Raw genomic sequence first — 144,179 nt, forward strand, 5'->3', positions numbered from 1 at the left:
GCGTTAGAAGCTTGGCGGCATCTGTTAGAGGGGGCGAATCATCCCTTTGAAGTGTGGACTGATCATAAAAATTTGGAGGCTCTTAGCACCCCTCGAAAACTGAGCCTGAAACAAGTCCGTTGGGCTCAATTTTTTAATTGGTTCAATTTCCAATTGAAGTTTATTCCGGGGAAAAAGAATTTCCTGGCTGATGCATTGTCAAGGCAACCTCAGGACTCGGGGGCAGCGCCAGAGGTGGTTAGCACCCTGTGGACGGCGCCCCAATGGGGCATGCAGGCTGTGACGCGTAGCCAAACGCGCACGCAGCAGCCACCCGCTGCAGACGCCGCCCAGCCGAGCGCTTTGTCAATTCCCTCCCAGTTGCAACAAAAGTTTCTAAAAGAGCTGAAAACTGATACTTGGGTGCTTGCAAATAAAGACAATGTTACTTTTGACCAAGGCTTCGCTTGGAAATCTAACCGCCTCTACGTCCCTGAAAACCTAAGGAAAGAGGTGTTGCTACGTTCACACGATGACAAATTAGCGGGTCACTTCGGGTTTGTGAAAACCTTACACCTGGTTCGGAGGCAGTTCTGGTGGCCCACGTTACGCAAGGATGTCAAGGACTATATTGCCTCCTGCACTGTTTGTGCGATGTCTAAGCGCAAGGTGGGGAAGCCTCAGGGGCTGCTGCAGCCGGTGGCTGCCCCTTCTTGTCCCTGGGATGAAATTTCTATGGACTTTATTGTTGAATTACCACCCAGTCAACGCAAAACGGTCATTTGGGTGGTCAAAGACTATTTCTCAAAACAAGCCCACTTCATCCCTTGCGTGTCCATTCCGTCGGCACGTCAATTGGCCCGCCTGTTTCTGGTACACGTGTACAGGCTACACGGATGCCCCTTCCGCTTAATTTCGGACAGGGGCACACAATTTACCTCACAATTTTGGCGGGCGTTTCTCAAATTGTTAGGAACGAAGCAAGCCCTGTCCACGGCGTGGCATCCCCAGACGGACGGGGCCACAGAGGCTTTAAATTCTACTCTGGAGCAGTACCTTCGAGCTTTTGTGAATTACCAACAGGACAACTGGGTAGACCTCCTCCCTTTTGCTGAAGTGGCTTACAACAATGCGGTTCATCAAAGCACCGGCCAAACCCCATTTCGTATTGCCCAAGGCAAAGACTTTGTACCTATCCCGGATCTACCACAACCTCCAGGCGGATCAACCACTCCGGGTGATTGGGCAATGCAACTCGCAGACTCCTGGCCGATGATTCAAAAAGCACTAGCTGATGCACAATTGGATTACAAACAGTATGCTGATCGGAAGCGTGCCCCTCAGCCGGCATTTCAAGTTGGAGACTTGGTTTACCTTTCCACTAAGTTCATAAAGTCCTCACAACCTTCCAAGAAACTGGCTCCTAAATTTGTGGGTCCTTTCCCAATTACTGCTCAAATTAACCCTGTGACTTTTAAACTTGACTTGCCTCATAACCTCAAACGCTTACACCCTGTTTTTCATTGCAGTTTGCTCAAACCGACTATTCGTTCTGACCGCTGGCATCGCCAACCTCCACCTCCAACCCCCATCATGATTGACGGTCAGCAACACTTTGAAGTTAAAGAAATTTTGGACTCTAGACGCCTTCGCAATACTCTGCAATACTTAGTTCGTTGGAAGCATTTCCCTCATCCCGAGTGGGTCGCTGCACCAGATGTGGCTTCCCCTGTCCTAGTTGCCCGTTTCCACTCTGCTTACCCCACTAAGCCGGGTCCCTAGGGGTATTTTTAGGGGGGCGGTATGTCATGTTCGCCGTTTCAATGTCTTTGATACATCGTAACGTTTCGCACGTCATTAGCTGGATGCGTGTTTCATCTTTCTCGGGAGGATGGGAGTATTTATCTTTTGGCTTTGCTCTGGAATGTATTTGCATTATCTACTGCGTTCAACGTTACTTTCCCAGGCTAGCTGCTCTGACGATTGCTAGCACCTGTGACGGGCGGGGCTGTTACGAGGGAGGCGGGATACGTTTGCACCAAGGGTTTAAGTTTGTATTTGGCGCGCTTTTGCTCATTCTCAGCTTTCTCTGTATTTGCCTTTAATTCCCTAATAAATCAGATTTCATATAGCAGCCTCTTGTGAGTCTGAGTATTTGGGCTGGGGCAATCATTCCAATGACAATTTCCTTCCATGGTGTTCTCCATGAATATTTGCTAGTAAGAGAAATGTTACAGAGAAACCATGCATTTGAGAGTCTTTTTATCCAAAGATAAATTCTGTTATGTTGTCCTGAAACTTCTCAATGCTCAGAAAGTGCAATATCTCAGGTGATTCATTCATTCATTCATTCATCAAATTTATATGGCTGCTTATCTCACGAAAAAGTGATTCTGGGTGGGGTACAATAAAAACTATAAACCAATAAGATAAAAAACAATTAACAAATCCATAAAATTTAAAAATTGTGATTAAAAGCCAAAGCAAGGGCAGCAGATATTGGAATGGAGCCACGTCAACAACTCACTGGTCCCTTGGAGCTGCCAGGCCTGATGGCACAACCAAATTTTGAGGGACTTCCAGAATATTAACAGGGATGGAGCCAACCTCACTTCGGGGGGGGGGGATGTTCTATAAGGTGGGCATCACGGCAGAAAAGGCCTACCTCCTGGGTCCACCAAGTGTAGTTTCCTGGCAGACAGGACCCGCAGCATTCTTCTTCTGCCAGATCTGATGGGATGGGCAGATATAATTGGAGAGAGGTGGTCCTTCAGAAAACCCAGCCCCATGCCATGAAGGGCTTTAAAGGTCAAAATCAGCACTTTGAATTGGACCTGGAAGCCAACAGGCAACCAATGCAGCTTGTGGAGCAGAGGTGTACGGTGTGACACTCTAGGGGCACATGTAACTGCCTGCGCTGCTGCATTTTGCACCAGCTGAAGCTTCTTGATACTCTTCAAGGACAGCCCCATGTAGAGTGCCTTACAGTAGTCAATTTGGGGGGTGACTAGGGCATGAGTGACTGTGAGCAGAGCCTCCTGATCTAGGAATGGGCACAACTGGCTCATAACATGAAGCAGTGCAAAGGTCCTCCTATCCACAACTGCCACCTGCTCTTTGAGCAGGAGTTGTGAGTCTAGGAGGACCCCCAAGTTGTGCACTAGGTTTGTTTGGGGCAGGGCAATCCCATCCAGCACCAAAAATGGCATAGTCCCAGAACCAGCAGGCCTCAAAATCCAGAGCCACTCAGTCTTGCTCAGTTCAGTTGAAGCCTGTTGTTCCCCATCTAGAACCTCATAGCCTCCAAGCACTGGGATAAGACATCAACAGCATCACTTAATTCACCAGGGGCAGAGATGTATAATTGATGAGCTCACCCAGCAACTTCATGTAGATGTGGAATAGGAGCAGAGAGAGTACCAAACCCTGCAGCACCCCACACAGTAGAGGCCAAGGGTGAGATCCCTTCCCCCCAATCACCACTGACTGGTATCAACCCCAGAGGAAGGAGGCAAACCAGTACAATACAGTGCTGTCCACCTCTAATTCTTGAAGCCGATCCAAAAGAATACCATGGTTGATGGTATCAAAAGCCACTGAGAGGTCAAGCAGAGCAAGGATGGATGCACAATCCTCATCCCACCCTCACCAGACAGCATCCAAAAGTGCGACCAATGCCATTTCTGTTCCATATCCAGGTCTGAATCCTGACTGAAAGGGATCCAGATAATCTGCTTCATCCAAGGTCCTCTGAAGCTGTTGCACAACCACCTTTTCAACCACCTTCCCCAAAAAGGGAAGGTTAGATACTGGATGAAAATTGTCCAGTATGGTAGGGACTAGTGGTGACTTCTTGAGGAGGGGGTGAACCAAGGCCTCCTTAAGAGATTAAGAAACAACCCCCTCACTCAAGGAAGAGTTTACCACTGCTAGAACCCACTCATACAACACTTCCTGGGCCACTCTAATAAGCCAGGAAGGGCATCGATCTAAATAGCAGGTGGTTGAGCTCACAGTCATAAGGACTCTGTTCACTTCCTCAGGCCTAACAGGTTCAAACTGTTCCCAGATAACCAGGCAAGACTCCTCCTTGGGCATCTTTCCTGGATCTGTAACAAAGCCAGTGTCCAACTGTGAGTGAATTCAAGTGACTTTGTCCAACAGATGCTAAACAAATTCCCCTGCAAGGGGTTTGCCGAGTCCCTCTGCCTAAGAGGTCACATGTCACCCAAAACTGAGCTGTGGGACAGCTATCTGCAGATGCAATAAGGGTGGAAAAGTATTGATGCTTCGCTGCTCTTACAGCCAGAAAGTAGGCCTTAATAGCAGCTCTAGCCCATGTTCGGTTGAGTTCGTCCCCTGTTGAATGACAGCAACCCTCTAGGCATCTCTTCTTCTGTTTCATCTCCCTCAACTCTTCTTTGAACCACAGAGAGTGACAGGGTCCACGTCCATATACATATGCTTTGGGATATTAGATAATAAATATTTTATCAGGCCCCTAAATTCAAAGTAATAAAACTAAAACTCAAAAGCTATTAAGCCTTGTCTTTGAGTAAAATGTCAGAAATTGGAGTTATTTAAATGAAAATTACAGGATATTTAAAGATTGCTCATACATGAAGGAAACCTGGAGCAAATAATATGGGCACTGATATTATCTGAGTTCAGTTGGCCAAGATTGGGTAGATACTGACTTACAGTGTAGAAACATTTTCATTTCACAGTTAATCAAATGGCCTTCTTGATGCTAATTATTACTGTAGTTTAAAATACTCATTAGTTAGTATTAATGATTTCCAGAACTGTAAGATTTTTGTTTTCTTTTTTTACTGTATGGGGGATGAGGATGATAATTTTAAAATCAGGTCTACAGTTTCCCAATGAAAATTAGGGATTAAAAAAATAGTGTATGAATGTATATATTTGGTTGTCACCTAGAGGTAGCCATCACATTAGATTACAGAAAAGATGAGAAAAAAAGTTGACTAAGGCATCATTTCTACTGACTTTTCATTTCTCAACCTTTAGCATGCTTCCCAGATAAGCTTGGTACCTGGCGTACTTCAGTAACTCATTGCAGTCTGAGAAAATATGGCAAGAGATAACAAGTTCCTCTCATTTTTGCCAAAAATAACATAAGCTAAGGAATCTGGTCTTAAAGGTAAGAGTCCTGGGGCTCCTATAAGTTAATCATTGACAGCAGCTTTTAATAATTCATTGGATATATATTGGCAACTCCATCAGGTTTAGAATCTGTTAAGCATTTTAACAAATGCCTAATATTTCTAAAATACTGAGATATGTTCTTTTACTTCTCAATTTACATGTATAAGTGTATATTTTGCAAGTACGCTAAGCTGCTAAGACATTTAGTATTTAAAATACTTAAAATACTTAAAAACAGTGCTACAAGACACCCAATTGCCTTAATTAGAAAGCAGTTAAGCTAAAATATGTTTTCCCTTATGTTTCTTTCAATAAAAATAATTAAGAGTTTTCTTGGGAAAAGTCATTACAGCTAGTACTAATATGTAAACTTGCTCATTATGATTTAAGCTTGGTTTTGCACTGTGGCTTATTAGTGCTATTGAGGCATTATTTTTCCATAATCTCTTAGAAGCAGAATTTAAAAAGTAGTTTCACACTGTGTACAATATAATATGATATTCCTCAAAATAATCCTGCAATGACCTTCAACAAATACTGCCACCCTTTTAAATAGTTGTTGCCTTTCAATCATGGCTATGACTATCCTGAATTATCCTTAGCCAATCAGCTCCAATTTCTCTACTTATATCTTCTTTATCATCAGTGCCCTGGCTGATAAATTTTTAAGCTATTTCTTATTATGAAAGTATCCCCTCTCAGATCAGATAATATATTCTGAATCCCAGGGTGTCACAATCTGAGTAAATAGCACCAGATGGTTGAAACAAACAAACACCCCCACCTCACCCCCAGGAAAGCCAAAACCTACAAGGATAATCACATCTGAAAAGAGACTAAAACAACACAGCTTCTGACATCTAATTCTTAGCAATATCTTTTGGCTACCCAACCTACTGTGGTAAGCCTAGGTATGCTCAAAAAGCATCAAAGCAATATAACTGACTAATCTGGATCAAATAGATCTGGTGCAAATGTCCCAGACAATTTTCAAATTGGAACCAACCTCATCCTGTAATGAGAAAAGATGTTACCAGTTAGTTGTGAAGCTACCTGGGATCTTGTTTATAACAGCTTCTGTATGCTACCTCCTCCATATTGGTAAGCCATCACAACATGGCTTATTTCCATCGCTGTTACCAAAATAATCATAATAGTGCCTTGCAGTGGTGTAGACAGTACTTATAATTAAAACTGATTGACGAGTGACTGGATTCACATAACAATTTACTACAGGTAGCTGTGATACAGAAGAACGGACTTCATCAAATCGCAGGAGAAGAAATATCTGAAAGCAGAGCATTCTAGAGTTGGCATACAAAGGGTTGTTTATGAAAGATCCGAAGAATAAGTGGTCTATTCAGAAACAAGTCCTTTCCCATAGGCTTATTTCTTATTGCTTGATTCTATGGACTAAAAGCTAATGGTTATTGGGTGAGTAGCACAAGCTGCAAAATATAAGCTCTCTCTTTGTGGGAGAATACTGTTGAAATAACATGTGTGTGCTAGCCCTAGATCTCATCCTGTATTGTGAGACTCTCCTGCATGCCTAGATACCTATCAGACAACTACTGGCCTGCTAGTAAATGAAGTAGAGCTATCCTATAATAATACAATAACCCACAATTCATAGTCTATCCTTACAACAAGATGACATTCAACTATTAAAGGCCTTATGCAATAGCTCAGTCTTCATTGCTTTCCAGAAGGCTGTCACAGTGAAGTCTTGTCTAATCTCTAAACAGAGGCTGTTTTCTAAAATCGTTTGAATGCAGAAAAACATTGCTTCCTAGCCTTGGTCCCCTTTATCTCATGGAAATGGGGATTACCAAGAGCTTCTCCTGTGAGGAGCTGACCAGATGGATCAACTCCAGTTGGAGGAGGTAGTACTGAAGTTATCTACTTTTGGATTTTGTTGACCTGTAAGAGTGAATGGTACATCAGCTCCTTCATTTTTTGTACTATAACTGTCAGGTATAGAGCAGTGATGCTATTGCTAAAGACCTCATTCCTTTAGAGCAGGACAAATGCTGCTTAACTTGCCAATTTCTTTCAAAAAGAAAGGAAACCAAGGACCACAATCAAGGCCTTCCTCCTAATCTGGATAAGGATTCTCTGTTGGTTTTCTGATGAAATTGCTCCCATTTGACTGTTACTTGTGTATGTTAGGTAACCCTGAATGTTAGTAATACCTTTTGGACCACTGCAGCTCCTGTAGTAGTTGGGCAGTTTTTTTTCAACAGTCTGAACAGTTCATGAAGAATAACTGCATTTGGGCTGATGTGTGTTGCTTCAGTACTTTCCTCTATAACACAGCAATTTTCTTTTAAAGATACTGGCAGGAATGAAACAGGATTTCTATGAACAAAAAAGAGCTAAGAAAGAGCTATTTTCTACAGAAAACCAATATGGGACATGAATCTAGTACCATTCATTCATTCATTTTGTATGGGACTTGAATCTCATACCATTCATTCATTCATTTTGTATGGGACTTGAATCTCATACCATTCATTCATTCATTCATTCATTCATTCATTCATTTATTCATTCATTCAATTTGTATAGCCACCCATCACAGGTTTGTGACCCTGGGTGGCTCTCATAATTAAAAACACCCAAATAACATTACCAATAAACAAAATCCAAAAATCAGGAAAACATAATAACCCAATTAAAAATCAAAATTACAACTGAGAAACAGAAAAAGCATGCAAGTGGAAGTCCTGAATATAGCCATCTGGCATTGTCTCAAATTCAGTGGATTATTTCTGAATCATCCTCCATATGATCATTGTGAAAAACATTCTGGCTTGGCATTTTGGTTTACGTGAGGATTTATTTGCCCATAGAAAAATAGATTTTTGCTGAACTGCAGAAGTGGTTCTCTGGATGAAATATATTCTTGTAACTTCTTATAAATAACAGTACTTTAGAGTAAAAAGTACCATGCTCCTTTGCATATAGAGTTGTATATGACTCAAATAAGCCCAGTCACAAACTTTTTAATCATGTAAAATGGCACTCTTTCCAGGAAACAAATTCTCCCACAAAATTTGGGGGATTTTTCAAAACTGTGGCTTTTGAATGAGCCATAATGGCTTGGTTTGCACAATATGCTGAATCCTAATGAGAGGAACTATATATTTTGTTAAGCCACAGGCAAACCACATTATACCTTAACTTGAGATAGAAACCTAATTTTAGGAATATAATTTTAATTGCTTGCTACTTTAAGAAATGTGCATACATGTCCATGTAATGGGATCGAAGTGGCAATTCTTACAAAAGCAGAATTGTTTTTCTTGTTATAGCTATTCTTGTTACAGCATCCAAAAATCTACCAACCAAAGTGGGCCATTTCCCCTTGCCTATGGATAAACCAGGCTACTTTGCAGCATTCAAGCTTCTGCTTGTATTATAAGGACACAAGAGTTAAAATGGACATGAATAGTTCCTTCCCACTTGCAGAAACCTTTTAGATTCAGAAATGGAATCACTCAGAAATTTATTGCACATTTACACATAAAATAGATATATCTTATGTGTAAATATGCAAGACAATCTGACAAAAAAAATTTCCATGGAAAAAATCAAGGTGTTTCATGGAGGCTGGTTTCTTGCTTTCTATAGTTCCTTTACATATAAATTCAGTTTTAGTTTGAATACCTGTCAAGAAAAGGTCCAGCATGCACTGTGCTACGACATCCTTTCTCACACATTCTTGGAGGGCAGTTCATTCTATTGAAATCTGCACTCATCCTTGTTGAGGAATTAAGTAGGCAGCTTTATTAACAGTATTAGAGAAAGGTATTTTTTAATTAAAATAAAAGATATATCCAAGATGGTATTCACAGTCTCAGTCTAATTAAAAGAGTACACAATTTTCCTTTTGTTGTGACCATTCTTATGTTGTTATTCTCAGCAATTTTTCATCCTTATTTGTAATTTGGCTAATTCTGGATGACCAATTCCTATGTTAGTTCAGACAGTCTGACTTTTATATCTTCAGTGACAAAACGCACACATTGACTTTATCATGGGAAAGAAAAGAGTGAATAAGTAAATACATTGTTGATGTCTCACTGAATTAAACTCTGGCTAAGCCAGAGGAACGGATGTCCTGATTTCTTCCCTGCTGTTCTTTCTGGCAGCCATGAAGGACCCTGGCCTGAGTTCAGGTTTCTGTTTATTAAATCATAATCAGGATGATTCCCTTTTAAAAACCTGTTACAAATGAAAAGCCAAATAGATTTTCTTTGCTCTGCTATTAAGCTGCAGCTATTGGTATATTGATACAATATAGTGAAAAGAGCACAGCAGTAAATTAGACCTCTTGGCTAGCAAGCTGTCTAACATAGTCTGCTTCTTGAGTAAACAAAGTTCCAAAATATGCCTTCACTGTAGTTAAAAATCCACCCACTGTCAGGATCGCCAACTACAATATCTGTAGCAGTAATGCAGGATAAACTGTAGGTAAAGGTAAAGGTTTCCTTTGACATTAAGTCCAGTCGTGTCTGACTCTAGGGGGCGGTGCTCATCTCCATTTCAAAGCCGAAGAGCCAGCGTTTGTCCGTAGACACTTCTGTGGTCATGTGGCTGGCATGACTAAGTGGAACACTGTTACCTGTCCGCCAAAGCGGTACCTATTCATCTACTCACATTTGCATGTTTTCTAACTGCTAGGTTGGCAGGAGCTGGGACTAGCAACGGTAGCTCACCCTGTCACACGGATTTGAAGTGCCGACCTTCCGATCGGCAAGCTCATCAGCTCAGCGGTTTAACCCGCAGCACCACCGCATCCCTGTAGCTTGCTTCAAAATGTTCTGTCTTGCTCCTGTGTGCAATTCTAGGTAACTCTTTCAAAGGCCTGATTTTTATATCATTCTTTCATGCACTGACTGGAAGAGGTTTTTGAATTGTGCTTGTTGACCCAAAGCCTACTTTCTGTGCATTTGGAGGCCAGTATAAAAGGAGTTTTTAAGCATAACAACTTATATGTGTAGGTCTTGCATGCAATCAGAAACTCAAGTGTGCTGAGATTCTGAAGTGTATTCAAAATGTACATGTGTAAGACCCCATTAGATGTACCTACATTCACTGTTGTTAAGAACCGCAAGAGAAGCCATTCTGAAAATGCCACAATTGTCAGATGGCCATCTGCCATGTGAAAAAGAAAAGGCATTCTGATGCATTGCTCCCAGGCCATGGAATGCATTCCCTTGGAAGTTGCATTTGGCTCCCACTTTCTCAGGATCTAGAAAATGTGTAAAGATGATTGCTTTTGTCAGGCTCTGAATTGTGAATTGAGTTTAGTATGTGCTTATAGACCAATAGTCAAGCTTGACTTGAGGTGCACACACCCAGATGATCACTAGATGGCAGCAGAGAGTTTGAATTGTTTGTGTCTTTCTGCTGCCATCAAATGATCCTCTGAATGTTTGCAGTCCACATTTGGTGTGTTCAGTTTACCTTGTTCTTTTTAGTAACATTTCATTTATAAATTTGATTTTTTTAAAAAATGTATTACTCATCTTGAGTCTGAGCCTAAAGGTAAACTAGAAACTAAACCAAACCAAATCAAACCAAACCAATCAAATGTTGCTGATTGCACAGAGCTTGGGATGGCAGATGCATAGAGAATACATATCTCACTCCATGCATACAGTAAGTGTGGGAGGGAAGATGCGACCCAGCTCCAACATGGAGCAGTCTTATGGACTGTCTGAAGGCCTTGGGTATGGCCTCCCAAGCTCTTGAAAAATGTTTAACAAATCACAGGTTTTAATGTGACATAATGAGAAAAATGACTAAATGCATGACTAGAAAGTAACCTAATGCTCAATTTTGTATGTGAAAAGAATTTGTTTTTATATGGCAAGTCATTCAAACCTGATTCCTCCGCCTACAAATGATCCATTCAATGATCTTCATCTTATTCTTTTTTTAAAAAAATGCATACTTTAAAGTTTTCTTTAAAAAATTATATAACAAGGCCAGCTATTTGTCCATGGCATATGCTGTACATTAGGAGATGGGAATCTGTGATTCTCCAAATGTTGCTTAATTACATTCCCAGGTTCTCTCACAATTTGCTATGTTGGGAGTTGTAGTTTAGTGACATCCGGAAAGTAGGTTCCTCATCACTGCTGCCCATTTTTCTCCTTGGGACAAAAAATTGATTCAAGGTGCATTTTAGGCAGAAAAATAGAATACAGAAATGAATTAATTCCCATAGCTACTGTATGTTGTAATCATGCTGGCAGGGAATTTTGGTAGCTGAATTCTAATATATTTGCAAGGTATCAAGCTAGAGAAGTCTCACATTTGAAGGTATTTGTATTTGAAGTATTTCTGGTCCAAATAACCAATTAATGGAAAGGAACAATTTTTCATTTCTGTGTAAGGCTCACAGCATGATTTTTTTTCAAATGTTCTTTCCTTACCTAATTATTATTATTATTAGCTTTTCTTTATCCAAACCATAAGTGTAATAAATGTTCCAATAAGAGTAGAAGGCACTATGTAAAGGGAAGTTACTTTTTCATTACTTTTCTCTTTATTGATTAAAATATGTTTGTGTTTGTGTGCAAACCTACTTAATCAATAGTCATTTCTAGCAAAGACCCATTTAGCTCTTTATATTCAACATTCAAACAATCTAGTAAGTTTTCAGGGACTTTTTACCATAAGTACAGAATGTTGCGTTTTAACAGCTCTCTCTAAAAGCCGTCTCAAACTATATATATTATGTAAGAATATGAGAAGGATAATTTATTGTATATCGTTGATTTAGAGAAAGCAAATGAAAAAGTTAGTAAGCTGCAATTGTAGGATGTTTTGGGTGAATACAGTGTTGAAGGTTGCTAAATGGTATAAGATGGAAATAAAGCATGCTTGAGAAAAATTGAAGTATTCAATTTTTGAAGTATTGAATACTTTTGAAATTGAATACTTCAGCACTGAGCAGGGAGCAAGAAAGGATTGGCTGATGTTGTTGAATACATTTATGGATAAGGAAAACTTACAGTGATATTACAGTTCTGCTGGCTAGGGAGATGAATGCATGTTTTATGCATATGATGCAGCATCATTGGGTGAGAACCTGAACAATTTGCAGCAAATGTTAGATTATATGAGGTAGCAAGGAGTATGGACCTGAAATATAATGTATCAAAGACCAATATTTCCTGTGTTTGACAGAAAAAAATTGACCAAACAACTGTAAGGTATTCATAAACAGCAAAAACTAGAGCAAGAAGATGAATTTGTTTATCTTAGTAGGATGTTTACTAAAGATATTAAAGTGGGAAGAATTTAAGGTGTGGAAACACTGGCAGAAAGGAGTGGATATTATATGGTCTATTGTAAGGAAAAGATGTTTATCAAAAGAACCAAAACATGGCTGTGTATAAGAGTGTGCTTCTGCCCACTTTGTTATATGGAAATGATAGCTGGCTACGTCAGGAAAAACAAACAAATAATTTTAATGCGGTGAGAATGGAGTACTAAAGATGTGTGTGTGGCCAATCCAGAGGAGGGTAAAAAATAAATGTGTGCCAAATGAATGTGCATTGAATACAATAGTAAGTGATCAGTATGAGAGAAGTATTTTAAGGTGGTTTGGTCATACAGAGCAAATAAATGAAAATTGAATTGGAAAACACACATATGAAGGAAGGATGAATGAATCAAGAGGAAGGAAAAGACCAAAATGGTTGTGGTTGGATGGAGTTGATGCCATCCTGAAAAAAAGAAATGAGAATGTTAAAGAGCTGAAGGCAATGTATGAGTCAATGTATGGATGTGTTAGATGGTATGCAAGGCTAGAAAGTATAGTAAATAGTGTTGCTATAAACTAGATTAACCTATATTTTCATACCCCACTTCCTCTAATTTCTATTACTATTGCTTTCCTCACTTTGCATAACAATGATTATCCCCAAAGGGAATAACATGATTGGTATCTACACATGCATGTCAATCTATCTTTACAACCCAGTATTATCTGTATTGACTATTAGTTGCTCCTCAGGTAATTTTCTCAGTATTTCTTGGAGATATCAGGATTTGAATTTGGAACTCTCTGTATTTTAGTGTCCTAAGAGTTTGATCTGTTTCTTAGCAAATTGTCCTGCACTAACATTAGTGATAAATCTTAACAGGAACTGAAGAAGGAACAAAACTATACATATGGTGAAATTCATTTATGAATTAAATTTAATTGCACTACTGCTGGTATCAGAGAGTTAATATTAAGTGCCTGTGAAAACACATAGATCCTGAGGTAAATTTAGATATAAAATAGTTTGGTACTGTTCATTAAGCAGATTGCCTTTTATATTTATATTTGATATATGCATTTCTTCGTCCAAAGATCTAAAGTATTCATCTGAGTAAAAATGCAGGAGATAATTTATAGAACATAGTTTGAGAATCATTACCATGGCAACAGCATCACTAGAAAGTCATTTGCCATGGTAAATAAAATACCTCTTGAGTCAAATGAACAAACTCTTTAAGTTGGAATTATTATGGCAAGTGATTTATTAAATTTATATCCCATCTGTCTTGCAGCTGGAGTAATGTATTTACAAATGGTCCTTTTCCATCCACTCCTCACTTGCTAGTCTCTGGACTGTCCCTTCGTAACTTTGTTATCAACCAGACTAATAGCATTAGGAAAGCTCAAAGTGATCTTTCAGATGACAAATCAGTGCAATGGAACATGGGTATAATTACTTAACAGGACATACTGCTATCAGCTTAATACAGAGCAAAATACAAAAACAGCTAAAATACAGTGCTTGTTCTTTCAACTGCATTGAAACATACATTTTGATCCTAAAAATTATTTTATAAGTGATAAGTATTCATATTAGTTTCAGTGGAACAAGTATACATGCCTTGGACCAGTCCCCCCTGCCCATTGGCCCATACCAACAAGAATATTAACTATGTAAAATGCTGTATAATTCTAATACAGGTAGGTTTCAAATCACAGGGATTTGATTTTTTCCATGGGTTTTTGTAACATCTCCCTTTACAGCATAAGCCCCCCAATAAATTAGTATTTGCTTTTCATTCAAAATATAGTAGATGTAGATACAGTAGATACAGTATGTGTCTGTCTATATATATGAATTAGTAGGTACAGTTTTTTTTTTATTCTGTGGTTGAATTCAGTTGGTAGGGTGCTGCTATAAATTCTCATTCTTTACATGCATTGTTCAAGTACGCAAGTGGTCTGTTCCAAGGAATACTGTTGAAAGAAGCAAAAAAAAAGTTACATGCTTCCACAACCTTTGCTATATGGAAGCAATGGTTGGTTGGTCTGTTGATTATTTATTTATTTAACTTGCATGCTGTCCATTCCTGCTCTAGGTGGCTAACAAGAATAAAGAAACTTTATTGTATGTAATAAGCTGATAATTCCTTAGAGATGGGACCTGGAGGGAGTTGACTCTAATTCATCTGATTGGTTGGGCAGCTGAATATAGGAGAAGGTGATCCCTCAGATAACCAGGTCCAAAGTCCAAATTGTGTTCCCAGTCCAGGGGACAGTAAAGGGACTAAACTACTGGGTGTCATGGTGGGCTCAGATTCAGAGGCAGAGACTGACGAGCAGCCTGCTCCAGAAGGGGCCATAGATAATGAACAGTCAGCTCCAGAGTCACCAGATGGACTGCCATCTGAGCAGGGAGAGGAGGTGGGACTGGCCAGCAACCAGCTGAGACTCAGCAGGCTGCAAAGAGAGCAGAGCAAAGGAATTCTGCGAGGTTACTCACTAGGAAGCAGCCTCACCCTCCTAAATGAGCCACACTGGGGCTGCTTTTACTTAAGAAGAGCCGTGAGCTTGAGCCTTTTCGCTGGAAACCACCATTTACAAACCCAGACTCTGTGCACCTTGCCTTTGGACTCAAACCTGTGTGACCGTGACCGTGACTCTGAACCTGGACCGGCTGACAACCTTGTTTTTGAAACCCTGGATTTTGCCTGACTGCTCTTGTGCCTGCTTCTTGGATTTTGGACTATCTCTTTAGGCAAGTTTGCCAGACTTGTGAGGACTTGATTTCTTTTGCGTGCATGTGTGTACATACTCTTCTCTCTGCTGCTTCTTTGCTTAAAAACCCACCTAGTAAAAGTTTGCAACTACCTCTTCGTGTACTTGTGTGTGCTTGTTCTGAGACAGGACACTGGGGAACACACTCCTTCAAACTGACATCCAAAACAGTCTAGATGACTCAGAAAGTCCTGCCAGCAGTGCCAGCAAAGTTTAGTTCAGCAGGAAACCCCATGAACTGGAACCATGTCTCTATCCACAACTGCAAATTGAGACTTCCTACAACATGCATAATACCTTCCTTGGAGGTCCTATATGCTTCTACTGCTGGTGAGCAGACAGATAGGCTCCCAAAATGGTATCTGCCAGTCCTCAACTATCTGAAACCCAGCATCTGGTATCAACTGCACTCCATCGCCATGGTCAAGAGCAGCATTCATGCCTCAGGCTGCAGCACTGGATTTCTTCCTCAGTGAGCAGGCCAACAGGGGCCTCTGTAGATCTACTGCAGTCTTCTACCTCTTGTATTCCACCAGCACTGCTGCTTCTGAACATTTCAGTCATATGAACTCTTGGTTTCTTTTAGGCCCTCCACTTAGGAGAAACTAAGTTGAATGCAGTGGGAATGGGGAATTTAATAAGCGTGTGGTAAAGAAGAAGAGAGGGTCATGATTAAATGGATGACGAACAAAAGCAAGCAAGCAGCATGAAAGAAGCATGTTTGGTTTTTTTAAATTTTGTGTAGTATTTATATCCCACCCCAATCCTGATAGACTTAATACAAAAATCCCACATAAATAAAATAGAAACACACAAGGCACCTAAGAATCACCAATGGCTGGAAGCATGTTAAAATGGGATGGTTTTAACCTGTGTATGAAAAATAAGCAGGGTTGGGGCCATGCATACTTCTCGGGAAAGGAGAGTATTCCAGATTGCCTTTTATGTTTATATTGGATATGTGCATTTCTTTGTCCAAAGATCTAAAGTATTCATCTGAGTATAAATGCAGGAGATAATTTATAGAACACAGTCGGAGAATCATTTTAAAAAGCCAATAGTCTTGTGGCACTTTAAGGAATAATTTATTATTTTCTTGTAAATTTTTGTGGATTTTACTCCATTTCATTGGATGTATGGATCCATTTCACATTCAGATTGGTCTCTGTAATTCCTTTTCTCAAATACTGCCACTTTGAGGTGAAAGACTGTATACCTTAGGGAAGTGAAATACTACTCTGGATTTTGGTATTAATATTTCTGATGTAAGACTTATTTGTATTTATTCTCTTATATAGGATTTAGTTGCTTTGTCTAATGTAAAATGTGTGGGGCAAAGCTGAAAGCTAATGATATATTTCATAGAATATTAAGTGTTGGAAGAGGCTATGGAGATCATCTAGTCGAACCCCCTGTCCAATGCAGAAATCCACTACTATAGCATCCCCAACAGATGACTATCCAGCCTCTGTTTAACACATCAAGCAAAGGAGTCCACCACTTCTGAGGCAGTCTGTTCCATTGTTGAACAGCTCTTACTGATAAGATTTTTTTCCTGATATCCAACCAAGCTCTGTTCTCTGGAATGACTTTGAACAATTCTGCCCCATCTTCTATATGACAACCATTCAGATGCTTGAAGACAGCTATCATATCTCCCCAGGCTAAATATACTCAGTGCCTCCAACCATTCCTCATACATTTTTCCTTTCCAACCCCCTTATCATCTTGGTGGTTGTCCTCTAGACACAATCTAGTTAAGTGCTTCCCAAACCTGGGTAAATTACCCAAAATTGGGTAAAAGTGGTTTTTCTTTGGGTAGCGACACACGAACCCATTACCCAATCACAACACGGACATTTAAATTGACTTAAAGTGTTTTGTCTACAAAAAGGACTTTCTGATAAGCAGTTTTGGGTAATGAAGGAAAACATTTGGGAAACACTGGTGTAGTTGATGCCCTTTCTAAAATGTCCTCAGAACTGGACACAGCATTCTAAACGAATGGAGTCCCCGCCCCCAGACAGAAGAATGAATAATTTCTGCTAAATGATACTTAAAATCAAACAAACTTGGGGACTGCTCCACCCCACCTAATAAGGTATTTAGATGATGGCCAAGTGCTCTTAAAAAAACGAGGTGAAAATCAAGTTGGAAGATGGACAAGTGTATTTTCCTTTCTTTACATGTGTGACACTATTAGACCTATGCGAGTCAGGTCTAATCTCATTGAAATCATCAATTCAATTTGATCTGAAAAATCAAATAGATTTGGATTATTGATATAACTCAGGAAAAGCCTGTCAAACCATCAAATCGATTCAGAGACATCTGGTGTTCTGTGTTGATTAGATAAGTGAATTCAAAAAGTTGACTTGTAATTGATGGAACTGCCTTTGTACTGAATCTCCAGATCAAAGATCCATTCCTTGTTATTCAGTTCTGTAATGGCATTTCCAGAGAAGATGTGGGCCAGAGCTGGTGTCCCAATCTGCCACAGGGTTTGGTTCCTAGATCTGTACCATTATATTGTAGTCTTTTGTTGCTGCTGGTCAGGAGTTTAGGTTGGATGGGAACCTCAAGTCCAGCCACTACTCTATGCAGGAATTCAAATTTAAAGTGTCATGACAAGTATCTTTCCAGCCTTTGCTTGCAAATAACCAAATATTTGACATTACGTGCAAGTTTTTGCAACTCTTTCTAAAACTGTTTTTACTGATTCTTTTTTTTGACAAGACTTGTTTGCTACAGATTGCAGTACATATTTGAGAAGCTTCTAGTTATAGTTGGCTGCCAAAGAGATTCCCAAGGGTGATGCTGAAGCAGGCCAATTGCTTGAGACAATGCAATCATTTGACAAGAAATCCTGCCAAGTAGCCTGTGGGCCAGTGTTGTGTTAGCTGGGAAGTGTAGGCTTGATCTGTTGGTGTTTTTCCACTACTTGTTTTGTAAATTTCAGGACACACTTTTGCATGAATAACACATAAGGGAAGAAATAACAAGTGAGCAGCTTGCTGCTGTAATATATTTTTTCTAACAGAATTCATTGTGACTTATTTTCAAGAAAAAAAACAACCGCTAAAGCAAAGTAGAACATGCCTGCTAAAAGAAAGCCATTCTAAACATTGTTCTTATGTAACTATAATAGCAATAACTTTAATAGTTATTTGAGGCTCCAAGGGCTGCAAAGAAGTTGTTCATGGGGTTATCCACCTTGATTTTTAACAATACACATTTCCTTGATCACCCTTAGCATCTTTGCCATTGTGGCTGCATTTTGTATACACCCACAAAACCACCGAGAGACTAATCATGCATCTCCTGACATCACATATAGTTTGCCCTTATGCTTACAGCATGTAGGACTCTTAGATGTAGCAGGTCCCCATTCTACCCCTTCGGAGGGGACAGTGTTACGGCTGTAGCGATGCCCATTATGGTACTCCTTTCTTACTCAAACTCCATAATGCATAAAGAACAGGCAAATAAAAGATACTGTAACAGAAAGAAGAAAGAAAAATTGCATGGATTTCACAAAGGGATTGCTTATTTATGCAGAGATACTGAAATTAGGAGGTCCAATTTAGCAGCAGATACTTTCCAAGAAAATATTGCTTATTGGAGTGGGAAGGAACAAAATGGCAAGCTGCTAACAGCAACTCTCAGGAGCTCTTTGTCCCCTGTTTCTATTTGCTGTTTAAATGGAAACACAGTCTATATTATTCTAATAGCTGTAAGTTGCTGAGAGAAGGAAAGAAGGAAGAATGGAAGGAAGGAAGAAGAGTAGAGGAATTATAGCATGCCTGAGAAACCTGTTTGAGCAGGATAGGCAAAAGGAAGAAACGTCATGGAACCTGTCCTGGACATTAACCCCCACCAAGTGGCCAAGCAGTCAAAAAGTGAGGGATTCCTGTTGATTGATTCATTGATGATGATGATGATGATGATGACGACACTAATATATTAAATTTATATGCAGCCTGACTCCCAGTGACTCTAAGATACCTTGCTGTATCTAAGGAAGCTGTAAATAAATCAACTTCTGTTTTATTTCCATCTCCAATAGATTTATGTTTTAATGGCACCTTCAGCAGAAATAGCATTACCATTGCCAAATGACTTTCTTGAGTAGTCTAACTCCTTCCCAGCTTCTTCATCTGCTCTTCCAGCCCTCTGCTCTGATTGATCTTTTATACCAAGTTATTGGAGCAGATACAGTTCATTCTACAGGTTGGGATACTTATGATTCCCAGTTTGGTAAATTCAGAATGTGAAAAAAAAAATGTCATGAAAAGAGATCAGGAAATGGGCCTGGGTTTGTTTTTATCAGCTGCGCAGCAATAGTGCAAGATTCAGTAGCAAGTATGGCTCCCTGAGGACCACTTCTAGGATACAAAAATGACTTACTAACACTTTAGTAAAAACACTTACCGGACATTCCAAATAGCTTATTTCAGAATTTACTGCTGCAATTCATTTTGTTTTGCATTTGAATTTGGGAAGAGCAAACTTCTGTACCAGGATGAGCATTCAGGATTTATATGAAACTCAAGATTAATTCAATACTCACTGAGAAAGCTAGTAATTTAGAGTGTGAAACAGTTTTTTAAATTATTACTCAGGTGATGATGGCTACATCTGCTGGGCATTACTTAAGGTACCTCTTTTATTTTACTAGATTTCACTAAAAGACAAATATAATAATTCATACAGTTGTCTGCATTGAAAAAGAAGTTCTTTTCTCTAAATATATTTCAGATGTCAGACAAATCAGATATATTCTTAAAAACAGTGCTCTAAAGATAGTCTATCCCTGGTTCATTATATTTTTCACTATAGTGGGATCATATCTACTTTGAGATATTAGTATTTTAAATCAGTATAGCAGCTACCTGCAGCTTGGTGAGGAGATATATATGCATATAAAACACTGCCTCTATCTTAGGTTCAAATCATGAAGTCTTTGCTCTTAATATTTTTTAAATTACAAAATGCCAACACAATGCCAGTGTGAATCATGTATCTGACAGTCCATTCATGTGATATTATTAAGTGAGTCTTGACTTCTGGTGACTGCCTGAATAAAGAAACAGGCAATTTTCTTGGCAAGATTTTTGGAAGTGGTTTGCCATTACCTCCTACCTAGGGCTGAGAGAGAACGACTGGCTGATTTCATCCTAAAATAGGACTAGAACTCACAATCTCTCACTTTCTAACCTGGTGCCTTAACCACTACACCAAACTGGCTGTCTGTGATATATTATTAACATTTTGGGGAGATGGAACACCCATTTGTCTTGGGTGTAATGTGTGGAACAGAATGTTTATCTATGTAACTGATATTATTATGAACTTTGCATAGGTCTATTTATGTTGTATGTTTGAAAGCCCACCTAGAAATTCTCTAACAGAAGCCCAATTAAAGTGAATAGATGAAGTGAAAAGATGATAAATGCAAATAGCATGCAAGAGAAATATGCAGTGCATATAACTATGAAACATATACCACACTGCAACTTTTATAAAGGAGTTTGATGTCTACTGAACTGATAGAACCAAATGCAGTTTGCTTTGAGGATTAATGTTTTTTTTCCCTTTTGGTAGGAAAATACTGATACTACAGTGGAAGTGACTAAGAATCTAAATATTGGCATTACAGAAGAATGCTGAGGGTAGAATGGATAGCAGGTTTTAATTGTATTAGTGTAAGCTTGTACAGTCAGGTATTACTGACCTTAGTAATAGGAGTCAGGAACACAACTCTCTTCAAATTACTGTACCATTTGTTCACTTTAAATGAATAAATCACAACAGGTGAAATAATTCATGCTGGAAAAGTCAAAAGAGCAGTTCTCTGAAGTAGGTAGGTGCCACATTGATAACAAAATCACCTTAGGTTGTAGGTGTCATTTTTTCTCTCCTTCAAAAGTGGGACTTCTGAGCTGAATAGTAAGATCAAACACAGCCATCACTGATCAGAAATTAGGCTTCATTTTTACAGATATCACTAAAGGCAATGCATAAAATCATATAGTTGGCGGGGCCATTTAAATTATTGAGCTGAGCTCATGACTTCAGATTGCAGGTAAGGAAATCAAGACTAAATGTTTCTCCAGGAAAAACAATAATACCTTTACATATGGAAAACTACATGTCCACAAGACCAGTTAGCTTTCTGTTCATTTTTCTGTCTTCCTCTTTGAAAGATCTGCAGTGTGTTTTTCGACGGCATTATCCACATCTTCTTGGTTGGTAGACACAAATCATATTGCTTTTATTTGTTCTTCCACTTATTTCAGCACAGATGCTCTCTACAGCATTGCCAAACTCATTCATTTTGATTTCTGAGCAGGAATGGATTTTTTTAACACACTGCAACTCCCCCTTCCCTTTCTGTGGCTTCTGTTCCTTTTGAACGAACTGTATCCTTCAGTTACTATATTCCAACCATGGGAGTCATTCCACCAGAACTCTGTTATCCCTATTAAATCATACTAAGAACTCTAGCTCATCTTGTTTATTTCCCATACTCTGAGCATTAGTGTATGGACAATGAAGGCTATTAATTTTATGAGTTCTTTCTAATTTTTCACTGAGTGGTTTAAGAGGTCCCATTTCTGCAACTATCCCACTTTCTACTGTGCATAATATTTTTCAGTTGCAGTAAAAAGTATTTAGGCACCAAAACAAAATGGCAAAATAATAATCTTTAAATGAATAACTGCATTATTTCCTAAAAAATAATTAGGAAACCAATAGGGAGAAAAAATTATCAATGTTGTTTTGCCTATTTTGTCAGGAACATCTTTGCTAGCTGAAACTGAACGTAAGTACAATTAATATCTTTTAGGATTAGAGAGAGATTATCTATTGCTCTGTATTTAAGAACAAAGTTCCAGAAAGCATAAGGTTTAGGGAAAAAAAGTTATTTACTTTCATTAGTTCTTTGAACCAAGACACACTGAAAATATAATGCATAATAAACATGAGGAACTCCAAAGCAGAATCTATTGATTATTTTCTATTGTTTATTCATGCATTTCCCAATGATTTTAAACTATTCTAAATATTTTATTATTTGGTACTATTATTAATATTATTTGGCAATGTTTTCTGAATGAAATATTTTGGACTAGATATTTTAGGTATATTAGTTACATTTCATTTATTTTCATGTTCTTATATATGAGTTAAAACCAGCCCATATTGATAAAACAATTAGGAAATTATCTAAAACCAGCTTTTTATTTTGTTTATATCATGTTGGTTCTTGGCTACCTTAAATGTAGCCTAAATAAAAAATAATCAAGGAATGTAAGTATATTTTTAAAGTAATGATGTGATAATGTTTGGAAAATGTAACTTAAAGTTACGTTAACCATGATGGCTAGGATGACAAAAACTGTAGCCTAATACATCTTGACAACCAATAATACCTAGGCAATGGACAAAGGCAAACAGAAATTCAGACTGGAGTTACTCAAGCTAATTTGAACTGGAGATAAAATAGCTAAGCAAATTGTGATAGTAGGGGACCTGCCTTCTTGAACAAAGTATTCAAGCAAATATGTTAAAATCACTAAAAATTTATATCCTTATAGTCAGGTTTCATCACGGTTCCTGCAATATTATAAATTAGATTTTGAGCTGCACTCAAGCATGTAGCATTTCTCCTGGAGTGATGAGGTAAAAGCAACAAACCAACCAACCCAGTATTATTCAGCCCTTCGAACGGTCACTCATGCCCTGGTCATCTCCCATATAGACTATTGTAATACGCTCTACATGGGGCTACCCTTGAAGAGTATCCGGAAGCTTCAGCTGGTCCAAAACACGGCTGCACGGATGATTTTAGGTGCTTCAAGATCAGCACATATAACTCCGCTGCTCTGCGAGCTGCATTGGGTGCCAGTTTGCTTCTGGGTCCAATTCAAGGTGTTGGTTATCACCTTTAAAGCCCTACATGGCATGGGGCCAGGTTACCTGAGGGACTGCCTCTTCCCCATTACGTCGACCCGTCCCACCCGGTCACGCAGAGAGGGCATGCTACAGACCCCGTCTGCAAGAGAACTCCATCTGGCGGGGTCGAGGCGAGCCTTCTCTGCAGCAGCTCCCGCCCTTTGGAACATCCTTCCCCCGGAAATGTGGTTAGCCCCCTTTCTTCTGGACTTCAGAAAACAGTTGAAAACCTGGTTTTGTCACCATGCTTGCAGTGGGGAGAGGAAGAGCCATTCCTGGGGCTGGTTAGTTCCCTAGCCCTGCAGGGACCAGCCTTACCCCTTATGGGCTGAATTTGATCTGCCCTTATTTGGATTTTATTGCATTTTATATTTATTAGTATTATTTATAATTTTATTGAATTTTAAATTGTTTTTACTGTGAACCACCCAGGGTCCCCCATGTGGGGGAGATGGGCAGTGATAAAAATATGATAAATAAATAAATAAAAATTCATAAGGCCAGTTTCTCAAACTGTAGGAAGTATCCTAAAGCATGCTTTTTATTTTTGTGTGTGATTTTAATTATAATTACTATTGCATATTGTTTACTAATTTTGTTTGTATATTTATTCATACTGCAATATAGCATATATTTCAAGATAGAAGCTTAAATAAATGTGTTAAATAAGCACTTTTAGCTGAAGATCTGTAGTGTTTTTTGCGTAGGGGGCCTCTTCAGAAAGCTGATTAAAAGTAACAAAATTCTTTGCTAAAAGCTTTCCTGGAAGATAACTGAATCCAAAAGCCTGGGTCATTGCTTTTGAAAATATTTCAAACTCCAGAAAGTATTAATCAGATTTTATGGTGACAATTATATCCTCTAAAAATCTGACTGGGCCAGATACCTCTAATAGGTTTATCAGAGCCTGGTGAAAAGGATGGTGGTTTGGAAAATATTACTAGATTGGAACATCTGCGTATTTCTCCTTTATCAGGAAAACAGGTAACCACTTTCCCACCACATCAGTAGGCAGTTAGCAAGATCAGGGAAGCCCTGCTCTAATAACTTAAGATAAATGGAATGCCAGAGTTAATGTATCCATTAATGTAATTCCCAAGATTTCTGTAACTCAAGCTCCCTTTCCCCCATTCACCAATTCTAGTTAACAAAACTGTGTGAAAAACTAGCTTTCTTGGGGGTAAGTGGCTGCTAGGGGGTTAACAGTAATATCTATTAGCTAACAGCGTTTTAAAAAAAAATCTTACAGACCTTCTTTACTCCACTTCCTTTTTAAGGGAGACAATCTGACACAACCTTGTGAAATAAGTACTGTGCAGGGGAAATCTTTACCTATCTTTCACATTCTGGGAGGGACATGTGGCTTTTGTGCCTACCTTACATTGGCACAATAGGCTTATTTTTGTTATTTGTGACACAGGATTTGTGGCTGCATAGGTGTGGGTTTTTTCTATTAGCTGGAAATTTTCTGTCACACACCTCCTGAACCTAGAGTTCTCTAGATTCCACAAAAACACTTATCAAGAAACCTAACCTTAATCCTTCTAATCAAGTCAGATTCCCAATGACCATTAAAACTCTTAATTTTCCCAGCCTATATAAGCAGCGTGGACCACTTTTACTTTACTCTCTCCCCCTACAGGTATACACCAAGCCTATATGCTGTAACCTCAGTCATGGCCAAGATGTTGGGAAAAACATTTGGCTACAATCCTGCAGTGTCGTTCTATCACCACAGGTTTTAGTGAAATTTAAATACAAAGATGACAGCATACCAGCAGCTCAGATTTGATAGAAAATGGACTACAATTTACTACTGAATAAAGGCTATCAGATACTTCAATATTTTCTTCATAATCTATTTATTAAATATTTTATTTGAGTATATCCCCCCTTTTCACATTTCTTTCTTGTATTTCCCAAATGAGATTAATAGTCTAATAGAATAAAACTTTCTTTTTTCAAAAGTACTGAATTTATGGAAACAAGTTGTATCAATTAACCAGTGGTTAATTGGATGGGGACACCAACTGGTAGATCCTTGCCTCTGGTACTTGAAAGTAGTACATGTAGCAATGGGCTCATCAGATCTGACTTCTGGAACTTCAAATGTCCCTGGGGGTGTCTACAATCAACAGTCCAAAAGAAGAGAATATTTGCAGCTCAGGGTTGAACTGTGGAGTATTTGGTGCTCTCCAAGCTTGGCTATTTGCTTGCAGACATTTTGTTACCCAACTAGGTATCATCTTCATCTCAGCCTTAGGAAGAAGGCAATGGCAACCACTTCTGAAAAACCTTGCCAAGAAAACTGCAGGGATTTGTCCAGCCAGTTGCTGAGAATTGGACATGACTGAACAGATTTTTTTTAAAAAAACCAGAAGGAAACCCATCATTAATCAAGATATTTCTGTTCCTCATTCTATTTGTCAGAGAACCCAGAGACCTACAGTATTTTCCACAGAAAGCAAAAATGACTTTCTGCCTCCTTTTCCAAGCCAGTCCCAGCATAGAATACCTTGTTACACAAAAGATCTCATTCACTGCCTCCACTTCGACTCCCCTCATTTATCTATCTCCCCCCATCTCTGCCCCTTTTGGCTACATGCCTACCTGCTGCTGCCAGCTGCCCAGCCCTGCCCATTGCTGCACCCGCTGCACTGTGCACCCCTACTGTACCAGCCAGGACCTTCTTTCACCCCACCTTCTTTCACACTGGTGCAGCTTGGGCCTTCTGTCTCACACCAGTGGGTGCTTCTCTTGTGCACCTCTGTTTGTGCCCTGCCAAGGCCTCCATTTATACCCCACCCACGGCCTTCTTTTGCATGTCAGCCAGGGCCTTCTATTGTGAAAAAAGGCCCCAGTTGGCACACAAAGGTCCTGGATGGGGCGTGAACAGAAGATGTTAAGTGAGGACTACCTGTAGTGTGATGAACAATATAGAATTTATTCATAGATATATGAAAACAGCTGTTTTCAGGGGGAAAATAAATAAATAAAAGGAAAGTGATATAATAAAAATCATTAATTCCACATATAGGTTTGTTTGGGACTAGGAACAAATAGGCCCAACCCTTACAGAAGGGTTGGGAAATACCAGTACCCATGGACACCAGTGTGCTGGGAAAAATCTCTGCCTAGCCAAAATTCATTTTTGTTAAATTATTTTAATTAACACAATTAATTGGCTGCTTTTAACGTCATCTTCATTTACAAGTTGCCCTGGGCTACCTATTGGCACTCTTAGAAAATCAATTATGCTGGGTAGGTTACAGCTTACTGCTTTGTTTAGGCGTGTGCAGTTCTGCCTAGAGGGGAAAAATAAATAAATAAATGGAAAGTGATATACAAAAATCATTCTGGGACATGAGTGTGTGCAGCAGCCAGCAACCTCCCCAGTTTGCCTTCAGCTACAGAGGTGGTTTGGCCATGTGCCCAAGAGCAATGAATAGACAGTAATCCCTCTATGGCAGGTATCTTGTGAAGTTAGCTCTAACTGAAATAAATAAGAAAACATTGTGTTCATGTCATGGAAATTTGTTTGCCCATTTCCTGTATTTTAAAATAGATTTAAAAGACTTGTTTAATTTCAGTTTTACTGATGAATCTGAAACTGACTCAGGGTTTTAAAATTGTTATTTTTTCATATCGGGTGCTGCATTTTTGTAGCTTTAAATTCAGGATGGTCATATTAATTTTATTATAATCATATTGTAAGTATCACTTTGTGTGAATTATCTTGCTCTAACAGAAAAATAAAGAAGTGTTTAAAGCAGTGCTTTCCAAACCTGGGCAAATTACCCCATATTGGGTAAAAGTGGTTTCTTTGGGTAGCAACACACAAACCCATTACCCAATCACAACAGGGACATTTAAATGGACATAAAAGTGTTTTACCTACATTGGGTAAAAAAGGACTTTCTGATAAGCAGTTCTAGGTAATGAAGAAAAAGTTTGGAAAGCACTGGTTTAAAGTAAAACAACAAGATGAATAAGCACACAGTGCAGCAGTATTGACATTATACATTTCGTATAAACAGTACTCCTCAAATGGAAATCCAGGTTTACTCGATGACTATATGCCAATATCAGTGTTTGGACAGCCGAATGTGCTCTACCCACATGCTAAATTATGTTGAACAAAAGTCGTGCATTAGCCTCATACAGGTCACTTTATTCTTTCACCATAGAAAGAACCTGGCCCATTTTGGTTTATGAGATGAAATACTGATTTGTTGAAATCAGGAGGACTTCTGCCATTTTCTTCAGTATAGGTAAGTCGGGAAGATTAGTTAATTAATGAATCAGCCCTCATATTAATTTTATAGCACTATTAGAAGGGAATGGATTAATCCTTTATTAAAAAGTGCATAACTTGAATGGCTAAAGTCATTTGGCAGCTTTTCACATATTATAGGGATGTGTTATCTTGCTTTTATCCGCAAAGCTGTAAAGTCCAAGGTGAAAACAATGAATGCACTACACGACATAGATCCTTAATTAGCCTAGGAAATAATTTTAGTTAATATTTAGAAATTAAAACTACTTTTGCTTTATTGAGTTACAATTATCAGACATTTCATAATTGGCTATTAAATATTGATGGATACTAATCTACTGCATTTTGACATAAACTTAAAATGAAAAAGTATGTTATATACTATTCTAATTTTCATAAGGGTATGTTATAAGGGTATCTTGCATATCAGGGTTTCTTAGAACACTGACAAATGAAATGACCTTCTCGTATTCCATTAAATATACATCATTCTCTTTTTAATGGGGGATGAATCCTTTCATTGTGAACAATGATATAAAAATTGCATGCAAGCTGTGATGATAATCAGCAAACTCTAAGTAGTTTACCTCATCATTTTTGAATGTATGTTCTACAAATAAGTGGGTTCATGGTGAATCCTACCTTTTCCATCCTGGAGTGAACAAATTACTACCAAATACTGTATTATCATTCTAATAAACCATTTGAGCTCTAGGTCCATATAATTTGAACAGCAACATGTCTCATTCTCAGAAAGCAAGGATGGATTGGGACAAGCACAAACACATAGGGGTTTAAAGCCTGGAGTCTGAAGAATCTGAATGATAGGGGAACTTTCAAATCCTCACATTCTGTAATTCCATTACATAATTTTTTTCCACGAATATGTCAATTGGTTTATATCGATCTAGTTAAGTGATAAATCCAAAGTGGAAGAGATATTTCAGATTAATCATTTTTGGGGCAGAATTCTGAACAGCTTTGAGATCAACCCTTTCTTGTTTGTAGCAAGTTGGTACCAGTATTACATAGTTACCCTGGAGGAAACAGAAAGTACATTTGAACTCTTTTAAACAGAAGTGTGTCTATTTCTTTAAAAATGTTTAAAAAATAGCTTTTCAGATTCTATAATAGGAAAACACTGAAGCTGAATAAGAACAGAACTTTTACCTAATTGGATATTATAGACCAACCTTTCTCAACCTTTTGACCCTGGAGGAATCCCTGAAATATTTTTCAGGCCTTGGGGAACCCCTGCACATTCAGGCTCCAATATAGGCCAGAAGTTACAAAATTATTATATTCATTTCATGGGTAGGCCTGTATATATGCATTAACAGTGTTATTAAACTAAAGAATGAAACTTACCTTTTAAATATGAAATTGCCAAAATCTGAAATAATTTTTAAATGAATTGTATCTCCCAGGGAATCCCTAGTGACCTCTTGCAGAACCCTAGGATTCCACAGAACCCTGGTTAAGAAACCCTGTTACAGAGACTTTAGTTTTTGTCCTAAGCAAGAACCACGCCAAGACGAGGAAGAAGTCTCTAGTGCTTTATTATTGCTACAGTAGACAGAAAATCCTACCAAACTGAAGAAGCGTGGGAAAACCCAGACAGATAAACCCCCAAAAGTCAAGGTGAGTCTGTTCTGTGTCTCTTTGAATGACAGCTCAAATTCTCACTACTACACATGCGTTTTCCCCCCTGGATAGGGGCCCACTCCTGCTCACCATCAGTGCTCATGACATCATCCTCCCCTCCAGATTCACATTCCATTTCAGCCCCCTCCTCTCCAGAGTTCCCTCCTCCCTCCAAAGTCTCATGAGAGTCCATCTCCCCCTCCAAGCTCCATGGGAACTGGGCGATGGAAATTCTTCAAAGGAAAACTCCTCCAAGGACGAATCACTGCTGCTCTCCAGTTCTGATAATGCTTCTGGCCCAGGTGGCTGCTTCTGGAAAATAGCTAGGTGATTAGAAGATTCCTCCCCACTCCTCCTTGGGAAATGCAAGCCCAAGATGGAGGGCTGCGGCTCCCCCTCCTCCTCTCGCTCTGGCCTCAGAGCCTCTGACAGGGGTGGAGGTTGCCAACTTACAAACTCCTCTGCTTGGGATTCCTCTGCTTGCTCTGCCAAGTGAGGAATCTCTGGGAGAGTGCGAGGCTTGGGTTTGTGAGGGAAAAGCTGATGGAATTGTTGCACCAGTGCTGGCGCGTGCACATCTCTGGCATTTCCCATGTGCACTCTTCCTCAGGGTACCCTTTCCAGTGTATTAAATATTGGATGCCCCTTCCCCTCCTCCTTGTCATGAGTAAGGATGGCGAGCAGGGGGCTCCCATCCAGACTGTTAAGCGCATGCATAGCACTGAGGAATTGGGCAGCCATTCAAAGAGACACAGATCGGGACCGCCTTAACCTTTGGGGTTTATATGTCTGGGTTTTTCCCATGCTTCTTCAGTTTGTTAGGATTCCTGTTATGTACAACCAATAAAACATTAGAGACCAGTTCCTTGTCTCAGCATGGTTCCTGGCTGTTAGGACAATCAATCCTAACAAACTCTTACTCCCATTGAAAGAGGGAGGAACAAGAAATTAAGGAGAGACATTTGGAAATGTCTTCAGAAAATCAAGAAATGCTGCTTGCCATCCTTACTCATGACACTCCTAGAGTCCAGAATCTCGACTTCGTATTCCTCCTCCCCATCCACAATTACTGGAGGTGGCGGGGGGGCATTTGCGATCGCAAGGCACTTGGGGGAGGGTCTTTGGCTAGCAAGGATCTGTGAAACACAGGATGGACTTTCATGGATGCTGGCAGCTGTAAACGATAAGCCACTGGATTTATCTGCTGCACCATAGTGAAAGGGCCCACAAACTTACAGACCAACTTCTTGGAAGGCCTGGTAGAAGTCAAAAACTTGGTAGAGAGCCACACTTTGTCTCCTACTGCAATCGCTGGCCCCTCTTGTCTGTGAGCCTCTGCAGCTCTCTTCTAAGCACTTTTTGCCCTGTTCAGCTGCACCTTTAACAACTCCTGTGCGGTTTGTTGCTCTTTAAGAAAATCAGCCACTGCTGGAAGAGTTCCCTGCTGGGAGGGGGTGGGGAACACCTGAGGGTTAACCCTGTAGAGTGCTTGGAAAGGAGACATCTTGGTAGAGGACTGCACAGAGTTGTTATATGTAAATTCTCCCATGGGGAGCAGGGCTGGCCAATTGTCTTGCCAATAAGTGGTGTAACGCCTGAGATACTGTTGCCACCATTGGTTAATTTTCTCAGCTTGTCCATTACTAGGAGGATGATGCAACGATGATAGGTGGATCTGGACCCCTAATGACTGGAAAAGGGCCCTCCAGAACCTGGAAGTGAACTGAGGGCCTCGGTCACTCACCAAGTGATTTATCATGCCTCTATATCTAAAAACATGGTCTATAAACAACTGCGTTGTGGCTTGCGCAGATGGGAGGCCCTTGCAAGGAATAAAATGTGCCATTTTAGTGAAAAGGTCCACCACCACTAGTATGGAAGTCAGCCCCTGGACCAGGGGTAAATCAGTGATGAAATCCATGGAAACTGTATCCCAAGGCCCACTGGGGGTGGGTAGGGGTTGCAAGAGTCCTGCGGGCTTCCCTGGGAGAGGCTTGTCTTGTCTACAGGTATGACAAGAAGCTACATAAGCCTTTACGTCTGCAGTCATCTTAGGCCACCAGTAGTCTCTCAGAGCTCTATGGAGAGTTTTGAAAAACCCTCTGTGCCCAGCTGTTTGATGGTCATGGCAAAGCCTCAGTACTTCTTCCCTCAATGAGGGGGGAATGTATAATCGCCTACTATGCCAGAGGATTCCTGCTTCCACATTAAATGGGGATGCGGTGTCTTGTAGACCCCTCTGGAGGTCATCCATCCTGGCCCTGGCATACAGGTCCTGTTGCTGCTGAGCTTTGACCCTTGCAAAGAGGTCCTCTGCTTGTCTGCCTGCTGCTAAAATCTCTGTCTGGTTCCCCCCGTAGACTGCTCAAAGTTATGAGGTTGTAACATAGTAGCCTGGGCCTCCTGGTGTGCAGCGGGGGTTGCCTGAATGGATTGAGACAAGGCATCTACCAAACAGTTCTGCGTCCTGGGAACATAAGAGATAACAAAATTGAAATGGGAGGAAAAACTGGCTCCATCTGATTTGACGTGGGGTGAGCAATCTGGTGTTTTGTAGAAGCTGTAAATTCTTGTGATCAGTGCAAACCTTCACAGGAAAGGTCATACCTTCTAGGCAATGCCTCCATTCTTGAAATGCTGCTTTAATTGCCAGCAACTCCTTGTTAAAAACTTCATAGTTTCTCTCTGCCGGCGAGAGCGTGCGAGAGAAAAAGGCACAAGGAAGCAATGTCTTCCCTACTTTGTCAGTATATTGCAATAAAACAGGAGCAATAGCAAAATCTGAAGCATCTGAATGTATTAGGAATTGCTTCGTGGTATCAGGATGCTTTAAGAGCAGCTGGGATGCAAAAAGTTGCTTAAATTCTTAGAAGGCTGCTTGCTCCCTCTCCCCCCAAAGGAATTTGGATCCTTTCTTCAAAAGCTGTGTGAGGGGCTTGGCCCTGTAACTAAATTTATGTATGAATCTTATATAGAAATTGGCGAATCCTAGGAATTTTTGTACGTCTTTCAAGTGGGGGGGGGGGGTTGCCAAGAGACAATTGCCTGGACTTTTGAAGGATCCATGGATATGCCTTCTGTTGATATTCTATAGCCCAGGAAACGTAATTCCGTTAAATCGAAGGCACACTTCTCTAGCTTGGCAAACAGCTTGTTCTCTCTCAGTCTTTGTAAGACATTACGTACATGGGTTACATGAGTTGTAGCATCCTCAGAGAATATTAATAAGTCATCTAGATAAATGACCAGATCCCTATCTAGTAAATCAGAGAAAATTTGATTTATAAATTGGGAAAATATGGCTACAGCATTAGCTAATCCAAAAGGGACCACAAGATATTCAAATTTTCTATACCTGGTATCGAAGGCAGTCAGATATTCATGCCCCTCTTTCATCCGGATCAGATTGTACGCATTGACGTCCAACCTAGTAGAAATGTGTGCTTTCTGTAAATGATCCAGCAGGTCAGCTATTAAGGGGAGCAGGTAATTTTCTCTGACCGTGACTTTATTGATGGAGCTGAAATCATGAACGACTCTCAAGGGTGCCTCCTGAGTTGCCAGTGCCAACAGGTCAGGCTTCTTTGGTACAAAGAATGTAGGAGCAGATGCTGGGGAAGTAGAAGGTCAGATGAAACCCTTTTGGAGATTAGTATCCAAATAATCTTTCAAGGTGGTTAGTTCCTTGGGCGACATGGGATATTGTTTCCTTGCTGGAATCTTGGCTCCTGGTATCAACTCAATAGTGCAATCACAGTCCCTATGGTGGGGGGGTGTAGTGCTGGGCCTCTTGTTCGCTGAAAACGTCTGCGAAATCTGCATACTTGGCTGGCAACTGCACCCCCCCGCTTCAATGACTGTGTTGGTTGCTGGACAGAGAAGGGCGGCTTGAATCTTGTGGTGCTGGCATTCCTTAGCTGGGAAGGAGACTGCTCCCGTAGCCCAGTCCAACAATGGGTTGTGGAGCTTCAGCCAAGGTGTGCTCAGGATTATAGGTACATTAAGTGATGCAGTAACAAAGTTGGATCCACTCAGTGTGGTCTCCCATTGTTAGCTACAAAGGTTCTGTGGATCTTCGAATTGGCCCGGCCTTGAGGGGCTGGCCGTCAATGGTCTTGACTTCTATGGGACTTGGCAATTCCATGGTTGGGATGTTCAGGTCTTGTACTGTCTGTACATCAATAAAATTGGTGGAAGCTCTGGAATCAACGAGAGCCTCTAACTTGACATGGTGTTCTGGGTTTACGTGCATTACGACTGGTAAGTAGTAAAAAGATTGCCTGGAATCCTCGGAATGAGCCCTTCTTAATTGATTGGTCTCCCCGCTGAGCTCTGTGGAGGGAGACTGATGGCGTTTCCCTGGTTGAAAGTAGAGGTGAGGATGGCTCTTGGTTCTGCTGCTTGCCCTGGGGGTCTTACAGAATTCGCTTGGTTTCTTGCTGGGCAAGCTCTCACCATATGCCCCGGGGCTCCGCAGTAGAAACAGAGGGCTCTCTCTCTCCTTCTCTGTCTCCTGCTCGCCCCGATCTGCATCGGCTCCTCTGGTCCTGAGTAGAGAGATGCTGCAGAGAGACCTGGAAATCCTGGAAGTGATCTGAAGCCCCTGCCTGCAGCTGTCTGCAGCTGTCTAAGCTCTTCTAGTCTGGCGTCTATGACCACAGACAACTGATATAAGTCTTCTAAAGTAGCTGGTGTTCCCTGGTGCACCAATTCGTTTTTTATCTCCTCATCCAGCCCCTGTTTGAATTGGTCTTTCAAAGCACTCATTCCAGTCCAGATCCCCTGCTAACAGCTTGAAATCAGCGATGTAAATTCCCACTCTCTTGGGAATTTTAACTCCAAGAACCTTCTATTTCTCAGCAGCATCCACTCTTACATCCAAACCAAACAGCAAGCTGCAAAATACCACATCAGGTAGACCCAATCATCCTTGTTCCTTTGCATCTTGTAACACCTTATAGTATATGTAACTTGTGGTTTTTTCTCAAGCCACACAAACTTAATATCCTTCTGCCACTGTTTAAATGGTGCATCAGTTGTCAAAACTGGCAATGTCTGAAACAAAATCATCATTCTAGGCAAAACATTATCACAGAAATTCTTCCCAACAATGAGTTGTAGTCTCTCCCACCTTAACATGTCTTTTTTAACTTCATTCCACGTCTTAACAGTTATTTTGAAATAACATACAGTTCTTATTGTCATAGTGATACCTAGATATTTTATCTTCTTCTCAATCTTAAAACCCGTTTTATTCATCAATTCTATTTGACCTTCTATTTTCGTATTTTTTGTTAACATCTTCATCTTCAGTTTATTAATCTTGAGACCTGCTAATGCACCAAATTCTTTTAGCTTTCCCAGTAATGTTTCAATTCCTTTTAAAGAAACTTCCAAAACCAAGTCTGCAAAAGCCCTTAACTTATAAGTTTCTTTTTTAACCTTTACACCCACAATCCTTCATCTTGTCTTGTATCTACCGTATATTCAGTATTTCAAGAACCAAAATAAACAAGGGAGGAAACAGTGGGCATCCCTGTCTTGTTCTGTCGTGTTCACTGTTCCAATGTTGCCGGTACATCGTAACGTTTCGCATGTCATTTGGCTGATGCGGGTTTCGTCTAGGAGGGGAGGAGGATTCTATCTCATGGGATTGTTATATGTTAGTAGCTGGATTGGAATGTGTTTGGGTTATCTTGTGTGTTCAAGGTTCCTTTTGTTCCTTTTTGTATCTCACAGGGTTTTGTTAGATCTCCATTAACAATTATTTGTGCTTTCTGTGAAGTGTAAATGGATCTTACCCATTTTATAAAGTTCTCTCCAAAATGCATATCTTCCAAAACCTTGAACAAGAAAGCCCAGTTCAAACTGTCAAAGGCATTCTCTGCATCTAAGAAAATCAATGCGGCTTGCTTTTCAGAATGTTGCTCCAAATATTCCAAAAAGTCCAACACATTTCTAAGATTGTCCTTTAACTGTCTTTAAGATAAAAACCCACATTGATCCTCATGAATAAATTCTTGTAAAATCATTTTCAGCCTGTCAGCTAGAATCATCGTGAACAACTTGTGGTCATTATTCAATAGTGGTATTGGCCTATAGTTTCTCATTAAAGTCAAATCTTGTCCCTCTTTAGGTATTAGTGCTATATTGGCTTCTTTCCAACTCTCTGGCATCTTTCCTCCCTGTAAGATAGAGTTCATTGTGTTTTGTAAAGGTTGTAAAAGTTCATCCTCAAAACATTTATAATAAAAACCTCATAATCCATCTGGTCCAGGCACCTTTCCTGGTTTAATGTTTTTATAGCTTCAGAAACTTCCCTTATTGTTATAGCTCCACTCATAATCTGTCTTGGTAAATTTTATTTATCTGTCTTGGTAAATTTTATTTCTTTAGATATTCATCTATTTTTCTCTAGAAAATGTTGCTTCCTTTATACAAGTTGTTATAATTTGTTGAGAAATACTTATCTTCTCTGGAAATTTAATTCCTGATGAAGTTCCTGATGAAATAGTAAGTGATTCTCACTTGACCTGGTTGTGGGGGGGGTCAATGGAAGCTGTAGTCCAATATTTCTGGAAGGTACCAGGTTGAGAAGGCTGCTCTAAAGAAATGCTTGCTGATTTCAATTTTCTGAGTATATGGATAACTTGCTTGGAGGGCCAAAACTTTCTGCATGCTCATCCTGGCATATACGTTCTCTCAGACAACATTGGTTGATTAAGCTGCTGGATATTATACATTTCTTCTTGCCATGTTCCACTTTCCCTAAAGAAGGCCAAGATAGAAACTATGTAAAAAAGGCTTTAATAGCTCCCAACACACTCACAATTATTGGGCTAATTTATAATCCTTTTTTTTAAAAAAGTGATTTTAAGGTAGGGGTATGTCTGCTGCAGATAATATTGTTTGGATTCTCCAAAATCTGGCTTCAAACCTGCCTTTAAAACAGGAAAAAAAGGTCATTTTTGATGAATGACCTAGGCAAGAGGAGAGTGTCCCTGTTGGTTTTGCTGCATATTCAAACAATGTTTGATCTCATTGATTACAGTATTCTTATGGGTGGTCGCTATAGGATTTGGAGGTACTCTGTAAAAGAAATCACGGTTCTGTTTTAGTCTACATTGCTAAAGAAGGTGGCATTTGCTCACTGACCTATCCTTTGGAGTTCCTGAAAACTTTATCTTATCCCTTTTACTTTTGAACATCTACATCAGCTTTCCTTAAGTTTATGCCTTCCAGCACTACTGGGACTAAAATGTTTATAATTCCCAATCAGCATATCCAGGGGTCAAGCTGGATAGATATTATGGAATTATGGTACAATACATCTGGAGGGCACTAGTTTGTGTAAACTGATTTATGTGAAATACCTGGAAGATCATCCAGGTCTGGATTGAGTTTCACCAGATATTTAGGATGCTGCAGAAGTCTAGAATAGTTTATAGGTTAGAGTGTTTATGCTGGAATGGATATAAATCCTACAGTTTATCTTCTGCCAGTCAACAACTTAATAAAGATCTTGACACTCTTTTTAAGGTGCAGAGAAAATTGTTATTATCTACGCTTAGAAAAAGATTAAAGGGCTTGATATAAAGTAACATTTGGACCAAGCAGGATGCAGTCTACCTCTATTCTAGTTTATAAAAAGTAATCTGCATTAAATTTGGATGAACCTATATAATGGTTTTAGACATTATGTTAGTGGAGCCTCTCTCTTTACAATTATGCTACAGTTGCACTTGGGATTTTTATGCTAGAAGTGATGGCAGAATGTCATGTAGGATAGGCTATATTTACTTAAAATATATTGACAGTATATATGCATTTTGATTGTTTTCTTATCAGAAAGGGTTAAAATAGATAAAAGAATTTATGGTTTTGAACAATGTAACACTGAGTTTGAAATAGAACCCTGTACAAATGAACATGTTATTGCCAAAATGTATGCACTATTATTGCAATTTGAAACAGAAGAACAAGTAAAAGAATGTATGATAAAATGGGCTAAAAACTTTGGACATAATATACAAATTGAACAATGGGAAAATAGGTGGCTGAAAAAATTGAAATTTACACTATGTTCTAATTTTACAGATAATTTTTATAAAATATGTACTGTTGGTATATGTCACCAGAGAAATTGTCTAGAATGTATAAAGGTACTTCAAATTTATGTTGGAAATGTGAACAACATGAAGGGACATTTTATCGTGTCTGGTGGACATGTAAAAAAACCAGAAAGTTTTGGATACAAATACATACACTAATTCAGAACTGGTAAGTGCAGCAGGATTATTATATGATCAAAAGTCGAAAGATTTGGCACTACCCACAATGGAGGAATGGTTGGTGAAGATGACAGAACTTGCAAAGATAGCCAAACTTACTTCCTTGATTAGAGAAAAGACAATATCTATGTTTATTGCTGACTGGAAACCCCTTATAGAATTTTTGCATGAAACAGAAAAAATGAACTTACAGTTTATGGTTTTGATGATTAGAAAAAATAGATAATAGAAAAAAGAGAGCTTTTCTTTTTGTAATCATAGAGTAAGAGGTAATTTTGTAATTATATTTGCTGCAAAGAAAATCGGAAGCTGCTTCTATTTCTTTTCATTCTTTCTTTTTGCACTTTTGGCTTTTTCTTTTTTCTACTTTATATTAGTTCTCATTAATTTTAATCTGCTTTTTAAAACTCTTTTATATACACAAACACACACACACACATGTATATGTATATGAAAGTATATATACATTTTGCAAGTATCTAGCACTACTACCTTAGTTGTTTTATTTCTCCCTAAAAAATCTCAACAGCATATTTTTAAAATGCACTGTATAATACCTTAAGTATAGTAACTGTTTTCCCACAATTTTTACCAGTTCTTAGAGAATTATTGCATTTTTTCCTGATTCTACCAAAAGATTACCATTTCTGACTACTGTAGCGAAACATCAAACATACTGCTTTGAAGCTGAATTAACTTTTCAGTGAAAAGAAGCTTCCGTTTCTTAAATATCCCAAGGTAGTTTTTCCTAAATCAGTGCTGTCCAGAAGCATTAAGGTCATTCTTGGCACTGGACTCTAACACATCTGGAACCTAATCCTGCTACAACATACAACGTTGCCAGGTTCTGCGCAGCAGCGTTTAAAATTCGCCAGTAGATGACTGGTGCCATAAACTAGTTTTAATGAGCATTTGATTCATCACACTATAGTGTTCTGTACTGATATACTAACCTTATGCTCCCCTACACCCATCTAATGCTACCTCTTTTAGATTTTTTTTGTTTTAGACTTTTGTATTATATATACATACATACATATATAAGCTTTTTTATAATATTCTTTTTACTTTAATGTATTTTCTGTGCTTTTAACTGGTCTTTGACCGTAATAAAGATTTGATCTGATGTCTGGAGTATGGACCAGGAGGGTTATTTGAATCTAGACTGATTTGAGGAATCATCTTTATGATATACAATATCCAAATATTTAAGCTGTGGAAAAGAAACTTGTTTGAGTCAGCAAGCATATTTGGAGCAATGTGTATATACCACGGTGTTCCAAAAAATGGCTGCCTTTTTTTTTACCTATTTGTAAATCGGTATCAACATATCCATTTTCAGAAGGCAAATGGGGATGTAGCTGCTTTTGCCATTCTCTCTAGCCTCTTCTCTGCTTCTTTTTCTTTCCTCCATGGCAGATGGACACACTTCCAAACACAGCATAAGGATGTGGCTACCCACTCTTTTTATTTTTTAAGAATGCCTATCAGCCTAGAGGCATCCTTGCAAATAAAGACAATACTAGAAGCTGAAGAAAAACTGACTACCCTTGAATTAAAGTGGTGATAATTCAATTACCCTTGAATTGTACTGGTGATAATTTCTGATAATATGTTGAACTTCAAGAAGAACAAATCATTCAATACCAAATTAAGTAAAGCCAGACTACTCACTGGAAGCACTAATAATGAAGTTAAACCTTAAATATTTTGGACTTGTAAGGCTCATGTCCATAGGGGCAAGAAGAGTCAAGACTGACTGAACAAATGGACAACAAAAGAAGCTGGTATTTAGTAGATCTTGACAGATCTCCAAAAGCTAAGCTGAGTAGGGGCTGCTTAACACTTGGATGGGAGACCAACCAAAAAATACTGGGGCTCCAGGCAAGTTTGGGAAGAAAAAAAGAAAGTTTTTACAGAAGACAACAATGGAAAACTATTCCAGTATTGTTGCTAAGGAAATCATATGGACAAATCCATGAAGTCATCAGGAGCTGAGTCTGATTTGAAGAATGTAACTTAGCTTTTCATATGTTTTAACTAACAGAATCTACAGAAAAAACACACGTCACGAATATTAGACATCCAAGTGATTGTTTTACCAAGAGAATGTCTAACAACTTCAGAGAAATTTAATGCCACTTAACTTTCCTCTAGGCTAGGTTCTACCTGCCCACATGGAACTGTAACATAAAATATACAAAATCCGTACTCAGGCAATGCTTTTCTTAGGTCAACAGAAGGTTTACAAATAAGTTGCAGGTGTCTATATTTTGAAGAATGCTCCATCAAAAAGAATGGTAAAACATGAAGAAAACCAGGAGACAGAAGAAAAAGGTGGTTTGGTTTAAGGCCAATCATAAATAACCTGCCATTCCACATACTGAACCACAGACTAGCTAATCTCCTTGTAGCCTAGTGTGCTGGTTTACCCTTCAGTATGTTATATGAAAACCCGCCCCCCATTGAATTAATTAAATCAACCGTGATTTATATGAACACTGAGTAAGCCTAACATAGCCCTAGGGTTATAAGGCTCCAGCTGACCTCGTAATGATATTTCTGCAGTATGGATTTCTGTTTTAATGACATTTATTTCCCCTGCTCCTCTTTTTTCTCTGTTTTACTGTGAGTTGTTTCTGGAGAGCGGGAAAGAATCACATTCCTACCAAGTAGAAGCACACAGGGAAATGAGCTCCCTGTTCGTGTCCCACGAACCCTGTCCCTCTTTTTTTCCTCCTCCAACTTTTCTGACTTCCCCCCTTCAAGATTTACCTCTCTCCCCCCGTCCCCGCCAGCTTCCCCTTCCTCACCAGTCCCAACGGCGTGAGAGTAGGAATAGCAGCTTTTCTTTCGACCTCCTCCTCCCTCTTGAGGGGGAGAGCTTTGCCTTCCCTTCGGTTTTGCACAGGCCATTTGGCCCCAGGCAGCTGCCTTCAGCAGGCCGAAGCAAAGGGGGCAGTCCTTGAGTAGCCATTTCTTTCCTCCTCCTCCTCCTCCCGAAAAAGAAAAAAAGAAAGAAAAAAAAAGCATCCATTCTGCTGTTTGCCCGCAGGAGCCTGCTGCTGGGACGCAAAGCTCGGGCAAAGGTAAGCCGTCGCCGCCGCCTGTTGCATTTCCTGTATAAAATGGGCGCGCGCTCCTTCCTCCTTGACAAGGCAGCTACTTCCTAGGCGTTCAATTCTTTTCAGCGTGCCAGATGGTTGAGACAGAGGACAGGGTTGCAGAGGGGTCGGAGAAGCAGCCGGGATCGTTGCCCACTATTTAGGACAGACTTGGTTTTATGCAGAGGATATTCTCCTTCTTAGGTGAACAGCACCGTTCTCCAGATCTGCTTCCCTCAAGTACATCTTTCGAAGTTGCTGGGTGCAATTCATAAAAATGGAAAGCACGGAGGACGCTTCGTGCGCAGTCGGGGAGGGTTTTAATTTGCGCCCAAATGGATCTTCGGCTGCTGATGGGGCACAACACGAACTCTCCCATTCGGTGGTACAGACTGCAGATCCCTTTCTCCAAAATGGGTGTCCTTCATCCCCTTCCAGGTGTTTAAAGTCTGGTTGAAGGGAAATAAACTGCGCACATAAAATTTCTGGGTGGATTTAGAAAGACAAAGCTGCATCACTGCAAATCATCAGTTGAAAAGAAAGAGCAAGAGAACGGTATCGATTCCGAGTTTGGGGTTATACAGTAATATGGGAGTGGGGAATGGCCAAATGAAAATGCTACTAGGTATTATCACGCCCGGATATAACTATAGTATACTCAGCCACAGTGGGTCATATGGGGGAGTCCTGATCAGCAGAGGAAGAACTGAAGCTGCAAGAGCAACAGTTTACTTGAGAGTCGGAAAGGGGGCTGGGGTGGGAAGCAACCTGCGGCAAAACTGGGAAGGTGTAACAGGGATTGGGGCAGCAGAGCAGGTTAAAGCAGAAGCACTGCTATGTTCAGGAAGACTTACTTCTTCCGACCGAGCACATTTAAAATGACTCTCGAGGGGCCGGGTGTTTGTAAGGAGAATGTCAATCCGGAGCAAATCCGGACGTTGGCCGGGAACAGGTTTTTGCGTGGCAGGGTAAACGAGCCGAGCCCTGGATTGGTTTGGCAGGCTTGGAGAGCCGAGATCCGATAGCGCAAGCCCCTTCCCGAATGGGAGGAGGGAAAATCTGGGGATGCCTCTTTAGGGAGGTCGTGCGGAATTGAATGCACACGGCCTCATCTCTTTCCGCAGATGCTCCAGTTGCAAGGCAGGGGTGGAGAAGGGAAGCTTCAGGCTAGACACCAGGAGCCCGTGATTCCCTTGCAGTACGCAAGAGAAAACTCGCAGCCTGCCCCGTTAGAAAGCAAGTCATCTCCCGGATCGCAGAGGCTGCGCGCGCGCCTCTCCGGGAAGCGGGGCTTGCGGGTCTCACGGAATACAAATCTCCCCGGAGGAAAAAGAAGGGGGCAGCCCCCCTCCGGCCCCTAAGCGCGGCACCTGTAGAACACGAAGCTATTGAGTCGGTCGTGTTCCCCCAGCACCCCCCCCCCACCCGGGAATTCATGTGCTTGTGGCTCTCGCAAGGCGCTGCTTCTGCCACGCCCGGGTTGCAGGACGCCGCCGAGCTGCTGCTGTAGCGCCCGCCGCTGCTGCTCGTTCGGGAAGCGAAAGGAACGAAGTACGAGAGCGATTGGGACGTGCTAGACGGCTGGCGGTGCAACATGAGGCGAAGAGCGAGCAAGCAGCTGAGCCCCGCGGGGGGAAGTGCCGCGACTTGCCTTGGGATTTTGCTACAGTGAAAGGAGCGAACGGAGCGAGCCTCCCTAGGATCACCATGGGGAGGAAAGGCTAGCCCTACGTGCCTCGTGTACGGTTTCTCCCAGAAGGCGTGCAACAAATGGCAGCCAGGTCTGTAATCCAGGCTGCAGTGGCGGCGGCAGCGACTCCCAGGTGAGGCGCAAGACTCCGGTTCGCAAGCTGCAGCTCTCCATGCCTGCTTGCCTGCGCCTCGCCTCCCTTTCTCCTCCTGAGTCACCCCGCTGCATCTGGTAAGGCGCTCGAACTCCCTGCGTGCGCGGCTCGGGTGGGCTGATCGGGGAGTCAACTTCACGCCCGGGTGAGAATCTCCCCTTTTCCCTTGCGGTTTGCACATTCCGCTTCAACCCTTTGCTGGACCTCGAAACGCGAAGGCCGAGAACGGAGTTGAATCCCTCGATACAAGGGACAAAATAATAATAATGAATCGATCCAGAACGGGGGAATGTCCCCAGAGGGACATTGGTCGTGACCTTAAAATATGCAATTTAAAGGAGGTGTAGAGATTCGCCGCAAGTGGGAAGTAGCAGTGTGTGTATCTTGATACGCTTTTCTACATGGGGGCATAGAAATTTCATAGCCTTGAAAAAAGGTGTGAAGGGGGAGGGGATAAAAATACATTCTAGTAGCTATTGAGATGCTTAGACAACAGTACACCAAATAAATTGCTTTAACTGATTCTGTATTTGCCTAACTTGGAAGGAGAGAGAATAGCCAGTTGTGTGAAAGGGAAGCATACAAACTGTTGATATTTTAATATACGGATAATAAAAGTCTGTTTTTGAAACTGGAAGGTATTGAATGGAAAACTTGAGCTAAGTACAAATTCTGATGGTATTACAGCATTAGACGTTTTGTGGTAATTGAAAACAAGAATTTTGACAGTTTTTTTTTTTTAAATAAGGTACTGAATACTTAAGTTACTTAACTTTTCCTTATTTCTATGACAATTTCTAGACAAAAAAAGGACAGATGCAGATCAGTATGTGAGTTGGGGATAAAGAAAAGACTATTCATTTATTTGTGCCTTCAAATCAGTGTTGACTCCTGATGACTTTCTGGACAAGTCGATACAGTTTTCTTGGCAACATTTTTGGAAATGATTTGCCCTTGCCTCCTTCCTAGGGCTGAGGGAGAGAGACTGCCCAAAGTCACCCAGCTGGCTTCATGCCTAAGGCAGGTCTAGAACTCAGGATCTTCAGTTTGGTTTTTAGATTGGTGCTTTTAACCACTACACCAAACTGGTTATATGCTGTGATATAAATTGACCTCCGTCCTCTGTCATGTCTAACACATACTGTTGATTATATCTGTGCTGGGTCTCCTAAAGTACCAGTCTGAATCAGAGTGGCAGAGCAATTTCAGGAATGTTTGTACCAACTCCTTGTTCCAAATAATCCTTGTAGTAAGTGAAGGATAGTATTCAAGATATTAAATTAACAATACAGGAGTTGAATTTCAGATCTGTATAATTATCTGAGATTTGCAGAGTTATTTTAAGAAATTTGATTTATCTTCAAAATTTGGATTTATTCCTACCAATCACTAAAGTTGATTCCTGCTTGACTTCCAACAGGTTAAAAAAAATGATGTTCTTATCTAAATTTCTTTTGCTTTTAAATTGCTAAAAGTTCTACCACTTCAGAGACATTGAACATTTTTAATAGTGGTGAGCTGGGGGATATTCTGGGGCTTTTTGAGCAAGACTTAGTATTGCAAAAGTCATAACTTAGCTTTTGAGTAAGTCACGTTTTATATCTGAAGAAAAACATAATGGAAATAAAGAAAGGCAATCATCATCTTAGTCTTCATGACCACTAGCTGAGTCTGATGGTAATTCATCATACCTATGGTAAAGACTACTTCAGAGATATTAAATTCTTTTATTACAAGAAATAAAATTTATATATATTCACATAAGGAACTTGGATTCAAGATGAAGCAGTTCGGAAGTAGATGAGATCAACATTCCAGACACTGGCTTGTTCCTTGAATCAGTTTCTTTCTGTGCTTAACGGCATATGCTGAACCTAATAAGGCCCTTCAGTGCTGATGCCCCTGAAAAGCAAGACCATCTGTAACAAAATATTTATTTATATAAGAAATCCTGGGATCATAATCCGTTAATTCACTTCATCTTCTAATTTGTTTACACATTCTAGGGACAAACCAAGGTAAAATAAATCTTGAAATCATTAAGTCGGAGTCTGTTGACTTCTTGCTCTGTTCACCCAAGCTATGTGAACCTTTAAACCACAGCAGAGTCATTATATCTGCAATACATTGGGGGGGGCAGTGATTCATTTCAGGCAAACACAATGATAATATGTGAATAACTTATCATTATGAGCAAGGATATATTGCTAAAGCATCCCATTCCAGGATTCTTGAATTAACACAGTAGGGAATCTCCCCAGCTTTATGAGACTTTCATGAAAATGGAAGGTAAATGGAAGCCAAGTCACAATTTTAATAATTTCTCAGTGGAGGGTAGGAGATCATTTTGGAAATCATTAAATGTGATCATGTAGCCACTGGGTCTAAAAGAACCCTTTAGCATAGTTAAATATAACTACGGTTATTATATGCTATAGGAACGGTCATTGGCTTTGGTAGGACAAAGGAATATCTTGCCGTGCATTTCTCTGTTGGTAAAAATGAAAGCACAATTAAGTCAACATGAAATATTTCATTGGAAGAAATTTAGGCATATACTTAAAATCATACAGCAATTAAAGTGCTGTTATGTACACAAGGGAACTCAATTTTTTTCAATAGAATTGAAGCGCAGCAGTCTTAATCCTTAGTCTGATGGTCATTGTCTTTGTTAAATATTAGGATTTGCGTTCTGTTTATTTATTTAAAGCTATAATGTAGAAAGAAAGAAAGTGAAGACAAATGTGTTAGTGTAATTTCTAGAGTTTTCCCAGTTGGGTGACCTCCAAATCAATTCAGCTAGAAAGGCAAGCATCATCGTAATCATCATGGCTGCTAGCTGAGTCCAATGATAATTCAATATACCTGACGTAAAAACTACTTCAGAGATATTAACAATAACTTCAGATATATTTCTTTCTTTAGACCAGCCTTTCTCAGCCTTTTGACCCTGGAGGAACCTTGAAATATTTTTCAGGCTTTGGGGAACCCCTGCACATTCAGGCTCAAATACAGGCCAGAAGTTACAAAATTATTATATTTGTTTCATGCGTAGGCCTGTATATACAGTATGCATTAACAGTGTTCTTAAACTAAAAATAAAGAATGAAACTTACCTCTTAATGTGAATTTGCCTGAATTTGAAATAATTTTTTTAATAAATCGTGATCTCCCAGGAAACCCCTAGTGACCTCTCATGGAACCCTTGTTAAGAAACCCTGCTTTAGATTTTTGTGTGGTTCTGAGCAAATCAAACCTTTGCATGCATTTCTTTAGGCTTGGGGAGAACTTGTGAATATTTTTTTTAAAAAGGCAGAGAGGAATATTTGGAGGAAAAGATAATTTCTTGAGTAGGTTGGATCCTTAGAATAGATATCTTGAAATTAAAGAGCTTAATCCCTACCTTGGCCTCATTGATTCCAATACTTTGACAGATAATGCTAAGTATGATTAACTCAGCATCTAACTTTGGCAGGTAATACAAAACCACATATGGCAATTTCCAAAAACATTGGAATTTACTTAGCAAATATTTTGAGCTTGCTTTAGGAAGTATTATAAACAATTATTTGGCCTTTATCTAAAACTAGTGTTATTACTTGACCAAGAAAAAAGATATTTGGTTTTCTTACTGAATATATTTGGCCAGGAAGCACCCATAATACTGTAGAAGGTTAAATATATTGTACAATGAATTGTAGAGCTATGTTTTCCCAAATCACATTCTTTACTTTGTGTTTCGTAGAAACATATGTTATCCCCAAACCATGATTTGATCATCAGAATTAGGCCATCTTATGTGCTACCACCCTGTCAGCACCTACTCCTGTCCTATTGCACTCGCATTCCATCCCTTATTTGGGTTTGTGATAATAATACAATTTTGGCAATTTAGTTCTATCCAGGAGGAAAGATTCACTTGCTGGTCTCCACCTCCCATTAAGCCCAGCTGCCATTGACAGTGGTGAGGGATGATGTGAGTTGTGATACAGCAACATTTTAGTTGAGAAATAAGAAAGAAGACTTATTGAACAATATTCTTATGAGGGACTGAGCAAGACAACTTGCAAAGTAAATTCTACAGTTCCAAATTTATAATACTTATTCTTAGACAGCTGTTATTTCATGGATATTATAATTGGGCCCCTCTTGGCAGCAAGCAGTAAATCTGCAGTTTTCTTTGTATTTGGAAATAATGCCTCAAGAAGAAAAGTGTTCTTTATAGAAAGCTACTATTCAGCACGAGCCATCTTGCAAAGTTAATTTGTAATCCAATAGCAGACATTTTCTAGGTTTCTGATAATTGCTGATAGTTGAAAATTTTGGTCTCTAAATAATAAGTCTTTGATTCCCTGTGGTAAGCCAAGATTTGCCTCATCATGATTTATTGAACATGTCCCAGTTGGCTATATTTGGATATCACATCAAGTCATGGCTGGGTTCACACTATTAAGTCAAACCAAAATGAAGCCATATTTTGGGTTAGTATCATGTAGGGATCTAGCCATAGGAGTAGTAAAGGTAAAGGTTTCCCTTGACATTAAGTCCAGTCGTGTCTGATTCTAGGGGGTGGTGCTCATCTCTGTTTCAAAGCCGAAGAGCCGGCGTTTGTCCGTAGACACTTCCGTGGTCATGTGGCTGGCATGACTCCACGGAACGCTGTTACCTGCCCGCTGAAGCGGTACCTATTAATCTACTCACATTTGCATGTTTTCGAACTGCTAGGTTGGCAGGAGCTGGGACTAGCAATGGGAGCTCACCCCGTCACGCGGATTCGAACTGCCGACCTTCCGATCGGCAAGCTCAGCAGCTCAGCAGTTTAACCTGCAGTGCCATCGCGCCCCCATAGCCATAGGAGTAGATCCAGGTTAATTCTCATTGATTTCAATAGGTCCAGCTCATAACTTGCAGTTATGCTGACATTTATAATCTTCCAATATGATAAGTCTTTACAATTATGCCATTCTTCAAATTTAATTAAAATAGTGTAAGACTTTGGTTGTGGCCTACAGATATTCCACAGCACAGAGCACCTGTTTTGGACAAAATCACTGATTCCAGGTGATTTGTACTGTCAAAGCTGATGGCTCCATCTGGTTAGCAAGGGACAGCCTGGCTCACAGCAGGGTGTGTGTGCGCTCTGTTGTGGTATAGGAGGGTCTTTGGACTGAACTCATTTGCTCATTGAAAATGTGCACAAAGAAAAACTTAAAGCTCTTCCATGTTAGTAAATTGTGAGTATATTTACAAAGAAACAACATTTACATTAAAATATCATTACTTGATATGCAGAGCATAGTGAAGGACAAATGCTTCCTGTTGCAACAATTTATTTTTATTTTCAGGATTGTTTATCCAGTTCATATGAAATATAATTTACATTCTTTCCTTCCATGTATTTCTAGATGCAAAGGGTTTTTTCCCAAGCCAAATTTCCTGAGAGTACTTGATCATAACTCTTGTGAAGCTTAGAGTTTGTTATCTTGTGATTGAACCATGACTAAGGGAAAAGGTCTTAATGCACTCAGAGACTCGTGCATGCAATGGTTGTTTCTATTTATGATTCAGTGTCTTGCAGTGAAGTTCTGAGATAGAATCGAACACCAGAATTTTGCTAATTTTGGGATTCTGGCTCTCAAAAAAACTGAGCTTATGTTCTTTTTTATGTATTGCAAGTGTTATAATTGAGGCACATACTGTTCACAAAAGAGATCACAACACTAAATTTTGCTTACAGTAGAAAGGAAAGGCAGAGCTGGTCCAAATTAAAAAAAAACTTAGAATAAAGGACCCTCACCCCCATTTGGTCGGCAAGAGATGGATGGTGTAGTGTGACATATCTGGGCAACCTGCACTGGAGAACACTGAGATAGAGATACAGGTTGGGTAAAATAAAGGATTTCAAAAAGGCATCAAAAAGGTTGTGCAGATATGCAAGAAGACTATGGATCATGTACTGATGGTAGCTAAGATACCAGAGTTGCAGTTCACCAGGACTAATCCTTATGGCTGGGTGATGCTTCAGAGTCAGACTAAAAAATACTTCAGAGTACACGAGGCTCCAGATGAAGTACCTATATTCAACTTCTTTAAGCAGCTGTGCTCTGAAGCAACTTTTGGCTGAATCCAAAGTGCTATGCAGCCCTACTAATTATCATACCTATTACTTACCTTTTCCTTTGGATTACATGCTTATGGTCCGTTGCTTAATCATTTAGAATAGGTCCCAGGTAGACTTCAGGCAGCTGAAATCATTAAAAAAAGAACTGTTAGTAATTGTCTAGTAGATTTGTATGTTATTTGTGGAAATTAAAGCAGTGTTGGAGTTCTGAAGCTACAGACTTCTAGCAATGACAGAAGAGAACTTCTGTCCCAGAGGAGAGAAGAAATCAACTCCCTTTCAGAGTCAAGAGACTTATCTTCCCAGACCAGGGCCTATTACAAATGGAAAATTCAGAGTTTGTTTTGTTCCTACTCTACTTAGAAAGCCATAAAGCATACTTTTCTTTTCCTTTGGTTGGGGATGGACCTCTGAAATAGCCAAGTAATGTGAAAGCATTGTAAGACAGAATGGATTGCATTCTAGCTAAGAAAAAAAGTTGATAGTTGTGCTAGTACTCAGACATTGATCCTGTCTTTAATGCTCAGCTTTGGAACATGTGAAGCAGCCATTTGATGCCCACAGCAATCAGTTTTTGCACACTGGTAATTAAAGGACAACTCTTTGGGTCAGAAACTGGATTCTGAGCACACTTGAGTTCCAGCATGCTTCTTTTCAGATAGGAAATGCTGCAGGCTTTATCCCTGCTGCTATGCTCCTCTACCAGATGGCCTACTCATCAGTCATGCTGTGGTCAAAGGATGGAATGTTCTGCTGTTGTGAACTGAGTCATATTGCTTCTTGCTGATGGTCACTGACCCAGCTAGGAGATTTGTGTTTTCAACATCCAGCAGCCATCTTTTGGTTAATTAGTGTGTGACTATGGAGGACAATTATAAAGGCCATGGACTTTTTTAAACAGTGGTAAAGTGCAAGGAACTTGTTTCTCTAAAGTGTAAAAACATAATGGATGGGAAGCTTTGTGTGGGATGGACGTTGTTTATCCTTTCAGTCTCAGGGATGCTAAAACGTGCTTTATCAGAAGCTTGCAAAATTACTACCTCAACAAAATGTTACCTGGTTTGTTTGAGATCTGTATCTCTCTACACTGCAAGTTACTTTCTTGTGTTAAGGGAATAGGCCCCTCCAGAATACCAATTAATAAGCAAAGAGGTCTGGTGTGGGCCAGACTCCAAAATGGAATAGTCCAGGACAAGAAAATGGGTAGGCCAGGAGAAAAACTGAATGAAATGTAAATTTAATCAAATTAATGAAACACGGTTAATATCAAATCAAATCAAATTCTTTATTACAGGTCAGTGACCCAGACTACACAGTTAATATGATATCGTAAAGAGACCCAGCATGGAGTAACAGTTAAAGTATAGCACAGGGAGGCCCAAGTTTACTCTATAATGGGCCAATCGTTATCTCTCAGAGCCTCGTGTGGCGCAGAGTGGTAGCATCAGTATTGCAACCGAAACTCTCCCCACAACCTGAGTTTGATCCCAGGGGAAGCTGGATTCTTGGGTAGCCGGCTCAGGTCAACACAGCCTTCCGTCCTTCCGAGATCCGTCAAATGAGTAGCCAGCTTGCTGGGGAAGGTGACAACTGGAGAAGGCAATGGCAAACCACCCTGCTATAGTCTAAGAAAATGTTGTGAGAGCGGTGTCCCCCCAAAGGGTCAGTCATGACTCAGTGCTTGCACAGGGGACCCTTCACCTTCATTTCACCACTATCTCTCAACCCCAAAGGGATATTTTAAGAATAAAAATGAAGCGGGGTGCCATTTATGCCACCTTGAGCAATGCCAGGATATAGATGTAATATAAAAACGTTTTCCTCACATACTTGTTTATGTTCTTCTTTGTAACACTGCAAATAAGAAATAGACATAAAATTTTGGGGAGGCTATATGAGCTACAGGTAATAAACAGTTGTGCCGTGGTACCATTGTGATTTTTTTCTGCTGGAGGAAAGTAATTGTTTGTGCCCATGCCACTGTCCAGAAACCATGTTTTCCAGATACATAGTTAGTAACTTCAAATCGTTTAGTCGTGCCCTCACATGACACCTGTTGCTCCAAGACTGGATCCTTTCTAGCAGTAGATTTTTTTACTGAAAATGTGTAATAAAGCAGTAGTTCAGTAGTTAACCGTGAAGGGTGTCCTAGACCCAGGAGACAAATGAGAAATTGATTTCCTGGGTTGTCTGTAGGTATTATGTAAATAGTTTGGCTTCTGTAAAAGAGGATGGGAATTAGGTTGGTAATGGAAAAGATGGAAAATTGTACCTGAACATGGAGAACTTCGGCATTAGGATAAAGAGGAGATAAAATATATCAGACTTTCCTTAGCTACAAAAAAGCTTTATTAGGCTGAGTCCATGGAAGGTGGCAGGGCAGAAAAAGAACTGGACTAAGTCAGTCCCCAAAAATCTTTCTGGCCTTTGGTGGGCACATCTGGAATTCTGGGAATATGTTATATGCTGCCTTGCAGAATGGCTTTTGGGGACCCTTATCCATTCGCACAATAGCTGCCTTAGAGGATGTGACCATTTACAAAGCACCAGATTACCTGCCATTCTGTCTTATTTTTGTGCATTTTCTGAGCAGAACGGCACACTTGCTGTACAAAGAATGCACTGAGCTGCACCTGTCCATTAAACTGATGGATTCCTCTAGCAGTCTTAGCTTCCTGAGTTTTTTTAAATCATTGTTCTTTTTAAAATGTAAAAAGTTAGGTAGGGTAGGAAATCTGGCAGACACCAAAGGAGATATTGTAGAAAGTTATGTTGAAAACCCTGGAACAAATTATCCCTTGAAAATCCGCTTATGGGATTACTTTACGTTCTGAATAGAGTGAGCATTCATGAGGAAATTCCAGAAACCTATTTAAGTGATAATTTCTTCCAGGAATACTTGAGTTTTTCTAGGAGGAATCATGCTAGAATTTCAAAGGAAAAAAAAAAGACTTGACTGGAGCTTTGGCTTACAAAGAACCACGGAAGGACAGGTGATTGTGGAAAACAATGTGAAGCTATGACCCCCCTCCTCCCCAAATATTGTTTTGATCATACTGCATTTAATAGAAGAAGAAATATCTAGACTTCATTATTTGTTCAAAATACATTTGAAACATCAGGGCTTCCTTCCCAGTAGTGTGTCTTTGATTATTGTAGGAATCAAAGGAAAAATTGGATACTTCTAGTTCAGGTCTTTTTCTCTTTGCCTTCAACAGAAGAATGTGTTGAAACATTCAAGCTATTTGTGCTAGCTTTTTATTTATTCATCTTTCCAGTCAAAATGTAATCTTCTGAGCCGAGGTGTTCGCAAAAGAGGTGCAAAATGATTATGGTGCTGTCTGGTTGTAGAACTGAAAGCAACTCATCAGGCCCTGTAGAGTGGCCTGCTGGGATGACAACTGTATCATTTTTGTAGTTATAGACATACAGGAGGTTTACGGAAGCCCCCCTTAACTGGGTTCTCTTTCCTGGGCATACATTTTGACATTAAAATCTAATGAGTGTGGTTCGCCATGCATACTCTCAGCTAATGGTAATGCTTAAAGAATCTGTGATCTGGTTCTTCTTATAAATATTCCATTTAAATATTTAAGGGTAGGAAAAAGTCTTGTTCTTAATACGGGGATGAAAATAATGTGATTGTATTATAAAGTATCTATAAAACATTTTGACTTTTTATTTTTCAGAGTGGACTTCCCTTAAAAATGTTAACAAAGAAATGTTTTATTTTCAAAAGAAGCATTAGATTAGGCTTGCTGTTTTGAGAAAAATTGCAGTGGGGGTAGGGCTGGAAGATATTAAGTGTTAATTTAAACGTGTATAGATTTTTAGGATAGTCATGAGTATTATCTTAATTCTAATAACAAGAATAGGAAAGCCATTCTTCAGTGCATCATTGATAGATGGTGAGGCAGGAAAGGGAGTGGTCTGAATGTGATTTGGAACAGAGGTTTGAATGGCATAGGATCTCCATAAACCACCAGATAAACTACTTGTGATTAATGGCTTCTTAATCCACTTAATGGCATGTAGAGCTTTAGTTAAAATGACAACCCAGAAAAGTTGCCTTGCATTGAATATCCAATATGGAAGTGTTTGGACAATACGTGTAAAGAATATATTAGTACTAAATTGCTGTAATGTTGTAAGGAAAAATGCTGGCTTTTGTTATAAATAAATCTGCAATTCCTGAATGGGGTGCAGAAACATTTCCATGCCCTTATATGTGGAAGTTTACAGTACAAAATTGTGCAAACAAAACTGAAAGCTGTAGTTTCCAGCATTGTAGACTCTTTTTTGTTTTGGCTTATACTGAGTTGTAAATTGGAGACTATTAGGCAGCAAAAGGTTTGGAATATGAGCTAATACTGAAGATCTCGTAAATGTGAGCATGTGGTTACTTTGGTCTGCTAGAGTACAAATATTCTGTAAGAGTTAGCTTCTGTTTGAGTCAGCCCACAAGTTATCTCAACTGACTTGTTTTAGATTCACTCTGTCTTAAGTTTGGGCTTCCTCTCAAACTTCTCTTTTCCCAGGAGTTCTGTGTATCTCTTTCCACTTCCTCATTATGTACTCATCAACTGTGCCTTGGTTGCTAATTGGTCTCTAGGTGAAATGATATTCAACAAGAGAGTTCCAGGAAGGAGTGGAACAAGTCTGTTAAAGGACTCTCCCTCAGTATATGCTTTCCTGAAGACTCCATCACATCAGATCTGTAAATACAGGAATGTCAACATTTGATTTTTAAGCCATCGTGGGGCACTTAAAGAATGGTTATGATGAGTGCCCTGACCAGTGGCGTTGGTAGAGAGGGTCAAAAAAGTAAAGGTGGTAGCTATGGCCACACACTCAAAGCCCCACCCCTTTTTACATGTTTCAGTCATGCAATTGTAGTTACCATCTTCACTTTTTTCCACCCTTGTGGGCACTGACACCAAACAATGACAAGAAAAGAAGCCTGGATGAAGAAAACAGAAAAAAGATTTATGTATGTATGTATGTATGTATGTATGTATGTATGTATGTTTATAATAAGAAAGGAGAAAAAAAGATGTGAGAGATTATTATAATGATCACAATTCAGCTAACAGCAAGCATTTTTAATTCCTATGGACTTTAACGGAATAGCTTAATATACCTATATTATGTATATCTCCCAGTGAAGTTAGTGGGGCTGTTTAAAATTTATGTTGATTGCATCCAGCATGTTTTAAATCAGCTATTAAAAAGCGAAGTGAGCAGAGTTGAATAAATAAGAATACCCTAAGCTGAGGATTTTTTTAATAGAAAAAAAAAGTGTCATTGCACAACACAGCTACAGTTTTGGAAGCAGAGAACTGGGACTTTATCTTAGAATGGGTGGCTTTCTCCCTCCCAAATCTATAGGATAAGTCCCCTTGTAAAATTTCTTCTGGAGCCCAATTATATTAATAACTTAACCCGATTAGTTTATTAGCCTGCTTTTCAGAACTTTCGTATTTCTCAATTCTGTTTTGAATGGTAAGCTTGTTAGTAACAGCCATATCCTAACAGAATGGAAGAAATGACAGCATCTAGATAAAAATGGGAAAATTATTTATCTTGCAGAATGTGCAAGTGCTTGATTTCTCTTACATGATGTATGTAATTTCCAACTAGCCTGTTGGTGGGACCATAGGATAAGTTGTTGTATGTGCCACTGTGAAGCTGGCATGTGTGAATCTGTCTAAAGTTGCTAGATGTTCTGTTTGTTAAGCAATTGTGGGTGTCTAATATTCCTAACACATCTATGTTTCCTGTAGATTCTATTACAAAAAATAAATATGGAAAGCTAAGATAAAATCTCCAAGTCAAACTCAGGTACTGATGATTTCATGAATTTGCCCATATAATTTTCTTAGCAACAGTACTGGAATAGTTTTTCATTGCATTCTTCTGAGCTTTTCTTTTTCTTTTTTACTTCCCAAACTTGCTTAACCCAAGTGTTAAGCAGCCCCTACTCTGCCTAGCTTTTGGAGATCTGTCAGGATCTTCTAAGTACCAGCCTCTTTTGTTGTCCATTAGTTCAGTCAGTCTTGACTCTTCATGCCTCTATGGATATGAACCTTACACGTCCAAAATATTTAAGGTTTAACTTCATTATTAGTGCTTCCAGTGAGTAGTCTGGCTTTACTTAATTTGGTATTGAATGATTTGTTGTTCTTGCAGTTCAACGTATTCTCAAAAATTATGACCAGTACAGTTCAAAGGTATCTGGTTTTATTCATTCAGCCTTTAGATTTGTCTTTATTTGTAAGGAAGCCGGTGGCTGATTTTTGCTGGATTATGTGCCATCAAATCCATATTGACCCTTAGTGACAAATGGTGTTGTACTGCAGGGCAATGGGGTTGCAGGGCGGAATGCAGGATGGCAGGGGCAGCGGGGCGGCTGAATTCATGGTGGCCAAAAGGGCAGAGATGGGGGGAGATAGGTTGGTAGAGGGAGTTGAAGTGCTCCTTGGTCATAAATGCAGGCAGGCTTCCAAGTGCCTGAATTTTGATCATGTGACCACGGGGGCACTGCAACGGCCATAACTTTGAGAACCAACTGTAACTACCATTCGTTCAGCACCATTGTAACTTTGAACAGTCTCTGAATGAATGGTTGTTAAGCAAGGACTACTTGTGGTTTTGGTTTGGAAGGGAGCTACTGTGATAGGCTTTCATAATTTTCATTGTTGATGTCCTAACAGCCAGGAAACATGCTGAGACAAAGAACTGGTCTCTAATATTTATTGCTAGTACTTAACAGGAATCCTAACAAACTGAAGAAGCGTGGGAAAACCCAGACATATAAACCCCAAAGGTTAAGGCGGTCCCGATCTGTGTCTCTTTGAATGGCTGACCAATTCCTCAGTGCTACGCATGCGCTTGACAGTCTGGATGGGAGCCCCCTGTTCGCCATCCTTACTCATGACAGTTATTTACTTACACTTACAGAAGCCACCAAAACAACAACAACAAATGTATGCCAGTTAGATTGCAGCTCTTGCAATTCTTTTTTATTGACTTGGTAAAGCCATAGCAGATGAGATGGTAACCTACTGCAGAAACAGCATGAACACCCCAATAGGATGTTTAAAGTATAATCTTTCATCTTCCATCTTGTTTTGATTTTCATGCAGATCAGTCACCAGCTTTTTGAGAGTGTTCGGAGAGTACTTCTTGGTACTAGTTGGACTGAAAGAATATTATTTTGGAAAGAACACCCTTTTAATTCATTTTGTTGAATGTTTGTTTAAAAAATGACTAGTATACGATAAGATATTTGAATATCAGTGGGTGTTCTAAGTGGTGACCTTGTTCTATGACACCAGAAAAAGCTGTTTTTAATTAGCTGCAACAAGATTATCCCAATACAAAGAGTTCCTCTGGGGGCAATATACAATTTGAATTCAAGGAATTGTACATAGATTAAAGGTAACATTAACTCCCATGCAGCTCACATCAACACCAGTTAGGAACGTATGTATTATATTGGAATGAGATTGGGGCATCAAACAAAAAATATATTAATATATATAATACACATGTATACACCATACATATATGCTTAAAAATCCGGCACTTGCTAGAGAACTGTCTTCATCCAGCATCTCTCCTCTGTCATAATTAAATTAACTGAATACAGTGAGATGTCACAAACACCCATTTACTAGAGGTTGCCAACTCAGTTTACTTCCCCCTGGGGGACCAGATGAGCCCTTTGAAATAAAGAACTGTAGGTTGCAACCACAGAGTAAAATTCAAATCATAGCAAACCAAACAAGATATATTATGGGCAGGTTGGTGTTGGCCGTTCTTCACTGAAGACTTCTGAAATAGAAAGAAGGAATTTAAATCAGGACTTTTCTAAAATTATACTTATATAGTGAACTTTGGTGATAATTACTTTGTATGGGTTTGTACCACAATACTGTTAATGCTTTGAAACTTTTTTATTTGAGTTATTCTGTCAACAACTAACTCACTGACTGTGTGAAATCAACTCTGTGTTGTTTCCAATGCTGGTATCATTACACCATTTTTGTTTGGAGTCTTGTTTTAATTTGAGTTTGAAGAGATCAGCAGTGCATTAAAAGAATCTTTCTCTCTGAGTCTAAATTGTATTCTTCATTTTCCACCCATTTAACAAGGTGCTTCTGTTAAAACAACACAGCTTTGGATGGAAGGTGATGAAGTGAAACAAAGGTTATAATAAGATGCAACATATACAACTGCTACTGGCAGCATGAATAAATTTTACTCCATTTTTTGAAAGACATCCAAAAGCTTGTTTCTTTATGTATTCTTCCCCATCATACTCCAGCAGAGTGATTTAATATTACATTTCTTTTACCGGTCCTTAATTAAAACTCCAGAGCAGGAAAAAGAAATATAAAAAGTTAGAAGTAAATCATTTATACTTACATTATTTTTTATTAGGAAAGGAACGACTTATTGTTATGTATTTATTTGTCCAATTTTTGGCCTACCACAGTTGAAAAACTTCCAGTGGGTTACGGTATCAACAATAAAACATCCACAGTACTAGTAATTTTATGTAACAATAAACAATAATAAACAACCACAGATGAAATAATAAAACGACCAATCAAAAAGCAATAAAAGAGAGTCCCCTTTTTGGGAGAAATGGGTGGTGATAGAAATTTGAAAAATAAATAAAATAAAAACAAATGCGACATCCATAACCCAAAGGTCCTCTTCAATTGGTCTGTTTTTAATTTCCTGAAGCCTAACGAGAGAGGACCTGATCCATCATATCATTGCCCAGTGCAGAAAACCATTTGTGGGCCTCCATCTGCCTAATTACGCAGAAATAGGGGTGGGTGGGTTTCTAATAGATGCTCCCAGGAGCTCTGCATCCAGTGGGCTGAACTTGAGTGGAGATGGTCTTGGAGCTACCACAATGCCAAGCCTTAATTAACTCACTATAAATGAAGATGGGACACTCTTACGGTTTCCTAGAGTCTGTATTTACCCCAAATGAGCATTGAAGATACCTTACTGAATTCTGTGTAGTTCTTCTCTTGCTTGCTCTTCCCTAGCTGTGTGGATATGGTACACAGCTGGGATGACTTGGAATGGTAAGATGAATTCCCACCCTCATTTATAGTGAGTTAATTAAGGCTTAAGGCAGAGTGTCTTTGAATGATTTGAAATGCTTCCTGCGATTCTCTTCAGTTGGCTGGATTAAGTTGCTGTTTATGAGATAAGTTATTAACTGACTCTCTCACTGTCCCTTGACCGTTGATGTCTACTCTCTCCTGTTCCTTTCCCAGCCTTCTCACAATCTCTCACAAATTGTAATGGGCTATGAGAATAACCTTGAGAAACAGGAGGAAGAGCCGCAGCCTAGACAATGGTCCAATAAGAGAAATCTGAGTCCAAAGTAGGAATGAGGATGGAGAAAGCGTTTCAGAATTGACTCTCCCTAGTTCTCTGGAATGTAAAGGCAGGGGAGAGGGAAGGCTTTCTGCTAAGCAAGATTCTGATACTGTAACCTTACAATAAACGTAGTATTAGTATTCTTGGTTTTGGTTTCCTGGTCTGGAGTACTTGAAGGGGTTGGCATCGTGGCATCCGGTAAATTAGTTATTTGTACATCCATTTGCTGCTGGTTTTGCAACAACACTCTAGCAAGGTGCTCAGCAGAGAATGCTGTACCCTGGGGATTGGAGGCCATCTCTAAAAACCAAAGTGGAGAGTAGGAAACTTGCAAGATTGATGTCAGCCCTTCAAGGTACTCTAGACCAGGAAACCAAAACCAAGAATAAGGGAAGACTAGAACCTGGATCTCGTTCCTAGCTAGTCCAGCTCCTTAATGCTACACCACACTGGTTCTCGCATTCATTCTATTATATGTCAATCCTAATCCTGTTCAGGCATTCCCTTTGCATATGGATCTCAATACACAAGATGCAATGAAGAATCTTTCAGGTCGGTCATGTCAGTGCACATCCAGTTATTTGCAAGTGTAGTGCAACTGCCTTTAACAGAAACGTTTTGCATGCATATGCAACATTGGGTTCAACTCATGTGGAAATCTTTGTGTCAACAAGGTATATTTTCCAGGGGATATTCAGTATCAACCACTCACTCTTATCTGGTAAGCAGTAACGAACAGGAAATGCGCCATCGACCACATGTGTAACCAGCTAGTTGTTACAATTTTCCTCTGAAGTGAACAGAGTAGTAATTATGCATTAAGAGCCATGATATGCAATTAGAACTCTGGTATTAGTCATTTTGGTTTTCTTTAAGGAAATTCAAAATTACAGTGTTGTGACATTGCAAAGTAACTCTTGTGAATGGAGAACAAAAAGCAACTTTTTAAAAATTAGGCCTAGAAGTTTACCTAAGGTTGCTTCTACTTACTGTGAAAGATGAAAGCTTCAACTTTTTTTTCCTGCATTCTGAACTCTGTTCATATCCATAAGAATTAAATGAAAATTACGATACCTTGGATACAAACATTCCTAAATATTTTTGTTCATATATCCAAGATGTTCCAGTCAGAATGGAAGCATCTGAGCAGCAGATTATATTTATGTTGGTATCTTGCAATCAGCAAGTAGTCTGAAATACTTTATTGTAAATGTGCTTCCAGCTTCAGACAGTCAAAACCTACATCCTTTTAAAGCTTGCCTTAAAGCCCTGAAAATATAATCCCTTTATCTCTCATAGCATGCATTTTTCTAAAGCTGCTTTTTGTAAATTTCATTATGAGTAATGTTATAATAAGTCAAATTATTCAGAGAACTTGAGAAAAATCTAAATGCAGTAAACAGAGTTCTCTGAATTCTGCCTTGTTTTTTATGCCTCCCTATTACTTTTCTTTGGTGTTCTGTTCTTTGTAATTGTAAAAGTGCTTGTAAATGACGTTTTTTTTAATCACTACTCAGTAATTTATTTTAAGCTGTAAATAAAGATTTGTTTCGAAAATCAAAATGATTAGCTTCTACTCAGTTCTACCTTTAAAAGGAATGCTTGAGATGGAAAAAGTGAGCTTATTTCACAAAAATGACAATAAATTAATAATGTTTTCAAAAAGGGATGTAGGTAAAGCACTCTGGTGGAAAACTGAGGTCATTTCATACGCTTAGATAGGATGTGTATCTAAGAAGTAAAGTGTTAATGCACTGTAGTTGCCTATTTCCTTTTGTCTAATTTAAAGTGTATGCTGTTCTTCAAACAAGTATGCATTTACGTAATTCAGAATGAGAATGGACAATAAACCCCATAATTAGCATAATACAATCTCTGCCTCCTTTAAACAAAAGCATACAGACAAACTCTACAATAGAGCTACAATTAGCTGTAGCCATTAGGTAAACAGATTTGTTGGAAAATTTGTGTTTATCTTGAATAATGCAGAGATGGGGAACCTGAGGCCACACTGTTCTGGTGCTGTACTGCAGGGGAAAAAGTGCTCATATGCACAGGGTGACTTCTTTCTGAGGAGGATTGAGTCAAAACACCCTCAGTAAGAGGGGCTTCCTTTGTCTGTCACAAAAGCAAAATGTTACTGTTAGCTCCAGTGAAGATGAAAATGACACGGCATGTGGTCTAAATGCCAGCAGGACTTGTTTCCGTGCCTGAGAGGTGACTTCTGGTACCTTCCCTCTGGAAGAGGTGATGCAAATAACATATCCTGACTGGTTGTGCTGGAACTGTAGAAGTTTCTGTGTTGGATCTAAGGCCACCTGTTAGTGTATCTTCAAGCTTTTAAAAAAATACATGATGCAAGCCCAGCAAGAACTCTGCCTTTCTTGAATCAGCTAATGGCAGAGATTGACAACCCAAGGCTGCACGCAGCCTTCAAACATTGGGTAGCTCTCAGAGACCTCCAAGAGTTCTTGCCAAGTTTTAATTTTTTTATTTAATTACTAAATACATGATTTAATACTATTTAATTGCAATTAGCTTTTATTGTGAACAAAATGGAAATTCATTCTATTTTTTGGAATGTGTTCCTTGGCATGCCATTCAAAGGCCTGGGGTAGCACTCAGCCTAGAAACACTTTATGGGATAGCTAAAAGGTATGGATACAGTTGTATCACTGCAGTTTGCACAGGTGTGGACTGCAGCTTTTCTCCGCATTTTTAGTCTGGAGGAACCTAGAAATAATTTTCAGATCACAGGGAACACTTTTTAAAAATCATATCTACAGCTAGCACTACGTGGCACATGTTGTTCAAAATGATCTCACGGAACCCCTTGAGACTTCTCTTGAAACCCTAGGGTTCCACAGAACCCTAGTTGAGAAATGCTGGGGTATCGTTTCTGGCAATTCCAGCATTAGTACCACAGCATCCTTCAGTAGGTACAACTTCTCTAGCACTAGTACCAGCATAATGCTTAGACTCTGCAACTTGGAGCTGCTCAGACTGCCATTTCTATGTTCATAGTAGCCTGGAATAATATTTCATCATAGGGATTCTCAGAAACTGAAATGTTTGTTAGGCCCGATTGCTGGTTTTGAACTTAATGATAGAAGTAGCCCTAGAAAGTATTCTACTGGGGGAAAATGATGTCGAGGAAAAGCAAGCTTCCTGAGCTATTTGGAAGATGAATGTAATAACCTTGTAATAATACATGGTATTGTAAAAACTAATAATTAATGCATAATTCTGCTTGTCCAATCCTAAATAGACTTACAAGGAAGTCTTACAGATTTTAGTGGGATTTCCTGGTTCTCTCCTGTTAAGCAGCAGAACTGTCTTTTTCATTGCTGTGCAAAGAGAAACTTAGTCACCGTAACTTCGAATGGTCACTGAACAAGTGGTTGTTAACCAAGGACTACCTGTATGTTGAAGTGTTTACTGTCTGCAGGTGACAATCTGCAGGTGTTGCAGTTCTGTACTTTGGGAACCATGTCTCGTTCAGTGAAAAACATCTCAAATGAACAGGTGCTGCTCTTGTGACCTTGGTTGTGTAATGTTCTCAAGCTCTGAAGCATCTTTTCTTTATTTTTTTTTAATTTTATTATTTAAAATACAAATTACAAAACACACAACCAATAATAACAAAAAGAAGTAATTCAATCAAACAACCAAAGCATAACACATATAACTTGATAACTTAACCTCTACATGCACCCATCACCCATGGGAACTATAACTCTCTTTACTTCTTTACTTGTTATTATCACACATGTTTATTATTAATAATTCTCAATAAGCCCTCTTCTCCAAAAAGGTAATATATATTGATCTGGTTTTACTCCCTTCCCTTTAACAAAAACATATTCCAAAAATTCACCCCATATAGCATAAAACCCTTTTTATATTTTAGTTCACATGTCAATTTATCATTAATAGCAATATTCCATACTTCTTTAAACCAATCTTCAAGCTCATACTCATAATCCACTTTCCATTTTTTACTATTATTAATCTTAAGGTAGTAACAAAAATTATCTCTTTCTTTTGCCACTCTAATTTCTTATTTCCAAAATTTAACAATAATGCAATTTTTGGACTTATTTGGAGATTAATAGATAGTATTTCATTAATCTCGGCAAAAACCTTTTCCCATATTTTTTTAATCTTTTCTCATTCCCACCATAAATGTAAATAAGTCCCAATTTCTTTTTTACACCTCCAATAATTTTTTGAATTATTTCTATTATAGTGGTTTAGCATTATTGGAGTCATATACCATTTCCAAACAGTCTTAATAGCAATTCTCTAATAGACATATTTTTCATAATTCTTTGTGTGCAAATTTTTGACCATTCCTCTTCTGTAATATTAATACCTAAATCACTTTCCCAACTAAATTTCATTCCTTGTTGTGCTAAATTACATTCTATCAGTATTTTATAAATTTTACTTACCGTTTTATTACGTTGTCTGTACTGTTCTGCTTTAACTGTATTATTAATTCCTCAAATTGTGTTAATTGTCTACATTTCCCATATTGTTTTATCCAATTCTTAGTCCATGACTCCACTTGCAAGATATTTTACTCTGTTCAAATATTCCCTTTACATCCTCTCTACTAGAAACTTTACTTAACCAATCCTTCAATCTTAATACTCCAGCTTGCTCCATATCTTTTATTAATCCTGCCTTAAGATTCTCTGGGAATGTTTCTAAATTTACTATTCGAGTCAGTGGTGATATTCCAGGACTAAATATTTTTTTATTTTTATGCCAAATCTGTAAAGTAGCATTACTTATTGGGTTTTTTATTTCACTAAAACATTTTTTGTTTTGTATAAAAAGAAAACAGTCCTTATCACTTATCTCCCCAACTCCATTTCTCCCCAGTTCAATTTTTCTGGTCCATATATCATATTAGGAACATATCTCATTTGATTAGCTATATAGTACATATTAATATTTGGAATACCTAACCCTTCTTTCTGGGATACATACCATAACTTTTTATTCTTGATTTTTTATCTCCATTACAAAAATTATTTATAATATTTTGCCATTGTTTTAACTCCTCCTGTGATAATTTTATTGGTAGCATCCAAAATAATAAAAAAATACATTTTAGGTAAAATCTTCATTTTGCATAGTGCTACTTTCCCAAACCATGACAATTTCAATTTTTTACATCCAACTATTTTTTCTTTTATTTCATGTTGTTGCCTAAACTACTTTCTTAGAGTTGTAATGTTCAGAATGATTGGGTTTTTCCTTTTCATTCAGTGCTCTTCTTAGGTCTGAAACTATAATATGAACGATTATTCAGCAAGTCAACAGTTGACTCTTCTCCTTTGCAGATTCAATCTGCTAGTCTAATAGACATGTAATGAGATGTTAACAACAGCTAAGGGTCTAACAACAGATCTTGCCCTGTTATTGAGTGATTTCTTCTTTCTGGAAAGAAAGACACCAAATATATTGATACTTAGTTTTCTTCAGTCTGCCTTCAGTTCTGTGTACTCTGGGCATCATGAGGGATTAAACTAGTTTTTACATGCAATAGGTCCAAGGTGGTCTTCCTTGTTTGTCTGGAAATCAGCTATATAGAGGACAATGCGGTATGGGGTGCAGTGTGCTGTTTATTTCAAGTTACCTAACTTGCATTGCTGATTTTATTCCCATAGAACCAAACTGACACATGGAAAGCTACCACATCAAGGTAAGCTAGAGTTTGTTTAACCATCATTGGCCAAACATTAATCCGAGCAAACCTATGAATTCAGTGTACTTTGTTAGAGTTAACATTAAATTCCTGTACTTTTAGAACCTTTTAAAAAGGCAACAAGCACTGCATTCCAAAGATGTTAGAGAGTTACTGAAATGGTGTGATTATTTGTGAACTTCTATAGTGAGGAGCATGTCATGCATACAGTGGTATGGAGTTTAACGTCCATGTGTGAGAGAACACTGGTCACACTGGATGCCTGCTGATCTGGAAATCCCCATACAGATAGTTGTTTGCGCAAAGGGATCTTTCAGTACTTCTATGAATGTGGTGCCTAGAATAGATGTTACAGCATGGGTGTGCTACTTTTTTGGGCTGAGGACTACCCTTGCCCTTTGAATGGTATGCTGGAAGCTACATTCCAAAAGGGCGGGGGGGGGGGAGAACATCTAAATATGATTTAATTTTCCTGACATTTATTTAAATTAAAAATAGTTGATACGAACATTCTACAGTCAGGTACTGAATAATTTTATCTTCTTTCATACTGGGAACTACAATTTGATAACATCTGGAGGTCTCTGGAGGCCTGACTTAGGCTTTTGGGGGCTGCATGCTTTATAAGAAGGGGTGAAGTTTATCCCCATGTTTACTTTCCCAATTTTTGTAACTTCTTAGTATGGTCATTCTATGTCTCCAGGATTGTGGATGCATAGCCCAACCTTATCTCTGCTCACTCAGCAGTAAGATCTATAGGATTCAGTTGGGCTCTGTCCAAAATCAGTTACTGACAGTCTTTTAGGTTCTTCCATCACAAAATGAAGTCAGATCAGATTAATCCTTATTATTACACTCATAGGCCTGCATAAATCCCACAAAGGGTACAGTGTTTATAATTGTACAGTATGAAAAACTATGAGAACTCTTGGTGGTTTTATTTTTCTTAAGTTAATGAAGTACTTTCTCAAATAGTCCTTCCAGATCCTCTTTTTTTGAAAAATGATTTTAAATTAAATTAAATGAAATACATCCCTCCCTGATATTTTTTTAAATTTTGTATAGTTTTGCATGGATGAACTGGGTAAAAGGAGCACTTTGCTTATATTAGTTCAGTTTCTGCTTTTTCAGTAAATAAATCTATGGGCAAAAGAAATTCTGGCAGTAACATTTTGGATGAACCTTAATTGAAGGATCAGAATAACGCCAAGTACTTGCTTGAGCGAATTTTAATTTTGCTCCCTTGCCTGGCACTGCTCTTTAGGTTTTGCTATCTAATATTGCCAATATCCATGCTGGGTTTCCTTGGTGGGGGGTGGGGGTAGTGTACTATTAACACTGACACCGGTGTCTGTGTGATCTTATTCCCCTAATGATTTATCAGCAGTAAATGTGGCCACAATGTCTGTCTGTCTGTCTGTCTATCACACACACAAACACACTTTTGGCATAGTTACTCCTTTTGATCCTTGGGGCCTGCTGAAATCCTTTAGTACAGGTTAAATCTCCCTTGAAAGCAACCGCAGGGAAGAATGAAGAAATGGATCGCTTAGTGATTTGAAGGCTTGGAGATGGGGCTGCTTTTTCCAAGCCTGTTGGAAATTTATACCATGTCTTAAAGAGAATTTTTATAAAATGATGTACCATTGGTATATGCCACCGGAGAAATTGTCTAGAATGTATAAAGGCACTTCAGATTTATGTTGGAAATGTGAACAAGAAAGGACATTTTGTCATGTTTGGTGGATGTGTAAAAAAGCTAGAAAATTTTGGATTCAAATATACACACTGATTCAGAGGATTTTAAATATGAATATACAATTGAGACCAGAAGTTTTTCTTCTGGGAATGATTGACAAACAGTTGGAAAAAAGGTCCTGGATCTTTGTTTTTGTATATTATAACTGCAGCATGATTATTGTATGAACAAAAATGGAAAGATTTGGCACTACCCACCATAGAGGAATGGTTGGTGAAGATGATGGAACTTGCTGAGATGATGGAACAATGACTTAAATTGACTTCTTTGATCACAGAAAAAACAATATCTAAGTTTATTACGGACTGGAAACCCCTTATAGACTTTTTGCCTGAAACAAAAAAATGAACATGATTTATGGTTTGGATGATTAGACAGGATAGATTATAGAAAGAGTTACGCTGTAACCAATGAGTAAGAGGTAAATTTATAATTGTACTTAACTGGTGTAAAGAAGATTGCAAGTTACTTTTTTGTATCTTTTTCTTTTCTATTTTTCTTTCACTTTTTTTTCCCTTTCTTGCACTTTTAGCTTTCTCTTTGATTTCTTTTTCTTTTCTTTTTCTTACTTTATATTAGCTTGTATTAGTTTTTATCTTCCTTTAAAAAAATCTTTAATAATATATATGAATATGACTTTCCAGGAGGTGTTGCTGGAATGGGAATCTATGCGAAAAGAACCAACCACCACTATGACCAAGCATGGGATCCTTTAAAAATTAATAAAATATAATAAACCCTCAGACCTGAAAAGGTTTAGCACAGATGCCATTGTTCCTTCCCAAACCCTGCAAAAGATCAGAAAAGAATATGTCTGTTTTACAGAGAAGGAAATATTCCATGAATTAGCAGATTTCAGCAGAGAACTATATACACTTCCAGAATTTTGGATTGAAAGAACTGCTGGGATTATGTGAACTACTTTGTGAAAATAAGTCCTAGGCTTTCCTTCCAAATCAGCAAGACATGCCGGTTCAGAAGCTTGCTTGAACATATGCCAATTATGCATATTCAAGCAAGCCCAACAGAAATAATAACGCTCCAGAGTCATGATACTTTGATGAAGTAGTGCCTTTACATTTCTAGCCACTTTTTCTATAGCAACCCCTATTTCATCTGATGGCTGGTGAGACCATCCTTCTTGAACAATTTGTGCCACCAGAATGAGCTAGGTTTCTCAGGAGCTCTCTACTAATGTGCTCCTTGCTGAGTAGCTGTCCCTCCGGTGTTTATGCCTTTTCCACCATGCTGACTTTATTATCAACGGATCTTCCTTACCCTAATTACAATGATGCTTTCTTCTGTGTTTCCTGTTCAGCACCTCCGGTATCTGCATCTCTTTCATTATTCTTTCCAAACAGTCTCACTGTATAAAACATGTGCTAATTAGGGTAGGCTAGCAGGTGCTGCAGTGTTGAGCTCTACCCTTAGTCTCATTTATTTGGGGATTCTCCTCTGTGTTGCACAACAATGGGCTGTTTAGATGATTCACTGCTCAGTTTGGTAGGATTTGTCTCAGGCTATTATCAGTTGTTTTTAAGTGGGGAGAAAAGATTTACCCCATCTAGTCTTATCTGGAGGATCCTCACGTTTTCTCTGAGCTCTCTGTTCATAGTCTAATGCAGTGTTTCTCAAGCTCAGCAACTTCAAGAGGTGTGGACTTCAACTCCCAGAATTCCCCCAGCCAGCAGGCTGGCTGGAGGAATTCTGGGAGTTGAAGTCCACACCTCTTGAAGTTGCTGAGCTTGAGAAACACTGTTCTAATGTAGCTAAGCAATATGTAGTGAATATGAGGTTGATAAAGTACACAGGGAAGGACGAAAACTGGTATGTCTAAAATAGAAGGGATGAACTTTTTTCCTTCTTGCATGCTGTGGTCTATAAGTGATCATATTCTGGCAGTGAGGGGCCCAGACGAGCTGAATGTAGCCAAAGCCATACATGGGATGGCCATGTGCTTTCTTTTTACCACCCCTCCCCCCTTTTATTTCTCTTCTCCCCTGCCTCTCTATTTTTTCTCTTCCTGCATTCAAGGGGGGCGGGGAGAGAGATATACATTTGCAGAATGGTTTCCATGGTGGACATCGCCAGTCAGACAGCACGGGTTTAGCAAAAGGCAAATGCTGGTTGGGTGCTCTGCAAGGCCCAGGGGCAGTCTTAGAAGTAAAGATGATGCTAGAGGCTGGTATTTTGCCATGCAGCATGCCAGCTTCTCATTTTAAAAATTCAGTTAAGAATAGGCTTAAATAAAGCTTCAAGTGGGCAGCGAGCCTAGTGGGCGATTGGGGAAATTGGTTTGGTTCCCAAATACTGAACTTTTAAATTGCAAATGGAGAAAAATATTGATAAGGCAGCTAGAGAGAAATTGCATGGACTACATTTAATTGTAATTACGTATACATTTACATAAAATAAATTTCTATTTTTGTTCTAAGCACAGACATTACTTTTTAGGATGAGATCTACAGCTTGCTACTGAAAGGTGGCTGCATACTCAGGCAGAAAAATGGCATGGCCCTGAATTAAAAGATGATTGGAGTATCTCTTTACTACTGTGGGAACCTGTTGGAAAGTTTTCCTTTCTGGCTTGCCCCAAACAGATGGTTTGACTTCTTTTTGTTCTTCAGCTTTTCATTAATAATTGCAGTGTTTTTTTTCTAAGAAGCTAGACGTTATATAATGTATTTGTATAGCATGCATGTGGACAATAACATCTCACCTAAGACAATGGATTGTCTATATAAAGATAAAACTATATAAATCAGTATGTGACAGCCTCATGAAGAATGAAGCTGCACTTGATAATGAGAATAAGGGCTGACTTTACAAAGATTTGCTGCAAGCAAAAGCTACAGTTTCTAATCTCTCTTCTACCTTCCATATGAGGTGAGCAGCGGTGTACCAAATTGAAACTTCTGCTTAGGGCAATATCATCTGGATTTGTTAATTGTAAAAAAAAAAAAGTTAGTGCATTCTGGAAGATTTAAAGTATAATAAATTTGAGCTCCTGTTTGTTTGCCTCTCTCTGCAAAAATGAGGACAAGGTGCAATTAATCACATCGCAGGTACTATAGATATTAGAAGAAGATTGGTGTTTACAGAATCGAATGAATTTCATCGGAATGACAAAACAAGCATTGCAGCCCAGTTCCACCCCTTATGTGTGTGCGTGCAGTGCCACGATATACTTACAAGAGGGAGGGAACTAATGTCACAACACTGGTTTCATCACTTATCCTCCCTTGTGCTCTCCTGGATGCCCACATAGCCTAGGAGAGGGGAGTGGGCTCCTCAAGAAAATTTAATTAGGAATTGATCGTTGGGCTGAAGTAGGTTTTTTATTTTTATAAACTGAATTTTAACAGTGCACACCACAAAAATTGCTAGTTAGAATTGTTTGTAGATGCCAAGTCCCATTGTGTTTTAAAACACTTAGTATTTGTCTTATTCTCCCTTCCTCACCTAATAGAGGCATTAGAATCTACTTTGGGGAGGGGAGAATTTAAGGGATCTCAATTTCTCTTCTGCATACCTTCCCCTACATCATCATGTTTAGTAGGGACCTGCAGATCAGGCCTGCTTATCTTCTGTCTATAATAAATAAGGGTGGTGACTACATGTAGCTCTCTTGGCAACAATATGAAAGTGGTTTGCCATTATGGTTTTCTGGATATTTTTCCTTCCAAGTGCTTCTGAGTATAGTATTGGCATTTCTAATGGTCTGTCCTCCAAGTACTAACAGCCTTAGTTGGTTCATACAAGCTAGGATCAAGTACCTGCTGTGGACTACCCTGCATCTTTTGTATTCCAATCTGGCATGTTTAATGTCCAGAAAAATCACCATTTACATCTGCAATCTTTCTAAATATATACTGACTTCGTACGCACCTTCCCTCTATTGCTTCATTTTAAAGCAAAAATACATTACCCTGAATTTGATATTTTGACATAATTTTTTTCTGCTGTGGGTTTTTAAGAGTTAAATTTTCAGGCTTAAGGTTAAAGGTGACTGTTCACATACACTTTCAGTCATGCAGATTTTTAGAGGTTTTTTTTTTCTCCCCAGAATTTTGATAAAGGAATGACAAATATGAGTTGACTTTATTTGAGATTACCAATGTGCTAGATTGTTCAAATGGAAGTTTCATTTGATGTTCCAGGCAGAATGCTTTTATATCCCTAATGCCTGCAAGGGGAAGTACTTCAAGTCAAGAAATCACAAAAAGGTTTAAAAAAACAAACATTGCCACTGGTCTAAATGATCAGTACCTCCATTCACTCTTTTCTACCCTACTCTTTTGTTTATTAACTTAAACATTGAACGTTGGAGCCATTAATAACTGTGCAGATTATCCGCCGCGTTATGTGTATGTATAGGCTGCTGATTTCAGTGAGAAGCCAGTTTGCTCAAAGGCTTGGAAACCCTGTCTCACCAGAATCTCTGCATTTTTGTTATAGGTAGTGGGACAAGAGAAACTGAATGACCTCTCAAGATTTTAAATGAAATAATTTGAAGCCATTATTGCAACCACGATAACCTACATCAATGTTTTTCAAACTTGGCAACTTTAAGATGTATGGAGTTAACTCCCAGAATTAGTCCACACATCTTAAAGTTGCCAAGTTTGAGAAACACTGATCTATATAATTATGAATGGCTCTACCCATTCAGTTTTTCAGTGAATAAACCATAGGGTAGGACAGAATAATGAGTGGAGATATAGATCTTGCAGAAACTGAATAGCTGTGGCAATGTTTTTTAAACCTTTTTGTGATTTTGTTACGCTGAAGAACTTGAATAGTTTTACTATGAATGCTTATCGTTTTCAGTGACTGTTTCCTCAATAAGACCACATACTATTTATTGAATAGTAAATAGGCAGGCAGGAGCAATTTTTTTAAAAAAATTCAATACCATGCTTAGGGTTGTGTGTGTGAGTGTGTATATTTGTGTACTTGGAGACTTACCCAATCAGTTCTTAAGTAATTGCAATAAAATAATTTATGATTCAAGAGGTGGAGAAGCAGAGTCAAATGCCTTTTGAACATGAAGTGAACACATCAATTGACAAGTGCTGATTCATTTACACGCACAGTATAATTAAGGAAATCTTTAATACAGAGCAATGTATTTGATGATCGTGCAATCAATGTATAATTAAAGCTTTAAATGTTCATGTAGGCTCTACTTACCATTTCATATTTCTGTGACTATTAGAGTTAATTGTTCATGACATGAGATTATTAACCGTTTTCTTCCCAGAGCCTTTGTAGAAGCTGAAACCCAGTTTGAAATTTAAAAATGATGTTTTCTTTTAAAAAAATCTGGGCTGTAAGATCTCCATTTTATTTATTTATTTATTTATCAAACTTATATGGCCACCCATCTCACAAAAAATGACTCTGGGCGGCTTACAACAAGATAACTGTATAAAATAATAAATGCATATAAAAACAGTCATTATTAAAAAGTTTTTAAAAATCATAAGGCATACAGGAGATGAGATGTTAACAGCAATAATGGAACCACTTCAAGATCTCACTGGTCCCCTGGGACCCCCAGGCCTGATGACATAGCCAGGTCTTGAGTGACTGCCAGAAAATTGGTAGGGTTGGTGCTAACCTCACTTTGGGGGGTAGAGAAGGCCTGCCTCCTGGGACCCTCCAAGTGTAGTTCCCTAACAGATGAGACCTGCAGCATGCCTCTTCTGCCAGATCTGATGGGATGGGCAGATGTAATTGGGGAGAGGCAGTCCCTCAAGTAACCTGACCCCGTGCCATGAAGGGCTTTAAAGGTCAAAACCAGCACCCTGAATTGGACCCAGAAGCAAAGTGGCAACCAGTGGAGCTTGTGGAGCAGAGGTGTAATGTGCTGTCCAGAAGCACACACAACTGCCCATGCCACTGCATTTTTCACCAGCTGAAGCTTCTGAATACTCTTCAAGGGAAGCCCCATGTAGAGCACATTTGTTGTTGTTTATTTGTTTAGTCACTTCCAACTCTTCGTGACTTCATGGACCAGCCCACACCAGAGCTTCCTGTCGGTCGTCAACACCCCCAGCTCCCCCAGGGACGAGTCTGTCATCTCTAGAATATCATCCATCCACCTTGCCCTTGGTCGGCCCCTCTTCCTTTTGCCCTCCACTCTCCCTAGCATCAGCATCTTCTCCAGGGTGTCCTGTCTTCTCATTATGTGGCCAAAGTATTTCAGTTTTGCCTTTAATATCATTCCCTCCAGTGAGCAGTCTGGCTTTATTTCCTGAAGTATGGACTGGTTTGATCTTGCAGTCCAAGACACTCTCAGAATTTTCCTCCAACACCACAGTTCAAAAGCATCGATCTTCCTTCTCTCAGCCTTCCTTATGGTCCAGCTCTTGCAGCCAATTGTTACTACGGGGAACACCATTGCTTTAACTATGCGGACCTTTGTTGTCAGTGTGATGTCTCTGCTCTTAACTATTTTATCGAGATTTGTCATGGCTCTTCTCCCAAGGATTAAGTGTCTTCTGATTTCCTGACTGCAGTCAGCATCTGCAGTAATCTTCGCACCTAGAAATACAAAGTCTTTCACTGCTTCTACATTTTCTCCCTCTATTTGCCAGTTATCAATCAAGCTGGTTGCCATAATCTTGGTTTTTTTGAGGTTTAGCTGCAAGCCAGCTTGTGCACTTGCTTCTTTCACCTTCATCATAAGGCTCCTCAGTTCCTCTTCGCTTTCAGCCATCGAAGTGGTATCATCTGCATATCTGAGATTGTTAATGTTTCTTCCAGCGATTTTAACTCCAGCCTTGGATTCCTCAAGCCCAGCATGTCGCATGATGTGTTCTGCATACAAGTTGAATAGGTAGGGTGAGAGTATATAGCCCTGCATCCTCCTTTCCCAATCTTAAACCAGTTCGTTGTTCCGTGGTCTGTTCTTACTGTTGCTACTTGGTCGTTATACAGATTCTTCAGGAGGCAGACAAGATGACTTGGTATCCCCATACCACTAAGAACTTGCCAGAATTTGTTATGGTCCACACAGTCAAAGGCTTTAGAATAGTCAATAAAACAGAAATAGATGTTTTTCTGAAACTCCCTGGCTTTTTCCATTATCCATCGGATATTGGCAATTTGGTCCCTAGTTCCTCTGCCTTTTCTAAACCCAGCTTGTACATCTGGCAATTCTTGCTCCATGAATTGCTGAAGTCTACCTTGAAGGATCTTGAGCATTACCTTACTGGCATGTGAAATGAGTGCCACTGTTCGATAGTTTGAACATTCTTTAGTGTTTCCCTTTTTTGGTATGGGGATATAAGTTGATTTTTTCCAGTCTGATGGCCATTCTTGTGTTTTCCAAATTTGCTGGAATATAGCATGCATTACCTTGACAGCATCATCTCGCAAGATTTTGAACAGTTCAGCTGGGATGCCATCGTCTCCTGCTGCCTTGTTATTAGCAATGCTTCTTAAGGCCCATTCAACCTCACTCTTCAGGATGTCTGGCTCTAGCTCACTGACCACACCGTCAAAGCTATCCCCGATATTGTTATCCTTCCTATACAGGTCTTCTGTATATTCTTGCCACCTTTTCTTGATCTCTTCTTCTTCTGTTAGGTCCTTGCCAACTTTGTTTTTGATCATACCCATTTTTGCCTGGAATTTACCTCCAATGTTTCTAATTTTTGGAAGAGGTCTCTTGTAGAGCACATTACAGTAATCCAATCAGGAGGTGACTAGGGCATGAGTGACTGTGAACAGATCCCCCAATATAGGAATAGGTTCAACTGGCACACAACACTATACTGATGATACCTCACCCTATGGCAATAGATGAGCTCACCCAGCAGCCTCATGTAGATGTTGAATAGGAGCAGAGAAAGCACCAAACTCTGCAGCACCTCACATAGCAGGGGCCAAGGGCAGGATCTCTCCTCCCCAGTCACCACTGACTGGAATTGACCCTGGAGAAAGGCAAACCAGCACAACACATTTCCCCCCATTCCCAATTCTCTGAGCCTATCCAGAAGGATACCATGATTGAAGGTACTGAACGCCACAGAGAGGTCAAGTAGGGCAAAGATGGATGCACAATCCCACATCCCCCCTCACCAAAACTGCAAACAATGCCGTTTCTGTCCTATACCCAGGTCTGAATCCCAACTGAAAGGGATCCAGATAATCTGCTTCATCCAAGGTCTTCTGAAACTGCTGAGCAACTACCAAAAATTGTCCAGTATTGTGGGGTCCAGCAATGGTTTCTTGAGGGGGCAAACCAAGACATCTTTAAGAGGTAAAGGAACAACCCCCTCACTCAAGAATTCACCACTGCTAGAACCCATTCACATGACACCCCCAGGCAGCTTCACAAGCCAAGAGGGGCATGGATCAAAAGAGCAGGTGGCTGAGCTCACAGTCCTAAGGGCCCTGTCCACTTCCACAAGCCCAGCAGATTCAAACCATTCCCAGATAACCAGGCAAGAGTCCTCCCCAAGCATTTCCTCCATACCAGCAACAAGGCCGGCATCCAACTCCAAGTAAATTTGAACAATTTTGTCCAACAGATGCTGAACAAATCCTTCTGCATGCCCCTGAAGGAGATTCTCCGAGCCCCTTTATGCAAGAGGGCACGTGTCACCCAAAACAGGGCTGCAGGACAGCTCTCTGCTGACGCAGTAGGGGTGGAGAAATATTGGAGCTTCACCCTTTTCGCTGCAAGATGGGCCTTAATAGCAGCTCTAACCTGTGTTTGGTCAAGTTTGTTCTTTGTTGAACATCAGCAAAGCTCTAGACCAGGGTTCTCAACCAGAGTTCCGTGGAACCCTAGGGTTCCACAAGCAGTCACTAGGAGTTCCCTGGGAGATCATGATTTATTTAAAAAATTATTTCAAATTCAGGCAACTTCACATTAAAGAGGTAAGTTTTGTTCTTTATTTTTAGTTTAAGAACACTGTTAATGCATATATACAGGCCTACACATGAAATGAACATAATAATTTTGTAACTTCTGGCCTATATTTGAGCCTAAATGTGCAGGAGTTCCCCAAGGCCTGAAAAGGTTCCTCCAGGGTCAATAAGTTGAGAAAAGGTGCTCTATATTTCTCTTCTCTTGTTTCATCTCCCTCAACTCCTCTGTGAACCACAGGGAGTGATGGGATCCACAAGAGAGGAGAGGTCACTTGGGCATGATCCATGTGGTGACCAAGGCTTCCGCTGGACCATGCAGCAGACCAGCAGGAATAGCCCCCAGCTCCCTCTGAAACCGATTTGGGTCCATCAGTCACTGGGGGCGGACCAATCTAATTAAAGCTTTACATGTTCATGTAGGCTCTACTTAACATTTCATATTTCTATAACTATTAGAGTTCATTGTTCATGACATGAGATTATTAACTTTTCTTCCCAGAGCCTTTGTAGAAGTTGAAACCCAGTTTGAAATTTAAAAGTAATGAAGTTTTCTTTAAAAAAAAATCTGGCTTCTAAGATACCCACTTTAAATGTGATTTCAAATAAAACACTAAGGGTTATTTTATTAGGTAATGACTGTTCTATCATTTGAAAGTAAGGCTTACTGATTAATGATGACATCTCTATTATTCATTTAATTAGTGATCTCTTGAACTTCTTGCTGCTGCCTAATTTACTCTTCGTTTTTCAAAAACATTTTCCCCATTGATTAGTGTTTTGTCCTTCATGGTATTATGGCCAGTTACTAGGAGCTGATGAGCTTGGGACTTTGCAAAAGCCCATTTGGACACTATCAAATGCTTACCTCTAACCCAGAATATTACAAATGACATCACATTGACATAATAATATTCAAGAAGAATATTACAAATCCAGGACATTCTGATAGCACAAGCTTTTCTGGACTGTATTACTTCAGGCTGCAGGTAATGGATCACATTTTTTTAGTGCTCTCTCTGGGTCAACAAGGACCATCAAAGGCTTTCCCAACAGATCCAAGACAGTCAGTACTGAGCCCCAGCACTGTTCCTGTGGTCAGTACTGAGCACCAGATCAGTTCCTATACTTAATTATGTATATAAAGGAAAATTCACCCACATGCACATTCAGAATACATGAAATCCTCTCACTTTTCCCCCAGCAATCACCTCCAAGCTAGGTTGGCTGAGAGGAAATGACTGGTCCAAAGCCCCAGTGAGCTTCAGTGGCTGAAGGTGGACTGGAACTGGGTCTTCCCAGTCCAGTCAGGCACCTTAACCTCTATACCACATAAACCACAGGGCAGTATCCAGTGATGTTCTTTTGCCAACGCAAAACATCTACTTTTGGAAGGTCTGCTTCCAGGACTGGACAAGTGCCAATTCAATATCTTGGTTCTACTGAAGTTCACCATTGCACAAGCTTACAACTTTGTTATGCAAATTACTGCTCTCTCAAGGAAGGTTTAAAAAACAGAAGTTCAGATACTGACTTTACCACAAAGTTTAGGGGTAAATTTATATCAGACCCTGTTTCCTAGCTTGTTTCACTAATTATAAGGGCAAAACAATTGGTGGTGGAAACCTTAGATGACAGAATACAAAAGTGCTGAGTAAAGTAAGTATTGTGAAGAAAGGAATACCTTTGTTGTCAGATACGGAAGTTTGGGGCCTGAATGTCTCCTCAGTTAACTTTCCTAATCTGTTATTCTCCTGATTCTGTCTGCACCACAATTTGCAGAATAGAAGGGAACTGGTTGAGGGGTGCTAGCTTAAGCTTCCTCAAAGATATGGTACTTTCTGTTTCTTGACATAACCTTTGACATGGACAGGGCAACACTGGGTTAGTAAAATCACTTATTAAAATGTTTTTATCATCAACTAAATATTTAAGTTAGCTAATTTCCAAATACTCAGCATGTTAAATTTCAGCATATTGTAAAAAATGGTCTTTAAGTCTTTCTGTATTAGATTATGTTCTAGAAATATGTCGGAAGTCAAGCAGAACAGTAAGACCATTAAATTTGTTGACATGTAGTGATTTGCTTTTTAAAATTGGTGGGTAGGCAAAGAAATAAGTCGTTTAGTCTCTTTAATATTTAAAGTATCCTTTAATCCTCATAAATCTAGTCAGATTTTGTATCATTCATTCAGTATTACATTTTTGTAAACTTTTTGTAATTTTTTTGTCATTTATAAAGTTCCCGAGTCCTGCTGCAAATATAGTTATATATCTGAACATACTACAAGGGAAATTTGTATTAATTAGAAATAATTAACATCTCTTTTGCAAGTTAAAAAATGGCAGGCAAATGTTTATTTTGTTACCTGTCTTCACATGTATGGTAAAGAGTTAGCAACCATTCCACCCTACTTTCATAAACTCTTAGCAATCTTACAGAATTTCAGTCCAATTTTAATTGTTTTAAGCATTTTAATTTGGGTGGGCTGGGTGTGCCATTTAAAGGAATGACTGACACCCAGCAACACAAGCATGTTTTTGCAAACTTGGCCATAAAGAATGGCTTCTCATAACATTAAAAAAAAAAACTTTACAGTTGTCAAAATCCTTAGAGGTAATACTCTAATGAGGCCAACTGTAGAAAAATGTTGCAAGTTTTTGGTTTCAAGTACTCTTCATTAGATAAATGGATTTAAAAAGGGGTGGTGGTGGAATCCGGCTTATGTTGGAGGCATATCTGTACTAGGTCATACTATAAAGTGGAATAAGGAGCCTTCAGAGTGACAAACTGGGATTGTTCCATATACAATGATATTAAGGGCTGTCCCAAATTTACTGCAAATGTGCATGTTGCTCATGCTTAACTCTAGTCTGGCTTAAGTACTTGCTTCCCTGAATTTTTTTAGGGGGAGATGGGCGGTGATAGAAATGTGAATAATAAATAAATAATAAAAAATTCGTTTCATTTCATTTCTACCCTGCTACAGTCAGAATTGACTCTTGGTGATTTGCATGGAACCAACAGAAGTAAAAAATCTGCTGTAGCAATTAAAATAATGAAAATGAAAAACAAAATCAAACTTCCCAAATCCAATTAATAAAAAGTTAAAAGATGGCCATTCTTCACTAAGGAACAGCTTGGGCTTCTGCATCTTTCTGAAAATAATCAGAGAAGGTACCAATCTGATTTCTACCAGGGGACTTCCAGAGAGCCAGCTCTGCTCCTGAAAAGGAGCTCTTTGTGGCCTCAGCTCCTTTATTTCCCAAAAGTAGGGACTAAGAGTAGTTTCTCCTGAGGAAGAAACTACTAATAGGTCAGTCCAGTTTGGGCTGGACTACACAACTGCAGTGTTAGCATTTTGTTCTCCAGCTTTCCTGTCTGTGAAGAAGGAGCAGGAGGTGAAGAGCTGTTAGCATTATGGAGTATTGCTATGGTCTCTGTGGGCGTTTCATAGTAAAATGCTGATTATTACTATTGGAATTCGCGTAGAATATCTGGTTCTTTGTCATGGAAAATGGATTTTTGGAAGGCTAGAAACTGGAACTACCATTCTAACAACAACCAGGAAGCTTCTTGTATTGCACTCTAGTCTGAAGAACCTGATTGCATGAAGGGAGATAAAGACTTCTCAATGGATGGAATAATTAGACTATGAAAGAGTCACCCTGTTAGGTTTATGAATTTTGGTCATGGGTCATTTATAGCTGTAATTATTTTTCTCTCATAAACATATTCCAGCACAGTGAAAACTGCTGGTTTTCTATTGGTAACTGTGGAATACTTAACAGTTAATACTTAACAGTTTGTTGTTGGTTTCTTACGTGATTAAAGGCGCTTGAAACAAAAGATCATTCAGTTGTGTACAAAAAGTGACCTTAGGTTTTGTTTCTTCCAGTATAGCCCGCTATATATTTTGGGACAGGCGTATTAATAAAGGATCAGTTTAAACAATGAAGAACAGTGGGAGAGTAACATGTCTTCCTTTCCTGATGTGTAGTTAACATGCAAAGCTGTATGAGCCAATAAGGTGATGATTCCTCATGCCTCTGCGTCATCTCTTACAACGATGTTTCTCAGTTTCAGCAACTTTAAGATTGGAGTTCCCCAACCACATAACTTAAAGTTACTGAGATTGAGAAATACCATTTTAGAAGATCACCTTGCAGGCGTTCATGCATAGCACCGCTGCCTCTGGGCTACTTACCCTTCCTAGTTCATGTTCTGCAGGTTGGGGAGATGGGAAATCAAGCACTGATCCTGCCTCATTCTCATATGTTAAGTGTGGTGGAGAAAATAAATGTAGCAAATAAAATGGAGGCTGCACCCTTTTCCTTCCTGTCTTTTAGTCAATCCCAGCTCTTTTCTTTGCCTAAATCCTCTCAGACCCAAACTGACCCTCCCTGCCCCAGACAAAGCCTCCCTGCAATCCCATCTAAACCAAGGACTAGAAGTCTCCTCACCAGCTCTCTGTACAGCCCAAGGGCAGCCCTTACAAGGGAACTGCAACACGGAGAAAACCCCAAAGCCCCATCCTCCGTCAGCCTGATGACGTTCAACCTTCCATCTCCTTAACAGTGGGCTGCCCCAGCTCTGCTCCCCTCCTGAAAGGGCCACTTTGCCTAACGATAAAAATGACCCCAGGGACAGGGACAAGGACCTGCCTAGCTTCCCCAAACTGGCCAGCAAATCAGATCCCTAGGGTTTCCCACCTTGTAGCCCTCAACATCTGTAAACATCTTTGCTTTCCCATTATTTGGGGTCCCGCTTTCTTGTAAAGCAGGCACCCAGTGATTGTTTCAATAAACATGGTTCCTGCTCCTCGGTGTTGTGCTCTGTACTTCTGAGTTTTCCACAACAGTAAATTGGGGAAGTTCCAGGCAAAGCATGTACGGAAAGGCACTGCCAGAGCAACCAAGGGTCTGCTCACCTATTTCATGATTCCTGAATTGTCTTATAAAAGTATTTGGAAATAATATAGAAAATCAAAAATTACAGTTTCTAGAGCAATAAGGTGCAAAAACAAGTTTGATCACTGGGCAGGGATGCTAAAAAATAGTAACAGAGGAGACAAAAATCCCTACTTTTCTATTGCAGCACAGATATTAATTTCCCGCAGCCCTCTTGATAAGCTTTCAGTTGGTTCTGTTACTATGATCATGTTAAAATATTCAGATACTGTACATAAGCTAAGTGTGCACCCTTGGGTTCTCTTTCCATAAGTGAGGGACAAAGAAATCTTTAACTACAATAAACATGTTTTGCGTACGCAAGGAGATCTGACAGCCTTGAAACCAAACCTTTGCAACTCTGATTGGCTTGTTCCAAAGACTATAATTTCCTAATTTGAATGTAACAGTAAACTGACTGAAGACATCTTGGAGCATATGTTTCTTCCCCAATGGGTTGTACACAAATGTAAAACATTTACTTGGCATTTTGGCTTGATATCTCAATTTTTTTTAGTAATTGAACCAGCAAGTTAAAAAGGCCACAATCTTGCCCAGTATATAGAACTGCTGCTATAGAGTTTCCTTTCCCTGTCATTAGTTTCACTGTATAAGTTCACTGTTTCTCAATCTTGGCAACTTGAAGATGTGTGGACTTCAACTCCCAGAATTCCCCAGCCAGCATGGTTCTCAGTGTTGAGAAACGCTGGTATAGTTCAGCCAGTGCTTTTCTGAATGCACTGTGAAATTGCTCTTTTTAGCTATTACTGTACTATGTCCATTTTTTAGCATTATATTAATGTTACAGGTATTTATCTCCATTAATTTTATTTTTATTATATGTAAGTTCCCCAGCCAGAGGTTTTCCAGGCACACTGAATCTGAACCCCCATGATACCCAGCCAGCATGATCTAGGGAATTACAGATGATTACAATTATAGCATAATCTTCCTGGGGAATTACAGATAAGGTCTAATACCTAGACAGAGCCATGTTGTGGAGGCTGCATAGCAGCGTGTATTTTCCAGAGTCAGTTCCAGAGTTCCTTATATAATAAACCATGGTGCAAAAGAGACCTCTTAATTGTCTACACTACAATTTAATTTAGTGTTAAAACGATGGAGTTTTACAGTACTTATATCCTTTTTGACTTTCATCTTGAAATAAACAACTATGCTCAATGCAGTAGCTATGATTTCATATTTGGAAAAATAAATGTGTTATGCTGAAAAGAAGCAAAAGAGTCATTTCAGATTGTCCGGGGTATCAGCACTTTATCCTACGTGTATTGTATAGCAAGGATGATGAGCTATGCCTGTCCCAAACACAAGTCTGCAGATTTTCTCTGGGATCTCTACTCTAACACCTCTTTTGTTCCTGAATTCTGGGGTACCTCAGTATACAGTAGCTAGATGACACAGCTCTTCCTGGGCAGGTAGTCTTCAATGGACTGTTCCCTTATGTGGAATTGGAATGAGGAAGTAGAAGACAGTCCCCCTTTCCTAACTAATAAGCTTTTAAATAAATGGCATTTGTTTCCCACGTTTACCAGGATTACCAAGTCCAGGTGGATTTGGAGTATGTGAGGCTAATTATGTGCTGAACATTGGAATGATCAATAAAAAGGGATCTTTATTTTAATAAGGCCAACAAAGGAAGAATGAGAGAGGTGGGCTAGTTACATTAAATTACAAGAGACTGAAAGCCACATCCTGAAGCTCCAAGTCACTAATTAGAGCAAACAGAGATAAAGGGACAAAGGTTAAAACAATGCTTTTCACCTCAACAAAAACAGCACTGAAAAGAAATTAAAAATTCCTGACACTACTGCCAAATCCTTTCCCTGTGGATGTTTCCTTACTTTATCTTTTTGTTTCCAGGCATTACTATTCAGACACTGCACTGCACCGAGGCCTAGTAAGGAAAATTCTAATCCTTACTGACTTGGTTCCTCTGAGGATTCTCAGCCAAAGTACCTCTCAGGTACAAACAAACTTCTAATTTCCTCTCCCTTGAATCCTAACTCTTACCTCCTGTTGGAAGAAGACAGTAATTGTGTTTGTAGAGTAACGTACCAGAGATTATCAGCTGGCTCACCTAATTCACTTAAGAGTCACTAGTTAGCATGTTGGTGTCCATATTCTACATTCTGGTCTTTAAATTGAGACCAAACTGGCTTCCTTTACCTGATCAGCTTCTCAGAAGTTTAGAAACCTTATTTGAAACCCAGACCAGACCTTTAGCAGCAAGTTAACATTTATAATAGAAAACTGTATAGGAATAATAGCACAGCATGTATGTCCTGTTTAGATCCATAACCTGCAAGGGTGTTTTAATATAGCCCCCTGCAAAGAGCATCTGCCACAATAATTGGGCTCTAGGTGTGCACAACAGTGAAGTCCTCTTCTTGGAGAGCCAAGTTCCAATGCACTTCTTTTTGTTACAAAACTTGTTTTTCTCGTGTTATAGCCATTGGAGGGATGCATTATCTGTTCTAAACTCAAACGAGCAACACCTCAGATAAAGTTGGATGACATCTCCAAAGGGTATATAATGCATAGTATCCTTTTTTGGAATGGGTGGCTAGGATTGTGTGTCCAGTTCATGTCATGAACTGGGCAGCAAAGCAGTTGCACTGTTCCCAGTCTTTGTCATTGTGACAGGTTAGGGGGCTGTGGTATCTCAGCTGTTCTGCTCTCATGCCAGTTTCCAAACAGAAACTGGGAACACTTATTTCCTCCACTGGATCTCCCATCATATTAAACTCAGCAGTTTCTCGTCCATGACAGGGCTTAAGAGTATTCATGTAGTAGAACTGAGGTTTAAATCAGATTTCTGAAGTCTTAACCACTTCTGAAGTGATTTGTTTTACAGTTTGCTTTCTGTGAGGGGATTCAGTCCAGAGGCATCCACAAGGGACAGATAAAAACGTCAATATGGCTGTTGTGACCATTCCCCCTGCCCCTGTGGAGATACCCTTAATTAGATGTAAGCCACTAGGGTAATCACTATTAAGTTACCCTTTTTAGAGATATATTTGTTAAGTAGAAGTATGCCTGTTTTGTATTCTGGAATTATTTGCTATTTTGTGTTATTGCATCCTTTCCCAACCTGACACCCTCCAGATACCTTGATCCCCATTGTCATGACCCCGTTGCAAGGCACAAAGAGCCTCACAACGTGGATCATGATCATTAAGAAAGAGAGGAAGGAGATAATTAAATCAGCGCTTAAACCAAGCATCCAAAGCACCCACACCCATGGAATCATATGCAGCTGAATAGAAGGACTTCAGATAAGCAGCGATAAGCCGCACCTGGTGCCCTGGAGGACACACCTGAACCAAGAGGACAAGGACAGCAACCGGGAAAACGCCCCCACAGCCATCAAGAAACCCATCAAGGGGAATGGGGACAATGAAGGGTGGAGGAGCACGGGACCCCGCAAGAGGGTATATACAGGGCACCTCAACACGGCACCCCCATTCCCGTTTTTCTCTCTGTCAGTACCGTTTCAATAAACCAGAAATCCTTAATCCCTATTAAGTGAGTCCGTGTCTTATTCGGAGCGAGGCTGACCCTGACACCCATGCCTCTAGCCAGCACACTAGTGGGGTACATTGGGAGTTAAAATCCAGCTTATCACAACAGCAGTCAGATTGCAGAAGCTGTGTAATACAATCTAACCACATTTTTCACAATTACATTTTCCTAATGAATATCATGGTGATGTGCAATTTCCTCTGCCTAATTATGTTTGCGGTCATTTGTTTTCCTTCTCTAGATATGCTTGCTGTTATTTGTTTTGTTTGTGTAGAGTTTCATTGGTAGGAGTGTGATTCACAAGGATTTCCTTAAAAAATTTGTCTGTAAAAATGAAGTCATTTGGGGCTACCCATATTCTTGGCTGAGAAAATCCAAATTCACCATGACACGGTTGTAAAGAGATACAGAAATGCTAATTCTTTGCTGCAATTTAATTGTCATCTGGACTTATGCAGCCCAGATCTGGTAGCCCTATACTCACCATCTGTCATGAGTAAGGATGACGAGCAGGGGGCTCTCACCCAGACTGTCAAGCGCATGCGTAGCACTGAGGAACTGTTCAGCCATTCAAAGAGACACAGATCGGGACCGCCTTAACCTTTGGGGTTTATATGGCTGGGTTTTCCCACGCTTTCTCAGTTTGTTAGGATTCTTGTTAAGTACTACTAATAAATATTAGAGACCAAGTCCTCGCCTCAGTGTGTTTCCTGGTAATCAGGACATCATCTCTGTCTACCTCTCTCTTTCTGTCTCCATCTCTCTGCACATACACACACTTATGTATATCAAAATTATATAAACCCATATTTAGTTCTTCCAGCATGTACCTTGATGTTTTGAGATATCTTGGACATGTTGCCTTTTAATGTCATGTTCTCAAAGTCATTACAGTACCAAACTGTGTGTTTCACTTACAGTAGCATCCTACTAGACACTTCTCTTTCCTTTGACATAGCTAATGCAACAACCCTGTATGTTCCATTCATCAAAATATAGATTTTTACTTGTTTTCCATGGGTCATAGGCTTTTTCCAATTTATATACTTAGAACTGTTCTACCCTTCAATTTTAAAGAACTAATTTTGCACAACCTTGCCAACAATCATTTTCTTTCTCTTTTCCTTAAGATCTCTTGACCATAAAATATGAGATGGCACCATGTGATTCACTCAGCAAGATCTCTTTCTACCTCTTGGACCGAAAAAAGGAGCAACTTATGAGGCTTCCTAGCAATCCCAAAGGCACCTCATCAAAGCAACTGAGCTACGATAAACTGACAGGTCCTTGGATCTTATTTTACTTTATATTGTATAAAAGTGATTTAGATAGATTATTTGCGATTTTCCCAATGCTCAGAGCCTAGGTCAGAGATAGCATTCTCTTGGTATGATACTCATTAACTCAAACTCAAAGTTTCATAAATCATTGTTTATGTATGGTATTTATTCATCACATTTGTGAATATTAAGGCTAAGCCAAAACATATTTTGGAGAACAGTTTTCATATTAAAAGGGCTTCAGAAATGTTTCTCTGTTAGCATCTCTGCTGGCCCCATTTACAGATATGATCTGCTGGGAAATACTTCTCACTGTTCTTAGGTGCCATAATTGTGGAATGCTTTCTGCCTTTACTCAGTTGTCTTCAAAAACAGTAAGATAATTGTGGTGTATTGATAGTATGGAACCTGTATGTTACCACTGGTAAATTTTTACACTTCATCTACCCAATTCAGTCCTCCCCAATTGCTAGGATAGTTTTTCCCAAATTACAATCTGAAAGTAAAAGAGTGAGTATTTTACTCACCACTAGTCCCAGCATTATTTACCTTATATGTTAAAATAAATTTCATTTATATTTAAATACAGCATGAAGAAATACAACCTTCTCAGCTTGTTGATAAATGGTGTATATGTGTATTATATATATGATTGTAAAGATGGATTGTACTTCATAATTAAAGATTAAAGATTGTGTTGCAAATGACCGTATTGCAGCATTTCACAGTCTTTGGGTTCTGTTCAAATTATCTGTAACTCCCTCCCCTTTCAATATATTATGTTCATTGGAAAAAAAATAGATAATTTTTTGTTTATTTCTTAAGGTTATATTTTAAATAATGTAAAACACTGAGAATTTTTTTCTAGAGCTTTTGTAGCAAAATTCTTTATCATACAAGCAGATGAAAATGTTCAGTCTTCCCTAGATTGTCACTCCAGTACATCTCCCATAATTTCCCAGCCAGGGTGCCTGTTCTCAGGTTATATAACACTTCTCTAAAACAAAAAGAAATTGGGAATTTGCTGAATGCAAAAACAGTGCTCATGCCTTGAGGTTCATCAGTATTTGATTTGTCTGGAAAATGAGTACATTCTTTTTTTTAAAAAAGGACTTCCTTTCTTAAATAGTTTAATTTGGATTTAAAGCAATATGGAACATTGTGGTGCAAGGTCATTAACCACAAAAATGCTTGCTTAATTTGTCACTGCTGCTAGAGTCCCACTGTAAATCTCATTAATGTGTCTGCTACTGTAAATGAAAGAAAGTAATTAAGTTTTATTACCACTATTCTAGAAAACCTGTGTTAAAAAAAGAAAAAAGAAATTGTCTGTCTCAGAAATGGTGATATTAGAGTGAGATAACACCTTACGGTCATTTATAACAGTGACCCCCTGGACATATAATAAAAAAGACTTTGCCAATGAGATTTCCCATTTGATGCAATCCTCTACATGTTTATCTGGGAGTGAGACCTACTGAACTTAATGGGAGATTATTTCTGAATAATTATACCTTGATTTGCACCATAAGCTCTACTGACGTCTTTCAGAAGGTACGTCTGCTAAAAGGGTTTTTTTTTTCCTTTTCCAGGAATGTCCTTTTAAAAAGCAAACAGACCATGAAGATGTCTACGTATTAACCTGTTCTTGAATTCCATTGTTGGTGAGAATGGGGTTGCAGTTTTGTTCCTGAGACAGTTTGCCACCACTGTTGGGTAAATGAGAAGCGGTTGGGTGATTATGCTGACATCCCAGCATGCATTTGGTAGACCTGTGGTTAACTCGCTCCCTCTCCATGTGTCTGCTTCTACAAAGCTTTGTCCTCATGATACTGTGCTTTCATTCTGCCAGTATGTGCCCCAAAGGTTGCCTTTGCTCTCATTCTGGAGGTTTGAATGTCAGCTGCAGCAATGCAAACCTGAAAGAAATACCCAGAGATCTTCCTCCTGAAACTGTCCTACTCTACTTAGACTCCAATCAGATTACATCCATCCCAAATGAAATTTTCAAGGACTTGCACCAACTGAAAGTCCTCAACTTATCCAAAAACATCATTGAATTTATAGATGAGCACTCCTTCAAAGGGGTGGCAGAAACCTTGCAGATGCTAGACTTGTCAGACAACCGGATTAAAAGCGTGCACAAAAATGCTTTTAACAATTTAAAGGCCAGGGCTCGAATTGCAAACAACCCTTGGCACTGTGATTGCACCCTGCAGCAAGTCTTGAGAAGCATGGCTTCCAACCACGAAACAGCCAACAGTATCATCTGTAAGACCTCCGATTTAGATGAACATGCTGGGAGGCCATTCCTCAACGCAGCTGATCCTGACCTCTGTAATCCTTCTAAAAGGACAACTGATTATGCCATGCTAGTCACCATGTTTGGCTGGTTCACCATGGTGATATCCTATGTAGTTTACTATGTGCGGCAAAATCAAGAGGATGCACGCCGGCACCTGGAGTACTTGAAATCTCTGCCGAGCAGGCAGAAGAAACCAGATGAAGCAGATGACATTAGCACTGTTGTATAATGCCCCCACATCCAGTGACAGACTGCAGTGGCTGCTAGGTGTGGATAGCACGGATGCCAGCTGTTTACTTCTAACATTCGTGGTCAACATGTTAAGACTTTTTCCAATTAAACTGAATTCTGCCACTGTCTAACTTTCTAAAAAAAAAGATTTCTGTTTTGGGATGATAACAGTACTCTTTTATTGTTTCTCTGGTGGTATTCTAAACCAAGTGAACTATTATGTAAACATTAGTTTAGACCCATTCCACTCTTTAATAATGAAATTTATTTTTTTAATTTAAAACCAAATAAAAGCTAAACTTTGAACCATGTAAATGCAGAGTAATTTGTTGATCCAAAGACTGTCTTAAGAGCCTAGTTTACCTATTGCTGCGTGGGCAAAAAAGATTTACAGTAATCAAAATGTGACTTTGAATCAGATCAATTCAAAATTCCTGAAATTGGATCTCTGAAGATATATCCAAACCTTGATATTATATTTATGAAATAGTTTATGTTTGTATGTGAAAGTGACCATCTAGCGTTTTGTACTCCAAGATGGGTTCTACTATACAGAGTATGCATAGTATACAAGTTTGTCATTTAGGTATTAATGAATTGATGTTCCGATTAGTTCCTAGCTGCTGAATCCTTTTTTTAAAATAAAAGCTTTATTAAATTTAGAACAAAGATACAAAGATAAAAACTACAAAAAAGAAAAAAAAACTACAAAAAAAAAATAGTGAAAAAACAAAAAGAAAAAAGATTTTTTTGAGAGAAATTACAAGATGACTTCCAACTTTCAACAACAAGAATATACAGCAATTTCCACAATTAGTCCCTTACTCTAAATTTAACCAAGATCACATTATTTTTACAAATCATCCCATAGTTGTCGAGTCGTTTACGACTCATGGTGATCCTATGTATAACAGAATGCAATGCGCCATATGCCTGACTATTCTAGTGTTTGCATCCCTTGTTGTGGTAATTGTATCAATCCATCACATTGAAGGTCTTCCTCTTTTCCACTGGCCCTCGACTTTACCAAACATGATGTCCTTTTCATCATGACTCAGTAAGCCTAGTTATCTTCACCTCTAGGGAACATTTTGGTTGTATTTCTTCTAAAACTGATTTGTTTGTTCTTCTGGCAGTCCATGGTATTTTCAATAATGTTTGCCAACACCACAATTCAAATGGATCAATTCTTCTTCTATCTTCCTTTTTTAATGTCCAACTTTCACAGGCATATGTGGCAATTGAGAAGACCATGGCGTGAGTCAGGTGCACCTGTTTTTAAACTGATATCTTTACTTCTGAAAACTTCAGATAGGTCTTTGATGGCAGATTTTCCCAGCGTGATACGTCGTTTGATTTCTTGGTTACTACTTCCCTTGGCATTGATCGTTGATCCAAGTAGAATGAAATCGTTGATGACTTCAATTTCCTCTCCATTTATTGTGACATTGTTTATTGGTCCATTTGTGAGTATCTTCATCTTTTTCACATTCAGGTGTAGTCTGTATTGCTGACTACAATCTTTGATCTTCATCAGCAAGTATTTCAAGTCTTCTTCCAGCAAGCAAAGTTGTATCATCTGCATATCGCAGGTTGTTAATGAGTCTTCCACCAATTCTGATAACCGGTTTTTCATTCATTCCTGCTTCTCAAATTATTTGTTCAGCGTACACGTTGAATAAGTAGGGTGAAAGTATACAACCTCGCCGCACACCTTTTCCAATTTTGAACCACTCAGTATCACCGTTTTCTGTTCTAACAACTGCCTCTTGACCCATGTACAGGTTCCGCATGAGTGCAATTAAGTGCTCTGGAATTCCCATTCTTCGTAATATTAACCATAACTTGTTATGGTCCAGACAGTCAAACGCCTTTGCATAATCAATGAAACAGAGGAGAACATCTTTCTGGTATTCTTTACATTCAGCCAAGATCCATCTGACATCGCGTCCTCTTCTAAATCCAGCTTGAACTTCTGGTAGTTCTCTGTTGATGTAAGGCTGCAAATGTTCTTGAATTATTTTCAGCAAAATTTTACTAGCATGTGAAATTAATTAAATTGTTCGATAATTTCCACATTCTGTTTGATCTCCTTTCTTTGGAATGGATATGAATATGAATCTCTTCCAGTCAGTTGGCCAGGTCATTGTCTTCCAAACTTCTTGACATAGAAGAATAAGCGCTTCCACTGCCGCATCTGATTGTGGAAATATCTCAGTTGGTAATCCATCCATTCCTGGAGCCATGCTTTTCACCAATGCCTTCAGTGCAGCTTGAACTTCTTCCTTCAGTACCAATGGTTCTTGATCATATTCTACCTCCTTAAATAGCTGAACTTCGACTAGCTCTTTTTTATGCAGTGATTCTGTATATTCTTTCCATCTTCTCTTAATACTACCCACGTCATTTAATGTATCTATCATCCCATAGGCATTATAAATATAGGCATTATAAATACAATATATTAAATAAATATTATCATCCCATAGGCGGCATAAAAATCAATGAAAGCAATTGCTTCTTCCCCTTATATATAAAGAAAAATGAACAGATACATAAACCTCCAAATCAATTCCCTCCCCCTCTAAAAACCCATTTATGAAATGTTTCGCTCCTACCACTCACTATTCTATATATTGCTGGCCACTATATTAACCATCAAATTATAAAAACATTTTTAAAAACATTTAAACTATCTACTTTCATGCTTAGTACTACTATAACAGTCTTGCCTCTATTAAACCTTAAAGAAATCAAACAAACTTTGAACCACTACGAAAAATCATACAGCCTTGAAATCAATCCACATACTTAATTTCTTATCCTGCCTTAAAATAAACCAGAACATTTATTTGTCTCCATAATATACACAGGACTTTTTTAATATATAAATCAAAGAACCCAAGTGCTCCCCTTAAAAAATCAGCAGAAAGTTTCCCACATAACCAAATTATCTCATTCTCAAAACAAACTCTGAGACAAACAAACCAGTCCTTATCTTGCAATTGTAACTCATGAGCAGCATATATTCATCAGCTATTATTTCTTCACCTTCTAGATTCTCAGGAGAAATGCCTCCTTGATAAATCACTTCCTCTCCTTTCAGAAAATCCCCAACCAATTGATACATTTTAAAAATAATATCCCAAACATCTTGCAAAATAGCTTGAGTAGTTTCATGTAGCATTTGTTTGAAATCAGCATGGAGCTCAGCAAGCTCAGTGGAAAGTTTTGTCCCATTAAGGTCATCCATGATTTAGGCAGTGGTGTCTAACTCTCCATGAAAATGCTTCCAGAAACTATTGAATAATACTGACAAAACAAAAAGTATGCAAACCAATAAATATAGTGTCCCAGAAAAGTGAATAGAAAACTAAAAACTCAGAGCATCAAAATAAGCATGTAGGGAAATGTTAATTCCTTCAAATTAGATAGAAAAATAGTTATGGAAAGATGCTTATTTATTCTCAGTCCACCTTAAATTTTAAATGGGAAGCAAGCCAGCAGTTAAAGTTTTAAGGCTACTCCAGAAACAACGATTAACACCGAGGGATTTGTTTCTTCTTGCTGTGAAAGCCCCTCTTAAGGTACAAAAAAACTTTAAAATATACAAATTGTGTGATTTAGAAATGAGAAAGGCTCAACTTAGTGTCCCTTAAGGACTGCAGCGTGGTCTGGAAATGGTGGTATCCCCGACTCCTGTCTCCTCTTACCGGATTAGAGCCAACTCTCTTGATGATCCTCAGGCTACAAGGCGACGTTTCAAAGTACAAATGGGGTGATTCTGAGTGTTTCCTGTCCATGAAAACGCTCTAGGGCAACAGGAAAAACCTGCCTGTGCCCCCAAAAAGAATCCACGCTGCGAGGTCTGCCTGCTGAACTCAAGGGCAGGGTGTTCAGTCAGCCATGTTATCACCGGAAGTCCCCTAGCTGCTGAATTCAAATTGTCCACTTCCTAGTGATTTTGAAACTCATGTATTTTTATTCTGGCTACCATGCAACACAACAGCTTTCCACAACCAGGTACCAAAACGTGTTGGGTTTCAGCTCTTTCAATCTCCATCTTGCATAGGCATATTTGCTGGGGATTTGGGAAGTTGATGTCCAAAACATCTGGAGGATACTGAGAAGTTTGTTACAATAGAACATAAACTCTTATATTTGAAAAGATGTATACTGAGTGTTAGAATTTTTTTAGTTTTAGCTTCATAGAGAGCATTGGAAGACTCACCTGTGCAAATCTATTTTGAATTGAGATTGAGGTATAACTTTTTCTTCCCCCTCCTTTCATTCTAGCTTTTAAAAAATCCACATACACTGTTAGGTAAAATTACTTTTCATATAAATATGAAAGGTCTTATAAATATGAATAGAGTTTGCAGTTCTTTAGCTCGATCTTCAATTTTTACTGTGATTCTGAATAAACATATCTGTAAGCGAGATAAATACAGAAAAACATGTCAAGAATATAGATGCAATTGCTGGGTCCTAACTTAATAATAAAATGGGCTCCTTAAAATCCATGGGATTTATGTTAGTTGGATTCAGCTTGATGTATAATTAGAACCTGTGTAACAGATGACAGCATTGAGTCAAAGATCTTGAAAGCCCAGCTATGTCAGCTCTTGTCAGTCCTAGGCTCAGAGAATTCCAGAGCTGTTGACTAGGAAGTTGAAAAAAAATGGCAATGGCAAACCATTTCTGCAACTTGCCAAGGAAACCACATGGAGGTTTTCCATCAGGACTCCCTTTTGTAGAGATTTGTAGAACCATACAGCTGATAGGGACCATCCAGACTGTTACCCAACTCCCTGTTCAGTGCAGGAATCCAAATTAAAGCATCTCTGGGTCTAACGTGGCTGTGCATCCTCTGGCCCCCCTGAATGAGAAGACAAGCTCTGAAGGTAAATTATTCCACTATCAAAATACTGTTAAACATTTTTCCAATGTTCAGTCAGAATTGCCTTCCCTATCATTTTAATCTACTAAGCAACTTGATTAGAAACAAGATAAAATTAGTCTGGCAAGATTTATTATTAACAAATCCATGCTGAAAATAATCACTTCATGGCAGATTGCTTTCTTAATGATCACCTCTAGGTCTTCCTAGCCACACATCAATCTCAGATTGGTCTGTAGTTGAGTCCTTCTTTTGAATACAGGGATGAATTTTGTCCTCCAGTCATCTAGCATTTCACCAGGTCTCAAGGATTTCTCAGAGATAATTCATAAACATTTGGCCAGACCATCAGCAAACCTAGCATGCAGTTTATTTAGCCCTAGACACTAAACTCATTCGTGGTAAGTTAATTTCCTAACCTTGTTTCTGTCAATCTCAAGCTTCCTTCCTTTCCCTTCAAGTTGCTCTTCAAATTGGCTGGTAAAGTAAATATCCTCTTGTTAGAGATGACATGGTCAAAACAGGAGTTAGATAGTTCTGTTAGCATTTTGCTGTCTTTGTTGAGCAGCTGATACTCTGTTCCTTTAATTTTAAACATACCTGAAGAAACCCTGTTGGTTGTTCTCATCCTCTGCCAACCTCAGCTCATTCTGAGCTTTAGGTTTTCTGCCATCATTTCTACAGCTTTGGCTGTCTCACTGTACTCTCCCTTAGTAATCTCTCTTTTTAACTCCTATATGTGTTTTTGTTTGTTTATTTTCAGAACTCACTAAACCTTCTGTGTAATCACAGTTCTGGTTTTGGAACTGGGCCTGACTGACCCAATATTTTAAGACCTTGTTTGTTTAGTTAGACTGTTTTGAATCTGTTTTTCTCCATTATGTAAGAACTATACCCAAAGTGAACTGGCAGCTGAAGGTACCCCTGCTTAAATTTATTGGATATCTTCCATATTTGGGAATGGAGTGCAGGCCTGCCATTGGGCCTCAGCCTATTAAGTAACAACCATACAGTGCAGTAGTGTCAGTTCTTCTCTTCACACAAACTTGAAATACCTAGAATAACCTTACTTAATCTCGTGCGATGTCCCATGAGTTCTTAAGCTGGCTGTGGATTTGGAGAGCTAAGACCCCAAGGTACTAACCTAATCAGGTAGTAATCTGAATTTGCCACGAATTTTGAAGGCATCTGTTTTCACTTCTCTGTCTTGAAGGCCTGAGGTTTGATCTCTCCAGCAAACTAGCAAAAATGCCAAATTATTGGAGATCTCAATCTATTTGTTGATATGTACCTATGTAGGCTATGAATGTTTATCTTTGGACATATAAACATCTTCCTGATCTAGATGTTATCTACTGTTTAGTATCATAATTATAAACTCTTAGTTATATGATTATTTATTTATATTTCATTTGTCCCCGCCCATCTCCTCCCATCGGGGGACTCTGGGCGATTTATAATATAATAATTAACAAAAATACAATAAAAATACAATATATAAATATAACATTACTCTTAATAAATAAATATAAAAATAAGAGTAAGAACAAGAATGAAGTCCAGGTGGCAGAAGAATCCGATACAGCCCGTATGTGGGAGAATTGGTCTAAGATACAAGCCATCCCCTTGTGGAACTATTCCCCTCTCTGCCCCAAGCAAGGTGGCAGAGCCAAGTCTTCAGGCTCCTCCGGAAGGCCAGGAATAATGGGGCTAATCTCACCTCTGGGGGCAGCGTGTTCCACAAGGCGGGAGCTACTGCAGAGAAGGCCCGCTTCCTGGACCCCACCAAATGAAGTTTCCAGACGGGGTTTGTAACATGCCCTCTCTGCATGATCGGGTGGGATGGGCTGATGTAATGGGGAAGAGGTGGTCCCTCAGTAAGAGGCATGGTCCCATGCCATGTAGGGCTTTAAAAGTGATAATCAACACCTTGAATTGGACCCAGAAGCAAACTGGTACCCAATGCAGCTTGAGCAGCAGTATTTCATGTGCCCTTCTAGGGGCACCAAAAACAGCCCACATGGCTGCATTCTGGACCAGCTGAAGCTTCCAGATACTTTTCAAGGGCAGCTCCATGTAGAGCACACTGCAGAAGTCTATATGATACATGACTATGCAATACATAATTGTGTAATTAATAATGAAATATTCTGTTATCATAATATTGATTCCTGGTACTTTGATGATCAGATTCCAAGGGTTTCTCAGCTTTTTAGGGGAACGAGAGACACTGAGTGGCTTCTTGAATCTATTCAGAAGCACTTAAATTTCTTCATATGCTTCTCATATGTTCTGAAACATACTTCAGGTGAGAAAATACAGAGCACTGATAATTGGAGAATAAATAGAAATCACTAATCCTTCATTCCAGACAACCTGCATTTGGGATATATTATAGTTCTATAATTCAGCCAGTGTTCTAGTATTTTGATTTAACCTATCAAATTAAATTCCAGAATCAGTAGACTCATGAATATTAGAAAACAAATATCAGTAAAGGAAATAGCCTCCTTGGAAATAATTTGTGAAAGTTTTAATAAATGGGATGCTTTTCTCTTTTCAAACTGAATTAGTATTCCAAGACACTTTAGGATGGCATAACAACACAGAGTGTCTGTAAATCAGTGCTGTCTCAATTTTATTGAACAGAGACGATGTCATGTATTGATTATATGCTGTCTCCTCTGCTCACAGGTACAAGTAATAATCTTCATCAGTAAGCAGCTGAACTGGGCAGTTGCTTTATTATATACTAGTTTTACAAAGGTTGTGTGATTAGCACAAACCGACTGATTAGAAAAAGAAATAGTCAAAAGAAAGCCAGTTGCATTGTCCACTACTAGCGTGAAGTGCTAATACATCACAAACAGATACCAATCCAGTTTACAAAATTACAGTGTCTTTTTTTTTTGTTTTTGTTTTGGTTACCATATCCTCTATTTGAACTGGATGCTATATTCAGAGCCATATCTCTCTGCCAGGCTTGAAATTAATTAAACTACTCCAAAATAGAAACAGAGACAAGCCTTTTTGTATTTTATGAACACAACTGAAGTTGTGCTTTTTACCCTAAGAAATGTCTCTCTTTTTTTCTTATGGGGAGAGTATTTTCTTATTTCTCTCACTCTGTACAGCAAAAGTATTCAGTCAAAGAAGAGTTGGAAAGAGATTGGGAGAAAAAAAAATATTTGTAAGTGTCTAGGTTCACCAATAGCTTAAACTATTTCAGCGGATGCACCAACAGGATTTTATAATTATTTTTCTTTAAAAGTGGGAGTTATATGATAGTGTGCAGTGTCTTCATATTTGCTATCACATTTTCAGGGTTTCCTGTCTAGTTAAGGAATGTTCCATTCACACATACTGTAGATAGGTGTGATTTCTACTATATCCAGGAGAACTTTTGAAACTATGTTCTATGCACTTGGAAGTTTCTCACTAAGAGCACTAGTGACATCCATGAGCTACTGCAAAGTCTTAGGAACTCATTTCAGTGGTCAGCCAAGGTAATGCTTGAAGAAGAGGAAATGTCAACAAGCAAAAGGAAAAGGAAGAAAATCCAATTGCTGTTGATGAAGTATATGTTCTTCATTCTTTAGCTCAATTAGCTTTTTTCAACATATAAATAGCAACAAGCTGCAAGCTTTAAAGAAAAAAAAAAGTTAACTTGAATATAATGAAGTAATTTGGTTATTCAAAATAGATGTATTATATATAAAGTGTCATCTAAGTAGTTAGAAAATAGTACATTCTGATGTTATAAAAAACAAAAATCAGGAATTCCAGATTAAAAATAAGCATCAGAATTCATTTGTTGTTGTTTAGTTGTTCAGTCGTGCCTGACCCTTCGTGACCCCGTGGACCAGAGCATGCCAGGCCTTCCTGTCCTCCACGGTCTCCCAGAGTTTACTCAAATTCACGTTCATTGCATTGGTGATGCTATCTAACCATCTCATCCTCTGCCGTCCCCTTCTCCTTTTGCCTTCAGTCTTTCCTAGCATCAGGGTCTTCTCCAGTGAGTCCTCTCTTCTCATTAGGTGGCCAGAGTATTTGAGCTTCAGCTTCAGTATCTGTCCTTCCAATGAACAGTCAGGGTTGATTTCCTGTAGGACTGACTGATTTGATCTCCTTGCAGTCCAAGGGACTCTTAAGATTCTTCTCCAGCACCACGGTTCAAAAGCATCAATTCTTCGGTGCTTCTCTTCCATGGTCCAACTCTCATTATGGTCAACTCTCAGAATTCATATGTGCACATAAATTCCCACAAACACAAAGGAGAAAGTAAATTTATAGTACCTGAAAAAAGGAATAGAGGGGGGAAAAAAAGAAAAATCTCTGAATTAACCTTAGCTTTTGAGTGAAGAAAAAAAAATCAGTTACAATCTGTACCTTCAAAAACTGAATTGCATACATTATGTTTCCGGTTCCACCAAGGGGACATCCAATTCGGCATTTTGGATGTTAATAACAGGTTCCCTTACGTATCTTTTCAAGGGTCTGGAAGTGTGACCAAAGTATCTCTTTTCATAAGTGCACATGATAGCATAAAACCACCACTTGAGTAATGAATTGTTATAACCTCTATTCCTTCTGCTTCCTGTGATTAAAAACAATCTAGTTAAATTTACACAGTGGCTAGCTGATAACCGCTCAGAGCCAAAGATGATATGTATTAAAGGAAAAAAAAGTTGTCCTTTTAAGGACCACCTCTGTTGCAGTCTGGACAACAACTACAATTAAGATTCTAGTCGTATAATCAGACAGTAAGTTCATAAAATCAGAAGGACCTAAAATTCGAAGGAGAAGGTAACTTTTTTAAAACGAGAATGAAATACATTTGTGCTTCCACTAGAGTTTAGGATGTTAGCTTATTCTAGGTTAGACTAGACTGTTTAATCCAGGTCTCCAAGGATTTTTGACAGATAGTTTTCCCTCCTCAATATCCAAATTTTAGCCTTTTTAGAATCCATAATACGCCTTGCATTCTGGGAATAATTGGGGGAATGGGAATGGGAAGGCTTTGGTTCCCATCCACCCTTGTAATATCCCTTTTTTGCTCCTACCAATGGTTGAATACTGGGCAGTAGTATTTGTAATTGCAAAATAAAGACCTGCAAAAGTAGGCTTTCTTCTCCAACTATGGTTCTTCCTTCCATGGACAGAAACAGTTATTCACTTTTTAAACAATACTGAACAAGGAATCCTTTTTCAGGTGGAAATAGGATTGTATAAAGTATTGTTTACTCTTATGTTACAACTACCTCACCTCATTCAGTCTCTAATCCTTCTGGTTTGCACCAACCTGATTCCATGAGCAGTCCTAGCAAATGGAATCCTCTATGCAGATCTTTGCTTCTTTATATTTTATTCTTGTTTGGCCAACGTATTGCCCCTTTATCCCCAAGCAGTTAAGAAAAAGAGTAAGGGGCATTATTATTATTGAATGACAGAGTCGGAAAGGGCCATATATGCCATCCAGGCAGACCTGTTCCATGCAGAAATCCAAATTAAAGCATCTATAACAGGCAGCTGTCCAGCCTTTGCTTGAAAATGTGTTGTGAAAGAGAACTCACTGTTTAGAAGCTATAAAGATAAGATAGAAAAGGAAGGGAAGGGAAGGGAAGGGAAGGAAGAAAATAATGATGAATTCTTCTATGTTGGAATGAAATGCTTGTTTTATATGCATCCTTATCCAGATTAAGCAAGTATAATTGACCACTCTTGCTGTTTTTGCTTGAATTACTCTTGGTCCCTTGGGTGATGGATGAGCCTAGAGTGTGTTACCTGTCAGATCTTAAGTCCCAGGAAAACTGAAGTAGAAGTTGATTTGTCTTACCAGGAGAGAAGAGTAAAGCAAACTCTATTCGGCCCCTAGCCCACGTCAAGAAATCCCAAACAGCTAGAAAGCCTAGGAATATTCTTCCCACTCCCATTTAAGCATGCATAGAGTGCATGGAACAAAACCTGGAAAATGTTTGTTGGCTCTGTCATCAGTGGAATTGTTATTTCTGCTCCATTTACGTATTTAGCATGAAAACAGCTTCTATAGCTGTAGAGTGTATACAGTTAGGCTTTGTACATTTTAGAAAATCCTCTGTGTGCTTGGTATATATCAGAAGGGAGTGGACATTTCTAGGCCTCTTTTTGTTCAAGGACTACAAGGCAGGAGGAGCTAAGGAGATGTGGTCATCAAGTGTTGGGAAGAGATGGGCGGGGACAAATTGAATAAATAAAAATAAATAAATAAATAAATAAAATGAGTGCAACACAAAGCAAGGCTATAATTACAAGAGAAATCTCAGAACAGTGAGAGACGGTGCAGGTGTTAGGATTCAATTTTCCTTTTGAAATCCTTCAAAAATGAAGATCTGAAATTATCTCCCTAGGCTGAACCCCCTTAATACCTTTTCAGCTTCTCAATGCAGTACAGCATGTTTAGTTGCTTAGGCTTTACCAGTCTTTTATTTTTAAGTTTGTCTCTATCTGGTATGACGTAAGTTCCCATTTCCATCCTTCAGTGTCTTTTATAAAGGTGCTGATAAAGTGGTCCAAATATGGGCAGCATTCTAAAGAAAAATTTACTGTAGAGAAAAAGCAAAGGGAGGAATAAAATTAGAGGCAAGATCCAATTTTCTTCTCTAACTCAGAAAAACTACGTTATTTAAGGACTGTGAAGGCCTTTCCTCTTAGCAACTAGTACTGTAGGAAAGATGGAAGGGAGGAGATTGGGTTTCCATTTTTGACTTAAAACTTATCTTCCTACCATGTCATTCAACAGCATAATCTAAATTATGGCAAACTAATGCCCTCCATCAACCCTGAAGAATATACCCAATAGCAAAGAATTTTTGGAACTAGTCCATATTAATGCTTCTGGAAAGCATTCACTTTCAGTAGGAAAGAGGATTATGGGACTGAAAGATTGATAGAATATTTTGGGGACTGTGATGGCTGGATGGAAGAGGGAGGAATGGCACAGGACTGCTTTCTGAGAAAAAAAAAGTCTTTCTGAGTCGATTCTACCTAGGGTTGCAGCAGCTTTTGCCTACTGTCTGGCTCTCTACTCTGCTGGTCTATTACTGTTTTCCGTCATTTCTGAGAACATCCAGTCCGAAGTGTAAGATAGGAAATCTAAATAAATAAATAAACCTGTGAATAAATGAGTTAAGGGTCTGCATAGAAAAAAGGGTGGTGGAGAACTGAGACAGGCATTGTGTGTCAAAAGGGCATTTGTTACATGTTTGTAATTAATACAGTACAATCTTTATAGCCACGTCTGGCTATAAATACAAATCAGATTGCCAGAAATGGAAGCAGCTTAAGGGGAATTAAAAGAAACTAAAGGTCAACAATTAAAGCTTGAGACTGGGTTTCCCCTCCTTTTATGTGGACAGAAGAAATTCATTTTCTACATTTGTACTTGGCAAGCTAAAAAATAGTTGTATATTGGCTATTGAGACATTGTCCACTTACCATTGGGCTTTACCAATGGCACAGCTTTCCAGGTGCCAAGGGTTGGTTGCATAATGCTGACAGACTGAGTGCCTGCTCTTTGAGAAGTGTGTATTCTTGAGGAAAACCATAGAAGGGCTTCTGCTTCTGTGACCTGTGATGACACAGACAATCTCTACTTTCCTAGAGCATTTTGCTGCTTTCACTGACACACAACATGCTGTCTTTGAGAAAGTTCTGGTTCTGTTGCCATCAAACATCATGGCTATGTCTGGGGAAGCGCATGAGTAAATTAGTGGGATGTAAGAGCTGTGTCTGCAAGGGATCTCTTCAGGAATGACAAACATAAAACTAGTTAAGGTTTATTGCAGCACACAGCCCGGGGGCAGGCTTCAGGGGGAATGCATCTGCCTACTGTTTTATACCTACTGCCATGCTCACAGCACAGAAACTGTCTTAGTTTTCTTCCCCTTTAAATACAAATGATTGGATCCAGATTTAGACATATCTAGAATGAATTTCTTGTAACTACTGAATCTGCTAATATATATTCTAATAGATAATCAAGAGGACAAGTTAATCTTAACTAACTTGCCCCACTGATTATACAACACTATTTTAGGACTGATGAGAAACAGTTACCTTAACAAACTTTTGTAAAATATTAGCCTGGGCAGCAATGTTTCAAAGCATCACGCACAGCCATTTTTAAACATTGTCCAGAAGAAATTTCTCCTTCTACTCAGCCAAATACCCTCCCATCCCCCAACCCCAACCGCTTCTGGACTTAACAAGTTGAGGAGCAGCCATGGAACACTTGCAGCCTGTTTTCTCTAGTTGCCACAGCAGCTAAACACTAGAAAAGGTCATTCTCCCTTTGATCTGTGTAAGCCTAGATGATTGTGTTGGCAGCATCTCTTTCTGTTATTGTAAAAACACAAAAGAGATTTGTTGCAACTTAAAGATCAACACATTTATTATAGCATAAGCTTCTGAAGGCTCCAGTCACTTCATTATATGTTATGCTGAAGAAGAATATTGCAGGGGGGGGTGGCTTTTAAGAAGCTTATGACATAGTACAAGTTGATTGCTTTGAAGTATGTGGGACAATTTTATGGTGTTTTGTCTCAGAGACACAACTTTTGTTCTGCCATACATAAATGCTTAGTGACCTACAGAGGTTCTGCTGATCTTTACGAAAAACACTGTTATGTCTGTGGCTGATCTTCTGGAATATTAAGAACTAAGGCAGAATATGTTACTACTCAGTACATGACATTAGTGACACAAAAAACCTAACCCTAAACATTGGTGCAGAGCACCAAGGAACTATGAAGAAGTTAGTTTTGGAGTGTTCAGTGGGTCCCTACATAAACAAGGGGTTTGTGCCTCAAAACTGTGGTAGAGGTGTTGAATGCAGGGTTTGCAGTGAAGCACACCAACATAAAAGAGCACACAGTAGCACCTAACTCTGCTGATACTATTAATTAATAATATTGTCTTTCCTTGTCTTCCAACATCCTTAACATAACAAAGCTCAGCCATTAACATGCTCAAGGCTATTAACAACTTGTTAATAGGCCAGAGTGGCAGCCTGTTGTTTTAACCTTGTGAGTTATACCGTCTGGCTGATTTTCTCTCCATTGCTCCCCCTCCCAAATAGGTTAACCTGCCCAAACAGTAGAAATAAAAGAGCCTATTTCAGAGTGAGTGAAGCCAGAGCAGAGCCTTGTTTTTTCTCAGCCATTTCCCCACCAGGGACTGATCAGTGTCTTTTGTGGTGTCATCCTGTCACTGTTGAGGTGATATAAACCCTGCCCTCATTACTGCTGAAATGACTCTAGTGACTAAAGCTGGGTCCAATCATTTTAACAAAAAGTTTGGAATTTTGAATGCCAGTGGATGAACTCCCATTTGGTTCTGCTTTCAAAGTCCTCTTAATACCCCAAATCCCAGCATGGAGCTTCCCCCATTTGTCCTCGTAATGAATGGATCCCAAACTCAACTCCTCACTTGGCAGTAGCAGGCAGTCACTTCCTCCAGCTGAAAAGTCAAGGACATTTCACCCACTTGAATCAGTCCCTTAATTGGTTTGGGTTTTGTTTTGTTTTGTTTTTTGGTGCCTTCAGATCAGTGTTGACTCCTGGTGACTGCCTGGACAAGTCCCAGCAGTTTTCTTGGCAAGATTTTCAGAAGTGGTTTGCCCTTGCCTTCTTCCTAGCACTGAGAGAGAGAGACTGGCCCAAAATCACCCAGCTGGCTTCGTGCCTAAGGTGGGACTAGAACTGTCTCCCAGTTTCTAGTATGGTGCTTTAACCCCTATGCCAAATTGGCTCTCTTATTGTAGTTTAATTATATTTTGAGGCATTTTCTCAATTTTGTTTCAGAGTGAAATTATAGATTACTTTACAGCCACATGGCTGTATGTGGTTTTTAAATTTTTCTAGAGCAGAAGTGGGCAATTTGGAGCTCTAGGACCACATGCAACTCATTGACTTAATTTGAAACTCTTTCCCCAAAAAGATTGGTATAGGCAGCTGATAAGTATGTGGGAACTTATGTTGTAGGGGGGAAGGGGGAGAGAAAAAAAAACTGCTTTCTTTAGGAATTGGCAAAGTCCAGATTTGTTTTTCCTATCTGGAACCTACTGGAGCCACATTACAGCTGGCACTGTGTGATGTGATGGCCAGGGAGTGTCCAGCTGTAGAGACACCAGATCTTTGTTGTGTGCTATGGCTTAATATCAGCACTGCTAGAACTGCATAGCCTTGTCTTCTAATACCATTTTTGCTTACTCTGTGCACCTTTATAAAGGATATATTTATATTCGATGAGATGAAAAGCACTGATAATACAAATATTTAATGCCAACATAGAGCAAAGCCAGCCCTCTGAAGTAAATGCTTTTTCATGCAAAATGGATCTCTTACTTTCTTCTGTTTTACTTGGGTCACTGAGATCAAAACAAGAAAAATTAAGGAATACAGGCAAAAAGATGCTGAAGTAGTTAGCCTTCTCCAGTAGGAGCCCTCTATTGGTCATACTAGCTGGTATGATGAGATATATCTGGTGCACCTGGATGGCAAGAGTTTGGGGAAACCTGGGCAATAACAATAAGCACAGAACTATAGATGATGAAAAATGAGTTTCTTTCTTTCTTTTTATTTATTTATTTGTTTCTCAAATTTTTACTACTGCCCATCTCACCCCAAAGAGGGACTCTGAGCAGTTAATAGTTAGTCTCTAACTACTCTAACTCTAAGGTGCCACAAGACTTTTGGTTTTGATATATGGTAAAAATATAATGGATTTGCTCTGATGTCATGTCACAGCCTGTACTGGTAAGTACATCTTGCCCTCCAAAAATTTCCAGAAGCAAGAGTTGTGCCTAGAAATAGTAAATGATTAATGAAAAGAAAACACGGTCAGTGCACTTGGAACTGACTGTTATGAATGAGACTAAAGAAGAGAACACACTTTCATTATTCATGGGCAAATTGCAGCGACAACTTGGTAACACAAAGGTGCATGAACTTGGAAGCATTGCTCATAACCTTTACTGCCTTGTGGCAATTTCTCCCAAATGGAAGTCAGCTAGAAGGTGATAAAAAGCATCATTCCACAGTGACATAGAGACCTTTGCTGGGATCTTAAGTTTTCAAAATGTGTAATCATGCCAAAAAAAAAAAGTGTTAACCGTTTAACTTTTGTTCTCTTCTATTTTTAGCTTAGTTACTCAGTTTCCACCCTATTACCCCAGTAAGTCAACACCTGTCCTTCTAAATATATAGGAATGTAGAAGTGTTTTCATTTTGTCTCTGTGAGTAGTTCTCATTATATTGTTTCCTGAGTTGACCTCTATGATTATAAAATAGCATGGAGGATCATCCTTTCCTCTGAAGGAATTACTCATCTAGGGAGACATGCTATTTAGAAAGCCTGAATTCCAAGTGGGCAAAGCCTACAAAAATCCCTTATGCATTTCTTTCCCTTTTTTAATGGACTTGCTAATGCCAACGGATTTCACTGTATACAAACAGGACTGATTACATACTCAACTGAGATGAGCAAAATCGTTGCCAGAGGCTAAATTCTGCTTTACTTGCTGTTGCTGGAGAGTTGCACATTGAGAAGAAAAGTGTTTTGAATTATTTTCCCTTCAGAGCCACCTAGTACAACCAACAGGAAGGGCTTGTGAGATTATAATTGGGAGGGTACCTTTCTCTTTGCATCATCAGTGAAAATCGTATTTTGCGACATGTTTTGGACCAGCTTTCATTAAGTCCAACCTGTATGACCCATGGCAAGTGGTTGGGAGAATTGTGATCCAAATAATTTGGAGGTCAGTGGGTTGCTTAGCTATGGAATCATCTTGGGGTAGGAAGAGGAAGCTAAGGGTAGGAACCACTGGGGCACTACAATAATTTATCCTAAGCTTGCCATCTCTGCAATAAATGTACCCTGAACTAATTTGTTGCTGCCAGTGAGTGTTGTAATCAGGGGCATCAGCGCTGTGTGTGTTCATGATGCCAGTCATGACTGCATGATTGAAGTGGTCATCTTGAATTTTTTGCAAACACATACACACACAAATTGAGGATGCCCCTGGCTGTAGTGCTGCCAAATTGCACAGCTTGTACAGAATTAAAAAAAAAAATCCCAAACCCCAAACCCCAAACCCTAGCAAAATCAAGAATTATCTTGAATTTTAATAAATAAAAAGCTGGTCAGAAATTAGACTAATAACAACAAAAACCTGGCAAAATAACCTTAAACTGAAAAAAAGACTTGCCAAATATACTTTAAAGAATATTGACAGAAGTTTATATTTGTAATTTGTACCCAAATTTCTGTATGCCGTTGAAATAAGAATCGAAAACTTCTGGGATTTATTTTTGGTTTGGTTGGGGTTTTTTTGGTGCTAACCACATGCAATGCATTCAAAAGTCTGCAAGCAAATTTAGCTTGACACCTCATTCTGTTCTGTTTCCAGGAGAGTATCTGAGCTGACCACTTCTAAAGCTGATCCTGATCACTTAGGTAAAGAAGAACGAACATGGGTCATGGCTATGGAACAGATGGTCTTGAACTCCAGGTCTCATCAGCCCTATTCAGCATGACCAAATATTATGAGATCATGAGAACTAAAACCCAAGAATATCTAGAGAAGGCCATATATTGTCCACCTATCCAATAGCACTAAATAGGCTATATATTGATTCATTGCCTGATGCTTGCAAATTGGCACTATTTCCAAGGATTATTTGATAGAAGTGCAGTAAGACTAAACACTGTTTTTTTCTGGGGAAAAAAGAATTTGTGGAGTCCCTTTACATACTAGTTGTGCATGATACGATAAGCAAACAAGCTTTGGTTCATGTATGTGTGTGTGCCATAGTCAAGTTTAGTTTAGTTTAGTTTAGTTTAGTTTAGTTTAGTTTAGTTTAGTTTAGTTTAGTTTAGTTTAGTTTAGTTTAGTTTAGTTTTGCTCCTCACACTGATTACACAAGCCTTTTAACCAAGGCTTGGGATTTCCCATATTACCCAATCCAAAATGTTGGCTGTATAGACCAAGATGAGATGGAAAGTCAAAATACTTCATTAAAGAGCAGGAATGAAAAATTGCAGCATGCTCTTGTTCATTCTATGCTTTCTAGCTTAGCATGCATGACAATAATGAATAGTGATCATCTGCATTTATTTAAGAACAGCAGAGAACAGCAACAGGAAGAGAACAGCAATCTTTCATATAAACAACATTAGCTCTCCTACTGTGCTATGGTTCCTGTCCTCCTCTAAATCTATTTTCTTCTTTGTTAAGTCACAGGCTGAGTAAATTTACTGTAAACTGGTTAAAAAAAAAGTGCATTGTCTTCCTAGCCTCACCACCACCTGAGTGACACATCTGAATAATTAATTTTTTATTCCTGTTCGTCTAAGCTGACACTTCCTTCTTAAAAGAAAAAAAATGGGCATGTTTAATTAAAGAAGAAAGTGCTTGGGTTTAACAACACTTCAGCTGCACATATAAAGTTTAATAACATGCTGTCCTTTCACAGCAACACAGTGGCTTTTCAAGCAATATTTACTTTTTTTCCATTACATTTCTAAAGTCTGTTTTCTCAGAGCTGAAAAAGCAGCAGCCTGTCAAAAGCTTAGCAGAAACACAATTAACAGAGATCAGAAGCATGAAATTTGCACACTTTGCTATTTTCAAAATGATTGCATCAATTTATTCTGTGTTATATCTCTCAGTACAGCACAGTCATTTGTTTTATCAGCCTCCATGTATTTCAGTGGGTTTGAATCAACCCCTAAACTAGTTTGGCCTTGTAGACTTATTAAATTTTGATGCATTTTCTCTCAGATTGAAACTACACATCATTTTATAGCCAGCAAGTGTATTTTTCAAAATATTTCTAGAGCAAAAGTGGGCAACTTGTAACCCTAAGAACACATGCAAATCATTGACTTAATTTGAAACCTTTCTTCAAAGAGATTGGTTCAGACTACTGATAAAAACTGTCCCTTTCTGCTGTCTCTTGTTAGGAAAAGGAAGTCATTGCCAGAAGAAAAACAATAGCGGCAGAAAAAGGATCATCAGCAAAACATACATAAAAAGAAACAAACAAAAACCCCAAGTACAATTTTTCATAGTTTGACAAAGTCTTTTTCGGGTGCAAAATCTAGTCCATTAAAATGTGATGTGAAAAGTCACCTGTGCAAGCACCGAGTCATGTCTGGCCCTTTGGGGGGATGCCACTTTCGCGATGTTTCTTGGCAGACTATGGTGGGGTAGTTTGCCATTGCCTTGCCCAGTTGTCACCAGTTACCCAGTCCATTAAAATAGCTACTTTCAATCCCAAAATTGAAAGTGCAGTGCTAGAAGAATCATTTGACATTAGGAGGGGGAGAGAGAGAGAGAGAGAGAGAGATTTGCTAGGGTTTGGAAAGCTACTTTTAAGCAATGGAGAAGTAAACTGGGAGAATACAGGGATTAAAGGTCAAGGTAATTTCTTAAGCAAGTATTCAGAAAGGATGGATGGAAGCAAAGGAATGACTATTCATATAGGAGCTAGTAGAATCTAGCACATCAATATATAATGTTCAGCCCAAGTTCTGAAAGGATTTACAGAGAAACTCATTAAACCCATTATCAATTTCTGAAAAATAATTAAAACAGGTAAGTTACCAGTTGACTTAAAGACAACAGGAGAAGTTGCAGCATTTAGTCAGAAATTAAACAGGAAATTGCATGGTATTGTATCCACCTTTAATAACTGGTTTAAAACACAAAGATCATCAATAACTGCAAGGCAAACATTTAATCAAGAGATTCTAGTTTATGGTAATAAACCAGTGAGAAAATAATTCTGAATGCATTCTGATTATCTTCTTTGCAGCCAGGGGATGTCTGTCTGGGACAACAAAGCAGAACAGATTCTAGAAGAAGCATTTCATTTCATTCATTCAATTTATGGTCATAGACCAAAATAATCAGAGAAAGCCATAAAGGGGAAGAAATTACAGAGAACAGTTTATCTATTATACCATTTTGATCAATCCCTTTAATAAATTATAAATAGCATAGATCAGTCGTACAAATTATTCTGATCATAGCAAAGAATATTCTTGGAAGAAAATTATTTTGTTCAGTCAATGAGGGCCTAGGCTTTAGAATTCTGGAAATGAAAATTCATATTAACCACAACATTTTTGTATTTTTGGTGCTCAAAACAAGAATACATGTAGATAGTCTAAGCCTGATAGATCAATATGGTAATCAAGGGAGAGTTTATCAATGTATGGCAATGCTTTCTGCAGGTGATTATATCATGAGGATCTGAAAACAAGTATTTTTGGCTGATTACCCACCATTTAGAAAGTGCTTTCCTTTGCTGTAAATTTTTTTGTTATCTTTCAATGGTATGGCTCTTTGCTTAGGCACTTCCTGATATTAAATACTTTAATGAATTTGTTACAAGTTAGTGTACAGTTGATTTTATCATGGTTTGGTAGTTACAGGCAGTCCTTGTTTAACAACCACTCGTCCAGCAACTCTTCGAACTTGTGCCCGTGCTGAACGAGTGGTACTTATGAATGGTCCTCCAGGTTCCAGCTGTTGTAGCACCCCCACAGTCATGTGATCACCATCACGTGATCACAGTCACACGATCACAGTCACGTGATCACAATCTGGGCACTTGGCAACCGGCCCAGATTTCCGATCATTTCCGACCATTGTAGTGGTCATGTAATCATGATTTGCAAAGTTCCCTGGCAACTTCCCACAAGCAAAGTCAATAGGGAAAATGGCAGGAAGTTGGAAGTCAAAGTCACATGAAGTCGTCACTTAATGACAGTAACCAGGAACTCACATCACTAAGCAGCATGGTCACATGATGTCACGCTTTACGACTGCATCATCTAGCAATGGAAATTCTGGTCCCAGTTACTGTTAGGTGAGGACTACCTGTATTTTGTTCATTGATTAGGGATGTTTAAATTCTAAGTACTCTTGAAATATTTTAAGATATTTCATAATATTCATAATATAAATAAATCAGGCTGATGTTTCTTTATCAGATTACTGCATAGCAGGTCAAGTTTCAAGCTGCAAACCTTTCCCTCCTAATACTGTAAAACAGAGTAAGCTAGAAAACATTACTAAACAGTTAGAAAAAAATCCCAGACAGCAGTAAGATTAATAATTTGCTTCATGCTGTTTTCTTAATAACTCTTGTTTTCTCTGTAATACATACACAGAGACACCCACCAACCAAACTGCCATTTGCCCCATCCGGGAAAGCTTATTAGCTTCTAGGTGCTGCTGTCAGGGGCTACATTTAAAGATAGCTGATACGTAGAAGCCAGAAAGGCATACTCAGTGGCAGAATAAGGGGTTGGGGAAATGTAGATTTCATTCACATACTATGTTTTGACATTTATTGTGTACTGGAGACCAGTTAAAAGTGGAATGTTCCAAGAAGTGACCAAGAATTTTTTTTAAATGCTCCAGTGGTTTTTATTTGTCAAGCTAGATACTCTCATGTGCTGTTTCTCCCTGTAGGTTTGCCATTTAACAGTCCTCAAGTGGGGTGGGGACCAGAGGGAAGAAAAAGTGGTCCCAAAACCAAGTTGGAAATAAAGGGTATGGTGTCCATTCCCTTTCCTTCAGTGGAACAACAAATCCTCTTCCTCTTTCTTCACTTGAAAATCAGAAGAGAGGTGAATCAACTACAGCAGCACCAGCCAAGGAGACAGGGAAAAATCATCTCATCCTATACTTTCCTGATGTGCTTTCATAACTCCCTTCCCTTCCTCTGGGATTGAGGATTCAGTTGGTAGGCCATGGACATGGCCAGATGGTTGACAGATGTCCATCTTTATATTGTTGCTGACAGCCCTGAGGGGACCATACCTGCTTCCTACCAGTGCTATTTTTTTTTCTGGTTCATTATGTCATTTCCCAGCTTCCAAATCCAGCTTGGCTGTAAATGCAAGGCATGCAGAGAATATCTGTATAGGATCTCTTGCCCTAGAGACAGCAGCTAGACTCTGGAGTGACTGCTGCTATAAAAACTCTCCATCAGATTGAAGGAAGCTAGGATTCATTTACTGTAGTCATTCTCATCTCAGAGAGGACACATAGAGACTCTTAGCTTGTGTAAGCTGAGCTGCAAAACCCAAATGAGAGTTGCCAACTTCGTAAAAATCAAATTAACTGCAAAATAGGCTGCTAGGTTATGCTGCCCTATCCAAAATAGGCTGCCAATCTATATTAACTAGCAAGGATCTCTATATCATTGGGATTAAGTTTTAAATAAAGATGCTGAAAGATTTGACTACAGAGATGAAAATCCTTGCCTATTCTTACTTGCTTTCAATTTCCAATTATGGAAAGGCATCAACTGCAGCCCTCTGTCATGAACTGGGTAGGCAAACTGAGGGGGCAGAATCCTAAATGCTTAGTTTCTCACTATATAATAGAGTGTTAGGATCCAGGACAGGCTCTGCAGGGAAGGGTCAAAAAAGTCAAGATGGGGGCCACAACCCTGCAATCAAAGCTCTGGTTTTTTTACACGCACCATGAGACACATAAAAAGGGTGGGGCTTTGATTGTAGGGTTGTGGTCTCCATCTTGCAGATACCCCGGAGGTCTGGTTTTCAAGAAGCGACATGATAGCCCTACAGATGTATTCATATTGAACCCCATACTAACCAATTGCATTTTGGCCAGCCAAAACATGTTCAGGTAGCTCTAATTATTTGGATGTATATTTTGGTTTTTCCTTTGGAAAAGATTGCTCCCAGAGTGGCACTGCTTCAACCTCAGTTACATATGTCTTATTCTGTGGAATCTATCTTTTTAGGGCATGATGGGCAGAATGAAAGCTGTAGCCAATAAAAGGTAGGAGACGCAACTAAATTTTGCACTCACAGTGGGTAAAACAATCTCCTCTCCAGAATGTTTCAGATGTTTTTAAAAGGGTGATTCTGGCAGAGGAACGGATATATGAATATTACAGAATTAGCCTGTACAGATGTGTCATTTCCAACCCTGCACCTTCTTACTTGCATTTTCAATTGCTGGGAGGTTATGTATATCAATAGTCTCTGATGTTTTAACTACTCTTGCATTATCAAAACGTTGATAAATAAGCTCTTGAAAATCTGCATAAGCATTTTTAGGATGGATTCCATCCATACCAAGACTCATCAGGTGATTTACATGAAAGGAAAAAAACCAAATTACAGAAACTATATCTAAATGCTTAAAACAAGAAGGAGTAGAACTCAAACCGTTAATTTACAATAATTTAAAAGGCAGCTGTGACAATTCAGAGCCTGTCCACAAATGTAATAGGTGAAGCGAATAGTTTTGAATCTAAGATTGTGGATCTATGGTGGCTTCCACACATATGCTGTATATCAGGTTCTGGGTAAAATATTAAAATGAACACCTGACGCTTTGTATATATTGAAGCAGTTGGTCTCCTGGTTATAAAAACATTTTAAGTATTATAAGAAAGCAAGGAGCTGTAGCAAGCAGCCTCCATCCTGATCAGCTTAGGAATTAATATCAAACCATATCCGCCTTCAGGATAGTAATTTGTGCTTCCTTGATAAATGGAGCTCTGGACTTCTGCCCTGAGTTACTGCTCCAGGTATCCCCTTGGATAGCAAATGTTCTCCTTAGCTTTAAAGCCATTACCACAGGGGGCACCAAGTTCATTGATTGTAATCATCAACAAGGGAGTTAGCTTGCAGAGAGAACATCTGGGTCCTAGGCAACTGTGTGGATAATCAGAAAATTAAGATGTGAGCCTTCACTCTTGGTCTGATCGCATCACTTTGCGCATGAGTGAATTTGTGTATCATTACACTAGTGGCTTTATGGTCAGGAAGATCGCGACTCACCCCAGGGTGAAAATTATGTGTGCATGATAATTTGACAGCTGTCATCCCTACAGGTGATAGTTTCTGTGTTCTTAAGGCCAACTCTTTTGAATAACAAAACAGCGTCTTTATAGCAGGAAAAGCCTTTGGTTGAGAATAAAATGAAACAGAATTATCCTTAGATCAGATCAACTTTTGTGACTTTCCTAAAACTTGTAACTCTGATTCTGCTTTCAGCTGATATATATGGTGAGGTACAGATGTGCTGAGACTACATTACCCAGCTTTTTTAGCAGGACATTTGGGGGTGGTAGACCACCGGGCATATCAGCAGGACAGGAGAAGGCTATAGTAATGACTATCCTATGTAAACCTTACTCCATGGTGAAGTGTCTTCCCTGGCATTTTATTTTCCCCCCTTTTATTAATTTTCTCACTTTTCCAGAATGTGCCATGGCTTGCTGATAATAATTGTGAACATAGCTTCAAACTCTTGAAAGTAAATGCTGGACAAAAGTGAATGAGTTGAAATTTTAAAAAAGGAGATTGAGACTGAATATTATGAAGAATTTCCGTACTGGAAGAACAGTTAAAACAGTGGAACAATGTTCCTAGAAGAGTGGTGATCCTGCCCACTCTCCACACATACAGTACACACTGGAGGTTTTCATTTGGGGAATGGTTTAGTGGATTTCTACACTGAGCAGAGGGTTGGGCTAGATGATCGGCAAGGTCTCTTCCAACACATACCTTCTATGATACTGTAAGAAGTTTTGCTAGATAAAAGAATCAGTGAACTGAATGGCCATTTCAGCATTTCCAATTAACTGGCAAATGCACCTCCAGACATGATGCAGTGTTTCTAAAAATAAACATTGGCTCTTGTTATTGGTTGAAAGGGTTGGTAATACATTTTCACACTCAGCCTTTTTCACAGCTTACTGCAAGAAATAGCTATCCAGTTCATCCCTGCAGGCTGTTTTGGGACATTATATATGTTCTCTGGGTTCTTATCTTCTTGATGTATTCTTCACATTGGAAGTGGAAACAGAAGGGGAGCAGAATGAAAGAGCTCATAAAGAATTGGCTGCATGACTTGGCTTTGAACGGAGGCAGAGGAGGCGAGTGATGATCTTCTGGCATCAGGGCGCTGGTGTGATCTTCTAGGGAGGATAGCTGGGGTCTTAGCTCAAGGCGTGGGGGCTACAAAAAGCAATGAAAGTCCTTGCATAGCCAAATGCAGATAGCATTTCCCCAGGACCTAATGCACTCCAGAATGAGTTCTAAAATAAATAAGCTTCTAAAAGCAAACGAGAGACATACAGGATGTGCTGCCCAGACGCATTCATGGAAATGTTTTGATCCTGGAGAACAGTGCTTTGCTTTGCAGCATACCAATTTTCCATCTATTTTTGATGAAAATAATTTCTAAAAATCTTTTTGGATGGAGCAGGAAAAGGCAGGTGCCAAGAAAGGTTGTCGTGGACCCCTAAGTGCCCATGGGCACAGGTTGCCTATTTCTGAATGAAGTTAACCAGGAACATACCAGATGGAAAAGTTTAACATTACCTTATAAAGCAGGACACTTTAGGTTGCACATGGTTGCAGTCTGATATCTTTGGCTCAGTTCTCTGATTTGTGAACAGCTTCTGGATATCTTTGCCTCATCCTTTTGTGCCAAAGCCTTAAACAGTTCTTATAACCACTTGATTTTGCTGCTCTGGTTTTATCTCAAGTCTATTTGGGAGGAGGTGACTTTCATAAATCATTCTGCACTTTGAGCTATTTGAAAATGGCCAGCTTCAATCTCTACTTCACACACTTTCTGTATCATACACCTTACTTAGAGCAGCCTGAACTCCAAATCTGGAAAACTTAACACATCCAGCATCTCCTTTACACCAGGCACAAGAGAATTTTCCTGCACCTCTGCCTGCTAAAAGGAGTTTCTGTCCATGTGCTAAGTCAATTGCCTATTGGTGCTTAGTGCTTATTTGAGAAACTTTTCTTTTTCTTTAATAAGATTCTTTATAATTCCAGAACCTATTCATATCCTGTCTTTCAATCAAGAAAAGGAGTTTTAGAGGTTTTTGCCAGATCTTTTCCCCTGCATTTTATTTGCTTGGATTCTATTTTCTGCCTTTCGCTTTCTGAGATGACTTATTCTCTCTGGAATGCAGATGGACCAGGGTTCTTCTGTCTTAGTCTTCCTAGGACAATAGGCTTGCAAATGATCCAGGCCATTACAATGGAACCACCACCTCTCTCTGCACTTGGTTTTGCAAATTGAGTCTGGAGCACAGCTTATTCTTTCTCTCTCAGAGTTATACAACTAAAGTCTTGAAGGTGGTTTATTACAAAGTTTAGATCTGCTCTGTCTCTCATTTGTATTGCATAGACTATGATCTCATAATTTTATGATAGTGAGTTTAGGAACAGGGCAATAAAAATTTATGGCTGTATTCTTATATCTTGTATTTCAAGCTCCCAAGAGATCTCTACATTTCATTCATATATTGATTCAGATCTTACCCATTTCTCAGTGGCATTATGCAGCCTTTTACAAAGATGCACTTTTGAAACTATGGTTCTTTTATCATAGAGCTCTGCTGCAGCGTTCTAAATAGTTTTGGTTTTATCTAAATCTCTTAGATGAACAAGGATGGAGTCATTCCACTCTGGCAGATAATTTCTGTTTCTTTGCTGTTTGAAGCATTCCAGGCCTTTTTATCCTGCCCTGCATCTATAGGTCTCTCTTTATCCGGCTCAAAAGCCATTTCTTGGGACTTCTTTTGTGAAAGACTAACTGGAAAATTTTGGTCCTTCCAGCTTCTCAGTGGGCTGATTTTTTTTTCTGTCTCATTCTGATCTTTCTTTCTTTCTCATTTGTCAAATCTTCTCAAGAACACTCACCCTTTCTCTTTCACTGATGGCTCTGGCCTGTAACCTTGACAGAGGAAGCAATTTGTGTGTGATATTGGAAAGCAAAAATCTACCCAAAGCAAGGATTAGCAAAGCAGTTCTTTGTAACCTTAACAGAAAAAAAGGATTATTATCTGAAATACATATGGGGGTGGAGGAGAAATAGGGGAAGGCTAGTTCCTTGTTAGGTGGATCCTATCAGACAGAGAGTCAGAGAACAAGTATGGTGGGAAGATAAAAACAGGAAGGAAGGAGGTAACCTGAGGTTTGCAATCTCATAGACAAAGAAGGGACATAGTGGAGATTCCTAACTTTCTATCTACATCCAACAGGCCCTTTTGGTTAGTGGGTCATCAGGTGCTGAACAGTCAGCACAACTGAAGTCACACTTCCAATATGAGTATATACTGTATGTGTCCTGTATATAGTAAAGGTAAAGGTTTCCCTCGACGTAAAGTCCAGTCGTGTCCGACTCTAGGGGGCGGTGCTCATCTCCGTTTCTAAGCCTTGGAGCCGGCGTTGTCATAGACACTTCCGGGTCATGTGGCCAGCATGACGACTCGGAACGCCGTTACCTTCCCGCCAAAGCGGTACCTATTGATCTACTCACATTTGCATGTTTTCGAACTGCTAGGTGAGCAGGAGCTGGGACTAGCAACGGGAGCTCACCCCATCACGCGGATTCGAACCGCCGACCTTCCGATCGGCAGCTCAGCGGTTTAACCCGCAGCGCCACCGCGTCCCTTATATACACACATATAAATCACATGAAATCATCTTATATACTACTGTGAGTGAGAACTTCGCTCTGTTGCTTTGAGTCCCATGTACTCCAATTCTTTCCCTCCTTTGGTACCTAAATTTCTGATATCTCTGACTCCAAATGGATTGGAACTTCAGATATTTTCTATGGATAGATAACTGGAGAGATGTAATCTTTATCGTTTTGAGCCCTACCAGAAAGCCTGTAGCTCAATCAAAACAAATTTTATGATCTCAGTATGAACTGAGAACTCCCTGTAAAAACTGTATGTGTGGTAAGCCTACTTGTTTTTCACAAGCGCAACTACTTCCAGGATTCCTGCTGGGAACCATTCAATGTACATGGAAGAAAAGTTGTTCCTTCACTCCAGTGTGTTACTCAGATCACAGGCAGGGTGTCATGTTCACTGTTTCAATGTGCACTGTACATCGTAACGTTTCACATGCCATGGCGCTGACGCGCGTTTCTGTTTGGGAGGGAGCTGCTGTGAAACCTTGTACCAAGCTCTGTATCTATGTTCATTTCAAGGGAATGTGTTTGGGTTATGTGCTCTGTTCAAGGACTTTTCCCGCAGACCATCAGAAGCCGTTAGGAGCACCTGGGATTGTGAGCTTGGGATGATTCTACGGGAGGAGGGATCTCATTTGTACCGAGGGTTTTTAGTTTGCATTTGGCGCGCTTTTATCATTCTCAGCTTTCTTTGTGATCCTGCATACTATTCTTTAATAAATCAGATATCTTTGCATTCCTGCTCATGAGTCTGAGAGTGTTTTAGAATAGGCATTCATTACATAAAGCTGAGAATCTCCAAAGCTGTACTGTTAGCTCTTACCAAGATAAGTTTCTTGTGTGGGAAAATAGTTAACGATGGCCGAGTCCAAGCTCACAACTGGGGGACTTGAGGAGCCAGCTAGCTTGATGCCCGAGTCGACGGTCAAGAGCGGAGAACTGAGCCTCACCCCAGAACCTTCAGATTTCCGGCAGGATTCGAGTTCCAGCCCTGAGGTGGAGGAATCCAAAGATGGGAGAGAACCAGAGCAACCGGCACCCGCGAATCGCCCGCAGAGTTGATCACCTGGGATGCAATGGGAGAACCCCAGCCAGGGACGTCCCAGGCATCCTGGAAGCATCGGTTCCCGCTGACCCCAGACATAGAATCTACCACGGTATCAATGGAGAGACAGCCTAACACACGAGGGAAGGAGGAATCTCAAACCCCTGAAAGGCTAAGAGTGGTGGAGGCCAAAATAGAATTGATGGAGTACATGTTAAGAAACCTGTCTCTATCATTGGGGGGGCAGGGGAGGCACGACGGAGGTCCCAGCTTCATGCAACCATCCCCCATCCTCCCACCTGGACCGCCGGCGGAGCAGGGCCGGAGACGGCTCCAGGATGAATCTCCACCCCGCAGAGCGACAACTACCGTAACCTGGGGCCCAAACACTCAAGCAGCCGCCAGTTCCGCTCCAACAGGAGTGGGGGTGAAAGACTTTTCTGTCAAGTTTGATGGGGATCCAACAAAGTTATCTTTCTTTCTAACCAATGCTAAAAGTTACATGAGGCAGTTTGGAGCATACATTCCCTTCCGAAGAGGCTAAGATAACTGCCATTGCCACCAAGTTGAAGGGTCGAGCGGCTGACTGGTATGTTCAATTAAGTGAGGCTGACTCCTCTGAACTTGAGTATTTCGAGGACTTTATGGGGGCGTTAAAGCTGCATTTTGAGGATCCTCTGGCCAAGGCAAGAGCTAAGAAGGCACTGAAGGATCTTACCCAGGGCCAGGTGTCTGTAGCTGATTATGCCCTGGAGTTTAAAGCTTTAGCTGGGAAAAATCCCCAACTGGTCTCAGTCAACCTTAATAGAATGGTTTAAAGAGGGACTCAACCGGGACGTCCTACGATGGGCGTTGTGTAGAGATGACCCAGAGTCATTCTATGAATGGATCTGTCTGGCCGGCAAGGCTGAGCATGCCCAGCATACCTTCATGCAAACCAGGCAACCTGAAAAACCACCAGCCACCATGAGGGGACCCCGAAGTGCCGCAACTGCTGCCCGGCCAGGCTATAGAGCCTGGGAAGAGGAGAGAGGGGTCAGTGTCTCTGATGCGGAAAGGAAGGGCATCAAGCAGCTGATTGCCCAAAAGCCAAGGCTGGAGATCGAGCGGGCAAGCTGCCGGCCAAATCGCGGCCCCCCTAGCAGCGGATGACAGCAGCCAAGGGGGCAGCCGACGCTGAGGAAGTATTCTACTTCTTGGGAGAGGCTGAAGATGACTCTAAGGAGCTGGCAGGAAACGCCAGCCACCTGCCATGAAGAGTGCCTGCGGGCAGGTGGAGGAGGATGGGAGCGAGGATGCTATGGTGAGTGCTGACTGTCACACTTTATCAGTAAAAGTGAAATTGGGCTCCCGCACAAAGACTACAGAGGTCTGGGCTTTAGTTGACTCTGGGTGTTCCAGGTGTCTAATTCACCCTGATCTGGTTGCTGCTTTGGACCTGCCTAGCTTCCCCCTCCAGCAGCCTTTGATCTTAACACAGTTGGATGGTTCAACGGTGGGGGCGGCGGCAACCCATTTCACTGGAACTGTTGCAATGCAAATGGGCAGCCACTGTGAGACTTTAAAATTTGTAGTGGCACCTGTTGGCAATCCCTTGGTAATTCTGGGGATCCCCTGGTTGACCTATCGAAGCCCATATATAAACTGGGAACACAGAACTCTGACTTTTAAGGATGGGTTTTACCAAGCTCCTACAGCGGAGAGAGCTTCACGTGCGGGGGTTGGAAGGGCTGCAATTGCCATGCCGTGCCCTAGTTTGACACATTTAGAAGGCTTGCCCGATTGATACCAAGACTTTGCAGACGTCTTTGGGGAAATGGAAGCAGATCAGCTACCACCCGATCGGAAAACTGACTGTGTAATAGAGTTGGTTCCCAATGCTCAATTGCCCAAGCCAAAAATTTATCCAATGATTCAGAAGGAGCTTGAGGCATTACGGGACTTTATTGACAAAAATCTGTCAAGGGGGTTTATCAAACCTGCAAATTCCCCAGTTGGGGCCCCTGTGCTATTCCGGGAAAAGAAAGATGGCATGCTTCGACTCTGTATGGACTATTGGGGGTTAAATTCCATCTCAATTTGCAACAAGTACCCTCTTCCACTCATGAAGGACATGTTAGCTCACTTGTCTAAGGGCAAGATTTTCTCCAAGTTCGATCTTCGTGAGGCCTATTTCCGCATCCGCATACGAGCTGGAGATGAGTGGAAAACTGCTTTTAATTGTCCACTGGGTTCATTTCAGTACAAAGTCCTCCCTTTTGGGTTGGCAGGGGTGCCCGGAGTCTTCATGCAATTGATTAATGAAGTATTACATGATCATTTGTTTAAAGGGGTCCTGGTTTATTTAGACGATGTTCTCATTTACACTGAAACCGAGGAGGAACACGAACGCCTCCTCAAACAGGTGTTAAGCAAGCTTAGAGATGCCAAACTTTATGCCAAGCTTTCCAAATGTGAGTTTCACAAGACCCAACTTGACTATCTGGGCTATAGGGTGTCTGACAAGGGCATTGAAATGGACCCTGCAAAAAGTCAGGCGATTTTAAGTTGGGAACGTCCCCGCACCCGGAGGCAATTGCAAAGTTTCCTCGGGTTCAGTAATTGCTATTGCCAATTTATCCAGGGGTTCACTGAGATTGCTTTGCCCCTCACTGATTTACTCCATACCAAGGGCTTGGGGGAGACATGCAAAGTAAAAAACCCTGGGGCAGTGCTGAATTGGACGCCTGAATGCCAGGCAGCATTTGAGAAGTTAAAAACCCTCTTCACTGCTGAGCCTATTCTACAGAACCCCGATCCTGAACGCCCCTTTGTGGTCCAAGTTGATGCTTCTGACTCCTCAGTTGGGGCTATATTGTTACAGAGAGATTCTGAAAATCACTTAAAACCCTGTGCTTATTTGTCCAGAAAATTTTCTGAAACCGAATGCCAGTGGCATGTTTGGGAAAAGGAGGCTTTTGCTGTAAAAGCTGCTTTGGAAGCCTGGTGTCACCAACTGGAATTCTTCAGCCGTTTTAATTTCAAGTTGAAATTTATTCCAGGGAAGAAAAACTTTCTGGCTGATGCGCTATCCCGCAGACCCCAGGATTCCAGCACTGTGCCAGATGTAATAGGGACTCTCTGGACGGAGCCGCAATTGAGTCTGGCAGCGGTCACTCGCAGCCAGACTCGGGCACAGCGAGTAATCTTCTTACTGCAACTGTGGAATGTATGTTTGGGTTATTGCCTCTGTTCAAGGTCACTTTCTCAGGCCGATGTGGGTAACGGTTGCTAACACCTGGGAGGGGGTGGTTGCTAAGAGGGAGGAGGGGCGGGGCTGGTTTTGAAGCGAGGGGTTTTAGTTTGTATTTGGCGCGCTTTTGCTCATTCTTTCTTCGTATTTGCATACTATTCTTTCAATAAATCAGTTTTCATAAAGAAACCGCTTGTGAGACTGAGTATGTCAGAATAGGCAATCATTACACTTTGGCTGATGCCCAGGCTGCTTACAAGTTTCAAGCCAATAAGCATTGTTCTTTACAACACGATTTCAAGATTGGGGATCAAGTGTATCTATCTACCAAATTCATCAAGTCCCCACAACCCTCTAAAAAACTTGCTCCCAAGTTCATTGGTCCTTTCCCTATTGTTGGTCTTATCAATCCAGTTACGGTTAAGTTGGATCTGCCTCACAATTTGAAATGCTTGCACCCTGTTTTCCATTGCAGCTTGCTCAAGCCTGTCCACCACTCTTCCCGCTGGCATCCCCCACCACCTCCTCCTGCTCCGATCATGATTGATGGGCAACAGCACTTTGAGGTCAAGGAGGTTGTTGATTCTCGCAAGCTTCGTGGCACCCTCCAGTATCTGGTCCGATGGAAACGCTTTCCTCATCCTGAATGGGTGTCTGCTCACCAAGTTAATGCTCCTGATTTAATTTGCCGTTTCCACTTGGCATACCCTTTAAAGCCTTCTGCTTAGTGTTTTCTTTCTTTTGGGGGGCAGTATGTCATGTTCACTGTTTCAATGTGCACTGTACATTGTAACGTTTCACATGCCATGGCGCTGACGCGCATTTCTGTTTGGGAGGGAGCTGCTGTGAAACCTTGTGCCAAGCTCTGTATCTATGTTCATTTCAAGGGAATGTGCTCTGTTCAAGGACTTTTCCCGCAGACCATCAGAAGCCGTTAGGAGCACCTGGGATTGTGAGCTTGGGAAGATTCTACGGGGGGAGGGATCTCATTTGTACCGAGGGTTTTTAGTTTGCATTTGGCGCGCTTTTATCATTCTCAGCTTTCTTTGTGATCCTGCATACTATTCTTTAATAAATCAGATATCTTTGCATTCCTGCTCATGAGTCTGAGAGTGTTTTAGAATAGGCATTCATTACACAGGGCTTGTATCAGTAGCAGAATCATTCTGCAAGTGATTACATTTGTAAGTTTGGAAGAGAGTTTGTTTCCAAATATTTGAACTACGTCCTTGTACAGGAGAGGCAATCTGGTTAACCAATATCAGATATTCTGCACTAGCCACCATTATTTGTCATGGGCCAAGATGATGAGAACTGATAGAAGCAGAAGTCCAAAATATTGAACTCAACACTAAGTCTTCCTGAAATCTTGCAAATCTATTGGGCTTGTGATTAGCAATTTTAAGGACAATATAAAATATCTTGGTAAGTGCAATTTTAGGCTCCATCAACAGAAATATAGTTTTCAAATCATAGGAGCCAATGTTCCCTTTTGCTCTATATTACTTATACCCCACCTTGAGTATTTTATCAAGTTCTGGCCACCCTATTTAAAGAAAGATTTAACTGGAACAGATTCAGAGAAGCACGGAGGACTAGATACAATATCATTTAAAATGTTTTAAAGGGGACTGGGTGTTTAGCTTTGGAAAGAGAAAACTGTGTGGGGTTACCCAACCTGTTCAAATATCTGAAAGAATGCCATACAGAAGAAAGTCAGGAACCATTCTCCATTTTTCCAGACTGCAGCAGATGAAACAATGGATTCAAGTTACAGGAAATTATATGGTGAATGTTAGAAAAAGCTTCCTAACAGTAAGAGGAGTTTGACACTGGAACCAATTACACAGAGAAGTGGCAGCTTCCCTCAACTGGATGTGTTCAAGCAGAGGCTAGACAGACATTTGTCAGGGATGCTTTAATTTGGATTCCTGCTCTGAGCAGGGCATTGGACTCAGTGGCCAAATGGCTCATTGCAACTCTATGATTCTACAGCCAGGTAAACACTGAGATCAGGAAACCTTTGTGGAAGCTGTGATGAGCTAAAACAAAGGAATAATGAGCTGCATCACTGACAACCAATAAACCTGGAACAGTTAGCCAGGAGATTCTCTTGCTTGGATCTTTTGATCTATGAGGATTTCTTCAAGTAACAGCTTCCTGGATAAAAAGAGCAAGAAGCTTATGATCAAACCCAAGTAAGAGATTAGCAGGTACACCTGGCAGTGCTAACAAGGCAACAGAAACCAGAAATTGCTGAAAACTCACTGAGAGGCAGTGGGAGAGGAGAAGTGTGGAAAATCAGAATGAAATATGCATGACCCAAATAAAAAAAGCATGCAGTGAGTGCCTGCAGGCCTGGTCCAAAATACTTCTAGCCAAGTTTTTAAATCATGGGGTGGAAACCAGCCTTTACTTATATCATCTACTCTACTGTATGCCTGATACTAAAAATGGAAGCCTTGGAATATTTCTCATACGCTGAGGATTTCATTGTGTTTATAATGTGCTTCAAGATCATACAGGATATTTCTATTCTGATTGCATAGTCCATCCAATTATAAATTGCCACTTTTCAGGATACTAGAAAAGATGGCTCTTTAATAGCAGAGACATGACAGCAATTAAAAAAAAAAGAACAAAGTAATCTTCTTCAACCTGGTGCCCTCCAGGTAAGTTGTCCTAAAATTTCCATGCTTCCCAGACAGCAGGTTTATTAACATGTTAATTTGCATGGTGGTCTCATTCAGTTTCTAAGCAGATATTTACAAAGCGTCATCTTGAATTAATTCTGGAAAACTGAAAGAAGTTTGGGGCTGTTTTACCAATTAACACCAGTCCTGTTGTCTCTATGCAGAGAACTATAGAAAGCTTCACAAAATCAATAGACAAGTTTTTTTTTTCTTTTCAGTGAAATCCGTGTTTAAAAAATCTCTATAATGGCCAGTTAGAAGCAAACCTGCTGCCTCTTCCATTCTGTCACAACTCAAACACCAAAAGACTTAAGTCCAAGCAAGGAGCATGAAGTTGTAGATGCAGACACTGGTTCCCAGTCTCTGATCTTGCAGCAAGTTCTAAATGGCATCTGTTCTTATTCACTTGAGTCTAGGACAACAACATATTGTAGGTAGTGGGTTTCAAGTAACTAATACATTGCCAGAAGTAGCTGGTGGGCTAGATTTTCTTGATTGATTACAATTTTGCAGGATGTAAGATTCTTAAATCCAATCCAAACTGCCATGGTTGGATTTTTCAAGTTCATTATGTCATTGCATGTGAACACAGAGTTCAGTGAAGGAGCTGGGACTGTTTAACCAAGACTGATCAGGAAATTGGTAATATTCTTCAAATATCTGAAAAGGTAGATGTTGTAAAGGGCCAAAACCTGTTCTCTATTATTCTCAAATGTAGGACACAAAATGATGCATTCACGTTATTGGCAGACAGATCCCACTAAATGTTAGAAAAGCTTCCTAACAGTAAAAGCAGTTTAACAGTGGAATCAATTACTCAGGGAAGTGATGGACTCTATTTTTATGGATGTGTTCAAATAGAGGTTAGACAAATGTCTGTCAGGGGTACAGGTGATGAGACTCAATGGCCTAACCATGGCTTCCTACTCTAATCCATGACTATGATGTAATCTAACCAAGGTGGAAGATCTGACTCACCAATCCTAATAAATATAACTTAGTTCTTTAAATTTCCATTGTACTCATAAACTTTCTAATTAAACATAAGTCCATTTATTCATGCAGTTACAAAGCTACAGAAATGGAATAAAGGGACATGAAACTTATTTACTTGATGTAACTTAAGATGAAGTGTTATTTCTATATATTATCAGTTACCTATATTGGTATCAATTTTTTTTAACACAGAATAACTATCATGTTCTAGCTTTTTCCCATCTCTGTCTCAGAGCTTCCAGAAAGACTCAGAGCATAAAACATTCTTACTTCCATCAGAAACTTACTATATCCCAGGCCTGCCTCAGCCTTCCCTGAAATCTTCTTCTGGTAAGAGATGACCTGGTCTAGGTACAACAAACAAGTCATTCAGTTGCCTCATTTGAAATGTTGCTATCTGAGACCAGGTGTCTGCTTCTATCACTTTGACCAGAACTTCTGGAGAATCATCTTGGAAGCTCCATCTCTTTTGGTAACTCCCACACTTCTACCTCATGCTTTCTGTGGTTGAACTAACCAAACTTTTGGAGAAGACTCTTGCCAGTGATATTTGTTGGTCTGTTTGTCTCTGTTAATGAGCCAGTGATTGTCAATAAGAAGTTTCTCAGCTGATTTATCCAAAGCTGACTTTTAAAAAAGGTCCTCTCCTATAAACTGACAGGATCTCTAATTTCCCTTAGTGCTTGTCACAATGTTTCCAGACAGCAATGAACCTCACATACAGGCTACATTCACAGAAGGTGCTTGACCTGATTATTGAATTAGCCAATTTTCCAGGCTTATGCAATATTTTGAAACCACAAATTAACCAGATGGGATGGATTCTCACACTTATTAAGGGACAAAAAAAAACTAACCAAGGTTCATCAAGCAAGCTAAGCATGTGGAGCAAATGCATCTGCTGGATCTTTATCTGTGTTAAGTGTGTCAAACATCACAAAATATTAGTAACAGAACAAATCTTTCAATTTTAACTATAATAAATATTTTATTTAAGTACATTAAAACCATATTACACATCATTATTCTACTTTTCACCTTTAGATAGCATTTAAGTAATAAAGTCTTTTACCTCAAACTGCTAGAATTTCCAAATAGGCCAACTGTTATCTAACCAGTTCTTATTACTTCAAAATAATTGTAAATACCAGTCCTTTATGTTATTTGCACTTCAATATACTCTCTGACACACACACACACAGAATGTCGTGGTGCTGGAGCTTGAGCACCTCAATGATGCCATGAGCTAAACCATGAAGGGCCACCCAAGACGGGAAGGTCATGACAGAGAGGTCAGACTAAATGCGATCCCTGGGGAAGGTAATGGCAACCCACCTCAGTATTCTTGCCGTGAAAACTAAATGGATCAGTACAACCAGAGATATGTCGGTATACCATCGGAAGATGAGACCCCCAGGTCGGAAGATGGTCAAAATGCTACTGGGGAGGAACAGAGGATGAGCTCAACTAGCCCCAGACGTGATGACGCAGCTAGCTCAAAGCCGAAAGGACGGCTAGCGGCCGACGGTGCTGGTGGTGAACGGCGAATCCGATGTTCTAAGGATCAACACACCATCGGAACCTGGAATGTAAGATCTATGAGCCAGGGCAAATTGGATGTGGTTATTGGTGAGATGTCAAGATTAAAGATAGACATTCTGGGCGTCAGTGAACTGAAATGGACTGGAATGGGCCACTTCACATCAAATGACCACCAGATCTACTACTGCGGACAAGAGGACCACAGAAGAAATGGAGTAGCCTTCATAATTAATAGTAAAGTGGCTAAAGCAGTGCTTGGATACAACCCAAAAAACGACAGAATGATCTCAATTCGAATTCAGGGCAAGCCATCTAACATCACAGTGATCCAAATATACGCCCCAACCACAAATGCTGAAGAAGCTGAAGTAGAGCAGTTCTATGAGGATCTGCAGCACCTACTGGACAACACGCCTAAAAGAGATGTTATTTTCATCACAGGAGACTGGAATGCTAAGGTGGGCAGTCAAATGACACCTCGAATTACAGGTAAGTATGGCCTGGGAGAACAAAACGAAGCAGGACACAGGCTGATAGAATTTTGCCAAGACAATTCACTCTGCATAACAAACACTCTCTTCCAACAACCTAAGAGACGGCTTTATACATGGACTTCCCCAGATGGACAACACCGAAATCAGATTGATTACATCCTTTGCAGCCAAAGGTGGCGGACATCTGTACAGTCGGTAAAAACAAGGCCTGGAGCTGACTGTAGTTCAGATCACGAACTTCTTCTTGCACAATTTAGGATCAGACTAAAGAGATTAGGGAAGACCCACAGATCAGCTAGATATGAGCTCACTAATATTCCTAAGGAATATGCAGTGGAGGTGAAGAATAGATTTAAGGGACTGGACTTAGTAGATAGGGTCCCGGAAGAACTCTGGACAGAAGTTGGCAGCATTGTTCAGGAGGCGGCAACAAAATACATCCCAAAGAAAGAGAAAACCAAGAAGGCAAAATGGCTGTCTGCTGAGACACTAGAAGTAGCCCAAGAAAGAAGGAAAGCAAAAGGCAACAGTGATAGGGGGAGATATGCCCAATTAAATGCAAAATTCCAGAGGTTAGCCAGAAGAGATAAGGAATTGTTTTTAAACAAGCAATGCGCGGAAGTGGAAGAAGACAATAGAATAGGAAGGACAAGAGACCTCTTCCAGAAAATTAGAAACATTGGAGGTAAATTCCAGGCTAAAATGGGTATGATCAAAAACAAAGATGGCAAGGACCTAACAGAAGAAGAAGAGATCAAGAAAAGGTGGCAAGAATATACAGAAAACCTGTATAGGAAGGATAACAATATCGGGGATAGCTTTGACGGTGTGGTCGGTGAGCTAGAGCCAGACATCCTGAAGAGTGAGGTTGAGTGGGCCTTAAGAAGCATTGCTAATAACAAGGCAACAGGAGACGACGGCATCCCAGCTGAACTGTTCAAAATCTTGCAAGATGATGCTGTCAAGGTAATGCATGCTATATGCCAGCAAATTTGGAAAACACAAGAATGGCCATCAGACTGGAAAAAATCAACTTATATCCCCATACCAAAAAAGGGAAACACTAAAGAATGTTCAAACTATCGAACAGTGGCACTCATTTCACATGCCAGCAAGGTAATGCTCAAGATCCTGCAAGGTAGACTTCAGCAGTTCATGGAGCGAGAATTGCCAGATGTACAAGCTGGGTTTAGAAAAGGCAGAGGAACTAGAGACCAAATTGCCAATATCCGCTGGATAATGGAAAAAGCCAGGGAGTTTCAGAAAAACATCTATTTCTGTTTTATTGACTATTCTAAAGCCTTTGACTGTGTGGACCATAACAAATTGTGGCAAGTTCTTAGTGGTATGGGGATACCAAGTCATCTTGTCTGCCTCCTGAAGAATCTGTATAACGACCAAGTAGCAACAGTAAGAACAGACCACGGAACAACAGACTGGTTTAAGATTGGGAAAGGAGTACGGCAGGGCTGTATACTCTCACCCTACCTATTCAACTTGTATGCAGAACACATCATGCGACAAGCTGGCCTTGAGGAATCCAAGGCTGGAGTTAAAATCTCTGGAAGAAACATTAACAATCTCAGATATGCAGATGATACCACTTTGATGGCTGAAAGTGAAGAGGAACTGAGGAGCCTTATGATGAAGGTGAAAGAAGAAAGTGCAAAAGCTGGTTTGCAGCTAAACCTCAAAAAAACCAAGATTATGGCAACCAGCTTGATTGATAACTGGCAAATAGAGGGAGAAAATGTAGAAGCAGTGAAAGACTTTGTATTCCTAGGTGCAAAGATTACTGCAGATGCTGACTGCAGTCAGGAAATCAGAAGACGCTTAATCCTTGGAAGAAGAGCAATGACAAATCTCGATAAAATAGTTAAGAGCAGAGACATCACACTGACAACAAAGGCCCGCATCGTTAAAGCAATGGTGTTCCCTGTAGTAACATATGGCTGCGAGAGCTGGACCATAAGGAAGGCTGAGCGAAGGAAGATCGATGCTTTTGAACTGTGGTGTTGGAGGAAAATTCTGAGAGTGCCTTGGACTGCAAGAAGATCAAACCAGTCCATCCTCCAGGAAATAAAGCCAGACTGCTCACTTGAGGGAATGATATTAAAGGCAAAACTGAAATACTTTGGCCACATAATGAGAAGACAGGACACCCTGGAGAAGATGCTGATGCTAGGGAGAGTGGAAGGCAAAAGGAAGAGGGGCCGACCAAGGGCAAGATGGATGGATGATATTCTAGAGGTGACGGACTCGTCCCTGGGGGAGCTGGGGGTGTTGACGACCGACAGGAAGCTCTGGCGTGGGCTGGTCCATGAAGTCACGAAGAGTCGGAAGCGACTAAACGAATAAACAACATAAAAACTTGGTTGTAGACTCAGAGTCCTTTCCAAAATTGCCAAGTTTTAACTTGACATGAAGGGACAATTATTACATGAACTAATTTAATTAATATTAGTTTAACTTAGATCAAATTTATCCTGGCCTTGCCTATTGTTTGAAATGCCACTAAATGACAGGCATACCACTAAAAGTGCAATGGTGACTTAAACCAGAAAAAAGGTTGTGCATTTCTAGAATCTAAAATCATAGGTCATTCTTTAAAATAAATGGATAAATGGATCCAACTCTGCTTTGAACCCATTGAACTGTTTTGTTCCATAACAGTCTTATAAAGACTGTTCCATGAAGTTTATAAGTTAACAACTCAAAACTTTTGTGAAATCTACAGCCAATAATATTTAGGAGATATTAGCCAAGGAAAAAGATTTTGCTTAATTAAATAAATTTGGTTTATGCTGCTGGGTTTGTATATTTCCTAAATGAAGAGATATGCAATCACGAGCACTATTACAAGGCAACTGGAGCTATCACAGTTGATATTGCTGACCATCTTCTTGGTATTTTGGGATGTATATGTTGTTTCTTTAACTCTAATAAAACATATAAACATATAATGCTGCTTCCTGAAGGATAATTTGCCTGGATACCATCCTTTCTGGATCCTTAGTAAACTTCATCCTTCATTGAACTATTATCATCCTACTGTACTAAAGAACAAATATAAAATATTAAAGATGGGCTCTCATTTATTAGAAAGAAATAATGAATTGATGAATTCTTAAAAATAAGATATAAAACAAGCAGGTCTTTGGAGATGTTTGTAATATGAAAGTTTCTACAAAATAGCTTATTGATTAATTCATTTAAAAGCAAATGATTAATCCACTAACACTGCTTATTTGGTTGAAGGTTTAATAAATATATAATTGCTATATCTATCCATTCAGAACTTTGCAAAATGTTCATTAAAAAAAGCCTATCATTCCATTGCTGGGATCTTAGTAACATGAAATCAGTTCCTATGGTTGTGATGCAAGGATTTGCTAACTTAATAGGATTGTCTTCTTATTCTGCCAAACTATAATTCTTCCAATCTAATTCATCAATCTATGGATGTATTTACTATTCATCAGTCATTTACAAAACAAGCCATCTGTTATTACTCAAAACACTTAAGAGATAGCCAATAACATGATCTCAGGGTGAAGCACATATTTTTGGATGTCTCTGCAGTTACTAAAATGAAATTTCCCTCTAGTTTGATTTTTTAAAAATGAATTGGCTGGAAAACATCAAATCACACTGATTTAATTAAGCATAACCAAAGTCACAGAGCTGGAAATTAAGAAATATGCTGAATAATCCCCTCCATTAGTAACGACCTATGTTCCATAAGTTTATATATTTATATAAAAATGCAGCATTATATTTGTCTCAATCCCAGCTATACCTTTCATAATTAAATATAGATTTAATCACTACTGCTGTGGTAGCATATAGTATTACATGTCCAAGGGCCCTGGGATTTGGACTTGTCTTTCATATGATATATCTACTCCAGAAATATCATGAAATAGCAACATCTCCCCTACAGAGGTTTTGGTTGAAATAATCTCTTCCCCAGGCTCTGTCCCATCATATTCAAATTCTGTTTCAAGAGCATGAATACACATGAATGCCACGTTGTCAGCCAAAAGGTTCTACTACATCTGATGAAATCAACATTCCCAAGGGGGGTTTGTTTTGTTTTTGTGGATTGCAGCAGTTGGTTATATTTTAGGATGCAATCTGTGGCCCTGGAGCCACACATGTTCCCCAAGGCTTTCTGCGAGGTTCATGGTGCTTTTTTAAAGCTGCTGTTGGTTTCAACAGGAAATAAGGTGGAGAGAGTGGACAAAGATGGAAGAAAAATGGGAGGCTTTTCCTCTAAACATGCCCATTTTCTACTTGGGCCACAGTTTTCCCCTTTTCAAAATCCAAATACCACAAAATACTGCATGTGCCCTTCAACCCTCCTAAAGCTGGGTTTTAGAAACTCACATTGGGTGGGTCCTAGATGCTTTGTTCATAATAGGATGAATAGATACTGTTTTGGGGGACACATATATTTAAGCCACAATATAGGTTAAATATGGCTTAATACCATCATGGCCACTTAATCTGACCAATCAATCATATTATTAAAACGGTGGCCAAGCAAATAGATGCATCATGATGACAGCATGTGCAGTAGCAGAGATGCTTTTTCAAAGGTTCGGGAATAAGAATTATATGCATCTGGTTACCATTTATGTGTTGGAAAATTACTGTACTTTCCTGTTCAGTTTGCACCCAGCACACTCCCAGTCAATCTCTATATCCAGATCAGAATAAGCATACGGGCCACTGAATTCAGTGTGTGTGCGTGTATGTTTAATGTTTAATATATGTGTATAAAGTTTTATTTATTAAACATTAGCAGACATCAAATAGCTGGCAAAATGGGATAAAAGGCAGGCAAAAAACAAACAGAGAAAGACTGAGAGAGAGAGAGGTGAATAACAGACAAGAATTTACATTAAGTATATTTATCTATCAAAAGGCACGGAGCTTTCCAGAGCTACTGGAAACAATATCGTGTGTAATTATCATGGACGGTCCCAAAGAGAGTGGCCTTTGGTTATGAAAGCCTTAACCCTTCTCAGTAAATAAGGGCAGCAGAAAGGAGATGGAAAGTAGGAGAGCAGGTGATCCTTCCTCTATTCTGCGCTGTAGAGAAACAATTTAATGGATGGAGATGTTGTGTCCAACTTTATGCTCACTGCCCATAGGCATAAACAAGTGGTGGGCAGCTTTATTTGTTGAGGGCCATCTAATTCGGGGATAATCTGTTGGGGGCCTGGATTGCTGGTAGTGTGAGTGGCATAAACAGCAGATGGAGTAAGGAGTTGACAGGACCATCCCATCCCTCTGTTTCTGACATCCTCTTTTCTCCCTTTGACTCCCATGAGTCTTCTTCTTTCTCTCCTACTCTTTTTATTTTCCATAGCAGGCTGCTAAGAAAGGGAGAAAATACACTTGCCAGATTAAATTAATTGCCATAAACTAGATGAAGTTAAGCTAAGGGCTATATGTGGGCTAGGAACTTAGATAGCCCACCTTAGCATAAAAAGACAAATTAATTGAATATTGTAGATTGAAATCCACAGTATTACCAGAAAGAGAACTCTGGAGGGGGAAAAGAACTTTTAAAGTAAAACCATCTTTCCTGCACCTATTTTACTTTTATGGTTTCTTGCTGAACACAGCACACTTATTTCAAACATGGTGAACTAAATTACTTTCTCTTTGATACGTAATTTGTTCTTTTATTCATAAAAGCTAACTTCATGTTACTTTCTCTCCTGGCATTTTTGCAGTGTGCTGCTTGTCTTTACAGAATTGCATACATCAATACTTAGATCCTTTTCATGTTTCAATTACCTCTAGCCAAAAGACATTTAAAATATAGTTTCACTTTGTTTTGTAACTCATGGATCCATTAGACTACACATTCTCATACTGTATGCCCAAACTCTTTTTTTTTTACTGGTTTTCATATTCATAAAGAAAATATAACAAATTTTTCCTTAGTTTTCATCTGCTACTTCTCTCCCAATGTTACTTGCAAAGCCTGAATGAGTTGCTGCATTATACATATACACTAATCTAATTCTAGCAATAAAGATGTCTTTCCAGGAACATTTTCAAATTATCTATGGAGTAGTGTGTGGATGTTGCTTTGCAATTGTACAAGAGGTATCAGGTACAACCATTCATGCTACGAAGTTTGAATATAGACATTCATTTTCATCCACATGGCAACACAGATGAAGATGTGCATTGTTACTCATGTGGTATCAGGGTTAAAATTACTATAAGCCAGAAATAAAAACCATGTGTCAGCCCTTTGAGGTAGTCCTGTCAAGAAGCACCAACCACGAGTACTAACACTATCTTTACTGTAATGTTACAATAACAGAATCTTGCAAGTCTGAAAGTACCTCTCCCCTCCCTTACTTTTACTCTCCCAAAAACTAGGGAGGATCCCTTCTGAGATGCTTTCTCCACCCCCATTCCTCCTATGGACTCAGATTTCATTTATCAGACTGTCATGTAGGCTGTGGCTCTTCCTTTTGCCTCCCAAAGTCATTTCCACATACCATTACACAATGTGATAACAGTGGCAAGGTTATATAACCTTAAATCTCATTGAAGGATCTTGGTTTAGTCATTCACTTTCAGGCTAGTCTACCTCACAAGACTGGTGAAAATAAAGGAGGGGGCATAATAATCATTCAATATTAATAGTTAATTAAATGAATTGAGGAGAATTTCATATAATCATTTTTTCTATTATACAGCACTGTCATTTTCTTTAACTCCTAAAAATGACTAAGAAGCTGTCTAGTCTGTTATTGTATATATCTTCTGACACTGAAATCTTATTTATTTATTTATTTATTTATTTATCAGATTTTTATCAGCGCCCATCTCCCCCACATGGGGGACCCTGGGCGGTTCACAATAAAAACAATTTAAAATTCGATAAAATCATAAATACTACCAATAATCAATAAATATAAAATGCAATGAAATCCAAGCTACGGTGGATCTAATTCAACCCATGAGGTGATAAAACCAGTCCTGGGAGAACTAGGGAACCAACCAGCACTAAGAATGGCTCTTCCCCTCCCCACTCCAGGCAAGATGGCAAAACCAGGTCTTCAGCTGTTTTCTGATGTCCAGGAGGGAGGGGGCTAACCTCACTTCCAGGGGAAGGATGTTCCAAAGGGCAGGAGCTGCTGCAGAGAAGGCCCACCTCCTGGAACCCGCCAGATGGAATTCTCTTACAGACAGGGTCTGTAGCATGCCCTCTCTGCATGATCGGGTGGGACGGGTTGATGTAGCGGGGGTGAGATGGTCCCATAGGTAACTTGGACCCATGCCATGTAGGGCTTTAAAGATGATAATCGACACCTTGAATTGGACCCAGAAGCAAACTGGCAACCAAAGCAACTCATGGAGCAAATATGTGCTGATCTTGAAGCACCTAAAATCACCTGCGCGGCTGCATTTTGGACCAGCTATAGCTTCCGGATACTCTTCAAGGGTAGCCCCATGTAAAGCACATTACAGTAGTCTATATGGGAGATGACCAGGGTGTGAGTGACCATTTGAAGGGCCTCTCGCTCCAGGAAGGGGCATAATTGGTGCACAACATGAAGTTGCGCAAAGGCCCTTCTGGCCACGACTGCCACCTGCTCTTCAAGCAGGAGTCGTGAGTCCAGGAGGACACCCAAGTTACACACTGAGTCTGAATGGGGCAGTGCAACCCCATCCAGAACTAAAGATGGCAAATTCCTAGGAGCCAAGGGGCCATTAATCCACAGCCACTCTGTCTTACCAGGGTTCAGCTTGCATTTTCTTTAGCCCCTGGTTTAACAGATTGGCTCAATCTCTTAAATGCATTTGTTCTGATACAATCTGGGATTACCGTGATGAAATAGCACCACTTCTTCCTGTCATTTGTTAATGCTATTCTCCACTGCATCACATGTTTTATATACTGACAAATGAATGATTTATGTATAACAGTCACATATGAATTAAGAATGAGGTAGCCAGGGATGGAAGAAAATTGGTTTCATCTCACATTTTAATGGGAACATATTTAATTTCCCATTTTTAAATCAATGAATAGCTAAAGTCAAGATGAGATCCTAATGACTTCATGAACATGTAATTTTACTGGCTGCAGTATGGAAGTGGTTTCCCACTGTGTTCTTCTGAAATGGTTTTTTAGACATTTCAGCCTATAAACTATAGCTTTGGGAGGTCATAATCCAAAACCCTGGATATCTCCCATCCAGGAACCAACAGAACCAAATTCAGGTTGGCTTCCATGCTCAGATGAGACTGCCTAAGAAATGTCATTTACAGGCACTTCAAACAAATATATGAGCTGAATTCCAGCTACCCTTAAAATGCTCTGTTTGGAACTTTGCAATGGATCTTATCAATAAAACCAACAGTGTACTAGGAACCTAAGACTTTGGGGGGAGGCTAGGGTGTGGGTGCGAGTCATCCCCTAACCTTCCCAGAGACGGCAGGCAGTTAAGAGGGTCCCTCCTGGGTGGGTGTGGTACTCCCCTCCAAGGGTGAGAGATGGGGGGGGCAGAGTTGTGTGTTTGTGCATGAGAATGTGAGAGAGTGTCTACCCCCTGTGTGAGAGATGGGGGGACAGGAATGGGTGGGTGCTCCCCTATGGACCAGTGAGAGAGGCTGAGGGGGGCACAGGATAGGTGTGTGGAGCTCTGGCTAGACTCCCGCAGCACCAAGAGCATGAGCTGGTGCGCTGCGGGGCTGGCCATTGCCCGGCTGTCGATTGATTTTGGAGAATGGGTGAATGGGGGAGGAGACCCTTATTTCCACCCAGGTTTCTGGAGGTCTGGGAGTGGAGGCAACCGGGCCTGGAAATTCTGGGAGCTATAGAGCGGGGTATACCATCAAGGTGGTGACGGGTTGGGGATGCTATGATGGGAACCGGAGGGCAGGCCATCTTCGGGGAAGATGCCCTCGGTATTTGTTACCGGTGGTGTGTTCTGGCCCTCCGAGTTCAGACATGAGCCCTGGACAGCAGATCCTTGAGGGCCCTGGTCTCCGGCTGCTGCTGCTTAACTCCAGGTCAGTTAACAACAAAGGCCCCCTCATATGCGATTTGATCGCAGAGGAGGGGGCAGACCTGGTGTGTATTACTGAAACCTGGCTGGTCTCGGAAGCGGGGGGTAGCCCTCTCGGAAATGTGCCCAGCTGGGTTTCAGGTGTGGCACCAGCCGAGATACCAGGGTAGGGGAGGAGGGGTGGCTGTTGTCATCCGAGAGTCTCTTGTGGCCTTCAGGGGCCCTGCCCCACAAGTTGCCGGGTGTGAGACCCTGTTCTTCAAGTTGGGTTCCTGAGAACAGCTGGGAGTATTGCTACTGTACCAGCCCCACTGCTGCATAGCAACCTCCCTGCCTGAGCTGCTGGAGGCCATCTCGGGTTTGGCAGTGGAGCTCTCCAAACTTATGGTGCTGGGGGACTTCAATCTGCCTTCCCTGGGGCATGCCTCAGAGGCAGCTCGGGAGTTCATGGCTACCATGGCAGCCATGGGCCTGTCCAAGATCATCCGGGACCTGACTCGAGACAGTGGTCTCACTCCGGACTTGGTCTTCTTGTCAGACCAGTGGCAACGTGATCTGAGGGGAGAGCTGCATCTATCCCCATTGTCATGGTCAGATCACGCCCTGGTGGCCCTGAGATGCAGCTCCTCTCCGCAGGGAGGCAGGACCCATTCGATTGGTCTGCCCCCGGAGACTGATGGACCCAGTGAGGTTTCAGAGGGAGCTGGGGGAGGTGCCCAGAGATCTGCTGCATGGTCCAGGGGAGGCCCTGGCTGCTGCCTGGAACAGGGAAGTGGCGGGGGCCTTGGACAGGATCGTGCCTGTGCGGCCTCTCTTGCCTCATCCAACCCAACACTCCCCGTGGTTCACAGAGGAGCTGAGAGTTTTGAAGAGGCTTAAGAGACACCTAGAGCGCTGCTGGAGGAAGACAAAGACCGAATCCGACCGAACACAAGCTAGGGCCACTATTAAGGCCTACCTTGTGGCGGTAAGAGTGGCAAAACGGCGGTATTTCTCTGCTCTATTGCATCTGCAGATTGCCATCCGACAGCCCTGTTTAAGATCACATGTACCTTTTTGGGGAAGAGTTTTCTGAGCATCTGCAGGATAAAATCGCTCGGATCCGGTCTAAGTTGGACTCCATGCATGAAGCAGGGTCTGAGGAGATGCCGAGGGAACGTTTTAGCCTTGTTATCTGCGAGCAGTTTGATCCTGTTGGACTGGAGGAAGTGGACAGGATCCTCCAGATTCTGAATGCCACCACCTGTCACTTAGATCCATGCCCCTCCTGGCTGCTGAAGGCAGCTCGGGGGGTGATGCGTGGTTGGGTCCAAGCGATGGTAAATACATCCTTGAGTGAGGGGGTGTTCCCGGTTGCCTTTAAGGAGGCACTGGTGCACCCCCTCCTCAAAAAGCCATCTCTGGACCCAACTGTGCTGGACAATTTTCATCCAGTCTCCCACCTCCCCATTTTAGGGAAGGTGGTTGAGAAGGTGGTGGTGTTACAACTCCAGAGGGTCCTGGAGGAAACGGATTATCTGGACCCCTTTCAGTCAGGTTTCAGGCCAGGATATGGGACAGAAACTGCATTGGTCACACTTATGGATGATCTCTGGCGGGAGCTGGATGGAGGCAGTGCATCCATCCTTGCTCTCCTTGACCTCTCAGCGGCTTTCGATACCATTGACCATGGTATCCTTTTGGGATGGCTCAGGGAGTTGGGGGTGGGCAGTGTAGTTCTGCGCTGGTTCACCTCCTTCCTCCGGAGCCGGTCCCAGTCGGTGGTGATAGGAGAGGAGAGATCCGACCCTCGACCCCTCCATTGTGGGGTGCCACAGGGTTCGGTTCTCTCTCCTCTCTTGTTTAACATCTACATGAAACCGCTGGGTAAGATCATCCGTCACCATGGGTTGAGGTATCATCAGTATGCTGATGATATCCAATTATACATCTCTATCCCGGGTGAGGTAAGTGATGCAGTAACTGCCCTTTCTCGGTGCCTGGGGGCTGTGGGGGTCTGGATGGGGAACAACAGGCTTCAACTGAACCCTGCTAAGACGGAGTGGCTGTGGGTTGATGGGGCTTCATCTTCCGGGAAATTGTCATCTTTAGTTCTGGATGGGGTGGCACTGCCCCAGACAGACGCAGTGTGTAATCTGGGGGTTCTCCTGGACTCACGACTCCTGCTCAAAGAGCAGGTGGCAGTCGTGGCCAGGAGGGCCTTTGAGCAACTTCAGGTTGTGCGCCAGTTACGCCCGTTCCTGGATCGTGAAGCCCTTCGAACAGTCACTCATGCCCTAGTTATCTCCCATATAGACTACTGCAATGCGCTCTACATGGGGCTACCCCTGAAGAGTATCTGGAAGCTTCAGCTGGTCCAAAATGCAGCCGCGTGGGCTATTTTTGGTGCACCTAGGTGGGCACATATAACACCATTGCTGCGCGAGCTGCACTGGGTGCCAGTTTGCTTCCGGGTCCAATTCAAGGTGTTGGTTATTACCTTTAAAGCCCTACATGGCACAGGGCCAGGTTACCTGAGGGACCGTCTCACCCCCATTACATCGGCCCGCCTCACCCGATCATCCAGAGAAGGCATGTTACGGACCCCGTCCATAAGAGAATTTCATCTGGCAGGGTCCAGGAAGCGGGCCTTCTCTGTGGTGGCCCCCACTCTCTGGAATATCTTGCCCCCGGAGGTGAGACAGGCCCCTTCACTCCTGACCTTCCGGAAGGCCCTGAAGACCTGGTTTTGCCGTCTCGCCTGGGGCGGGAAAGTGAATAACCATTCATTGGGATGGCTCGCACCCTAGAGTCCCTCCCACCAGCCTGGATTTTACATTTCTCTTGGATTTTATTTATTGTGTTTTATTATAATTGTTTTATGTGATTTTAATGTTTATGTTTTATGTGGGATTTTATTGTAAACTGCCCAGAGTCCCTCTTCTGGGGGAGATGGGCGGTGGCTAAATATGAGTAATAAATAAATAAATAAATAAACCCCTTGTACAAATATATACACATATTTACAATAATATACAAAAATATTTTATATTAAGGGAAATTGCAAAAACAAGAAACCAAAATTGACAAACTTGTCCATCCTTAAATATTGCAAGCAACATATAGAAAAAGTTTAATTCTAAATGCAATCTCAGGTAAAATCAAGAACTTCTGAAATGTCTTAAACTGGAGGCAAATAATTATTTATCTGAACAGTGGAAAAAGTGGAATTTTTCTGGATATCAGCACATTGCTGGACATTGTGCAAAGATTTTTTGGTTCTGTCTTTGGTTTCTGGGGGATATTTTGTTCACTTCAAACCCAAAGTTTGGAGAAATTAGCCAGTCTACCTTGTATAAGAATTTATAGATTTCTGTTTGACAGTAGTGGAGGGAATACCACTTTTAGACTTGTTGTTGAGTTAGAATCAGACCAGTCTATTTTTTGATTTCTGGATGATCTGGATTAGCAATTCAGCATTCTTACATACTTGAATTCAAATAGAGGCAGAGTTAGAAAATTCCAAATGACACACCCTTCAAAATCACAAAGCACCAAATACATCATTTCAAGGCACTTGAAGTGTATTTTGAAAGTTCTGCTGTTTCAACATTATGTGAGCTCAAAGTTCAAATGACACTTGAAAAAATATTAAGGAATTGTTGACCATTTTTATCAACCATGGTGAACCCACTGAAAAAATATGAAATTATTTGCAACAGGCCATCAAATACTGAAGAAATATGTTACGATCGTTCTCCAGTTTTCTTTCATTGCAGTGTGAAGGTCAGAAGAAAAAGAAAAAAATTGCAGTGGCTGCACTCCATAGATCTATGCCCTTACTACAGATTGCTATGGCAGCATGGAAAGAAACCTTCCTCTCAGAGGCAGAAACTTCTGCAAATGTCTCCTGTGTTCTAAAGGGTAACAGACTCAGTCAGAAGCTGATTATATTATGCTCATGGGTATTTCTGTACAATTGTCAGCATAAAACAGCTTGATAAAAAGAGCTGTAAAGATGTACATAAGCTAAAAGCAAGTCACCCTTTAAAAATATGAAGCAATTATATTTGGGGCCCAAAATGAGAATTGTTCTTGGAATGGATTTTAACATATTTATGCTAAAGCAGGCATGCTGGGCAATACTACATTAATCCCTGAGGGTGGAATCACTCACACTTTATTCAGACTAGATGACATCGTCCATTTGCAATCTTCTTGTATTCTCACAATGTTTATTTAATCTTTTTTCACAACAGCAGATCTGAATACATGAGATGTAGAAGGTCTGTCTTAACAGGGGTGGATATCCTTAAAACTAATGTAGGGCTTGGTTAGGGTGGCTTAGTGCTAAAATTATTCTTGAAGTAATTAGTGTTAAAAGCACTGTTAAAATCAGTCTTTGAAGAACAACTATTTATAGGTATTTTTTGAAAAATATATTTAGAAATGTATTAAAAGATTCATGAAATGCTATTTAAATGGTAGCGTTACAGCATTAGTGAGAAAGATTAAAACAGCTCCCCGCCCAGAAAATCAAGATGGCTGCTGCAACTATGCAATCATAGCCACCATCATGACTTTTGACACTCCCCCCTCCCCTCTCTGTCACACCAAATGCCATGGAATAAAGCATAGAAAATGCTTTTGTTGCCTGCTAGCTGCAGGATTAAATTCAAAAAGCTGAACGAGCTTAAAACCAAAGTACTTTAAAAATGCCTCCAGCAGTATCAGTCAACCCATGAACTAAAATCAGATGAGGGAGTTCTAGTTGGGGAATACCCAAAGAGTTTTTTTGTAGGGCCTTTTTTATTAAACATTTCCAAACTATATACATGGGCTGAGTGGCATGACTCTTCAGTGGATGCACAGCTGGCTTGAAAAACCATATCCAAAGAGTGCCTATCAATGGTTCCTCATCAAAATGGAGTGAGTTGGGTGCAACAGGGTTGATCCTGGTCTGTCTTCAACAATTTCATTAATGACTTGGATGAAGAGATAGAAGGAATGCTTCTTGACTTCTGGTGGGGACATGGCTGACTGAACAGCTGTGTCCGCGAGCTCCGTGGACAGAACTGACAATGCGGTAGTATTTTTGGGCTCAGGCAGGCTTTTTCCCAAAGCTGGAGTGTTTTCGTAGAAAAAGAAAATGCTTGGAACCATCCCATCTGCCCTCCAGAATGGTGACTTGCAGCCAGAGAATCGCGAACAGCTTCTGTGCCAATCTGGTAAGAGTCGCTGGGAGGCTGGGATGTCACCATTTCCAAGCTGCACTGTATCCTTAAAGAGACACTAAGTCGAGCCACCCCATTTCTAAATCACCCAATGTATGTATGTATGTATGTATGTATGTATATTTAAGTTATGTATCCTAAGAGAGACTTTTTATAGCAAGGAAAAGTGTTCTCTCTTGGTGCTTATTATTATTTCTGGGATTAATTTTTACAAAAAGTTTTTTTTAAAGTTTTGGCTTGTTTCTCTTTTAAATACTAAGGAGGATTGAGAATAAACAATCACCTCCCTGCTATTATTTTTCTATTGAATTTGAAGAATTTAATATTTTCCTACACGTTGAATCTGCTGTTTTGACTCTTCAATTTTCCATTGCCACTTTCCCTGGGAGCTTCCTGTTAGCATACTTTCTCTTGTGTCAACAATTTTTGGAAATTTTTCATTAACTCATTAACTCCTATTCTCTCTAGTCAAGTATCTAGTGGGTGCCATAATCTGGTGCCTGAAACATGGAGGATTTCAAGAAGACTTTCTCAGAGTTTCGTTGTGAGCTTAAACAGTTCTTTAAACAGATCTTTTCTGACTCCTGTCAAGCTATTTTGCAAGATATTTGGGACATTGTAGAAAATATCAGCTTTAAAATGTGTCATCTGGCTGGGGAAGTTGTGGAAGAAGTTGAGGAACTCAACAACAATGATAGAAATATCTTTACTGATAGTGAAATCAAGGTTTCTGCTGTTGATGACCAGATTGTGGAACTGAAGGAATTAAACTGACAGATCGAATTGCAAATTATAAATGGAATTGTGTTCCTGATGGAAAGTTATGGGGAAAGAGGTTTTTTCCTATGGGAGGTTTTTCGCTGAGAAGTCTGATTTTTTAAGGGGGGCAGTTGGGCTCTTTATCTCCGTGCAAAAAAATGCCTTGTGTTTATTGTGGAGATATACACTATGAATGCTTTGGTCTTTCTTGGTGGGGTAAGGATTTGAGAATGTTTATCTGGATTGCTTTTAAGGCTTGTTTGACTTCATACTCTTTTTCAACTATGGATTAAGATTAATAAGGTATAAACAATAAATCCTGGCTTTAGGTTCAATAGAATTAAGATTGTTATAATTGCAGTATTATTAATTTTAACAGTAGACAAATTATATGTCTTTTAGTTTGATTTTTATTATAGTGGACAGAAATGTATAGAAATAGTGGTAGGAAGGAAATAAATAAATAAATGTTTCAGGGGGGAAGTTGATTAAGAGGTTTATATATTTCTTTTATGTTTAATACAAGGGGAAGGAGCAATTGTATTTAGTGACTTTTATAATGTTCTAATAGAATAATTTATAGAAATAATGTGATTTTGGTTTGATATAGATTGATCATGGAAATTGCTGTATATTCTTGTTGTTAAAAGTCGGAAGTCACCTCTTTATGTAATCTTTAAAATTCTTTTTTTCTTGTGTTATCACACTTTTTAGTTTTTTTCTTTTTTGTAGTTTTTTTTTCTTTTTTGTAGTTTTTATCTTTGCTTTAAATCTAATAAAATTCTTATATATAAAAAAAGAAGGAATGCTTGTTAAACTTGCAGATGACGTGAAACTGGATGGGGTAGCTAATACCTTAAAAAACAGAAACAAAATTCAAAATGGTATTGATAGATCAGAGAAGTTGACCAAAAACTACAGAATAAAAGTTAATAGAGGTATATGTTCTTCACTTGGGAAAAATAAATTAAATACACAGCCATAGGATGGGAGATACATATGAAAAGAATCTTTGAGGTGCAATTGATCTGAAGCTGAATATGAATCAGCAGTGTGACACAACTCCTGAAAATCATAAGCAGTTTTAGACTGCATCAGTAGAAGTATAAGAAGTCCTGATGCCACTATATCCTGCATTGTTCAGAGCTCACTTCAAGCACTTTGTCCAGTTCTGGGCCCTGCTCTCTAAGGAAGATCAGAGATACTGGCACAAGAGCAGAAACATGGACAGGAAATGAAGTCTCCCCAGGAGACACTGAAGGAACTGGTTGTGATTAGCTTTGAAAAAAGATGGCTGAGGATGGAGGTAGATGGTATTATTCAAGTACCTGAAATAGTGTCATGATTTGTTCTCTATTGTCCCAGTGTGAAGAACCCAGAATAATGGCCTGAAGTTACAGTAAGTCAGATTCCGGTTGAATGTTAGGAAAACCTTCCTGACAGTTAGACCAGAGGAATCAGTTACCAAGGGAAGTAGTGAACTCTCTTTCATTAGATGCGTTCAGTCAGAGGCTTTTAATTTGAGTTCCTCCCTTGAGCTGATGGCCTGAAGAACTTTATGATTCTATGACTCTAAGCTGGGTCCAGATTTTGTCATATGCAGAGTCACATTTCTGACCTAAATTAGGTTATCTCTACTGTGGTTTCCCTGGCGTGAGACTAAAGCTCAGATAGTAGCAGTGGCTTGTTTCGGGGCTCATCCCTGCTAAATGATCACATGCAAACCCAGAAATGGCAACTTGTGCACTTACAGAACACCACTTTCTATAAATCTATAGGTACTAGGAAGTAATTCACCTAGCTTCACAAGTTACATTAAAGCACTGTACTTGAATATAACAAACCAGACTTATATTTATTTTCAGAGATGATGTGCAGTACAGCCATTCCACGTTAAATCTCAGAGAAGATGGAGATGCTTCTAGATGAGGCTTTTAGCATGCAGCCACACCTCCTGATTAATGGAATGTAATAGATAGTCCATTTGTAGCTCTCCTGTATTTTTCTACTACTTCTTTTATCCCCCCATCTCCCCCCACCCAATCTGTTAAGGAATTAAACAATGAAGAAGTAGCACAATGTCTTTTGGCGTGTTGGGCAAGGAGCCCTCTGCCTAGAACAATTCTAGGTGGATTAAGGTACCATTCAGACCTGTTTTTCAATTTGTTTTGAATTTGAGGAGCTGTATACAATAAAGTTTTGAGACTCTGACTTGGTACCAAGGAAGATATAAAAATGACAGGTTGTTTACTATAATAGTTTGTTTTGCACATCTGGGTACTATTTCTTACAGAGATATTGACTTCAGTGTGATACCATGCAAAACAAACAAGTTATTTATATGCCAAAATTGTATATAAAACAGATTAGATAATTTATGCAAACACTGTTAGCATTTTAAGAACCTGTAGCTTGGGCAGACTGGTGTTCTGATATACTAACACTGTGTTATGTTTGCCTGCTTTAAAAGAGCCAGCCAAGCAATGTGTAACGCTTTATAGCAGGGACGTCTGGAGGAGGGAAGGGGCAGGTAGAAAGTCAAGGTGGTGGCCAGGATCCTCCAACTGATAACCTTCTACTTTTGTTGCACATGCAACACATGGACAAAAGGGGCAGGACTTCAAACATGTAGTTGTGACCACCATCTTGACCTTGTTTACTCCTCTGTGGATGCCCCTGCTTCATAATGTATTTGTTTAGCCTATGGATCCCTAATTATTTGGATCCTATGGGGATCCTATCAGAATATTTAGAAAATATTGTTTATTTTCTCCCTAAATGGCTGCCTCAGGAGGGCTCACCTATCTACACATGGGCTGTCACACTGGACCCAATCAGTCCCAAGTCCCCATTTACAAGAAAGCACATGGTATTGGTGATCCTTTGCAACCTGTCTAGACATTTGCCACCACCCTCCCCATTCTACCCTTGTCTGGATAGGACACACTTCCAAGCAAAACAGTGGCCTTCAATCACCTGCCAGTTTCATTTCCTTCAAATAGCTTATAGGGCTTCCTGGCATTATTTGAAATAAAGATTAAGTTGGAGGCTAGCCCAATTTTGCAATATGATGCATTCCTGTTCTATTGTTTTTAATGAAAAGAATGTTTGAAAATTAGAAAGTCATGTTGGCAGGTACTGCATAACAGTACCAAACAAAGTGTTTGTTGACAACTTAATAGGGACCTTAAGCTGAGTCTACCTAGCATCCCATATACACTAAGACAAATTTTATTTATGGAATATTATGGGCAATGAAAAGGTTTGCATGGCTGGATCTGGTGATGGAACCAGAAAATTCAAGAAAATAAATTATCCTATCACTGATGTTTTAATGCCGTATTATGAGGCAGAGGATTCAAATGTTACCAAAAAGGCAAAACAAATTTGCAGAGGGATCCATGAAAAATAAAGCCCTGATAACAAAAAGCAGAAGCATGGGTTAGTGTAGATTTGGGCAGGGACATTGTATGATCTCCCATATTTTTCTACTTCTGTACAGAGAAGCGGGCCTGTAGTAGCTCCCACCCTTTGGAACATTCTGCACCTGGAGGTGAGGTTAGCCCCAACGCTCCTGGCCTTCTGGAGGAACCTGAAGACTTGGCTCTGCCAAGGACTTCCGGTGGGGATTTAATGGCGGAATATTAATTCTAGCTGGCTCTGAGGCTGAATTGACAGTGCAGTGTTTAAATGGGAATTTAAATTAAAGCTTGGAATTGCTCCCCAGGTCTTCTGGACAACTGCAGCTTGCCGGAGGGATGTGGAAACAATGATCGATCAGTGAGTGGAACAGCTGAGAAGAGGGAGAATCACCTTGTCCCAACCGCGTCTGAAGCCCTTAAAGGGACACTAATTCCGGCCACCCCATTTCTTAATTCACTTTACTGCTTTACTTATTGAACTTTAAGAGGCTATTTCCGAGGCAGAGATATTATTTTCTCTTGGTGGATTTTTTATTATTTTTTGGGAATTATTTTCAGTTGTGTTTTGCTTACTTTAATGGACTGTTAATTGAGCAAGAAACCTAAAAGGTGCACTACTTTATTGAAATTCTTTTTTTTTTAAGAGGATAAAATTGTTCTCGGATTCTTATTTTTATGGAAAAGACTCTGTAATTAATTAAGAGACATTGTTGGACTTGAGATTGAAATTTTTAGAGCGTATGAGAAAGTTTTGTTGTGGCTACCTTTTTAAGTTGTGATTGGATACTGTTTCAAAATATTGATGTTGCAAAGCTCCTGTTTTAAATATTGACACTGAGAAGCTCATGTTTCAATCCAAGGCTTATGGTTGGATAATTTCCCGTATTCATTAACTAAAGATTTCTTCCCTCATGTAATTACAATATTTGGACACTAGATGAAACTATAGTATTAAAGTTTAAAGTATTTGGATTTTGGAAATACTGGGAGATTGAAATCACACAATTCCTATATAAATTTTTTATATACAAAAAGAAAGGAGGAATTATGACTGCTAGGAAGCAAGTAAGATATGGGTCTGGGGGACCTGGAGATCTGGACTTTATAAAATTGATGTTTGAAGAGTTCACACTAAAAAACCACACAATCAATTGCTCAAGATTTGAAAGATTTGAAAGATCAGGAGGATAAAATATTTGCTGAATTTAAGAAAAGATTTGATCAGAAATTGGAAAAAATGGAAATGAAATTTGAGGGAAGAATCAAAAAGGTTGATAATAGAGTTGATGCATTACAGAGGGGAAGAGAAAATGATTTGGACAGGATTGCATTATTGGAATTGAAAGATAAGGAATTTTGTTTAAGGCTCAGTGGGATCCCTGAAGAAAGAGAAGAAAATCTTAAGGATAAAATTACACAGGCCTTGGCAGCTTTGATTGATTGGGAAGAAGATAAAATGATAGTGGAAACAGAGAATATTTCTCTGGTAATTTGCATTGTTTTATTTGTTTTTCAGATGTTCTGTAAACAAGCAATGCGCGGAAGTGGAAGAAGACAATAGAATAGGAAGGACCAGAGACCTCTTCCAGAAAATTAGAAACATTGGAGGTAAATTCCAGGCAAAAATGGGTATGATCAAAAACAAAGATGGCAAGGACCTATCAGAAGAAGCAGCTTTGGATCGCCAGCATGTTTCAGATTTCAGGAGGAAAACAGGGAAGACTGAGCAATGGAGATGACTGAAGCACTGCCAATTGTC

The 144,179-nt window shown here is 39.8% G+C and overlaps 1 protein-coding gene across 1 annotated transcript; it reads left to right on the forward strand.

Annotated features, from left to right (window-relative positions):
* The first annotated feature begins 41,596 nt into the window (after positions 1–41,596).
* Positions 41,597–86,843, forward strand: LRRC3B (leucine rich repeat containing 3B). The gene is made up of 4 exons (XM_063303909.1): positions 41,597–42,406; positions 81,051–81,153; positions 83,843–83,995; positions 85,585–86,843. The coding sequence occupies exon 4, from the start codon at positions 85,750–85,752 to the stop codon at positions 86,524–86,526; it is 777 nt and encodes a 258-aa protein (XP_063159979.1). The 5' UTR covers positions 41,597–42,406; positions 81,051–81,153; positions 83,843–83,995; positions 85,585–85,749; the 3' UTR covers positions 86,527–86,843.
* The last annotated feature ends 57,336 nt before the right edge of the window (positions 86,844–144,179 follow it).

Source organism: Candoia aspera, chromosome 4 (genome assembly GCF_035149785.1).
Source record: "Candoia aspera isolate rCanAsp1 chromosome 4, rCanAsp1.hap2, whole genome shotgun sequence".
NCBI classification, from domain to species: domain Eukaryota; kingdom Metazoa; phylum Chordata; class Lepidosauria; order Squamata; family Boidae; genus Candoia; species Candoia aspera.

Bases quoted from the DNA above. Each gene is read 5' to 3' on its own strand.
- LRRC3B (XM_063303909.1), top strand. From the start codon at position 85,750: ATGCATTTGGTAGACCTGTGGTTAACTCGCTCCCTCTCCATGTGTCTG.